Source organism: Schistocerca cancellata, chromosome 6 (assembly GCF_023864275.1).
Source record: "Schistocerca cancellata isolate TAMUIC-IGC-003103 chromosome 6, iqSchCanc2.1, whole genome shotgun sequence".
NCBI lineage: Eukaryota > Metazoa > Arthropoda > Insecta > Orthoptera > Acrididae > Schistocerca > Schistocerca cancellata.
In genome coordinates this window covers 499,024,814-499,168,992 of record NC_064631.1, presented here as the reverse complement: position 1 = coordinate 499,168,992, position 144,179 = coordinate 499,024,814, and positions in this window count along the sequence as shown.

Sequence of the window (144,179 nt, the reverse complement as noted above, 5' to 3'; positions counted from 1 at the left end):
CGTGGCCTAGAAGAAGACAGATCATAAAGAGCAACTAACGACAATCTCTGAGGAATTGCTTGCGCATTGCGAGACTGATAATGATATTTTTTTGTCGAACATCGTCACAAGCGACTCGTTCTTCTTTTCGAACCAGAAACAAAACGACAATCCATGGAGTGGCGCCAGACGACCTCAAGGAAACGATTTCTGCATGTTTGTCGTCACAAAAATGTAAACAAGCATCTCTTTCTGAATGACAACGCAAGGCCTCACTCAAGTGTGCGCACCTGAGAGGAGCTTGCAGGACTTCGTCGGACTGTTCGTCGTCATCCACCCTGCAGCCCGGACCTCGCAGCTTCCGACTCCCATGTCTTTGGACCAAGGAAGGATGCACTCCGCAGAGAGCGGAGCGTGGATGGTGGGGAGGTTATTGATGCAGCAAGTCGTTGGCTCTGTCATTGACCAGTTACGTGATACTTTCGGACACACAGTGTCTCCCAGTGGGGTGGCGTGAGACATTCGCATTGAAAGGAGCTTATGTTGAAAAAGAGGATTTTGTATCCGTAATATTGGGGAATGAGTGATGTATTGGAATCCTGAATAGAAACAACCTGCTTTCAGAAATAAATGCGTTGCATTACTTATTGAACATCCCTCATATATTGCTGACTAGCTGCCTTCTAAGCAATAACAAAGAGCGTTCGCGGCGCAAGTACCCCCCGTTCCGGAATTTGTTTATTCAGAATCATAACGCGCAGTTGATATTTCAACAACCGTGCACGAGATAGCAAGAAACCAGACAATTGTCACCATGAAACGAAGTAATTTTATGCGTGTTCTGCATTGTGTTGCCACAGCTGTTAATATTTTAAGGTGTATGTAAAACAGCGTCACAGTTGCTTTGAAGAAATGCTTCAAATTCCACTGCCGCCTACAAAGTGTTGTTTGTGGACAGATACTATGTATTGTTGGCTCTCCATCCATTGGCTCGTCCTCATTATGCTGCAGTCACATTTTTACCCCCAATTATTCTATCACTAGGCCTATCATAAAGTCACATGCTAATGGAACTGTTTCCATATCTACCAAAGCACTCGGCAACGTCCTAAATGGTTGAAATGTCTCTGAACACTATGGGACTTAACATATGAGATCATCAGTCCCCTAGAGCTTAGAACTAATTAAACCTAAGGACATCACACACAGCCTTGCCCGAGGCAGGATTCGAACCTGCGACCGAAGCGGTCCCACGGTTCCAGACTGAAGCGCCTAGAACCGCTCAGTCACTGCGGCCGGCTGCAAGGTCCTAGACATAGGTTATATCTGATGTTCAGTGAATGTAAGGGTAATGGGAAAATTCAGAATTTCTCAACAGCAGCATAGGTGCTGTTCTTCTTACACTTTAAACCATTTAAGGAAGCACTTCGATGCCAGAGGTCTCTAATTCTTCCAGTAATCGGAACTTTTTGTTGTTATTTTCGCCTTTCTTCTTCTTGAAAATAACTGAGTTTTGAAATGACGTCGCACACGTGGCATCCATGTCCAAAAAGTTGCATTTAAGAAAATTACATTGCATGTTCTTGTAAAGATACATGCCATGCTCTGACATCATTTTATAGTGTAAGGTTCTAGATCCACGCTACATGTTTTACGAAAGGTAGTGCCACTACGCGCGACCTTGAAAGGAGACGAATGTAACGCGTACTGGTAAAGGAAGCGTTCTTGGTTCGTGTTGATGTACCAGAGCATGTGAGTGTGTTACCCAATTTGCGACCTTTTGATGTTATACTACTTAAAAATAAAGTCTGTCACTTATACAGTGTGTTTCATAGGACTAATCGCTGATGAACCAGATCATTATGAACACCTACGTAATAGCGTATTGGCTCACCTTTGAAAGTAGAACAGCATCGATTTTCTGTGGAAAGGGTTCGATAAGACCTTTATTGGTTTTAGGAGCTGTGTAGCACCAGATGTCTATGCACAGATCACGCAATTCCAGTAAATGATGGGCCTGTGTTTGTGGGCTTGAAGCTGACAGCTGATAGCGTCCCGCATGTGTCCCATAGGGCGAATTTGGTGGCAAGGTATCAACGTCAGCTCACTATCGTACTGTGGATCAACAAATGGTTCAAATGGCTCTGAGCACTATGGGACTTAACATCTGAGGTCATCAGTCCCCTAGACTTAGAACTACTTAAACCTAACTAACCTAAGGACAGCACACACATCCATGCCCGATGCAGGATTCGAACCTGCGATCGTAGCAGCAGAACGGTTCCGGACTGAAGTGCCTAGAACCGCTCGGCCACACCGGGTTTACCGCCAAGGGTCAGATGGAAGTCCTGGTCAATTCTACTATACCATAATACTGTCGCCACTGTCCTGCATTTGTGCATGGTTTGGGCAGCCGTTCGCCTCAGTGACAGCGTATTCAGACAACCTGTCCATGTTATGTAACAAGAAACGTGAATCGTCCGACCAAGCGTCACGTCTCCATTGATCCATCATCCAATATCGATGATCCCGTGTCCATTGCAATTATAGTTGATGATTTCGTTGGGCCAAGATGGGAGCACGTATCGTTGTCTCTTGTGGAGCCCAGCATCGTTCTATGGCAATGGATGTACCACAGATCGCCACCTATTCTGGACAAGCCTTCGTCCTCTGCATCCTGTGATGAGGTATGGACGCCCAATACGTGACCTACTTGTGGTTTCACCGTCCTTTAACCATTTGCATAAATGCTCATGACAGCTTATCAGCTTCGCCAAGATGTTCACTTCCAGGCACCAGACCGCAACAATTCACCCCTTGTGAAAGTCGCTTGTCAGTGGATTTCTCCATTCGTGGCCCTTATCGTCACTGGAATTGTCGCCATTCATATGTGCTCCGTTTACATACTCCCCTTGTCGTGGTAAGTGCGCACATCGCCAGTATTCAGTCTCGCGGCGGGCAGTGGTCATAATAGAATAAATTTTTCACTCTGCAGTGGAGTGTGCGCTGATATGAAACTTCCTGGAAGACTATAACTGTGTGCCAGACCGAGACACGCTTTTTGCGGGCAAGCGCTCTGCCAACAGAGCTACCCACTCACGACTCATGGCCTCTTCTCACTCCTGTACTTCCACCAGTACCTCATAGCGTACTTTCCAAACTTGTGGGACTAACACTCCCGTAAGAAAAGATATTGCCGAGATAAGGGTTATCCATGGCCTGGGAAATGTTCCCGGAATGAATTTTTCACTCTGCAACGGAGTGTGGGCTGAAGTGAAACTTCCTCGCAGATTATACCTGAGGTCCTGAGTCCCAGTCTTGGTCCGGCATACTTTTTTAATTTGCCACGAAGTTTCAGTGGTCATTATGGTTTTGCTCACCAGTATATCTTCTATTTGAATGAAGGTAAAAATTTGGGGTGAATCTTAACTTGCTTATAAGAGTACAAAGTACTTTTTTTATTTTCAACAGAAACATCAATTTTACAAGGATAAATCTTTTACATACATGCGCATATTATCATGGAGTACTTTTAGAATAGACACAGGTCCAATGTGCTCTGCACCGACCACGCAACAATCATCCAGACGACAATCAAACTCATCTGATACTTATGCAACCATGCTTGGAGTTACTGCATTCAGTGCTGTTCCTATGTGACGTTACATTTCAGCCAAAACTGTTGGATGAGGAGTCTTTCACAAATTCTCACAAAAACGACACACCATTTTGAGATCAGGCGACCTTAAAAGCCAATGTCCAATGTGAGATTCATATGTTCCATACAGCCTATCCGTCATTATTGTAGCTCACTGTTAAGAAATGCAGGTGTCCCTCGTCCTTGACTCTAGTATCTGGCGGCTGACTTCCCCATATTCTTACGTAGCGGCATTTCACTTTTTTACCCGAATACCTCATCACCGAACACTAAAAAGGAAATAGCTATCTTCCAGCGCCACGCCTAGAATGAATTCATAACACTCTACACTTGGTCACTTATGGTCATCATGAAAGGCTTGCAACAACTGAATCCTGCGTGACATGAAACACAAATTGCACTGCTATACATGACAGACACGTGAGGAATGGCCAAACTCTCTACCAACAAGGCGAGTAGACTACTGTTGATTACATATAAGACGCTGGTGAATGAGCTCCACGCCTTGAGCGAGCAACGGCGTGACCTTTGGGTTTCCCCTTACATAAAAACCAGTCGCTGGAAACTGCTGGTGACATTGTCGAACGCTTTGAGCTGTAGGGGATGCAGTGCCGTACTCTCGACGAAAATCACGTCGCACCGTTGTAACAGAGCTGCAACTGTTGACAAGAAGATCGCAAAACGCCTTTTTTTGATGTGTTGTCGCCCTATCGACTCGACACACAGTATATTATAGGCGGGTGCGAGAGAGCTAGCTGCTTCAGGGAGACCTCTACTTGTCACATGAAGCAGCGTCTTAAAATTGTAGGGAAAGTAAATTTTGCTGGGGCATGGTTCCACACAAAACCCAGTTTGCATACACTGTACCGAATCATGTATCTGTTCCAGTGATTTGCTATTAATGGTCGCTCACTAACACTCACATGCAAAATAACTGCAACAAAATTTCGAATGTCATCCAAGATGATTGTTTCCTTACCTGAATCAGATAAATCGTAAGTAGGATCTTCATCCATGTCAACAGCATCCAAAAAATCACTACAGCCATCTTCAGATTCTTAGAGTATGCAATGAATCTCTTCATGACTGAGTGTACTGTTGCCATACATATCCATTTGAGTACACATTGAACTAACAGTGGTGTCTCACACTCAGCTGACTAGTCTGATCGTTTCAATTATCAGACTATGTTGTAGTGAACCAACTGGCAGGAATGTGTACTAGGAGTATTTATGTGCCATCTCTTATCCACTGGACGACTAATACTACCCATAAGAGCTAACAGTTGAATGAGGAACGCTGCCCATAATGTTATATCTATTGCAGCCATCACTAAGATGTTGTACCCATAATATTACGGGCATGGCGATAAAAGTGTTAAAGGAAAAGAGGAACAGCATTAACGATTAACAATGGTATTTTGGCGCAAATGTAAATATGCAAATATACATACAACAAGGGTACTTTGACCTGCTTCGTAAAATTTTATAGGGTACGCTTCCGAAATATAAAGCAGAGTTTATGTGTCTATGTCCAGGATCTTCTCTCAAACCCTGGATGGGTTGCAACCAAATTTAGCACAGAAAAAAAAATGGCTCTGAGCACTATGGGACTTAACATCTGAGGTCATCAATCCCCTAGAACTTAGAACTACTTAAACCTAACTAACCTAAGGACATCACTCACATCCATGCCCGAGGCAGGATTCGAACCTGCGACCATAGCGGTCGCGCGGCTCCAGACTGAAGCACCTAGAACCGGTTGGCCACCAGTGGCCAGCTTTAGCACAGAAGCAGCAGGCCTCACGAGTGGTTTATAACCTCCTAGCCTCTGCTCGAACAGGAGCAGTGATACAGGCAAAAACGTGTTTTTCCCAGTACCTGGCATGTAGATTGCCCTGCACAATAGGCATGTTGTGTGAGAACAGTATTGGTCTGTTAAATCAACCTGCAGGGCAGCCTACATGTCTGGGACAAGAAACAGTTTTCTGGGCCCTGACATGTTGGCTTTTTCTAGCTCCTGATGTGTACTCTATCTTGCATGACAGGTCTGTTGCACAAGTGGTATCAGTCTGCTTTATTGAACCGTATTGCAGGGGATACATGTACCGATGCACATGGGTGGGGAAGTATTGAGATAAATGGAGGAGGGGATGGACTGAGTGAGGAGGAGGAGGAAATGGAGAGAGAGAGAGGGGAGGAGGGCACGCGTGGAGCAGATGGAAGGTGTAGAGAGGTAGTTGGCAGGTGGAAAAGGAAGGTGGGAATGCGTTAATGAAGAGAGAGAGAGAGAGAGAGAGAGAGAGAGAGAGAGAGAGAGAGAGAGAGAGAGAGAGGGGGGGGGGGAGGGAGGAGGATATGGCCAGAGGGAGGAGGAGGAAAATGTGGTCAGAGAGAAGGGGTTGAGGAAATAAACAAAGTGAAGGAGGAAGTGTGTTCGATAAATGTGTCAAGCGTATATGGATGTGAAGTTGTGGGGAAAAGCTAGCTTAAGAAATAAAACGAAAGGATTACGAACTATAGCGATACGAATTTTCAGTGCAAAAGTTGAAATAATTAAGCATAAACACATATTTACACGCAATGACTTCTAGCGCAATGTTATTACTAGAACAGTATCTTGACAGCTGCAAAAATTTCTAAAGCTCCTTATTATATGCGGGGTACACAAAGAAAGTAGAAAGTTGGCTCTTTTGAGATACTTTAAGTCTGGTTGAAATAATTGTTACAGAAACGTTGTCTTCACATCTCCCATTTTGCACAAGCAGAGAGGATGTGTTTGATGTCACCTTCTGTAGTGTTAATGCAGTCACAGAACGAAATCGGTGTAATTCCATTGTGGTGAAGGTGTGTCAGAAGACTTCCATCGTTGAATCTCATACGGCAGATAGTGGGTATCAGCCATTTGGAAAGATGAACAACATGAAACCAGGCTGAACACAGGCGTAATATCTCTCTCCGAATAACAGAGTTGCCATTCTCGTGTGACCAGACGGTAGAATTGAGAACGTAAAAGTTAAAGGTCGATTTAAGTTTTGGATTTTGTGACTTCTTTAACAAGAATATAGATTCCTTCGTTATGAATGATGCCGCAGTCACATTTAATCGACAGGAATTCTGTTCTCTGACTCTGAACTTCACATTGGAGGCACTGCCAAATGCTGAGGTCGCCTGTTTTAGAAGTCTAACTTTCATGCCTTAGAGATTGTAATACTGGCATCGAATCGGACGGAATGAGGACTTGGAAACTTGAAGGGATCTTATATGTTTTATGGTTTCTAGTAAACTGCAGTTTCCGCAGAAAAAACGAAAGTCTCTTTTGGCAACTGAAAAATTCATGAGACTTACATTTGTGGTCAGAGAAAGACAAATCCTACAATTTCTCTTTCGGATAATTTGAAGCCATCGGTACGTGGTGCAAAAGTCCGACTTTAATGTTTCAGCGGGGTTTTAATTTATTTAAATTTGATTATTAATGCTTTGATTGTTAATTGGATGAGGCCTATTTAGTAGAAGGTAGGTTCGGGCGTCTTGTGCTGAGGTGTTCTTAATGAGATCAACTACAGTTACCTGAGCTTCCGTATTTAATCGTATTCTGTAAGTCCACAAATAATTCAACTACCTCTTTCAAGATAATCACAGGGCTTGGAAAAACTTAGACATAAACTTTATTATTAATAAACTTTCTTAACATGTCTCACGCCCGGTTGTAATTGAAATTATTTGCATGTGGCGTAAACAAATAGGATAGTCAGTCCAACTAAGAGTAAATGACTGTTATGCACCTACTTGAGATACACTGCTTTCTTCCAGGACTGCACTTTAGCTGAAATGAAATAAATTAATGCTGTGGCGCTCCTCTGCAACATGAGGCTGCAAAAGAAAATCTGTAAATTGAAATGCTTGTATGCGGCCGTTAAACACGGAAGCGCCTCGAGATTGGCTTTTTCTCTGCAATGCTGTAAGCTGAAATCTTAAAGGATTTGAGACAGAGAATGCTAATCTTACAAATGATAACACGTGCTATCTTTTAAAATAATAATATATACTCTGAAAACGATTGAATGAATTATTAATACTTTGACAATGGAACTGAATACAGAGCAGTTCATCGAATGGCGGTCATAAAGGAAGAGGGACAATAGTATCTCTGTTATCTTTATACCAAGAAGAAAAAAGATTATACTCTAGGCTAGGACATCATATATATAATATCCCTTTTTAACACAAATAATTAAATAAATAATTTTCTAATAACATTATGGAAAACACCACAAATCTCCCTAGAAGGGTCGTTAGTACATATAATGTTGGTAAGGCTCCTTCCACAGCGTTTCTCGATTCACTTGTTTGTTTTACACTCTCACAAATACTGTTTATATTGACACATGTTTCACATTTTGTTCACTAATTAATGTCTCCTTGCATTCAGTGTTTGTTATGTTCAAATTGTGTTAGATTTTCAAATCTACGGTTATACATTTTCTACAAACATGTGCGGAGTGCGATTTTGTAACTTAGGTCGTTTCAGATAGACCCCTCCACTTGCGCGCGTTTCGGACAGGAAAAAAGGACCAGGAAAGAACCTCCGAGGGGATCGATCACACTCTATTACTCTTGCTATACACATATTATTGTTATTACACATATGTAAAAAAAGAGTCTGTTTACAATTGTTAATCTTTGATATTGGTGTTTACATAAACTGTTTTTTGAGTATATTATACAGTGCAAAATACTGTCTTTGATTTGTCTTTTCCGGCGACGAAGTCTTCTCCGACGGTTTTGGTTCAAATGGCGCTGAGCACTATGCGACTTCTGAGGTCATCAGTTGCCTAGAACTAATTAAACCTAACTAACCTAAGGACATCACACACATCCATGCCCGAGGCATTACCTGCGACCGTAGCGGTCACGCGGTTCCAGACTGAAGCGCCTAGAACCGCACGGCCACAACGGCCGGCTCCGACGGTTTCCGGGATGACATGATCTTAGGTCAGGAAATTGTGCTAGTGCAGTGCCCATCAGGAACCGACGTCTGGACTACGGTGCTAGTGTCTGAGATGTCTTCTCGTACCATCAGTAGTGATGTCTCGTACCTCGGTCACAGTTTTTTTCTTTATGGTTATTTTGACATCTTTACATGAAAGGTAGGCTGGCAGTGACCTATCTATGCCGCTCTTCGGCCACAGAGGGACAGAAAAACAAAACAAACATGGTGGATAAAAACGGTAGACCGACATATTAAAATACATGTAGCCGTTCACAGGCGGATTGTCTGAATAAAAAACTTTCATCACTTGTACACAAACGGAGAAGACAGAAATTACACACGTGAACGGTGTAGCACAAACGGAGAGACACTTAAGCACTAACATGAAGACACACACAAACACTGGCGACGATTCACTGTTCATGCACAAAGGGAAGATGTGTTGGTAGGAGGGAGAGAGGGAGGGTGTTGATGCCAGTGGCAGAGGAGAAGGGAGGGGGAGGGGAGAAGGTAGGGGGAGTAGTGGAAGCCCAGGGGGGAGAGGAGGGTGGGAGGGAGGAAGAGAGGAGGGAGAGGGGAGAGAGGGTGCCCTGGGGGAAACACACAGGGGGAGGAGCAAAGTTGGTACGAAGGGTAGATGGAGGGGATGAGGGCATCATCAGGGAGGGGGAGTTGGCGGAAGCCACCTGGGGCAAGGGTATGGAGTGTGGAGAGATGAAGAGTGGGTGGGATATGGGAGTACAGGCGCGGCAGTGGACGGGGGTGGGCAAGGATGGGAGAGAAAAGTGGGTGAGGGGGATCAAGTTTGCGGAAGGTGTAGAGGATCCGTATCCATTCGAGGAAAAGGAGGTGTTCGAATGGAATTAGGTCATACAGGATCCACGTGGGGGAGGGGAGGCGGATGCGATAGGCGAGATGGAGCGCATGGTGTTCCAGTATTTGAAGGGATTTGTAGAAGGTAGGAAGGGAGGAGATCCAGGCGGGATGGGCATAGCAGAGGATAGGGCTGATGAGGGACTTATAGGTGTGGAGGATGGTGGAGGGGTCCAAACCCCATGTGCGGACAGAAAGGAGCTTGAGGAGGCGGAGTTGTTGGAAGCGTGCCTTGGCTTGGATCGTCCAGAGATGGGGGGGGGGGGGGGGTCCAGGAGAGGCGACGGTCAAAGGTGACACCAACGTACTTGAGGGTTGGTGAGGTTGATCGGACGGCCGTAGATGGTGATCGGCCAGGGATGCGTCTTAACCATTTCCGGCGACAGGTTTCATGAAACTGAACAATCGCAGGCGGTGTTAGACGTAGTTTATGACATTGTTTCCGCTAGAAGAGAACGTACGGAGATTAATGTCAAATAATTGCATACCCAGAACCAGTAAGGAGTGTTTGTTATGGCGCTGCCTGATCCATATTGATCTTAATTCACACAGTTTCTGTACGAACCACACTCTCAGTTCGCGTAATGTTCGGTTCACATGGTTGTTCATAGGTGTCACTGTTACTGCTACACAGTTCGCGAACATTCGCGTGAGTCCAGCGCAGATTAGACATTCTACATGCAGCAGCTCTCTGTTGCAAGCTTCTTAAGTCACTGTTAAAGGTCGACATTTGATTGTTTTGTTCACAGTGTTAGTTCTGAATGAAAAACACACTGTCCTTACTCGAACATATGGAGGACATTGTACACAGTGCTGTTTATTTGCAGCTGTCATACACACAGTTCATAGCTACACACACACACACACACACACACACACACACACACACACCCGCGCGCATACGTTTCCACATTTGGCGTTAGCACTCTGTCAGTTGACATGAGTTCAAACATTAGTACAACTTAATGGGCACGTTCTTTATTTCATAGGTCTGCCACTTTACGTCCGTAATACAACCTTGTGTACATGTTAGTGTAATTAGCACTTATGTGACAATTTGTAAACTTTCATATTTTTCATAAAGTTGTCTTAGATCAGACGGCAGTGTATTTTGCCGTAAGAAAAATAAAGACACGCGTCCCGCAACTCCACACAAAATACCGGAAGGGGATTTGCTGAAGACACATATCCTTCCTACATAGTTTGCAAGGTGAAATGGATAGAAAATATTTTGTATTTAGTGGCACTCTATTGTGTGCTGAATTAGATCTTTAAATGTACAAACGTATGACCTATACAACTCTATATACCAAGAAAAAACACAAATAATCATAAAATATGAAAAACAAAGAAATATGAATCTATTCATTCTGTATTTCGGTTGAAATAAATTAAGTTCTTGCCTGTTCATTGTTCCGTGAAAATTACCGTCTGTTCATTTTCTTACGGCAGATGGCTAGCGATTTTTCTTACATACTAATACATATGCAAAGAAATGTTCATCACGTAAATAAAATTACAATTATGTAGACCTGTAACTACTACTTACAAATCATTCACACTTTGTTATATATGGCTTGATATCTTTGTAAGGGTACAAGCTCCTCACTTTTCCTGTCTTTACGTGTGCTAGGCAGTTTTTGCAATCTTGTAAGGACCGGTGTAAAGTAATTGCTATTTCTTTATTCTCCTTAAGATCTTAGATAATTTGGGATACGTTCGCAACAACACTAAACCATCTACCGCATAAGACTTGGTCATGTTCACACATGAGTCATATGCCATTTTTCTGGTCTGTGCAGCACGCGACAAGTTAGCTACAATTTGCGGCGGTGCGGGGTTTTTGTCGTCGTTACTCGATCGTACACTCTCATTCATTGTCCACCTACCTCGGTACGGCTTTGTTACGACGTCCCTTCACTCTGCAGTAGTAGATACCCACTACGCCGTGTAAAGCAGCGTTGATGAAACCAGGACCTAATACCTACCACACAGACGCCGCGTAACTCAAGTTGCGAATCAGTTCCCGTAAGTTCACTTTAACAAATTTCGGCTGGTGAGAAATTGCAGTTTTCCTGCAGTAAGCCTTCGAAAAGTTTGGTAAACTACTTTTTATTCTTAAAGAAGCACATAAATTTGCTATCAAGTCCGAAATTACTGTTTTAACTGCTCTACTATTCCCATCTCAGTCTGTACAAAACTGTTCTCGCACGAAAAAAAGAGACCAGAATATCTACCAGTCCAACCCGACTAATGTTCGATCCGACAGTTACTGACCCACTACTATAGCGAGTTGAAACTTCGGTCGTATCAGTGGTCTTCAAACTTAGATGTGCTCGCCCAATTATTCCATAAAGTACACTCCTGAAAATTGAAATAAGAACACCGTGAATTCATTGTCCCAGGAAGGGGAAACTTTATTGACTCATTCCTGGGGTCAGATACATCACATGATCACACTGACAGAACCAAAGGCACATAGACACAGGCAACAGAGCATGCACAATGTCGGCACTAGTGCAGTGTATATCCACCTTTCGCAGCAATGCAGGCTGCTATTCTCCCATGGAGACGATCGTAGAGATGCTGGATGTAGTCCTGTGGAACGGCTTGCCATGCCATTTCCACCTGGCGCCTCAGTTGGACCAGTGTTCGTGCTGGACGTGCAGACCGCGTGAGACGACGCTTCATCCAGTCCCAAACATGCTCAATGGGGGACAGATCTGGAGATCTTGCTGGCCAGGGTAGTTGACTTACACTTTCTAGAGCACGTTGGGTGGCACGGGATACATGCGGACGTGCATTGTCCTGTTGGAACAGCAAGTTCCCTTGCCGGTCTAGGAATGGTAGAACGATGGGTTCGATGACGGTTTGGATGTACCGTGCACTATTCAGTGTCCCCTCGACGATCACCAGTGGTGTACGGCCAGTGTAGGAGATCGCTCCCCACACCTTGATGCCGGGTGTTGGCCCTGTGTGCCTCGGTCGTATGCAGTCCTGATTGTGGCGCTCACCTGCACGGCGCCAAACAAGCATACGACCATCATTGGCACCAAGGCAGAAGCGACTCTCATTGCTGAAGACGACACGTCTCCATTCGTCCCTCCATTCACGCCTGTCGCGACACCACTGGAGGCGGGCTGCACGATGTTGGGGCGTGAGCAGAAGACGGCCTAACGGTGTGCGGGACCGTAGCCCAGCTTCATGGAGACGGTTGCGAATGGTCCCCGCCGATACCCCAGGAGCAACAGTGTCCCTAATTTGCTGGGAAGTGGCGGTGCGGTCCCCTACGGCACTGCGTAGGATCCTACGGTCTTGGCGTGCATCCGTGCGTCGCTGCGGTCCGGTCCCAGGTCGACGGGCACGTGCACCTTCCGCCGACCACTGGCGACAACATCGGTGTACTGTGGAGACCTCACGCCCCACGTGTTGAGCAATTCGGCGGTACGTCCACCCGGCCTCCCGCATGCCCACTATACGCCCTCGCTCAAAGTCCGTCAACTGCACATACGGTTCACGTCCACGCTGTCGCGGCATGCTACCAGTGTTAAAGACTGCGATGGAGCTCCGTACGCCACGGCAAACTGGCTGACACTGACGGCGGCGGTGCACAAATGCTGCGCAGCTAGCGCCATTCGACGGCCAACACCGCGGTTCCTGGTGTGTCCGCTGTGCCGTGCGTGTGAACATTGCTTGTACAGCCCTCTCGCAGTGTCCGGAGCAAGTATGGTGGGTCTGACACACCGGTGTCAATGTGTTCTTTTTTCCATTTCCAGGAGTGTATATGGAATATCTAATATGCCACGCGGAATTTCACTAAGACCGAAATATCACACGCTCATAAACATCAATTAATTAATCAAATTGTCCTCAAAATTTTCGTAACTTAAGCTGCCTAAGTCACGACACTTCCAAACAGCAATGAACTCAACAGTTCTTCATTTTACAAGTTATTTTCTCTGCGACATTTAGCATGACGTTACACGAACGAAGGTTGGCGAGTGACTCTCTCGATGCCATCCCACTCTACGCCTATCTAACTTTATGCGTGCTGGAACAGCTTAATTCTGATTTACTAATGGTTTAAATGACCAACAGAATGATCCTTCTAGATCATTCTCGCGGCAACACTAGCCTGAGCCAGAAAATCATTTACGTCATTCCAATGCCAATTTCTAATATAGTATTTAATAAAATAGACCGAGATGCAAAATAATCTTTAAATTAATTTAGAAACTTATACAACTTCCGACTTGTATTCTGTATGCTCTCTTACAAAAGCAAGCACACATCGACATACATCAGCTTCGTGGTTGCACCACAATTTTCCCACTATTCAGTTACATAAGTTTTTACATAAAATAGTATTAAATTTTTATGTATGTCCCACACACTCTCTTTCATTCCCATCTATACACACAACAAAATAATAAGCAAATAATAATTTTGAATGATTCTTTTACACTACGAAATGCAGAGTAATTAAAGTTTTGAAAAGACAATTCCATTTAAGTGATTTTATACACTGAGAATTCTGTTTATGACTTTAGATGATAAAAAAGACTAACTGCCATTGTTCCTAACTGAGTTTTGAAACATAAGTGCCGGTTTTTGGACATTTAAGTAATTTTCTCAATCTCCGGAACTATAAGAGATAAAAATCTGAAATTTTGACAGGCTTATTTTCTTAATAACAAAAGATGGCATACCAAGTTTGAACAAAATCAGTAGATAATTACTATGGTTTATTTAGATTCGTAGGGTGTATGAATTTTCGTTTGTAATCAAGGGATCACCAATTTAGTATTGGAGGGCAGCGTAGAGGGTAAAAATCGTAGAGGGAGACCAAGAGATGAGTACACTAAGTAGATTCAGAAAGATGTAGGTTGCAGATGTCACTGGGAGATGAAGAAGCTTGCACAGGATAGAGTAGCATGGAGAGCTGCATCAAACCAGTCTCAGGACTGAAGACCACAACAACTACTAGATGGTACCGGAGACCGTTCTCACGGCTAGTAGCGTCAGCTGTGCTGTGAGTCATAGCAGAGAAACAATCCTGCAGCCACCGGGCTATATGGCTGTATGCTTTACTGCAATCAATGTTATGTCGTAATAACTTGCTACGTTACAAACTTCATCATAGATTTGTCCTTTCTGTTTGGCAATGTAGGAAGGGATTCAGCCATTCCTTTCTGCATTCCTTTCCAGTTAATACTTCCAGAGATGGATATCCCATGGAACTGTGGGGTATACTGTTATCCCTCATCCAGTACCAGGCGGATGTTGTTCCCAGCTTTCGCAACAGCTACGACGGGATTTGTGTAAGGTGGTAGTGAAGGCTTTATTATTTCCCATTTCAGCATCTTACGGATTTCTCTATTCGCATGGCAGTATGTAGTGTGTGGATATACTTCTATCTTGTATTGTTACCCTTTTACTATCCCTAGTCTGTCAGAGAACACTGCAGTATAATTGCAGAGCAAGTCTGCTAGTTGTGTTCGTAGATGAGGCAATCAGATTCTCGAATTTTCGAATGAATACTCTCTCGTATCTGAGGTACTTTTCTTTCATCGTTATCTGAGTAATAGATCGCTTCATTCAACTGTGTGTCACGGATGTGTAACACACTTAACCCTCGGCGCGTAACTTCAATGCGTTGGCAGTATTTGCCATGCACTTCTTTTGTTCTTTACATCACCTGGGAAACACGCCTGCCTTGGTTCATAATGTTGAGCTATCCGGTTGCGAGGTCAATGTATGCCTCTCTGTTCCGTAGAAACTCGACAGCCAAGCACACAAGGTACCGACAGAGCTCGAGCCACGAGGAGGCGCGCTGTATCGCTTCTCCCTGTACGTGAACTATTACCCGTACCTGCTGCTTCGTGATCTGTGCCTGAGCACCAATAGAAGCTGACATTTTGCATTTCTTCACTTGTAATGTAGGCAATTTTTGTGCACGAGATATTTTTTTGAAGAGATCTTCGCTCATTAAACTAACAGTCGCACCCGTGTCGACAATAGTGTTTACCGGAATGCTACCGATCTCGCCTAGGATCACGGTTTACACTATTTCTTTCTCTGACTTGAAACATGGACGGCGTTCGCTCATTAATTCATCAGACATGCTGTTGCCGTCATTGTATCTTAATACAGACACAGTGTTGCCATGCTCGACATCAGTACTGCTCTCACTATTCTGTCAGAGGAACAATGGATAGCGGCTTGCGGCCTTATTTAGTTTAAAGCTGCAGACGTGCTTGGCTAGCAATCGTCTGTAACGTCAACTGTACGTACTTTTTGGTTTGAAGTAGACCATGCCTGAGCTTGTGAGTTTAATGAACTATTATTTCCCTGTACCTGGTTAATAGGCATATTCTGACTGTTATTACTATTCTGGCGGCCTTGTTTGTTATTCCACTGTACAGAATAGTTGGTTTGCCTGGTATTTTTCTACTAATTGTTTTTGTTCGGATTCGAATTAGTCCTGTCTTCGTGCCCCCACTTACGGTTGTTTGTCTGATTACCATCACCGTTCGTTTGTCTGTCTCCATTGCCGCTATGTTCATTCTTCCGACAACCAGTACCATTATTGTTACCATTACCTTTACCATGGTTTAATGGTGAATTGTTTCGCTTGTCTTTCTTTTGTGGAAACGAACCACTCTTTGAGTGGTCGCCCCCATTTTTTAAGTCTTCTTGTATTAAATCAGTTGAATCTGTGACTGAAAGGAACTGATCCAGGTCACTTTTTGTCACGTTGACTAATTGCTCACGAATGTGTGCAGGTAATCTTGGTTTGAATTGCCTGATTATGTCTCGATCCGAGATTGGCTCGTCCCAATATCTCGTTTTGTTTACGTATCTGTGAAAATGTGCTCTGAAAGAGCCTTGTTTTTTCATTGTAACAGTCAGGACTGTAAACTTGTTTACGAAATTTTTCTTGAATGCTGAACGACCAGTACTTTGCAAGAAACGCCTTTTCAAATTGACTTTGCGTGTCACAAGATTCAGCTATCTGATTTTCTCACAAGGCGGTACTCCTTGTATGTGAGACAGGATGGATCTAATCTTTTGTTTGTCATTCCAAACCCTGGGTAGAATGTCTCTAAATTCTTTGATGAACACAGTTGGGTGTATAGATTTCTTCTCGCCCGTAAACGGCAAGAACTGTTTATGTTTGATCAAACTCTCTTCGATTCTCCTATCAAGCGCTTGAGGCTCTGCCTCTTTGCTAATAGGCGGAGAGTTTTCATTATTGGATACTGACCTAGCTTCATGAGTAGTTTGTGACTGGCATACATATGCATAATTCTCAGCATTGCCATATATGTCACTAGATGCAGTGTCGTTAATTCGATTGACATTTCGAGTTCTTGATGGAGCGTTATTTGGGATAGTAGCCTCCACTACTTCGCGATGACATATCGCGTTGCCAAGTAACTGCTTTGCTTTTCTGTTTCGAGTTCGCGAAACCTTTTTCTTTCTTCCCTTTCCCGGTCACGCTCTTGCAGTCTGCGTAGCAATTCTGCGAACGGATCAGGTATGAGTGAACATATAGGTACACTATGTTGCCTAATATGCTTAGGTTCCGAGTCTCTTTTCGGAGTCTCGGCCCCCGTGTCTATTGTCATTTCGTAAACTACTGAGGATGGAGCACCTACTTCATCTTTAAGATCTGTATCTTGTCGAGCTTCGGCGTCTACATGCTCTGGTATAATGTCAGCATTGGTGTCATTAACATTATCATCTACATTTAGACCTTGACTACTTTGTGGGTCAACATTCTAACGCGGCCTACCCATGATAGCTTCACACGCAAGACACAGATAAAGCTCAATAAAGTTTCCACAAAAAACACTTCTAACTAGCCTGTAAAAATTTCTACTGCGTTAACAGGGTGAATGTGTAGTTGTTTTAGTATTGTTCACTTCTACACCTACCTACACTGTATCTTGTAATTTCTGTACAGTCCACATCTAATTAGGATTTGTATGGGAGCGTGCACTGTCGTCGTACCTGAATTAACTTATGGGCCGGCCAAGGATTTGTCTGTTTCTTGGCCGCAATGTTGTCTCGAACCAATTACAAGCAACAAACATACATACGCGTAATTAATTCCACATAGAGGTACAACATACAATAGACAATAGCGGTGATTACAATAATAATGCAATAGATTAATAGACTAACAATGCAAATACTTCTAATATCGAGCCCCGCTCTATTGGGCGTAAAATTTTTTAATGTTTCAACGGGGTTTTAATTTATTTAAATTTGGTATTTAATGCTTCGATTGTTAATTTATTGAGGCCTATTTAGTAGAAGGTAGGTTCGGGCCTCTCGTTCTGAAGTATTGTTTATGAGATCAACTACAGTTATCTGAGCTTCCGTATTTAATCGTATTCTGTAAGTCCACAAATAATCCAGCTAGCTCTTTCTTTCAAGACAATTTCAGGGCTTGGAGAAACTCAGACACAAACGTTATTATTATTATTAATAAACTTTCTTAATATGTCTCAAACACGGTTGTAATTGAAATTATTTGCATGCAGCATAAGAAAATGGGATAGTCAGTCCAGCTAAGAGTAAATTACTGTTATGCACCTACTTGAGATACACTGCTTTCTGCCAGGACTACACTTTAGCTGAAATCAAATAAATCAGTGCTGCGGCGCTCCTCTGCAACGTGCTGCTGTGAAACAAAACCTGTAAATTTGAATGCGCGTATTGCGGCTGCTGGACCCGGAAGCGTAGGCCTATCCACATTCTTTTTCTTCTCCGCAGCGCTAAAAGCTGAAATCTTAAAGGATTTGAGACAGGGAGCGCTAATCTTACAAATGATAACATGTAGTATCATTTAACAATAAAAATATATATCCATTGAATGAATTATTAGTAATTTAACAACGGACCTGAATACAGAGCTGTTTATCGAATGGCGGTCGCAAAGGAAGAGAGAGAATACTGTCTCTATTATCTTTATACCAAGAAGGACAAAGATTATACTCTAGGCAAGGACATTATATACACATATTATCTGTGTATACATTATTCCTTTTTTAACACAAATAATTAATCAAATAAATAATTTTCTAATAACATTATGGAAAAACACCACACAGCCATTTCTGGTGTATTTGGTACATTATAACGTGATAGAAGAGTAGATTTTCTGTTAGTGATGTACCGTCTAGATGAAGACGCACTCTTTTTGGAAGAGAGCTGAGTAACTGTGCATACTGACAGGAAGCGAAATCGTGTCGAGAATTTTTGTTGGCAGTGACCAATTTGTACGGCTAATGACCAGGGCAGGGTGGATGAAGAGAAGGCGCTGTAAGGGCTAGGTTAAGTCTTCAGTTTGAAATACAAAGGATGATTCGGAAGAACATTGTTATAAGTAGATATTAGTCTGCCAGCAGCTGCCTCCTAAACACTACCTGCAAAAAAACTGAAGTATCCAGAAGGGGCTGGAAGGAGCGGAAGGAAATTAAATGAAAAGCCACATTTTGAGAGGGTATGTGATGTTTGTTATTTCAGTGATCACAAAACCTAATCAAATTTACAAAGAAATTACCGGCATGAGCCCATTTACCAGCATGTCATTGCACCCTCTCTAGCCTTTGCACCGTTTCGGTTGGGAAGGGTGTCATTAAAGTGAGAGTATCTTCACCTGAGGCAAACGCACTCACAATTGGTCCATTGTATCTTGGATACTGCATCTTCTCACGAAATTTTAACCACTAACCTTCTCCTCCGAATGTGAAAATATTTTATTGACGCCGCCTACATGCAGAGAAACGATCATAATAATAAAATAAGCGAAATCAGAGCTCGTACGTTTATATGATGATGAGAGGTCCCATACTCCGAGGAACGTAGGGAACGATGCGGGAGACCCGCACCGTCGACTAGGCAAGGTCCTAGCGGAGGTGGCTTGCCATTGCCTTCCTTCGACCGTAATGGGGATGGATGATGATGATGATGATGATGAAGACGACACAACAACACCCAGTCATCTCGAGGGAGGAAAAATCCCTGACCCCACCAGGAATGAATTATGTCGAAGAGAACGGCCTGTTGACACAGTCAGCACTGATTTAGAAAACATCGTCCTTGTGAAGCACAACTAACTCTTTTCCCAAACGAAGTGTCGAGTGCTGTCGAAAAAGGATTTCAAATTGATTCCGTATTTCTAGATTTCCAGAGTGCTTTTGATACGTACCTCACAAACCACTTGTAATCAAACTGCTTCCTTATGGAATATCATCTGTTATGCGACTGGATTCGTGAGTCCTGTCAGAGAGGTCACAGTTCGTAGTAACTGAAGGGAAAGCCATCGAGTAAAAAAGAAATGATTTCCGGCGTTCCCCAAGGTAATTTGATAAGTTTCTGTTGTTCCTTATCTACACCCCCCAGGAGGTCCACAACTCTTTTGTGGATACGTGCGTGGCGAGCACGGGACCCCGAGCCATTGCAGCCTTCTTTCTCTCCCGGGCTGCATTTCCTTTCCCTTCCCCTCCTTTCCCCTCCTTGCTCCTTTCCCCTCGCCCTCTCCTCTCCCTCTCTTGGTGTCCTTGCTTATGTTGGCCCCCGCTATCCTCCTGGTTCTGTTGGTTTTCCAATTTGGCTTTGTTGCATAATCATCTCCTTCTTTTGGCATTCCTTGGTCCCCCTCTGGGGTTTGACCTCCATTCCAAATTTCTCCTCCGTAGTGTGAGCCATTTGGGGAAGAGCACCTTACCTGGTGTCTCTGACATGCGCCCTCCTAGTACATTCCACCTTTTCTTTCATGTCGTTGTCTGATACTAGGGTGCATAGCCAGCACGGTAGCCAGCACATGTGGTGGGGTCGCTATGTACCCTTTTGGTTGAGCCCCCTGAACACACAGGGATCACACTTCTGATACCTGAGCTGTGACCTCCTCATGCATGCCTTGGAGTGGTTGCTCGTCATCCTGGAGCATCGGAAGTCCCGGCAATGGCCGCATTGCCAGACGGCCCTTGCTGTGGCTGGGTGGCGCCCGTGAGGAGAGCCCCTGATTGGAGTGGGTGGTATCAGGGCAGACGCTAAGCAAATGAAACGCATACGGGTCCAGAACTCTGGCCGTTCTTCTGCGGCCGTCTCTCTGCGTGGAACTGATTCCTCAAGTGCTGCTTCTCTTGCCCCTTCGGCCTTCCCTTCCATGGCTACCACCTGGGAAGAGGGTCAGGCCCGTCGGCTAGGGGCAAAACCTTTCCCCCGTTATCTAGTTTGCACCAGAACTGATGGAGATACTTTCACCAATACCAAACCTTTATTCTTTGTGGAACACATTGAAGACAAGTTTGGCGAAGTGGACTCCCTGAGCAAGATGCGGTCGGGTTCGTTGCTGATAAAAACTGCTTCAGCTGCCCAATCTGCGGCCCTTCGCGCCTGTACCCATCTTGGCACAATTCCTGTGTCCATTACCCCCCACCAGTCTCTAAATATGGTACAAGGTGTGATTTTTCACAAGGACCTCATCCTTCAAACTGATGGGGAACTTCGGGACAATCTCAGACGGCGGGGTGTTCACTTTGTTCGGCGTGTCCAGAAGGGTCCTAAAGACAATCGTATTGATACTGGTGCCTTTATCCTGGCCTTTGAAGGGGATACCCTCCCTGAGAAAGTTAAGATTATGGTCTATCGCTGTGATGTGAAGCCGTACATCCCACCTCCTATGAGGTGTTTTAAGTGCTTGCGTTTTGGCCACATGTCTTCCTGCTGTTCCCAGGCCCCTCTCTGTGGTGACTGTGGACGTCCACTCCATGAGGGCAGTCCTTGTGTTCCCCCTCCTGTATGTGTAAATTGTCATGGCAGTCATTCTCCACGTTCACCAGATTGCCCGGTATATAAGAAGGAAAAAAAGATACAAGAGTATAAGTCCCTCGATCGTTTAACCTACACAGAGGCCCGTAAGAAATATGCACGACTTCACCCTGTGTCCATGACATCTAGTTACGCCTTGGTTACATCTTCACACCTTCCTCCCCCTTCCTTACCCCCATCCCGGACCCCTCTCCTGCCCCCCTCCCCTGCGGCTCCCACACCTTCTCCTATGGGCGCTGCTCCCCCTCCCCAGCCGGAGAAGTGTCTCACTCCTTCGGCGTCTGCCGGTCAAGGGCGCCTCTCCCGGGATGCCCCTTCCCGGCACCTTCCAGGCCAAAGGTCTGCTGCCGCGCGACGACCGCGAGAGCCGCGGTCTGTCGGCACCCAGGTCGCCCGGTCTCTTTCTGTTCCTGATCTTGCTGCAGCTGGCTCCTTTATGCCACACAGCCCTCCTCGATCTCAGCCTGAAAAGAAGAAGAAACGTAAGTCCCGGGACAAAGAGCCTCTGGTGTCACCGGAGGTCCCTTCCCCGACTTCACAACCGGATTCTGACCTGTTATTCATGGATGTCGCCCCCTCCTTGTCGGTGACGGGTGGGGACCCGGCGGTATGACTGGATTTAGCGTGTTCAGCCACCATTTAAATCATCGTTCTGTGGTTCTGCAATGGAATTGTAATGGATACTATCGTCACCTTTTGGAATTGAAATCCCTTCTTTCGTCCTACTCTGCAGCTTGTGTGGTTCTCCAGGAATCTCATTTTACTGATGCTCACTCACCGACCCTCCATGGGTTCCGTGTTTTCTGTCGAAATCGGGTCGGACCCCTGTGGGTTTCTGGTGGCGTTTGTATGTTGGTCCGTACAAACATTGCTAGCACATGGATTCCTCTTCAAACTACATTGGAAGCGGTTGCTGTTAGGGTCCACTTAGACTCTGCGGTCACAGTTTGCAATCTTTATCTCCCTCCTGACAGGACTCTTACACCTGCTACCTTAACCGCCCTTCTTCAGCAACTCCCTCCTCCCTTCCTCCTCCTCGGGGATTTTAATGCTCATCATCCTTTGTGGGGCAGTGCCTTTCCATCTAGACGAGGTCTACTTATAGACCAATTTATTGCAGACCACGACCTGTGCCTTCTTAATGATGGCTCCCCCGCTCATTTCAGTGCCGGTCATGGTACCTTTTCTGCCATTCTGCTTCTTCCCTACATTACACTGGTCGCCACACGACGACCTTTGTGATAGTGACCATTTCCCGTTGATTATCACGCTCCCTTCCCGCTCCCTGATGGGCAGGTTACCTCGTTGGTCTTTCCAACGCGCCGATTGGCCTCTATACACTGCACAGGTCGTGTTTTCTCCCTCTTTGTCGGGTTGTATTGATGACGTCCTACGTGACGTGTCTGACGCGATTGTTCACGCTGCTAGCCTTGCTGTCCCGCGCTCATCTGGACCATTTCGTCGCCAGCAAGTCCCGTGGTGGAGTACGGCCATTGCCATTGCCATCAGTGATCGCCGTCGAGCTTTGCAACACTTTAAGAGACACCCATCCGTAGCCAGCCTTACTACCTTTAAACGCCTTCGCGCTAAAGCCCGTTATTTAATCAAACAGAGCAAGCGGATATGTTGGGAACGATTTGTTTCTTCCCTTGGTTCTACTGTCCCTCTGTCACGAGTATGGGCTACACTTCGCTCTCTCCAAGGTTGCCATCGGTAGTCAACCCTCCCAGGCCTTCACCTCCCAGATGGCATTTGTACGGACCCATTAGTACTTGCAGAACATCTTGCGACCCGTTTTGCAGTGGCGTCAGCGTCAGCCTCCTATCCGGCTGCTTTCCTTCATCAAAAACAGCGGGCTGAAGTGGCCCATGACTGTGCGAAGTAGGATTTGATGTGAAGCCGTAAATCCGCTGCAGGAGGGGTTACAGAAAACGGGGGGTAAGTAACTGCTCCCCCAGCCAAACGATCAGCGTGCTCATTACCCGGGATAACTGCACTTATTGAACAAGTCAAAAACACATTGATCCACCTCAAACCGTAATGATGTCGTGCCATATTCTGTCCAGTTGGTGCGTTAGATCGTCAAAATCCCAAGGTGGTTGGAGGCCTCTGTCCATTATGCTCCAAGCGTTCTCAATTGGGGAGAGATCTGACATTGCTGACCAAGGTTGGTTTGGTAAGCATGAAGACAAGCAGCAGAAACTGTCACCGTATGAAGGCAGTCATTATCTTGCTGAAATGTGAGTCCAGGATGGCTTGCCATGAATGGCAACGAAACGAGGCGTAGAGTATGGTTGATGTACCGCCGTGTTTTAATGTCGCCGTGCATGACAGCCAGATGGGTTCTACTGTGAAAAGAAATGTCACCCCAAACCATCACTCTTGGTTTTTAGGATATATGGTGAGCGACAGTCAAGTTGGTATGCCACAGTTGCCTGGGGCGTCTCCAAACACGTCTTTGCTGTGCATCAGGTCTGGTTCTAAGTGGGACTCTCAGGTCACTGAAGACAATTATACTCCAGTCAAGGTCATTCCAAGCTAAATGTGCCAGATATTACTGAAAATGGGCTTGTCAGTGTAGAGAGACCAGTGGTAGTTGGTGCATATGGTGCACTGAGCTCAGTCGCCTCTGAAGCATCAGTTGCATGCCGCATTGATAATAATGATGAATCTAGGGATCTGAGTGCCTCTCAATTTGTGACCAATCTGCACATTTTTTTGTCTTAGAGCGTAGTTCGCCATACCTGGCACACGGTGGATGGGTGCTTGAGGCAGCGCTGAAAGATGTCCAGTGGATTGGCAATGCCAAACGGAAGCCTATTTTACTGAAGCAGTCCAAAAGGAGATTTGATCACTAAGACGCATCGTGACTCCTCAACCGCCATAAGCTGGAGATATGCATCATGGATGTCAGTCTTGGTAAATACTTTACCACACACAATGGAGGTTATTATGACCTCTATCTTGTGAACAGGATAAGCGTCTATGACACTCTGGGCATTAATGGTTGTCTTGAAGTCCTTACAAATGAGCAATGTGCCATTTGGTTTTTCTTCATTAGTGATGGGTTGGCCTATTGGCTGCTGGAAACGGGAGTGAAAATACCTTTATCCTGCAACAACAGTAGCGCCAGCTGAAGTTTGTCTCGGAGCATGTGGGAAATATTTGTGGCTTTGAAGAACTTCAGTGTCACTGGTGGTAAAAGAGCTACATGTGTCTTGAAATCTTTGACACCTGAGGAGATGAACACTGAGCTAAACATGGAAAAGAGGTCTTTTAGGTAAGTATTGGCACCCAGCGACTTGATGATGGGAGCAGAGTCGTGGATTTCTAAGCCAATAGTGTTCAACAGATCCAGGCCTAAGAAACTGATTACTCCAGGAATGTCGACATCCAAATTACTGACTGTGAGAGCAGTCAAAGGACACTGAACTTGGGCTGTAGATTGTCCATTGACTTTAATGATGTCATTGCTGTAACTATGCAGCGGAGTTTCAGAAGGTTGCAGGGTTGGAGATCCCACATGATATACGATCGCCAGTGTATGATGACCCTGTGTCTGTCTGCAGCTCAATGTGCAAGTAGTTGATAGCTACCAAGAGTGATAGAGATTCCTCTCGGTGTGAAAGCACAGACTGGCTGTAGGGTACATCCAGTAACAGATCGACCTTGTCATCAATCCCTGCATCTGAAGGATTCATGCATTCAGAGCTGAGATTCATTTTGAGCATGCTTGGCACACTTCAGCCCTATGTCCAGATTTCCCACAAGAGGTGCACTTAGTGCACTGGTAGTGGCTCTGGTGTCTCTGGTGATCAATAAAATCCTGGCTGCACGTAAGAGTTGCTGAGGGCTGCTTCTGTCCTCTGAGTCTTTGTCTGTGTTGTGTGATTCAAACCTGGATGGGGGCATGACTGGGGAGAAGGCGGCTCTTTGGTCAGGTGTCTAACACTTGTGGTGGGTTCTGCCGGGTGACTGAGGACCTGAGAGACTGTTCAAAAGTAGACAAACAGTTCTAAGCAAGTGTTCTTGAATTTAAGAAGATCCACGGATAGTCTTTCACTGGGGATGTGCATGTGAACCGTGACCCAGACCAAGGTAGCTGCATATGATTGCTTAGACTAGGATTTACTACAATGGAAATGGCAATCATGAGATAAAGCATGAAGGTGGGCATTCCATTCATGGTAACTCTGTTAAATTTATGGCACCTGAAAAGCTTGTGGTGAGCTGCCACCCCATGCACCTGAGAGTCAAAGTATTCTAACAAACCTGACGTCAACCTGTCGTAGGGCAGAGAATGGGACTCTACTTCCAGGTTAAGTTGTTGCCAGAGGTGGTAGATATGAGCCTTTGTATGCGAGAAAGAAGGCGCACTGCTAAATACACTACTGGCCATTAAAATTGCTGCACCAAGAAGAAATGCAGATGATCAACGGGTATTCATTGGACAAATATATTATACTAGAACTGACATGTGATTACATTTTCACGTAATTTGGGTGCATAGATCCTGAGAAATCAGTACCCAGAACAACCACCTCTGGCCGTAATAAAGGCCTTGATACGCCTGGGCATTGAGTCAAACACACCTTGGATGGCGTGTACATGTACAGCTGCCCATGCAGCTTCAACACGATACCACATTTCACCAAGAGTAGTGACTGGCGTATTGTGACAAGCCAGTTGCTCGGCCACCATTGACGAGACGTTTTCAGTTGCTGAGAGATCTGGAGAATGTACTGGCCAGGGCAGCAGGCGAACATTTTCTGTATCCAGAAACGCACGTACAGGACATGCAACATGCGGACGTGCATTATCCTGCTGAAATGTAGGGTTTCGCAGGGATCGAACGAAGGGTAGATCCACGGGTCGTAACACATCTGAAATGTAACGTCCACTGTTCAAAGTGCCGTCAATGCAAACAAGAGGTGACAGACGTGTAACGAATGGCACCCCATACCATCACGCCGGGTGATACGCCAGTATGGTGATGACGAATACACGCTTCCAATGTGCGTTCACCTCGATGTCGCCAAACACGGATGCGACCATCATGATGCTGTAAACAGAACCTGGATTCATCCGAAAAAATTACGTTTTGCCATTCGTGCACCCAGGTTCGTCGTTGAGTACACCATCGCAGGCGCTCCTGTCTGTGATGCAATGTCAAGGGTAACCGCAGCCATTGTCTCCGAGCTGATAGTCCATGCTGCTGCAAACGTCGTCGAACTGTTCGTGCAGATGGTTGTTGTCTTGCAAAGTCCTCGTCTGTTGACTCAGGGATCGAGACGTGGCTGCACGATCCATTACAGCCACGCGGATAAGATTCCTGTCATCTCGACTTTTAGTGATACGAGGCCGTTGGGATCCAGCACGGCGTTCCGTATTACCTTCCTGAACTCACCGATTCCATATTCTGCTAACAGTCATTGGACCTCGACCAGCGCGAGCAGCAATGTCACGATACGATAAACCGCAATCGCGATAGGCTACAATCCGACCTTTATCAAAGTCGGAAACGCATTTCTCCTCCTTACACGAGGCATCACAACAACGTTTCACCAGGCAACGCCGGTCAACTGCTGTTTGTGTATGAGAAATCGATTGGAAACTTTTCTCGTATCAGCACGTTGTAGGCGTCGCCATCGGCGCCAACGTTGTGTGAATGCTCTGAAAAGCTAATCATTTGCATATCATAGTATCTTCTTCCTGTCGGTTAAATTTCGCGTCTGTAGCACGTCATCTTCGTAGTGTAGCAATTTTAATGGCCAGTAGTGTATCACCTTGGATGTTGTTCTGATAAGCGCTGGTCCATGTGTGCAATATACTCATAGTTCGTGCATGGCCTAATCTTCTTGTCAAACTGCTGTCCGGAAGAGCCTTGACCGTGGAGCCAATGCAAGATAATTAGTAAGATACCTCCCAAGGTGACATGGAGATGGCTACCAGCCACTTGATCAGGAGTTCGTGGGAGCATTGTGTACGCCGGAGAAGTAACAGCACTGCCACAGAGACATCCACCAGTTTCGTCTTACTGCAAGCAACGTTACAGTAAGTATACTTCAAAGTGGAAGAACACATGCCAAAATACTATCTACCTGAGTTGTAGTACTCTGATACCCAAAAATAAATGAATTAAAAAAAAGTAGTTACCCAGGTACATAATGAATATGTTTATCATAATAGAAATAGTCATACCTGACGGGAATTAATCTGGAACAAATTAACTGGAAACAAGTCACTTCTTGAATGTTGAAAGAATAATGATAATATATGAATTGAAGACCTAAAAAAATCACCATAAATTGCAAGTTCGAAAAACCAGTGTCCATAGTATACAGCGGTCAAATTCTGGAAGGTATGCTCAGAAGTTGAAACCCCGAGAGCACGAGCAAAAGTTAAAGTTCCAAAGGGATCCACAAAAGTTTGTCTGGCATACTGCTGGTTAAAAACAGTCCAACTGCTGATCACAGCATCGAAGGCGACGCCTCTTCAGTGTAGATGCCATGAATGTTGTAGGTGAATAGCTGGTAGCTCCTGAAGGAGAAGGTCGACGGTGAAGACGTGGTTGTCACAGCGAAGGCTTCAGAGTGAAAATCCTGATTATAGGAATGCTCCTGTAGTAAATCCAGTCATCTGTAAAGACCCTGACAATACCTGATTCCTCAGTATACGCCCTTAACATCTTTACTTGTCAAGGTAAGTTAAATGGTTCCATATAGTTCAATGAAAATACGTCTCGCAATGTATCATAGAACCTTCCATTAGCTAATTTTACCATTTTCACCATTCTTTTCTTAATGACTAATTTTACGTTCAGCACTTGCAACTCATCTAACTTGAGCATAACTGTGTTGTATGGTAGAGCTGTCCGTTATTCAAACCAGCGTTAGTACAAGGTTATCCAATCTGTAATAAAGTCTGGTTTAGTCGTAGCTTGAGTTTCAGAGTACACATGTGAAGTTGAAATAACTATTTCGTTTGTTGGAACGAATCAATCTACCTGTGTTTTCTTTCTGCTCTGGAGGTATGTTTCTTCAGATTATGTGAAGTATATGTCTGCCATTCTTCCTAAATCGGTGTTAAACTATGGGAAGAATGTCCTTGTTTAATTCCCATTTTTGTAACAGTTGTTAACGCTTTTTAACCCATACCTCATCACTTATTTTGAAATTCTGAACCGTTGTTGTTATTGTTGTGGCCTTCAGTCCGAAGACTGGTTTGATGCAGCTCTCCATGCTTCTCTATCCTGTGCAAGCTCTTCACCTCCGCGTAACTACTACAACCTACATCCTTTTGAATATGCTTACTGTACTCATGTCTTGGTCTCCCTCTACGATTTTTACCCCCCACTGAATTGGTGATCTCTTTATGTCTCAGAATGTGTCCTGCCAACTGATCCCTTCTTCTTGTCAGGTTGTGCCACAAAGTTTTTTTCTCCGCATTTCTATTCAGTACCTCCTCTAGCCATGCGGTCTACGGCGCCTTGCCACGGTTCGCGCAACTCCCCCCGTCGGAGGTTCGAGTCCTCCCTTGGGCATGGGTGTCTGTGTTGCCCTTAGCGTAAGTTAGTTTAAGTTAGATTAAGTAGTGTGTAAGCCTAGGGACCGATGACCTCAGCAGTTTGGTCCCATAGGAACTTACCACAAATTTCCAAAGTACCTCCTCATTAGTTAAGTGATCTACCCATCTAATCTTCAGCATTCTTATGTAGCTCAACATTTCAAAATATCTATTCTGTTCTGGTCTAAACTGTTATTGTCCATGTTTCACTTTCATAAATGGCTACACTCCGTACATATACTTTTAGAAAAGACTTCCTGACGTTAAATCTATGCCGGCTGCTGTGGCTGAGCGGTTCTAGGCGCTTCAGCCCGGTGCCGCGCTGCTGCTGCGGTCGCAGGTTCGAATCCTGCCTCGGGCATGGATGTGTGTGATGTCCTTAGGTTAGTTAGGTTTAGGTAGTTCTAATTCTAGGCGAGTTATGACCACAGATGTTAAGTCCCATAGCGCTTACAGCCCTTTGTACCATTTTGACAGTTAAATCTATACTCGATGTTAACAAATTTCTCTTCTTCATAAACGTTTTTGCCAGTCGACATTTTATATACTTTCTACTTCGACCAACATCAGTTATTTTGCTGCCCAAATAGCAAAACCCATCTACTACATTAAGTGTCTCCTTTCCGAATGTAATTCCCTCAGCATCACCTGATTTCATTCGACTACATTCCATTGTCCTCGTTTTATTTTTGTTGAGGCTCATCTTATATTCTCCTTTCAGGACACCGTCCACTCCATTCGGCTGCTCTTCCAGGTCCTTTGCTGTCTCTGACAGAATTACAATGTCGTCCGCGAACCTCAAAGTTTTTATTTCTTCTCCCTGGACTTTAATTCCTACTCCAATTTTTTCTTTTGTTTTCTTTACTGCCTGCTCAATATACAGATTGAATAATATCAGATATAGGGCACAACCCTGTCTGTCTCTTCTCAACCACTGCTTCTGTTTCATGTCCCTCGACTCTCATAACAGCAATCTGGTTTGTGTATAATTCTAAATAGTCTTTCCTTCCCTGTATTTTTACCTCTGTCATCTTTAGAATTTGAAATAGAATATACCATTCTATATTGTGAAAAGCTTTCTCTAAGTCTACAAATGCTCTAAACATAGGTTTGCCTTTCCTTAACCTATCCTCTGAGAAGTCATAGGATCAGTATTGCCTCGCTTGTTCCTACATTTCTCCGGAATCCAAGTTGATCTTCTATGAGATTCGCTTGTACCAGTTTTTCCATTCTTCTGTAGAGATGCCGTGTTAGTATTTTGCAACCGTGACTTACAAATCTAATGGTTCAGTGATTTTCTTACATTTCAGCACATACTTTCTTTGGAATTGAAACTGTTGTATTCTTCTTGAAGGCTCAGGGTATTTCGCCTATCTCATAAATCTTGGTCACCAGACGGGGTTTTGTCACGACTGGCTCTTCCAAGGCTGTCAGTAATGTTGACTGTTTTCTGACTTAGGTCTTTCAGTAGTCTGTCAAATTCTTCACACAGTATTATATCTCCCATCTCGTCTTCATCTATGTCCGCTTTCATTTCCATAATATTGCTGTCAAGTACATCTTGTATATTCCTTCCAGCTTTCTGCTTTCCCTTCCTTTGCTTAGGATTGGTTTTCCGTATGAGCTCTTGATATTTATACAGGTGGTTCTTTTTTCTTCAAAGGTCTCTTTAATTTTCCTGTAGGCGGCATCTATCTTTTCCCTAATGTTATGTACTTCTCGATGCCTCACAACAAGGGTTGGGGTATTTTAAGGAAAGAGACATAGAAGATGGACCCACATACTTCGTCATTTGTCATTTCATGGAATACAGTTTGTCGTTTAATTATTAAGTTAAAAATTAAAACCTAGTCAAAACATGATCGACAATCCTCACGATAACTGAAAGAACTTGAACAGGATCAATTCATTAATAAAAATCTTTAACAGTTTATACTATTGAGAACAGGCTTAAAGCCAAGAATATAAATAAGTCGGCAAATGTAAATAGGAAATCACGCCAACTAGACGTGACTGCAAGCTGGCACAAACAAACTGCGTTTACCAATTAGATAAATTAAAAGTGAATGCCACTAAAGGCATTAGCGAATCCCAAGCATGGGTAAAACATTAAACAATAGACCACGTCCAGTACAGTAAAGTTAACAAGTCACCCCACCGATTGTGGCTGCTGGAAAGCCCTTAATATTTTATAACCTTAATAAAATCCCTTAAGCAATAAAATATACAATCTTCCAAAATAGAGGAACAGCTGGGAAGACATATAATTTCAGTGTGATTCCCAGTTGGTACCCACCAGCAGAAATATTGACCATGACCCTTAAATGAAAGTGAAGTCCCCCAAAATACAAGAAAAGGTGGCAAATTACAGCAGACGGCCGTCATAGCCAACAGGGAGCAAGCAGGCAAGTTTCACAATGAACAGAGTTAGCTAATGACTGTTAAAAAAAGAAAAAAAGAAATACTCAACAGTTCATGCTCATAAGTAAAGGGCTTTAAAACTTAACGTGCTCCAGACCTTGCAATAAGGGTGAAAGTTTTAAACGAGTAGTTAAAGAGCAAATATAGTGAAAAGGAACATAAGACTTGCAGAACACACTTTAAAGCTTATGTGCTTGCTGAATTCACAATACTGAATAGACTAAGAGTTCCGGAATTAATTGGCGACACTCCCCCATGGCACGTATCAAACGATCAAATTTACTCAACTTGAGGCAACACGAGGCGGCTGGTAGGGGTGCCTGGCTGCGGGCCAACCTGGACGTCGTGTGACGACGGAAGTGCCGCTGCAGCAGAAAGAAGACACGTCTCTGCAGCAGGCCGGGGACACACGAACGCGTCGTCTGCTGCCAGAACTACCCTGCCAACACACATCAGAAGGGAACAGCAATCTGCCTAAACAAAGCTGCAAACGAGAATGTCTAGGATGTAAGCAGTATTAACTTATTCCGAAAGTGACCACACGTACGAGTTACAAGCTTAACACACCTGAAAGTTATTTGAAAATTAACAAGGTGAAATATCAGCTCTTGCAAATCTAATTACTTGGGCATACTCATCTACACTCCTGGAAATTGAAATAAGAACACCGTGAATTCATTGTCCCAGGAAGGGGAAACTTTATTGACACATTCCCGGGGTCAGATACATCACATGATCACACTGACAGAACCACAGGCACATAGACACAGGCAACAGAGCATGCACAATGTCGGCACTACTACAGTGTATATCCACCTTTCGCAGCAATGCAGGCTGCTATTCTCCCATGGAGACGATCGTAGAGATGCTGGATGTAGTCCTGTGGAACGGCTTGCCACGCCATTTCCACCTGGCACCTCAGTTGGACCAGCGTTCGTGCTGGACGTGCAGACCGCGTGAGACGACGCTTCATCCAGTCCCAAACATGCTCAATGGGGGACAGATCCGGAGATCTTGCTGGCCAGGGTAGTTGACTTACACCTTCTAGAGCACGTTGGGTGGCACGGGATACATGCGGACGTGCATTGTCCTGTTGGAACAGCAAGTTCCCTTGCCGGTCTAGGAATGGTAGAACGATGGTTTCGATGACGGTTTGGATGTACCGTGCACTATTCAGTGTCCCCTCGACGATCACCAGTGGTGTACGGCCAGTGTAGGAGATCGCTCCCCACACCATGATGCCGGGTGTTGGCCCTGTGTGCCTCGGTCGTATGCAGTCCTGATTGTGGCGCTCACCTGCACGGCGCCAAACACGCATACCATCATTGGCACCAAGGCAGAAGCGACTCTCATCGCTGAAGACGACACGTCTCCATTCGTCCCTCCATTCACGCCTGTCGCGACACCACTGGAGGCGGGCTGCACGATGTTGGGGCGTGAGCGGAAGACGGCCTAACGGTGTGCGGGACCGTAGCCCAGCTTCATAGAGACGGTTGCGAATGGTCCTCGCTGATACCCCAGGAGCAACAGTGTCCCTAATTTGCTGAGAAGTGGCGGTGCGGTCCCCTACGGCACTGCGTAGGATCCTACGGTCTTGGCGTGCATCCGTGCGTCGCCGCGGTCCGGTCCCAGGTCGACGGGCACGTGCACCTTCCGCCGACCACTGGCGACAACATCGATGTACTGTGGAGACCTCACGCCCCACGTGTTGAGCAATTCGGCGGTACGTCCACCCGGCCTCCCGCATGCCCACTATACGCCCTCGCTCAAAGTCCGTCAACTGCACATACGGTTCACGTCCACGCTGTCGCGGCATGCTACCAGTGTTAAAGACTGCGATGGAGCTCCGTATGCCACGGCAAACTGGCTGACACTGACGGCGGCGGTGCACAAATGCTGCGCAGCTAGCGCCATTCGACGGCCAACACCGCGGTTCCTGGTGTGCCCGCTGTGCCGTGCGTGTGATCATTGCTTGTACAGCCCTCTCGCAGTGTCCGGAGCAAGTATGGTGGGTCTGACACACCGGTGTCAATGTGTTCTTTTTTCCATTTCCAGGAGTGTATGAAAGGTGCTTTGTCCTTGATGCAGACAATGTTGCAATTTCAATTTCATCAATTCAATTGACAACAGAGAATGCTCATACACAACACGGAGTGTGACCTGGAAAAACAAGCTTCTATCAGTTACTCTGACCGATGACTACCCACACAGCGGCCGGCCGGAGTGGCCGAGCGGTTCTAGGCGCTTCAGTCTGGAACCGTGCGACCGCTACGGTCGCAGGTTCGAATCCTGCCTCGAGCATGGATGTGTGTGATGTCCTTAGGTTAGTTAGGTTTAAGTAGTTCTAAGTTCTAGGGGACTGATGACCATAGATGTTAAGTCCCATAGTGCTCAGAGCCATTTGAACCATTTTTTTTTACCCACACAGCCACTCGGAGGCGTGTTAATATGAAAAATCTAAATCCCAATGAATACACATGTGGCCTTAGAATAACAAGTACCGAAAGAAAACAACATTTACCTCTCTACTCAGGTGCGAGGGTGCCATGACTTTCAGGATTCCAAGCAGGGGTGTTATTGCCTCCAATCCATATAGGTGATCTTCCAGGAGCCATAAAATTTAAGCTTGCAGAGTTAGCCCACAACTTGCTGACGAGGTTGCACATGGCGTCCGCTGCTCTTCCCAAAACTCGCCGCTAACAATCCTTAATCCAGCCAGCAAAGCTTGCCTCTGACTGCTTTAACCACTCGTGGCTTCTAGAGGCCAGTAAAGTCAGCAGCAGTCCCCCAAAACCAACAACTAGCCAGCCATGGGCCCTCCAGCTAACTATCAGTTCGAACGCCCACCAGAAACCAACAACACACCCCTCGACCAAAAACCGAAATATGATAAGGATTGATATCGGGAGCCCAAGTAGTTAGTGGCGTCAGCCACGCCCACTGAAATAAAGCCGCCACGGCTATCTTCCAAATCCTTACATTTGTCCTCTAGCCATACCTGCTTAGCCATTTTGCACTTTCGGTCAGTTTCAAAAAAATGGTTCAAATGGCTCTGAGCACTATGGGACTTAACATCTGAGGTCATCAGTCCCCTAGAACTTAGAACTACTTAAACCTAACTAACCTAAGGACATCACACACATCCATGCCCGAGGCAGGATTCGAACCTGCGACCGTAGCAGTCGCGCGGTTCTGGACTGAAGCGCCTAGAACCGCTCGGCCACGGCGGCCGGCCGGTCAGTTTAATTTCTTAAATGTTTGTATTCCCTCTCGCCAGCTTCATTTACTGCATTTTTATATTTTCTCCTTTCATCAATTAAATGTAACATCTTTGTGTTACCCAAGGATTTCTACTAACCTTCATCATTTTAGCTGCTTCATCTTCTGCTGCCTTCATTATTTCATCTCTCAAAGCTACCAATCTTCTACTGTTTCCTTTCCCCTGTTCTCGTTAATCGTTCCCAAATGCTCCATCTGAAACTCTCTACAACCTCTGGTTCTTTCAGTTTATCCAGGTCCCATCTCCTTAAATTCTTTCCTTTTTGCAGTTTCTTCAATTTTAATCTACAGTTCATAACCAATAAATTGTGGTCAGAGTCCCTGTAAATGTCTTACGATCTATAATATGGTTCCGAAATCTGTCTTGCATTATATAATCAGTCTAAAACCTAGTCTCTCCAGGTCTCTTCCACATACACAACCTTCTTTCATGGTTCTTAAACCAAGTGTTAGCTACGATCAAATTATGCTCTGTGCAAAATTCTACCAGGCTGCTTCCTGTTCCATTTCTTTGCCCCAGTCCATATTCACTTACTATTTTTCCCTCTCTTTCTTTTCCTACTATCGAATTTCAGTCCCCAATGACCATTAAATTTTCGTCTCCCTTAACCATCTGAATAATTTTTTATCTTATCACACATTTCTTCAACCTCTTCATAATCCGTGGAGCTAGTTGGCACACAAACTTGTAGTACCGTGATGGGTGTCAGCTTTCTGTCTATCTTGGCTACAATAATGTGTTCGCTATTCTGTTCACAGTAGCTTATCCATGTTTCTATTTTTCATTATAACCCTGTATTCACCTCACCAGAACTGCTGACTACACTGCCTACTGATGCGCGGGGCTGAGAGTTGACGTCATACAAAAAAAAGGGGGGGGGTGAAATTACCTGGCCAAATTAGAAAACTGGATGACGAAATGGACGATACGACCCAACCTGACCAAACTCAACCAGTACTGTTCCAAAACCGCAACCTAACCAGAAAACGACAGCAAAAACACGAAGACATAACACTCCGACTATGGAACCAGCTTCTACGACTGACACCGCGAGATATCTCGGCGTTTACCTCGACAAGCACCTCAGCTACCAAAACCACCTATAATACCTGCTCAGCAAGACAAGGAAACGGCAGCAGTTAATCCGATAAGTAGGACGACTGTATGGCTGCTTCACCAGGACAGCCAAACACACATACAAGACGTACACACGACCCATCTAAGAACATGCAGCTGCACCACTGGGCGCTATGCCCTAAACAATAGCAAAGAAACTGTACTCGACGGAAAACAGATTATTGCGCAGCGTAGCCAAAATACCATGCTGCACCCCTAGCGACGAAGTATACGAAACCACAGGCATAAACCCATTACAGACTAGACTAATCAAGCTAAGAGCACAACGACCTGACATGGAGAACATACTGATGACCAAACTGAACACAACGAGACGCCCGAAAACCAAATACATGCACCCAGTGCGTACAGTAGTACAAAACACATCGAACGAGTTCCCCGACCTTGCACCTACGATGACATAGCTGACACAAGGAGAAACTATCCTTCCCCAGCTGGCCGGTGTGGCCGAGCGGTTCTAGGCGCTTCAATCAGGAACCGCGCGACCGCTACCGTCGCAGGTTCGAATCCTGCCTCGGGCGTGGATGTGTGTGATGTCCTCGGCTTAGTTAGGTATAAGTAGTTCTAAGTGCTAGGGGACTGATGAAATGGTTCAAATGGCTCTGAGCACTATGGGACTTAACATCTATGGTCATCAGTCCCCTAGAACTTAGAACTAGTTAAACCTAACTAACCTAAGGACAGCACACAACACCCAGTCATCACGAGGCAGAGAAAATCCCTGACCCCGCCGGGAATCGAACCCGGGAACCCGGGCGCGGGAAGCGAGAACGCTACCGCACGACCACGAGCTGCGGACAGGGGTCGGTCAGATGTTAAGTCCCATAGTGCTCAGAGCTATTTGAACCATTTTTATCATTCTCCACATAGACGAAAGACGATAACGCGTAAACAACCGACCCAATGCGCCACAGCGGCCCCCGCTTCTATCCCACAGTAAAAGCAACACACTTCACAAGAACACAATAAAACACTGAACACAATAGCATTAAGGTACTCATAGGTAATTTAAGGAACAATTGTAGCAACCAGCTCCAAGTACTGATATAACAGGAAAGCAGAACAGTAAAGTTAGATATAAGATATCAAGGAACCATTGTTGCAACCATTTCCAAGTACTGACGCAACAGGAAATCTGTAAGATTTGTTATAAGATATTAAGCACACCATTCACTAGCAAATTTAACTTTAATTAAAATTCTCTTATCCTTCCACATTAGCCTTCCTTTCTTTCGGATTATTTTAGAGATAGAGAATGCTTAAAAATTGTGTGTTGTAATAAGAAGGACCCATTATGTTGTTTGGTGAATTTCACTAAAAAGAAAAGTAAAAACTAAGAATAATCAATATAACGTAATAGCATGTAGTTAAATATATGAAAAACTGGAAATAAGTAAAGTGAAAATTGTCACTTCTAGCTGATTAAGGGCAACCAGATAAGGTCTACAACAGTCTGCCTTCTCTCCTCAGAAGAAGAAATTAAATATGCTAAAGAAAAAAAAGTAAATTCATGATATCTAAGAGTCCAGCTGTAGGACGAAAGTATAGCACTAGCATTGGAAATATTTTAACATCTTTACGTTTTGAAACATCTATATGTATACAGATAAACGGAACATGATTAGATTCTGTCTTCAGGTTGTCTAAAGAATACGGCGCAATACACTCTCTGCAGTTGCCTCGCACTTACTTTTCCCTTATTTTCAAATACTTTTTTAGTTAATTTAGAAGTGCATTCCATCGATCTAAAACTCTGATTGTGAATTCCTGCGGGCGGAAGGCCCACAAAATGACGGGTCTTGCGAATTCTTGATCGCCGTATTTTTCTTGACAGAAGTAAGTTGACAATGATAACGATGTATTTGCAGCGGTCAGCGCTTTTTTTTATGTTTGTCAAATGGTAAATGCCGTTGTATGTTTGTTTTGCCACCGTGATCAACGGAAAATATCTCTTTGCATATATATTGCACTTTACTACAGGAACTGTTTAATACTTCTGTGAAAAAGAGAACTCTTTTTGCAAGACTTGCGTGAATTTGCAACTTTGCTTTATCGCAGTCGCCGGCATTGCTAAGGAAAACAAGAAAATTACTTCACGAAACCGGACGACACAGACTCAAGTTAACAATGTCGCCGCGCGGACTGAATTTAAACCACAAACGGTCGCTGCCAACCTCAGTGATCTAACAGTGTTCGCTATTTTTCTTATGCTAATTACTTTGTATAATAACACTCCTAACTCAATTTAATTTTCGTTTCTTCAAATAAGTACCGCATTTTATGATGCATGCCTTTATAGTACGTTTTCAAGAATGCATATTACATCTGTGTGAAATTAATTTATTCGATAGCCGTTGTCTAGCACGAGGCACGGGCAACCGTAGGTTTCTGGCGCCAATGTCAGCATTTTTCTTCTCATATTGCTGCTCCAAGAAAACCCCTCCGCATCCCATGCGTAACAGATCAATCGGCCTACTTCTCGCAGGAACTGTACTGGCGCTTTTTCACTTTGCTTAAAATATTCCTAGGCAATAGTTTTTTACTCTTCCATTTGCACTTGACAACGAATGCTACTGCATATAATCACACAGAGATTCCGTACGGATAAGTTGTTGATACTTCCTAAGACATATGAAAGTAAGCTGTGTTTGGTGAAATGTGAAAATCACCAGAACGCAGGACATGCGGGACGTATTAGGCGTTTTGCGGGACTTTCTTGTTAATTTTTCCAATGTGGGGTTAAAAGTACCGTTGCGAAACGTCCTGCAGAATCCTGGTGGTTGGCCGCCTTACGTTCAGCAATCCTATGCGGAATCTGGTAAGACGCTAAAGGGCCTTAGAAGTCACATTCCTCGTTTTAGCGAGTTTTTCTCGGTAGAAAATAAAACATTTAGTTTTCCGACAAAAAATCTTCTGATTTTGCCTTTAATTCAGGATGTTTGAGTTCAAGATGTCTCTGTAGCTTGTTAGAAAGGAAAGACATGTGGAGAAAATGAGAAATAGGAAGCAACAACAAATAAAGAAGAGATACTGAAGTTGTTGTATGATTACAGCTGGTCAGTACGAAGATAAAAAGAAAGAAAAAGCCTTCAGAATTTCATGGTCGTCACCACATCAGGTGACGTAGTTGGCGGCCGGCAGCATCGGTGGTCCAGGTGGTAGGTGGCTCTGCTGTCGCCCCGGCTCACTGTAGCACATGCAACATAACAATTACAAATACAATTCATACACATTATGAGATATAAATTTGTTCTTTACATATTCTTCGTAAAAAAAAAGAATTAATCAGCGATCGACCTTCTGGCAGGTAGAAATATGAGATCAGCATATTGAAGTGTTGCGTCACATCTGGCACTTGGACAGAGATGATACCCAAGGTGATACCACACAGGTCCTATTGGGACAGACCTAGGGATCTTGGTGGCCACGGGACTACTTCAGCATCGCACAGACAGTTCATAGAGATATGTGCCATATGTGGACGAGCATTTCTTGTTGAAAAATGATACCACTGTACTGTCATATGAGAGGCTACATGTGGAGACACAGAATTTCCAAACATACCGTTGTGCCATAAAATTTCCCTCAGTCACTACCACCTGGGACGTAAAGGCATACCCGATGGCTTTCCACACCATGACACCTTGAGTGTCACTGGTGTCTCTCCACCAACCATGTAAGAATGGCACCTGTCAACAGATCGTCACCATCCTCGTTGACGAGGGTATTGCTGAGTTAACAGAACTGTAATTCATCACTGAACACAATGTGATGCCATTCATCAACAGTTCATGTTTCCCATTCACTGCATCACTCGAATTGCATCTGTTTGTGTTAGGTGTTAGCAGCAACCTGTACCTGGGGTGGTAATTCCCTAGTCCGGCTACTGCTTATCTCGCACCAGGGGTGAAGGATGACACAGAATGTTGTTCTTGGATGGCGGGCACAGATCTGAGGGATTATGATGTGCTAGGTTCATAATATGGCGAGCCTCCTTTCTGGTTGTCAGACGTTGTCAGTCAGAACTTTGACAAGTACGCCTACCCACACATTCCCAAGCAGTCCAATACTGGGCCACTGTCACATCCAAACGACCCACAAATCTGGATATTGCACGATTTGACCACCTGGCCAAATGAAGAACCACAATGAGGCCGCTCCCAAACACTGACAGGTGCTGGTAACACTGTCTGACATAAGTTCACAATCACAACATCTCTGTCCTCCAGAGTGATCACTCAATATCTGATGCTGTTCACACCCCTTATAACGCCTAGTGAGCCTGGTAACATCACTAAATATGAGCTGCACTAATGAACTCTTGTGGACATTCTGTCATAGAGAACTGCAGTTCTGATCATATACATACTCACCGGTTATGTGTTTATGTAGTTACAGTGACAACAAATCATGTCTTCTGGGTGCTTCAGTTTTTTATCAGGCAGTGTATACAAAGTGGTTGGACATGGTCAGAAAAGCTTGTAAGGGTGTTACAGGGTAGTTAGGTGGTGTTGAGAAATAATTGTTCAAAAATAAATCCGTATGCTGTACCATTTCCGAGTTGATTAGCTCTGAAGTTACTAAGTAGGCAGTTGCATGCGCAGTCAAGTGACTCGCCGGAGGTGGCGTCGCCAAACGTGGTCTTTGTTTGGTTCCCTAAAACCAAACAACTGAGCAATTGGACATGGTACAGTTGCACGGATCAAACACGAGCCAAAGGCTGAGCAGTCTCTTGCCTGTCATCTACAGTATGAGAACAACTGGTACTGTAACTGGTGGGCCCCCTGAATTCGCTCGCACAGCGGCCTGGTTGGCTAACTTCAATCCAATTTATTCGGAAATGGCGCAACGTATCGATTTTTTTTTCTTAACAGTTATTTCTCAGCACAGTCTACCCTACAACACTCTTACAAGCTTTTCGGAATGTTTCTGAGCACCCTGTATAAGTGCATTCCATGGGCTTCAATTAAGAGGTTGTTTGCAGGGATAGAGCTCATTGCGCCCAAGCACTGTCGAATACATCCAAACTGAAGTTTGTTTCGTTTACTCAGGATGTCCTTTCGTCCAGTATGTAATGCTACACTTGCGGAGTTCTATCTAGATCTAATTAAAGCTTTGCAAAATGTCAATAAATGGATGGGATGAAAACCTCAACAAACTTAGGTGACTATTTTTCACAACTACTTTTTGCATTGCATATGAGAGACCCACGATAGCCAAGAATCACATACAGCCCCTAAGAATCGAGCCTGCAATGTCAGTGGGTAACGGTCAGAATCTAGGATCGTGGTTATAAAATACAGAAAAGTGGTTCCAGCCGTAAGAACAAATGCGTGCTTCAACCGATAGAAAAACTACAGATTGGTTTCACTTGAAAAGAAAAAGTGAGTAATTCAGTCAGTAGAGGAAACTACAGCAGTCTGTGCCCACTGTTTCCACTCGGTTGCTGCCACAGACTACTTTCACTAACAAGAATGAATGAATAGTCCAAGAGATATGTAGAACTAAAACGGACTAAATCGATTATTTTCCAGTGTCTGGTGGTTCACCGAATTCCATGCCCCGCCCCGGTAGCTGAGTGGTCAGCGCGACAGACTGTCAATACTAAGGGCCCGGGTTCGATTCCCGGCTGGGTCGGAGATTTTCTCCGCTCAGGGAGTGGGTGTTGTGGTGTCCTAATCATTATCATTTCATCCCCATCGACACGCAAGTCGCCGAAGTGGCGTCAACTCGAAAGACTTGCACCAGGCGTGCGGTTTACCCGACGGGAGGCCCTTGTCACACATCATCTGAGCTTAACTTCAGTAATAGTTGTACATGCCAGCTATCAACGTGATTTACAACTGTACCCGTTTAATATAATATCAAATGCACTGAGGGCGACAAATTTAGTGACATTGAAGTTGCTAGTGGCCTACAACTAATTACTATTCCAGCAAAGTGATCAAACGATTATCGTAAAAGGAAGAAGTGATACACGCAACCTCAGGGACGAACGTGAAAACACATTGCGACCACGAGAAGATGCGGCTCGTGGTTTCCATGCTGGGGAAGGCTGCAGCATTTACCGATCGGAGCTAACCTAGACCTCGGGCTACGCCACGAATCAGCTTGTCATCACAACCAAAATTTCAGCAGCGCTGGAGGCAATATCACACTCTAGGCAAGCGGTTACATACTGTATCTTTTACCTGTTTCATAATCAACTACTAAATAACATCAAAAGCTAGCTCCAAGATAAAATTTATAGGAAACTAATTTATCGCCCAACGTTACGTTTCCCGACAATTTACCACAACAAATCGCACTAAAAGAAGTGTTTTCGAGACAACTTAAATGCGGTGTATGTTAGCTTCACTGCGTCCTTAACGTTTTTCATTTCCTTCAACATTTTGTGCACTCAAATCGCGGCGTTTTGAGTTCGCGTGACGGAACAGTGATGTTTCCACGACGTCGCCGACCTTGTGCTGTGACTGGCTGACATAGCAACCGGAGGAACCGCCGTGGTAATTTACACAACGTATTTGTCGCATATATTCTTGTATACTACAAAAATGTGCATTTCAGGTGGTAAGCATACACAAGGATTGTCCGCCGCTCGTGGTCTCGCGGTAGCGTTCTCGCTTCCCGAGCACGGGGTCCCGGGTTCGATTCCCGGCGGGGTCAGGGTTTTTCACCTGCCTCGAGATGACTGGGTGTTTGTGTTGTCCTCATCATTTCATCATCATCCAGGAAAGTGGCGAAATTGGACTGAGCAAAGACTGGGTAATTGTACGGGCGCTGATAACCACGCAGTTGAGCGCCCCACAAACCAAACATCATCATCATACACAAGGATAAGCATACACAACCACACAGCTGCATTATACATTGCTCTGTTCAAATTGCGCTTATATCCTTGCCTGGATTTACACTATTTTGGTTCTTGGTTCATATTCCTGGGCAAACAAAGTTCCTTCACATTCTTCCTAATCACATGTTCCAAAATTTTACCTGATACATTGCACACTGGATTTATATTACGTTGTTTTCGAACTCGTGATATGCTAATCTTATTAGGAAGAAAGTAAAACTGACTAAACTCATCGCGTAGTGCACTCCCAAAACGAAACTTGCTAGTAACGCACGTTAACCGCAGTCAGCTGGCAAGGAAACTAAAGTACCGAGACTATTTTGGGCAGAGATATATTTCGCGTGCTTTTTTTTTCCTAATCAGTTGTGAAACTGTCGCTAGATGGTGACACTTATGTTACCATGTTGTTGTTGTGGTCTTCAGTCCAGAAACACTTCATGCTACTCTATCTTGTGCAAGCTTCTTCATCTCCGAGTAACCACGGCAACCTTCATCCTTCTGAATCTGCCTAGTATATTCATCTTTTGGTCTTCCTCTACGATTTTTACCCTCCAGGCTTCTCTCGAATACTAAATTGGTGATCCCTTGTTGCCTCAGAACGTGTCCTGCCAGTCGATGCCTTATTTTAGTCAGGTTGTGCCACAAATTAGTCTTCTCCCCAATTCTATTCAGTACCCCCTCATTAGTTACGTGATCTACCCATCTAATCTTCAGCATTCTTCTGTAGCACACATTTCGAAAGCTTCTGTTCTCTTCTTGTCCAAACTATTTATCGTCCACGTTTCACTTCCATGAATGGCTACACTCCATAGCCAGTCTACATTTTATATCCTCTCTACTTCGAATATCGTCAGTTATTTTGCTTCCCAAATAGCAAAACTCATCTACTACTGTAAGGGTCTCATTTCCTAATCTAATTCCCTCACCATCACCTGATTTAATTCTACTACATTCCATTATCCTCGTTTTGCTTTCGTTGATGTTCATCTTATATCCTCCTTTCAAGGCACTGTCCGTTCCGTTCAACTGCTCTTCCAGGTCCTTTGCTGTCTCTGACAGTGTAATCGGCAAACGTCAAAGTTTTTTTTCTTCTCCATGGGTTTTAATTCCTACTCCATTTTGTTTCCTTTACTCCTTGCTCAATATACAGATTGAATAACATCGGGGATAAGCTACAACCCTGTCTTACTCTCTTCTCACCACTGCTTCCCTTTCATGCCCCTAGACTCTTTACAACTGCCATCTGGTTTCTGTACAAATTGTAAACAGCCTTCCGCTCCCTGTATTTTACCCCTGCCATCTTCAAAATTTAAAAAAGAGCATTCCAGTCAACATTGTCAAAAGTTTTATTTAAGTTTACAAATGTTATAAACGTAGGTTTGCCTTTCCTTAACCTACCTTCTGTGCTACCACGCTGTAGTGCATTCTGGCGAGACATTTGCAAACTAATTACAACGGTGGATACAATAGCCAATGGCAGAAACAAAAAACTCCCTAAAAACTATTAAAGCAATAACGGCAAACATCGATTAATGATGCATCACAGCATGACAGAGATATGAAGAGACAGAGATTCTATAGCGAAGTCTCAGCAACTTCGTTCATTCCCTTTTGATGTAAGCAATGGAACGTGAAAATTGTGTGCAGGTTGGCGGGACACCCTTGGGTTGAAACACCAGAGCCTTCCTGACGCCCGTAGGAGCTGTCCTGTGACAGCTGTCCTCTGCCACGCAGAGCTAAGCGTCATTTATAGGCGCAGCCTGAATACTAACTACTACCTGTTCGAAAAACATCGTGCGATACCACATATCAACAGTTGCGAAAATGCCGACCGGCGTTATTTAAATCCTCGTGGGAAATATGTAAAATGCGTTCTGATAATTTAAATTTTGTAATACGTTACTGAGAAATTTATTTTAATATATATTTTGGGCGGCTCCACCTCAGAGCATTTAATTAAGAGCCGCGCCTGACCAAGGGGCTCTCAGGGACAATTAACAAAAAATGGTTCAAATGGCTCTGAGCACTATGGGACTCAACATCTGTGGTCATCAGTCCCCTGGAACTTAGAACTACTTAAACCTAACTAACCTAAGGACATCACACACATCCATGCCCGAGGCAGGATTCGAACCTGCGACCGTAGTGGTCACGCGGCTCCAGACTGACGCGTCTAGAACCGCACTGCCACACCGGCCGGCGACAATTAACAGGCAGTTCAAATACGCTTTCCGAAGGTATGCTCATCGATAACGAGTTTGGGGACCGGTGACAAATGTATGATAAGATGTGGTGTAATGAGAACTTGGCCGATTGATGGGAGAATAATCTCTGCATTGTAAAATGATTTTAATTTCTCCTAGCCCAGCCAGACGCTGTTACGCCCAAAACTCGCGCAGCCGAGAATACATCCTAACTTTTATCTTTCTGTGAGCAGAATGGTAACTCTTACGGTCGCATAATACAGTCTGATGACAAAAGTTTATTTATGTGTCTAGGTAGGGGAGACCTGGGCCCATTTTTGCGGATTTCTTTTCAGAATTTTTAAATTTTTTGCGGAGATTTATCATATTCAAAATTGTCTAGACTTACAACGTGATTGTTAAAGTACATCTTGGTAAATGGACCGGGTGATCAGGAAGTCAGTATAAATTTGAAGACTTAATAAACCACGGAATAATGTAGATAGAGAGATAAAAATTGACACGCATGCTTGGAATGACATGGGGTTTTATTAGAACAAAAAAAAAAAAACAAAGTTCACAAGAGTCCGACAGATGGTGCTGGACAGCAAAACGTCAGTGACTGCAGATGACAATCGTGTATAAAAGGAGCTGTAATGAGAGAGAGAATCAGATGCGCCAGCAGTCGCAGCATGTTGACGTTGCCTGAAAAGGCGCTTTTAGTGAAGCTGTATTATCAGAATGGGGAATGTGCTAGTTCAGCATTACGATCCTATCACCATAGGAAGGGAATTCGAATGGGTAAAGGTCCGTTGACAAATGCAGCTGGGGCGAGAATGATTTCGAAGTTCGAAGCCACGGATTGTTTAGACGATAGACCCCGTAGTGGCCGACCGAGCACAAGGCGTGATGCTGCTGAGACAGTTCAGGAAGAAATGGAGACTGTAGCGGGTTCGTCTATGCACGGGGAAGTCAGCATTCGTGCAGTCTCAAGTCGCACCGGCATTCCATACACTACTGTTTGGTTGGCACTTAGGCGTACCCTCCGATGCTATCCGTACAAAATCCATCGGCATCATGAACTGTTACCTGGCGATTTAGTGAAGCGGGGGGCATTTGCAGTGTGGTCGTTTCAAAAGATGGCGGAATATGGCAATTGGTTGAGTAACGTGTTGTGGACCGACGAAGTTCATTTCACGCTCCGAGGGTCTGTCAACGCCCACAACTGCAGAATTTGGGCTACCGAAAATCCTAGAACTGTCGTGGAAACTCCACTGCACGACGAGAAAGTCATGGTATGGGTTGGATTTACCACATCTACCGTTATCGGGCCGTTTTTCTTCGAGGAAATGCGTGATTATGGATTTGTAACTGCTACCGTGACGGGTGAGAGGTACGTCGATATGTTAGTCACATCATCCCCAGTCTGGCTGATAAACCTGCTATTGTTGAGGAATGATGGTGGACATATTGAGCATTTCCTGTAAAGAACATCATCTTTGCTTTGTCTTACTTTGTTATGCCAATTATTGCTATTCTGATCAGATGAAGCGCCATCTGTCGGACATTTTTTGAACTTTTGTATTTTTTTGGTTCTAATAAAACCCAATGTCATTCCAAGCATGTGTGTCAATTTGTACCTCTCTATCTACATTATTCCGTGATTTATTCAGTTTTCAAATTTGTACTGACTTTTTGATCATCCGGTGCTTCTAACTCAACATTACATTCAAGAGTGCAAAATAAATTTATGTAGGTTCAAGCCAAATGCGTAACCATGCTTCACGTATGGTGCAGGTTTCATACCCGGGCACAATTATGCATCCATGAGGGCGCATTTACGTATACTGTAGAACACATTAATGATTAAACAAAACAAGCTACTGGAATTTTCAAACTATATTTTACTGGCAATAAACAAGATTACAGGCTTCCTTACACCAATTAATATGGTAAAATAGAAAAATTTTACTGAGAGCAAACAGTTTTTTTCGTGAACTTCCTCCTGCTAGCATAATATGGGCTACATAGAAGCTGGAATGTTAAAGACCTGTTCATCATCATTGTCCGAGCTGCAATTTATACACACAAAAACCATTGTGTTTACTGTGGCACAATCGTAGTGAGCCCTTGTTTCATATCTAAGGCACTGGACACATTCTTGATTTCTTTTCGATTGGTTTTGTCGTTTCAAGCAGTAAATACAAAGGCGATTTTCATCCTCTTCATCAAATTGCTGCAGGTTATACGATATAGGAAGAAGAATGGGAGGGGACATTCGATGAGATGGGAGTGTTTGTTAACAGACACTTTGGCAGGACCAGATCGTGAGAGAACTTTGAGAGGAAGGAGAAGGTAAAAGATGATAGACCACATAAATGGAAGTGGAACTTGTTACCATGTGAAGACTTGACTTTGGGCAGAACACTAATTATGACATCAGAAGTAGGATGACCCACATTTTTCCTTGTTCTTACTATTAGCAATTTCTTGCCCTTATCAGTTCTTGTTCTTAAAGAATTAATTCTTTCTGCTTGAGCTTCATGAAGTTCAAATAGTTTTTTTTTAGCAGTTTCTAGCTTTTATTATCCTCGGCCTTCCCTTTTTTAGATTGCGTTTACAAATGCTGTTGTCTTAAAGTTTAGTTGACAAAGGTATCTATCAGGATCGCAATGTAAACATGCCCTAACAGAATTGCGTAAACGTTCCCCATCGCCATGCTTGAATTAGTTTAGAAACGACAGTAGTAGCTTTCAGGCTTCCAAATTATTCACTTGTACTGAATAATCTCCTATAAACGAAGATATGTTTCTCTATTCTCAATTCTAGAAGGTGCACTCCCTATGAGCTTCGATACTGAGTAACAAAATTTACTCGCCTTGCACAGAAACAAGACGTTCATTCACCTGTTGCCGTGAAGTTTGTGAGAGCCACGAGTAAATGGTAGTACTAATCTTCGACGGACGGTAGCACTCAAGCAAGGATAGTTCCCGAGTAAAGTGCTCTGCGTAAGCGTGTCCATCAGTAAACGTGCCCTGACTTCCCCTCCGACGGCAAATAGTGAAATGGAAACGTACTTGTTTGATGGTATTTGTAAAGAACATGAGAAGATAGTTTTTCAATTGTCTCTCGATTAATAACACTGTGGGTGCATCCTTAATACTACAACGTCAGAATTAATTTTACTTGCGCGTTATTGACGTCCACTTTACAAATGGAAAATGTTGTGTTGACATACATTCCCACCACACGTAGAAAGATATCTGCAGATAGAAAATATTGTCGAAACCAGTCATAAAAAAATGTTAAAAGACAAACAAGTTATGTATATGAATTGTCAACAAAGTCATACAAGTATCATTCTTTCTGCACTTTGGAGCAGGCGGTGAAGCCAACTATGAAGGTGTATACTGGATTCTTACTTTTTATGTCGGTCTGGATAGGCCATTATCTTCCACTGCATATTGTTCTACTCATTACCTAACTTACCCGACGAACAAATGCAATGCAAAAAGCATACAGTGTCTATGCACATGAACGAAATTTCACGCATCTGTTTATACAGACAACAATTCTTTTCTGCTGTATAATACTTGATAGTCACCACATTCCTTACTACAAAATAGATCACTTCCTTCTACTGATTGTGCTTCTGCAAACGTTGCGGCAACTCCATGTGACTCCATTTATTTTCTGTTTTGTGAACAAACACTTGTCGTAGGCGGCCTTCTCATAATGACGAATATGATGCACATGTAATGTTGAGTTAGAAGTACTATGATGTACTTTCTCACAAAACTTCCTCAGGTGTATATTCGTCTCTGCAAGCGACTGCTACGGCAACGGCAAACTTTTGATATGCCCCTCCGGATTATTACAGAAGAATCGAGAGGTACTGCCATTCATAGATGTATTAGGCCTGAGTGCAAACCTACAAGAGTGATGAAATATCGCGAAGTCTCGTTGGGATAGAGACACAATGAAGGAGACGGCCGCATTATCTCAAATGAGAAATGCTTGTATCGTTATTCAACATTCTGTTGACATCTGAATTACTTTTATGAGTCTGGAATGTGATAGTCCTAAATAATTATTTTTAACGGTTCCTGGGATATTTCTTCTTGAGATTTATTTCAGCAAACTACAGCGAATGCACACAAACTGTATGTTCCACTCCCCGCGTTGCCTTGGATAGCAGTGAAAACGGCGGTACATCAGAAAAAGATTTCATTTTATGCTCCACTGCCGATCTCTTAAAAGCCTTGACTCCATTCTGCAGCGTAGTTAACACGGTCTTTCCGCAAAGAGGCGTACACCATATCCGTGACCATGTTGACACAACGCGCTCGGTCACGGATGCAGTCAATTAAGACGAGTTCTGCGCCGTAATTCTCCTTGTGCTGATTGGACTAACAGAGCGACTTACAGCAGACTACATTACAGACTGCGAGAAACGCCGAGCAGCTGATTTGATGCCTTGCACTGTTGGCTTAAGTGTTGGTTGATTTTTGTAACCGATGTGCCCATGGTGTGGTTATTATTGGGCGGTTATAGTTAAACTTTCCCTATTTAGCACGTTATAACATGGGAACTAATTACCGTACGAGTACCAAACTTAGCAGCATTAATGTCAAGGACATGTGGAAGAAAATAATGCAGAATCAATTCAGTTGAAACACTTTTGATGTGCTGCTACGGTACATACGGTACTGGTACCATTACTGATACCAGAGGGGCTCAATATGACGCCCATCAGTGTCCAGAAGAGTCTGAAAGCGTAGAATTACATTCTGTACGGCTGTGGATATTTGATTGATGTTATTGGTGAAATAGAGTAATACCATGGTGGATTATCCATAGATTTCTATGTAGCAACTTTATGTAAAAGGTGTTTACCATTATAATTCAATGAAAGCTCTGCTGACTTAATAGAGTTTTGTAACACTGGTCATTTGTCCTTCAATGTTTTTTATCCCTGTATTGCCTTGCAAGTGCAAATAAACAGCTGACGTAACATAAAGATCATGAAAAATTGCAAAAACTTCTTTGACATAGGAATACTATAATTTTATCCACGTGGTGTGACACACCTTGTCTAATGAGAGCCTAATACGTATGTCTTTAATCAAGGAGCCCATGTAAACTATTGAACACACTAATTTACTAACGATGACAGAGACCATGCATATCAATGACCAATGTTCTAACTGCATTTGTGGTTTCTGCCAATCACTAAATTCAGTTAAGTTGTCACTAAATGAATCTTGGTTGCACTGAAATTGAGAAAAATTTGGCTTACACACTATCCAGGTCATACCATTACAAAAATAAGCCCAAAATAAATGAGGAAAGGTTGCCTGAAAAACATGGAAATAGGCCTGGAGAATGGGAAGGAGATGTTTCACTGCTCCACGGCATCATTAAACAGGCTAAATGCTGGAGCAGTTGTAAGTGGAGATTGAGATCCTTAATTGGAAATAAAAAATCTGACATTAAATTGTTTTTGTTGCTCCTGATGTTGTTGTAACAGTACCAGCTTTTTTGATGGTGTTATCTTAGGTGTACTGGTGGTAGAACTGAAACAGTGACAGATGCATTGCGAACCATAAATAACATATAAAAGTTGGAAATCCTCATTCACACTCTTGAGGTACTGCCTGAAATTATTTCATTGAGCTGAACATGAAAATCTGTTCCTACTATTTCTTGAAAATGGGGATTACAATGGCAGCAGTTTTTCCATCTTCCAACAGTACTTTCTGTACTGAGTCTTTTGATTTTGGCTGAAGTCTGCTGCATTTTTTTGTGTGTTTTCTTGTATCAGAGGCTTCTGTCCATTCAACTCTGACAACTGGTGAAACATGACTTTTTTTACCGGTTTCCAGTCCCCATTGTCTTCCAAATTCTGTGTAATTCTGATCTGGCATTGTCCAACTGTCCATATTTCTTTCATTCTCTTCTACCGACCTATTTCTCTTACATGCAGTGCAATACCATGTGGGAGAGTATCTCTGATATCTCCAATGATGTCCCATTGCATTCTGCTAGTGACTCATATACTTTGATTTGCAGTGGAACTAATTTTGTCTACATTAACTTGTTTCTTTTGAAATTATTATAAAATTTAATTCCCATGTATTGAGGAGTCTGGTCACACATACAGTTTGAGCTGATTGGTAGGAAGAATAAAGTTTTCTTTGCTGCTTATGTCATATGTATGAATAAAATGATGTTTCTCAAATAAATTACGTCTGGCAAACGAAAAGATATTAATTTTATAAATACACTATGTGATTAAAAGTATCTGGACACTCACAAAACATACCCCTTTTTTTTAATATTAGGTTCATTGTGCTGCCACCTACTGCCAGGTACTGCATATCAGTGACCTCAGTAATTATTAGACATCGTGAGAGAGCAGAACGGGGTACTCCGTGGAACTCACAGACTTCAAACATGGTCAGGTGATTGTGTGTCACTTGTCATATGTCTGTAACTGAGATTTCCACACTTCTAAACATCACTAGGTCCACTGTTTCTGATGTGATAGTGAAGTGGAAATGTGAAGAGACACATACAGCACAAAAGCGTACAGGCCAAACTCATCTGTTGACTGACAGAGACTGCCTACAGTTGAAGAAGGTTGTAATGTGTAATAGGTAGACATCTATCCAGACCATCACACAGGAATTCCAAACTGCATCAGGATCCCCTGCAACTACTATGACAGTTAGGTGGGTGGTGAGAAAACTTTGATTTCACGATCAAGCAGCTTTTCATAAGCCACACATCACACCAGTAAATGCCAAACGACACCTCACTTGGTGTAAGGAGCGTAAACATTGGATAACTGGAAAGTGGAAAAGCGTTGTGCAGAGTGACGAATCACGGTACACGATGTGGCGATCCGATGGCTGGATGTGGGTATTTCGAATGCCCAGTGAACATCATCTACCAGAATGTATAGTGTCAACAGCAATATTTGGAGGTGGTGTTGTTATGGTGTGGTCATGTTTTTCATAGAGGGGACTAGCACCCCTTGTTGTTTTGTGTGACACTATCGCAGCACAGGCCTACATTGATGGAAACTGCATCTTTCAACATGATCAAGCACCTGTTCATAATGCACAGCCTGTGACAGAGAGGTTACATGACAATGGACTGGCCTGCACAGAGTCCGGACCTGAATCCTATAGAACACCTTTGGGATGTTTTGGAGTGCCAACTTCGTGCTAGGCCTCAGCGACTGACATCAATACCTCTTCTCAGTACAGCACTCCATAAGGAATGGGCTGCCATTCCCCAAGAAACCTTCCAGCACCTGATTGAATGTATGTCTGGAAATGTGGAAGCTGTCATGAAGGCTAAGGGTGGGCCAACACCGTATTGAATTCCAGCATTACTGATGGAGGGTGCCATGAACTTGTAAGTCGTTTTCAGCAAGATGTCCAGATACTTTTGATCAAATAGTGTATACAGGACACAGAAGAGTTAGTATTAATAACTTATTAAATAATAGTCCACATGGTGCTTTACAATGTATGGTGCACATATGCTGAATAATTGTTTTTCTTCACTTTTGGTTACCGTATTTACCCGAATCTAAGCCGCACTCGAATCTAAGCCGCACCTGAAAAATGAGACTCGAAACAAAGGAAAAAAAGATTTCCCGAATCTAAGCCGCACCTGAAATTTGAGACTCGAAATTCAAGGGGAGAGAAAAGTTTTAGGCCGCACCTCCAAATCGAAACAAAGTTGGTCCATTGTAATATGAGACACAATTTAGGTCGAATGAATGACGATACAGCTACAGTAGTTTGGTTCGAGTCGTAAGCTTTACCAGGTAGCCATTGCTATGCGTCAGGCGCTCCGTCCGTATTTATACGGGTACCCTTCCTTTTTCACGTGCTTCGTCTGGTTTGAATCGATTGCTTATTTTGTTTGATCTGATAAGTGCCGTTTTCTCTGTTATAGGTGTTTACGTCACTCTAAGCTGAAAATGCATCACTGTACTGTGTCATGCATTGTTTGTCGCATTCTGATAGTGCGTGTTTACGGCCTGTCGCCGTTCGCGGCATGGTTTGCTTTTGTGCGCGCTACCGCCGCTTACAGCTAAAAAGAGGCGAATCGTCTAATTAGCGAAGCAATGTCAAGAGACTGCTATTTGTTGTTTACTTACACTGCTGCTTTCTTTGAGAATGATCAACAAGAACCAAATAATAGGCTGCGTATGATAGAACATGTTTTGAACGAGAGTTAGGCGAAAATTTTTCTCCGTTTGAAAATCTTTGCGGCCGCTTCTTTAGTACATCAAATTCTGCACAGAAATTAGAGTCATCTTAGATTTAAAAATCTAGTCAGTTGCCGTGGTTCATTTCTGACTGTATCACTATTAGGCTAAGAATAATACGAATATAAACATGACACGATAAGTGTATTCTTCCGCGTTTGCTGTTGTCTCACTCTAGTTTCGTAGTTTATTAGGCAGGCAGGATTTAAATGAGATAGCAACAAACACGGAAGAACACATGGCAAAATGTTTATATTCGTATTATTCTTATGGTGAATGGTGAAGAGAATACTGCTTGTGATTCACATTTCATCAGGTTACTATTAGCAAAAATCTCTTCTCACAGGTAGGAAAAAATTCAGAACGTAGAGTTGGCCATATTGAAAAACATCCCAAACAGTCTTGCCAGTCGGATTTTCGTAGTACATTGAAATTCTAATACATTCGAAGATGAACAATACGGAATTTGTATTTACTTCGTTGGATAATGTACGAAAATGCAGTGGTCGAAACTCGGGGCGGAGAAAAAAAAGCTCGTCTTCCACCTTTTTTTTTAATTTATTTACTGACGCATAGGTTTTGGCGCCAGTATTTATCTTTGTGCCTACAGAGCATGTCTGTGTAGCGCTACATATATTCGACGGCAGAAGTTAGTTGTGGCGGCACTTACCAACATTTTTCAGAACTTCCGCTTGCTTTGCACTCGATTCTAAGCCACAGGCGGTTTTTTGGATTACAAAAACCGGAAAAAAAGTGCGGCTTAGATTCGAGTAAATACGGTACCACATTGCATTAGACAAGTTTTCCTAAAAAACAATACCATACCTAATAACACACTGAGGTGTCAAAAGTCATGGGATACCTCCTAATATTGTTTCAGATCTCCTTTTGCCTGGTGTTGTGCAGCAACTTGACATGGACTGAACAAGTCATTGGAAGCATGCTGTCTCTATAGCTGTCCATAATTGCAAAGTGTTACCAGTGCAGTATTTTGTGCATAAGACTTTTGTTTATGTCCCATAAATGTTCAGTGGGATTCAAGCTGAGCAATCCAGGTGACCAAACCATTTGCTCAAATTGTCCAAAATGTTCTTCAAACCAACTGTGAACAATTGTGGCCTGCATGACATTGCGCATTGTCATCCATAAAAAAGCCATTGTTGCTTGCGAATATGATATCCATGAATGGCTGCAAATGGTGTCCAAGCAGCCGAATGTCCAGAGGATCCAGTCCATTTCATGTAAACACAGACCACAACATTATGGAACCAATATCAGCTTGCATAGTGCCTTGTTGACAACTTGGGTCCATGGCTTCATGGGGTTTGTACCACTTTTGAACTCTACCATCAGCTCTTACCACTGAATTCGGACTCATCTGACCAGGCCATGGTTTATCAGTCATCTAGGTTCCAACTGATATGGTCACAAGCTCAGGAGAATCATGCTGCTAGCAAAGGCACTCAAGCCAGTTGTCTGCTGCCACAGCCCATTAACACCAAATTTCACCACACTATCCAAATGGATATGCTTGTTGTATGTCCCCCATTGACTTCTGCAGTTATTTCATGCAGAGTTGCTTGCCTGTTAGTACTGATGACTCTACACTAATGCCACTACTCTTGGTCTTTAAGTGAAGGCTGACAGCGACTGTGTTGTCCACGGTGAGAGGTAATACCTGAAATTTGTTATTTTCAGTATGCTCTTCACACTGTGGATCTCAAAAGATTGAATTCCCAAATGATTTCTGAGATGGAATGTCTGATGTGTCTAGTTCCAACTAACATTCTGTGTTCAAAGTCTGTTAATTTCTGTTGTGCTGCCATAATAATGTCAGAAATCTTTTTGCATTAATAACCTGAGAGCAAATTGTTTATGCAATGCTACCACCATCTATACATGTGCAACATAGTTTCAGAGTAACTACTATGTGGTACTTTTGGTGTGTCTATGTGTAGTGTTTCAGGATATTTGTAAACATCCCAACACACCATTGGAAAGTCATCAACAAAAGATGTTCATGAGTAAATTGTATAAGGATAAATGTAGTGGGAAAGGGAAACTGTGTGTTTTCCTTCCTTGTATGCGGTGAATGTGGAGCAGTGGTAAAGCTGGCGAGAACGGGACCAGTAAAAATGGTATTACAACCACTGGACATTTGGGAGTCATTTGGGCCATGGTGCAGCAAGTGCCTGAATCAGAGAGCCATGGAGTAAATGATGCACCAACAAGGGCATAATGAACAATTGAATAGTGGTAGTTGCTTTTCTGGCTTTTCTCTCAGGACCTACAGTATGCGCACATGGACGTTTTGAATGTACTCAAGAGAGAGGTATTGCTGTAGCAACTGTTAGTTGTGTTTTGAAAAGTAATAACGAAAATGTTGGGCAAAATATACCCCTGTTTGTGAGAAGTGTGACTATTTATTTAGTAGTGCAATAGAGAGAACTTGCAGAAGCATTCCAGGGATCTTAACTGCAGTTGGGTTGACAGGGAGGTGGCACGGAAGGATCCAGACTCTGAGAAGAGAGAATAAAGGTAATACTACTTTCATCTGGTGGTGTATTGGGGTCAGCCAAATATTGCCCTGTTATATTGGCCAGGGCTGCAACTTCCCGCTAGTGCTGATATAACACCCACCACAAATCTTACAAAATAGAATTAGCAGGAAAAGAAGAAAAATACACCCCATATGCCAGCTGCAATTGTTAATATTTGCATTGCAAATGGGAAGCTATGAACTTGTGGCGCCAATGAGGTCGACACCAGCATCGATATACATTTGTCTCTAGACTCCGAGCATTGTCTATGGATGCTGAGCATTGTCTTTGGGCTGTTCCGCCATGTCAGTTCTTTGTGAGCCTTTGATGTGTTTAGCTGAATAAATGAACTACTGTTAAATTGGTGTTGTTTGGTGTAACCAACCTGAACAATCACTTCAAACTCAATAAGTGTGGGATAGCTTCATTTTTGCCTAAAATCAATTCTAAGAATCTGAAGAAATCAGTTTCTTCAATGTCTTGATTGTTGCGAATAACATTGATCTAGTCATATTTTGACTATTTGAATCTGAACTGGGTTGTGGGAGTAATAGGTATGTCAAGATTTAAAATATTTAGCTGAAATCAACTAAGCTACTAAATAAAAGAATGGTTTACTTACAAATGACACAAGAGCTTTGTTTTGGAAGTGACTTGAGAAACACCCAAACTTAAGTAAACAAATTATCGAAACTGTATGTTTTCTGGCATTGCTGCTTTACTACCAGCTTGAGACATGGCAGTGACATGTTATTTTCTCATTCATGTTCATTTCCAATCACAATCTTATGTAATCTTTTAGGATGAAGGAAAGAATAATTTATTGTATAATAAATTTTAAAATATGTGGTTGGAAGTTTGCTGTTCATTAACACAATTCAGTGACTGGCTAGAGACTTTTACTTGAGGAGAGCAACAGGTTTCAGAGACATACAAGCCAGCTGCGTTTGACCATTGTTGCATAAGGTGATGTGGAATGGTTAGAGGAGACACTAGGCTGCTAAAAGTGGATGGAAGCTGGGACCTGAAAGGGGCAAAAGAATTGTTGTGAATGTTCAAGGAGGTTGGTACAGGATTGATTCTTATGAAACTAAAAAGCAAGATGAAGTTTCATGGGAGAGACATTCCTTGGCAACAGTGGAATGGACTCATTCCTGTCCATGAAGGGTGGAGGATACAAAACAGTCCATCAGTAAAAATACAGTTTGCAGTTAAAAGATACATCCCAAAATTTTCACAAGAGTCACTCTGGGTGAGTAGAAGTGTTTTCACCATTGGAAATAATAACAGAAGTTCAGCTATGGATGTTCTGAAAAGTGACACATCTGATATCACAGGAGGAGACCCTAATGGGGATTAGCTGAAAACAGACCATTTTCCTGCAGCCATTCAGTCCTATCTGGTGCCATAAATTGCCTTTGTAGTTTGATATTGCAAAGTAAAATCATGCATAATTGTGTAGAAGTGACATTGATTGGTGCACAATTTTTTTTAATTGATGACAGTAACCACAAACTTAGATGTGGTTAGCTAAGATAAAAAAATCTTATACGATTCTATTGCATTATGCTTCTCAACTGCACTGGCAAGTAAGGCTGTGCTCACTATCTTGCTATGTATATTCTCAGTGTTGTGTAAAAAACTGAATGGAGAAAAATAATTGTGTGGAAAATCTTGTGCTGAATGGTACCAAGCAGTGCCTTAAATACCCTGGCATTTCATTTATAAAATTCCACTTGGCAGCAAATTTTCGCCAGGCTTCATTGAATATGTGAGGAGAGTGCCCACCTGTTATTTTACCTCCCAATGGTGTTGCAAGCTCATGGAGAGTACAGTGTCAAGATGAGTACTTCGAATTAGTGGCGCCCATGATGGCCCCATGAATTGTAGTGGGAAGAACATATCTTTTTTATTTGGAATATAATCATTCTGTATGGAAACTTCATTGGAGGATACAAGCCTCAGCAATATTGTCTGTTTTTACCAGACATAGCTGGTTACTTATTTGCTGACCAAACAATCTCTTCCCTGATCAGTCATTCCATTCAAAGTGTAAAGGTGTGCCACAGGTAGAAACATAGCATCAGAACTTCTGGTATGAAGGTACAGCAAGTGAGTTCTGCAGATGGTTGCATCACAGACAGCAAGTGGGTTAGCTGACTGATGGTATGAGCCTGTAGCTCAGCCAGCCCTCACTGCACAAATTTCATTTAGATATTGCAGGTATTGTGCTTTTCAATTAATTTTCAAAATCAATGTATCAATATTCAGAGATATATGATTAAGTAGCAAACTGGTGCATTGTAGTGCTGGGGAACAACTTAAATCTGTAGAATGGAACATCAAAGGGCAATGAGTTTTGTATTCTTTTCCATATAACAGAGTTTTTTAAGAGTCACTGAGAATATAAAAGTAAAATGGTAGCTGGTCCTTAAAAGCTGTAAGTGTGAGTTCTGCTATTATGCAGCACCTCATGGAGATAATGCTGATAGCTGACACAGGAGTACAAGTTGCAGAAAGTTGGTTAGGATGGAACTATGCCTGGCCATTGTAAGTACATTAACTGCGCAAAGAGATACAGCAGGTTCTGCAATCGAGTGGAGCACCAGGAGGCTGACAAATCAACATGAAAATGCTGCACCCCGAAACACCTGCCCACATATGCTGTCAGTGCATCGCGGAGAGTCACATCGAATAACTCCACAAAAAATAAGGAAAAAAAAAACTGATTTCACTCTCATAATGATTAAAATCTTCGGGATGTTGTACCATGTCACTGTATAAAATACTTTCATTACAAACTTTAAAGTAACATTTTGACTATATACAGTGGCCTTCTTTGGGCCCTACCCTGAGGAAGGCCATTGTAATATGGTCCAAATGTTGGTTTTAAGTTTGTAATAAAAATATTTTTATGGTACAACACCCAGAAGATTTTTAATCACTGTGACACCGGCCATGGAAGCCTACATAGTTACGTAATTTCACAACTGCTGGGGCCCCTCTAAAATTCCAAATGGATGGCAGAGAGCAGAGAAGAAACAGCTTCTATGTCAGTTGGTGATGCTAAGGGTAATATTGAACTTGACAGAATTAAATCTGTGTTCAGTAGTATGGAAGTTTTAAATCCTGACATCTATTTCACTCATATTCAAATTGACTGAAAAATGGCTGAAGGATGGCCTTGTGTGATACATGTAGCTTAATTGAAAATGGAACTAACTGCACTTGAGGTCAGTGATTAAGTATGTGTTGGTACTGATGACACTTATGTAATGATAGAATCCTTAACAGAGACACTGTCTCTGGATGTTAAACTTGATGGCGAGAATGTTTTTACATCAGAATTGAAAAAGGAAAATAATGTTTTTTGCACAAATATAAAAACTGACATTATTAATATAAATGAAAATGTAAAACTTGTGATTATAAATGAAAATGCCACTTTACAAACACATGCTTCAACTGAAATCTCTAACTTGAAATTGGAAGTGAACAGGAAATTGAAAATAGTTTGCCAACTACAGAGTAGGTCTTCAGCTGGAGGGAAATGTAAATTCCAAATTTAAAGTTGTTATGTCTGATTTCAATTTGGAACGTAGTTCAGAGAACAAACTTTGGAAACTTGTGCACAAGAATGTAAGGTGAAATTTGAGAAAAAATTGGAAATGAATGAAAACACTTAACACACCATCACCAACCAGAGGTAAAGCAAGTAGCACATGAAGAAGTTATGTGTAAAGAATTATGTAGTGTAAGGGTTAATATTATGCAAGAACAGCTTGATAGTTGTAGGAACCACATAGGTGAGATGAATTGTATGCTTGACCTGTAGTGAAAAAGTGCAAATTTCATATTTATGAGCATGAACTCCCAAGAAAAGTGTTAACTTTTTGGTGGTCAGTGGTAGAAGGTAATAGGTTGAACCATTTTTATCTTATGCTGCACTCAGTTTTGAAAAACCATTTCTCAAGAAAAACCTTTTTAAAGTATAGGGAAAACTTTTATATGTATTGCTATTTCAATTGTCATAAGAGCTACATATTATTACATATTTTTGGTGTCACTGAACACAGATCTGAAGTTATATTTTCAAAATTCAAAATGGCTAATCCAATATGATGGACCAAAAATTATGTTCTGAGCAGTTTTAACCAGAACTTGACAAAAAGGCGTTTTCATTACTTACGTTTAGTCTGCGATTCCATGACCATATATCAACCCTTCCTCTAACTCGAATTGTTCCTTAAGAGCAATTTCCTTGTACTTCTTGGTGAGATGAGCTGAATATGCTGCATTTGGCAGCCTGCACACTTTGTTCGTCAGCTTTTTCATTGAATAGATGCCTGATCTGGGCATCTCTGAGAACATCACATGGTGGCTTTGACACTGCTTCAAAAACTGGGCTGTGGAAACTTTTGTAATGCCCAAATCGAAAAAGCTTTTTGTCCCAACATTCTGTACACATGTAACTTTCAAAAAAATGCAATAAAAGAAAAATCAAATTCTCCACCATTTTGTATGAGGACCTAGCCTTAAACAAAATAGTGTGTTACTATGGAATTGAGTAGAGGCAATCCATTTTAAGGTTAAAGGTTTGTTTTAAATTTAAAAGATGAAGGAAAATATGTTCATGCAAAGGAGAAGGAAGAGAGAAATGGGCACACCATGTTAAATTTTGAAGTGCAGATATGGGCATAAAAGGATACTAGCAATCTACTTCCTGCCCAGGATGATGACTTGGAGGGCAGTTCTAACCACAATGGTCTTAGTGGCTCCATGTTTTTAACCTTGACATGATGAGGTGGGTGCATCATGAGGTGAACAACCACACTCAGTATAAGGTGATGCCATAATTGTAGATCCAGCAAACATGCCACTTTCTATTAAACAAAAGCAGATGGTGCTTTTGGTATTGCAATGCTATTTATAGAATGGGAACTCTGCTCAATAGGACAGGAGATAAATGGTAGAACTTTCAGTTAGTGAATATAGGATATCTGGGATCCAAAAAATAAATTAGAATGAGACATGGTTGAGAACACACCTAAGGGACATAGCTTGGAACTTAAAAAGCCAAAATAGCTGAAATGTGTAGAAATGCCATATAACAAAAGAGAGTGCAACGAGATTCACATTCACTGGGAAATCCAAACTGTAACTACCCTTTAGGTTCAATGATAATGCTACTTTCCTTTTAGGTGCATGTGAAGAATGGTGTAAGGCACTGCACCAATGTGACCCATTGCTCCATGACAGGCTGCTTAAGCAGTACCATTGTTTACCTCTGGTGAGAGCACAAAATACAAAGTGCCCTGGTAACAAAAATTTTAATCATACAGTCATTATTGAAGATTTGTTGCACTAAGAGGATTTTATGCCAACTATAAGTAATATCAATTCTGTTACATGTACACAAGTAGGCAAGGTTGATGCCAAAATATTAACACACAGTAGCTCAGAAATTTGCAGTGACTCAAGAATATTTTGACATCTCTCCAAGTAGAGAAGAAATGCTTCTAACTAATGCCTGTGTCTGGTATAAAAATTTTGGAAGTGGCTCGTAGACTGTCCAGTGCTGTTCAGTGTGAGGTACTTCTGCCTTTGAAATTTAATAACATCAAGACTGAACATCATTTGTAATTATTCCTCATCTGAGTGCTGATATAATAACGGGTGTTGATTTTCTGAATTATTATTCCAGTGAACTTGATTTTGATGCATCACAACTTAAAGTTACATACTGGTTAAATGCACCTTGTAACGCCTTTTGTAAAAAGTAAATATCAGAAGTTGTGTACTACAGAAGTTCATTACACTGAAAACTGGATGGAGACGAAAGGCTAAGAGTCATTAATTTGCAGGAATGAGGGGTTGATTGAAAAGAAGAAGAGGCAGGAAAGCAATCCGTGTATGTGGATGATGTACTGCTGGTAACACCTACTTGATTAGCACACTGTAAATTGCTGGAACAGTATTAGTAGCAATTTAGAAAGTTGGCATGAAATTAAAGCTAAATGAAACTGAATTGGTAAGGGCTGAAATTAAATTCTTTGAACACATCATAAGTGTGGAGGATATAGTCCCTGAAGGGAAGGTTGAGGGCATTAGAAGAGTCCCTACACCCAAGAGCAAAAAAGCAGTTACATGTGAGGTTTAGGTTATTTGGCATCTGTAAAAGATTTGCATTATCATAAACCTTTAACATTCTGTGCCTGAATCAATTCATAAAGAACAATGCTGGATGGGTATGAGCCAAGGAATGCAAAATTGCTTTATGGATACTCAAACTGAAATTACTTCGGAGTAAGATTCTGCATCATCCATATTTTTTGAAAGCCTTTTTAATGTCTTTTGGCACATATATTTGTGGCACTGTTATTGAGGTTCTCCAATTGGGAATTAATGGTGGAGAGAGTGACTATTGCAACACAGCTGTTGCGGCCACATGTAGTAAGCATTGCTTCACGCAGTGGAGAATGGCAAAACAGAGGCACACCAGCGACCGAGGCGTTGCGAAGTAGGCAGGCACAGATAGCCTTGCTGACAGCAGCAGTCAACCAACAGGCTGACACAAGGATGCACACAGACCGAGTGCTGAGCAAAGCCTGTAGAGTGCTGAGTAAGGGGAAGTGAGGCCAGCACCTTAAGTTATGCTGCAATATGCTGCAGGAGTAATAACAAAAAGCTACCACCGAGGGTAAAAAATGTCCTCCTGCTGGATATAAATATTGGAGCACAGGCAGCAACGGACAGAAGCCATTAGGAAGCAGTTTGGATCTGAGGACGGATGTGGTCCATGTCCAAATGTTCAATCTTGTTAGTGATGATTCCGGAAGACTGTTCCAGCTCGCAGGAGTCATCTGTTTGCCGCCAGATGTCAACTTCAGCTCTGGAGGTTGGCCCGAGTTCGGTCGGCACCATGGCTGACTAACTATAGCGAGAACTTCCAGTAGGACCGGCCGCAGCGTGGTCTTGGTCACAGGCGCTGCCGGGGACTGACGCCTGGACTTCACGGCAACCCGGCCCCATGGTGTGTGGTCCGTCCATGCTAGGACCTCGTGGACATTGTGACTGATGGCTTCCCAGCCACTGGTTCAGTAGGCATCGGCAAATGACCTCATGGCGATGCAGGCCCGTGGGCGTGCCCATACAGGGGCGCTGAGCGGCGCCGAGTTCATCTCAACAACAGGGCATCTTGGCTTCAGCGGAGCCTGAGGCTCCTGAGTGCAATCAGTGGCTCGCGTTGCACACATTGTTGGAGATTCTACACAGCTGCAGCCAGGCGGAGGGATCCGCAGGGCTGGGCTGCAATGACGAGGGAGAAATTGTAAAGAAAGTTCAATAAATAATTGTAAAACTCCACGCTGTCTCAGTCTTTGGCACAGCCACTGTGTCTGCTGCTAACAAGTGGTGCAGAAGCCATAACAAGAGGTGTCAGGTGCACCCACACCACGACTTTGACTAGCACTGTGCAGAGCAACCGAGAAACACCGAATAGGGTGAGTCCAGCAACTGCCTTCTCTCTATGCTTTCTGTGTAGCTAGAAATGTTGAGGGTAACATTAAGGGATGTGAGAGTGTCATTTGAAAGGCCTAGCAGCCCTGTAGACTTAGCGCAGTTTCATGAGAATGATAGTCACATTAACTTAATACCATCTAAATGTGTAGTGTGTGGATTAACAGGTCATGTTGCTCCTTGCGATAAAGTTGTACCAAGCACTTGTGATGTGTGTGGCTTCTATGGTCGTGTAACAGGGCAAAATGGTAAGTCCAGATGGCTTGCCATTAGATGTGCTAGGAATTAACTTGCTTCTGGGTAATACAATTTAATTTTTGTGAGGTGAGGTATACCACACGGAAAATGCCAGAGACACGTGCAACCGGGACAAATGATGCTGTAGTCGCATTGACAGAGCAAGTTAAGAAACTGATTGAAGAAAATAAGTTGCAAAAGCAGCACATGCAGAGGATGGAGCAACAATTGTTGCAAAATACTCAATCAGGCTCGGGAAGTGATAGTGTAGAATGCAAGGGTACTGTCTTTTCCGGTGTGGCAGATTGTTCAGCGGCTAATTTGATACCTTCCTTCTCGGGTAAAACATCAGAGGATGTGAATGTTTTCATTGGTGATTTACGTAGTACGGCTAGACTGCGTGGCTGGTCAGATGAAATGTGTTTGCAAATGGTGAGGTTACGGTTAGTAGGTGACGCAAAGACTTATGTGGCATACCACGAAGGGTTAAAGGATGCTACTACGTTCATAGAGTTGGCTGAGGGATTATTGCAAAGGTTTAGGAAACAAAAAAGTGCCAGATTTTTTTAGAGAAAAATTGGTGAGGATGATGCAAAAAACGGGTGAAACGGTAGAAGGATTTTCAGACAGAATTAGGAGAACGAATGCGCACACGTATGAGTTAACGCAAGATGCGAGTGCAAATGAAGTTCTATTGAAAGAAGCAGAGAATAGAGCTTTAGACGCATTTTTGTCAGGGGTCTCGCCAGATTTTTCATGCCAGATACGGATGGAAAATCCGAATGTCTTAGCAGCAGCATTGCGCGTAGCTACACATTTGCAGGAAGTGGATAGCGCCACTAGAAGTCGCAATGACAAGAAAATTTTTTTCTCTTCCAAAGAGTGTTACCATTGTGGGAAGCGAGGTCATTTTAAGGGACAATGTCGGGAACCACTGTGTTTCAATTGTCAGAAAATAGGGCATAAGGCACGGCAGTGTAAAGCCAAGAAACGGGTTAATGATACAGCAGGTAAAAAACTGTTAAACGAAAAAGGGAGTGTTCCTGCCATCGGGAGGCATTCCCAGTAAAATCAGGTACTCAGAGAGTGCACGAAGAGGCAGATTGTAGTTTGATGGTTTGGATAAAAGATAAGTGGCGAAGAGCTTTAGTGGAAACTGGAGTATATGTATCAGTTGTCAGTGTGGACCTCGTGGGCAAGAAAGGACTGGAAGCTCAGAGATACAGATTGCACACAGCAGGTGATAAAAAATTAGATGCACTAGGGACAAAACAGCTCAAGTTTAAGATAGGGAATGTGTGGTTCCGGGAGCAAATGGAGGTGTTGTCAACTATGGGACAGGGATTTTCAGTGATACTTGGGTTGGACTTTCTGATTAAACATCATGCCAAAATTGACCTTTCGCAACATACACTGGAACTCGATGGGAACTTGTTCTCATTGTAAATGTTTCAGAGTAGCAAGGTGCACCGATAGCTGAGGTGATACCAACTAAACTACCTACAAGTGCATTAAAGGTGATTTCGTATAACAAAGTATGAACAGGAACAGGGAAGTTGATCTGGGTACCGGTGGATGTCGATGTGCCACAGCAGGTTTATTCTTGGTAGAGCCACTACTGAGTAATGAGGTTTTAGACAAAAAGCATTAGTTTATTCATAGGAGTGTATCATGGGTAATGGACATAAATGGGCAGTTTATGGTTCCAGTGAGTTTAGGTAACTTTGGATGGGATGATGTCGATCTGCCAAAGGGATTAGTAATAGCCACACTTCGTGACAATGTAAATCATTTGAGAGTAAATGATTGTTTCAGTATGGAAGCATTATTACTAAAGTATAAAGCATTGTTTGAAGCACAGGCTACGTTACCTGCTACACCAATAACACAGCATCATATTCTGACAGGGAATCACGCTCCAGTGTATCGTAAGTCATACAGACTACCGAAACAATTACAACCAGTAGTAGAGCAAATAATAGAGCAACAACTGGAAGATGGGATAATTCAGGACAGTAAAAGTCCTTGGTCTAGTAGCATGGTCCTACCATAGTTCCGAAGAAGACACCGGACAGGTTCAAAAAATTTTGCTTTTGTTGCAATTACAGACATTTGAATGAACAGACAGTGGCGGACGTATATCTGATTCCAAATATCACAGAAATGTTAGGGCAGTGTAAATTTTTCTCCACTATGGATTTGCGAACCGGTTATCACCAGATTTAAGTATGTCTGGAGGACAGGCCAAAAACAGCATTTACGATGCATTGTGGTCACTTCGAGTATAAAAGAATGCCGTTTGGACTAAAAAATGCTCCAGTAACATTTCAAAGGTTGTTGGAGTCCTTTGCAGGTTGACAGCGAAAAAAATGCATGGTGTATCTGGATGACATTATAATTTTTTCAAGAGATATAGAGCAGCATGTGGAATGGTTAGAGGAGGTGTTTAAAAGATTAGTGGCAGCACGGCTAACATTAAGTTTGGACAAATGCAATTTTGCGCAAGCACAAGTAAATTATCTCAGGCATGTTATCAGTCAGGATGGGGTACGGACAGATACTCGTCTCACTTCTGCAGTACGAGACTTTCTGGTTCCGCAAATGGTTAAACAACTGCAATCGTATATTGGTCTTGCGAGCTATTACCGAAAATTCATACAGGGGTTTGTACAAATAGTGAGGCCACTTGCTAAGTTGCTAAGAAAAGGTGTTACCTTGCAGTGGACGTCAGAGTGCGAGAAAGCATTTCAAGAGTTGAAACAGATACTGACATCAGATCCAATTTTGAAGTTTCCAGACTTTTTGAAGGAGTTTATACTACAATGTGACACATCTAATCACGCTCTTGGGGTTGTACTTGGGCAAGAAATTTATGGCAAAGAACATCCGATTGCGTTCACGTCTCGTCAACTTAACAAGGCGGAACAAAATTACTCCACAACGGAGAAGGAATTGTTAGCGGTAATATAAGGGATTTTGTACTTTCAATGTTATCTGTATGGTAGAAGATTTAAGGTTGTGATGGATCATTCAGCTCTGAAATGGTTATTAGGTCTGAAAGACCCAGTGAGTAGGTTAGTGAGATGGGTGCTGAAACTCAGTGAGTTCGATTATGAGGTAATACACAAGCCAGGTGTGAAACATGCCAATGCTGGCGCATTGAGCAGGAAAGTGGCAGTATTACAAGTAACAGGGGTGACTGAAGATGAGTGGAAAAGGGCACAAGCCATGGATAGTGATTGCCAATTGTTCAGAAAGCAACTGCAGTTCCTTGTACAGGACGGGTTACTTTGCAGGTCAACAAAATGCAGCCTGCGTGTCGTCATACCAGCAGCGTTAAGATCTGAAGTTTTGCAACAGGTGCATGACCATTTTCTTTCAGGACATGGTGGGAGAAGAGCTACAGATAGGCGGATAGCAGAGAATTTTTGGTGGAGGACACGACGCCAAGACGTGGACGAATATGTCAGGAATTGTGTGCCTTGCGCACAGCGTGTGGACTTGAGCCATCAAAAGATTCAGCTTCAAAGATTACCAGAGGCAGACAGACCTTTCCAACAAATCGCAATTGATGTATTAGGCCCATTTAATAGGAGTGCAGCAGGGAATAAGTATGTGTTAACAGTGATTGATCACTTTTCTAGGTATTTACTCATGGTCCCATTACCAGATCAGAAAGCAAGTATGGTGGCACAAGCTTTAGTTAATAATTGGTTACTCAGGTATGGGATACCTCAGTCCTTAATCTCGGATTGAGATACTAATTTCACATCTGATGTGATGAAGCAACTGTGTAAGTTACTGAAGGTAAAGAAACTATGGACTAGTCCATTCCATCCGCAAGCAAACGGACAAACGGAGAGAGTGCATCGCATGATCGCTAAGATGTTGAGTCACTATGTAAATAGTAAACACACCGACTGGGATGTGTACTTGCAATTTGTAACCAGTGCATATAATAGTAAGGTACATACATTGACAGGATTGTCACCGTATGAAGCTGTGTATGGGCAGAAGATGCCATCACCTTCTGACATGCTTCGTCCAAGGGCGAACATGTAAGGAAATTTGTGAAAACCATGAAGGAAGTATGGCAGAGTTAGATGAGCTAACACGAAAGCATTGGAATGACAAGAATGGATGGGAGGTACAACGAGGAAGTTGCCACAGTACAGAGTAGGCCAATGGGTGCTACTAGCTAATCCGTATGTTCCAAAAGGGAGAACCAAGAAGTTCACAAACAAGTTTCAGGGACCATACCAGGTAGTGGAAATGACATCACCTGTCAACGTAAAATTACAATTGCCTACCAAGACAATGGTGGTTCACGTTAGTAGAGTTAAGCCATTCCAGGGGGTAGTAGATCCGTGTATATGTACTTCTCCTTCTGGCAGAAAGTGAAAAGTAGTGCTAGAAGCAGACAGTAAACCAGGTATTAAGTATAAGTTGCATTCGAGGGATGTGTAGTTAGCAGTAATTATCATGTGTGTGCGGACTAGGGTTATTTTATTGGTATTAAGGGGTAGTGATGGGAGTTTTTTCCTCCTCTCTCCATTCTGTAGGTGTCACAGGATGGGGTACAAGTGGATAGTATGGGTGTAGTTCTCTGGCAGCTAACACAAGCTGACCAGGTACAGGATATGACATAGCAAAATGGGGTGTTGTTTGGGAAACAACCGGATGTGGTCCTCACGAGTCACAAGTGGACACTTTGGCTGGCACTCAACATCCTGCACGTAAGGAATGAGATGCGGCACCTACAGGAGGTGGTATCGAGTGTGGAAATGGTTGCATCTAAGAACGGAATATTACGGGATGTGCAAGAAGAGTACGAGGCTTTGGATAGGTCTTGTAAGGAAATAAGGGAACAACTGTGTCAAGTCGTGAGCATGATTCCAGGGAGGAGAAAGAGAGTAAAGAGGGGTTCGTTGAATGCAGATGGGAAGTTGCTGAAAACAAATTTTGGAACAGTGGATAGAGACGATACTGAAGGTTTGAACAATTCTTTGAGTTATTGGTGACGGGGAGGAAGGCATAGGGAAGTTAGTGGATATACACACAACAGAGATATGGGGATTAGGTACAGAGTTGTTGAATGAGACATGCGTGGTGCGTGGAATGGCTACAGGGTTATGAGCATATACAGAACAAACACAGAAATTATTGAATACAGATCTGGAACAGGTACAAACGCGATTGGATATAGTGGAAATGGCTAAATTGCTGTGGGAACTGGTTAACAGTGTTGGTGACACATGACTGAGGATGGAAGAATTGCAAGAGGCAGTACATCACAAATTGCACAGGCAGGTGAGTGTGACGTTGATGTCACCAGGAAAATTCAGACGGAGTCCGAAGCAGGCAGAGGGAGAGTTTCCAGAGAGGGCAGAGCACGTAGTGCTGATAACTGAAGCGAGTATGTCACTTTTTTATCATATGTCTAGGATTAAGGTAACAACAAATCTAGTTAAGATGTATATAGAGATTAGATTTCCAGTAACTAGTGTGGGGAGACAGTATCACAGTTACACAGTGCATCCTTATCTGGTCAGATGGGAGCACATGGGGAAGGGCGTACAGTTCAGGACACAGGAGGTTTTATTAATTTCTAAGGAGGGGGATTCTCATGCTACTGTGTCGCGGTTTAGAGTTGAGTAGATGTCTAAAAGAGTCAGTTTCCATTTGTCCATCGTGGGTTGTTTTCATGGGCAAGGGGTTGTGTGAGATCCATTTACACTCCTGGAAATGGAAAAAAGAACACATTGACACCGGTGTGTCAGACCCACCATACTTGCTCCGGACACTGCGAGAGGGCTGTACAAGCAATGATCACACGCACGGCACAGCGGACACACCAGGAACCGTGGAGTTGGCCATCGAATGGCGCTAGCTGCGCAGCATTTGTGCACCGCCGCCGTCAGTGTCAGCCAGTTTGCCGTGGCATACGGAGCTCCATCGCAGTCTTTAACACTGGTAGCATGCCGCGACAGCGTGGACGTGAACCGTATGTGCAGCTGACGGACTTTGAGCGAGGGCGTATAGTGGGCATGCGGGAGGCCGGGTGGACGTACCGCCGAATTGCTCAACACGTGGGGCGTGAGGTCTCCACAGTACATCGATGTTGTCGCCAGTGGTCGGCGGAAGGCGCACGTGCCCGTCGACCTGGGACTGGACCGCAGCGACGCACGGATGCACGCCAAGACCGTAGGATCCTACGCAGTGCCGTAGGGGACCGCAACGCCACTTCCCAGCAAATTAGGGACACTGTTGCTCCTGGGGTATCCGCGAGGACCATTCGCAACCATCTCCATGAAGCTGGGCTTTGGTCCCGCACACCGTTAGGCCATCTTCCGCTCACGCCCCAACATCATGCAGCCCGCCTCCAGTGGTGTCGCGACAGGCGTGAATGGAGGGACGAATGGAGATGTGTCGTCTTCAGCGATGAGAGTCGCTTCTGCCTTGAGGCAATGATGGTCGTATGCGTGTTTGGCGCCGTGCAGGTGAGCGCCACAATCAGGACTGCATACGACCGAGGCACACAGGGCCAACACCCGGCATCATGGTGTGGGGAGCGATCTCCTACACTGGCCGTACACCACTGGTGATCGTCGAGGGGACACTGAATAGTGCACGGTACATCCAAACCGTCATCGAACCCATCGTTCTACCATTCCTAGACCGGCAAGGGAACTTGCTGATCCAACAGGACAATGCACGTCCGCATGTATCCCGTGCCACCCAACGTGCTCTAGAAGGTGTAAGTCAACTACCCTGGCCAGCAAGATCTCCGGATCTGTCCCCCATTGAGCATGTTTGGGACTGGATGAAGCGTCGTCTCACACGGTCTGCACGTCCAGCACGAACGCTGGTCCAACTGAGGCGCCAGGTGGAAATGGCATGGCAAGCCGTTCCACAGGACTACATCCAGCATCTCTACGATCGTCTCCATGGGAGAATAGCAGCCTGCATTGCTGCGAAAGGTGGATATACACTGTACTAGTGCCGACATTGTGCATGCTCTGTTGCCTGTGTCTATGTGCCTGTGGTTCTGTCAGTGTGATCATGTGATGTATCTGACCCCAGGAATGTGTCAATAAAGTTTCCCCTTCCTGGGACAATGAATTCACGGTGTTCTTATTTCAATTTCCAGGAGTGTATTTAGGGCAGAAGCAGAAGCTTTGGAGTGTTGGAGAACAATAGTGAAGCCTATGCCACATTTTCAGTAAGTTGGGAGGCATTGGTTGTATCCAGTATTTCCTAGGGAGAGGATATCAGCCAAGTGTTATGACAATGGGAATTGGACAGCAACCACAGAGATGGAATTATGGGACAGTGGTTTGCTAATCAATGGGACAAATTGTGAAATAGTAGGGGATCATTTCAGCCTACCAGCAACAGTCACAGGAGTCACCAAGTTTACAGTTACTCATCTGTCATTGTACTGGCCAGATGCATCATTCAGCATTGCTCCAGGAGAAAATTTGACGTATATTAACAACACCTTGGATGCTACACTATTGCAAACAATAGATAAACTAGTAGATTCAGAGAAAGGTCAAATTTCAATGCAGCAATTATTAAGGCATATGGAGGAGTAAGATACCAGGTGGAAACGTAGCATAGTGACCATTGGTATTTCAACCAGTACTATTACCATGTTGATTGTATTTATCGGTGTGGTATATGTCTTATTAAAACGGAGGATTCAGCATTTTAATGCAAAACTGTTCCATGAGATTCCTGTAGAATGGATTACCAATAGGGCATGAGTCAGGGCAACCTGGATGTATATAGGGAAGAAGTAGAATATAGGATAGAACAAGAGTTAACGTATAGGGTAAGTTCGGGGACGAATTTAATTTTTAGGAGGAGGCAGTGTTGCGGCCACATGTAGTAAGCGTTGCTTCACACAGTGGAGAATGGCAAAACAGAGGCATGCTGGCAACTGAGGCATTGCGAAGTAGGCAGGCACAGATAGCCTTGCTGACAGCAGCAGTCTACCAACAGACTCACGCAAGGACGCACGCAGACCGAGCGCCGAGTGAAGCCTGGAGAATGCTGAGTAAGGGGAAGTGAGGCCAGCATGCTAAGGTATGCTGCAATATACTGCAGGAGTAATAACAAAAAGCTACCACAAAGGGTATAAAACGTCCTCCTGCTGGATATAAATAGTGGAGCGCAGGCAGCAATGGACAGAAGCCATTAGGAAGCAGTTTGGATCTGAGGACGGACGTGGACCATGTCTAAATGTTCAGTCTTCATAGGTGACAATTCTGGAAGTCTGTTCCAGCTCGCAGGAGTCATCTGTTCTCCGCCAGATGTCAATTTCTGCTCTGGAGGTTGGACCGAGTTCGGTCGGCACCATGGCTGACTAACTACAGTAAGAACTTCCAGCAGGACCGGCCGCAGCGCGGTCTTGGTCTCGGGCACCACCGGGGACTGACGCCTGGACTTCATGGCAACCTGGCCCTACGGTACATGGTCCATCCATGCTGGGACCTTGCGGACATCGTGACTGATGGCTTCCCAGCTGCCGGTGCAGCAGGCATCGGCAGCTGACGTCACGGTGACGTGGCTCTGTGGGCACGCCTGTACAGGGGGACGCCGAGCGGCGATGAGTTCATCTCAACCACAGGGCAGCCTGGCTTCAGCGGAACACTGGTGGCCTGAGGTTCCCAAGTGGGACCAGCGGCGTGCGTTGTGCGCATTGTCGGGGAATCCACACAGCAGCAGCCAGGCGGAGGGATCTGCAGAGCTGGGCAGCAACAACGAGGGACAAATTGTAAACAAAGTTCAATAAATAATTGTAAAACTCCACGCAGTCTCAGTCTTTGGTGCAGCCACTGTGTCTGCTGCTAACAAGTAATGCAGAAGCCATAACACAGCATTTGCGAGTAGGATGTTGTCAGCAGCAGAAATAAATCATTGTGTTGCAGATGAAGAAGATTTTGGCTCTTACAAGGGGCTCGAGAAATTTGAGGGTTACTTGTTGGAGAACCACACAATGGTGTTCATGGGTAGTACTACATTCAGCTTCCTGAGGAGATACTCTTTAAGACATCCTAGTTTGGCTCACCTGCCTTACAGGTTTGGTAGGGGACTATCAAAGGCTGAGGGCATAAACTCTGACATAAAATCTCCAACTATGTTAAGCATAACAGGCCAGTAGTGGGGTATAATTTAACTGCTTTCTGTGTACAAATGGGCCTTGGATTGTTTAAAGATCATCAGATATGTTACATTTCTTCCTCATGGCTCGAATTAATGATGGATCTCATCCTGATGACAATTGGGAGCATTAAACAGAGGACAAGGCAAAGAAAATCTGGATATATAGGACTTATAATGGGAGCTATAAATACTGTTACACTGACCATGAAATGTGAACAGTTGACTGATGTTATGGAAAGAAGGAAGCTAGATCTGCTGGGCCACAGTGAAACAAAGTGGGGAGTAACAGGGAAGATACGTTTATGAGACAGTTTTTGCTGTAGCCACCAGAAAGATCGCGGAAGGTGCACATCGGCACGGTGCGTCATGGACAGTAGTTGCTGCAAGTAGTCCCGTCCACCAGAGAGTATGCGAGAATTCGGCCGCGAGCTCTGCCAACGGAACAACAACAACAACAACTCAGGCAGCATGGACCGTGCCCAGTGAGTTCACATCGGGCATGCCTAGGAGACAGTTCCAGGTATACGCTATGTGAAGTGTGACAAAAAAGTGAACAGTGTTACTACAGTTTTACCCTCTGTTGCTGTGGCAATGAAAAGGAAGCTTAAAAAGGATGTAGGTTTCTTTCTCTGCAGAGATACAGATGCTGTGTCATATTTGGTACATATTAATGAAACAATGACAAAAATCAATATAGTGATGCAAAGTTAAGAAATAACTATAGTACAAGTGTACAAACCATAGACAGGCTGTCCCATAGATGAAAGAATATTTCTGGAACAACTGGAGGACCACGTTGATGAAGAAAATGTAATGCCATAGGAAACCTAATTGCACAAGTTGGCAAGGATAGAAACAACCATAAGAATGTAATTGGTCCAGTCTGTCATTATTAAAAGAAAAATGAAATGTATTGTCATATCTGTGTAATGATAGTTTTCCATATCTTTATCATACGTGTACAATTGAGGGTGCTGGTCTTTGTCAAAAATGTGAACCTATTGTGTATGTAATGGTGTATCTGTGAGGAACCACATTTTTGTAAATCTTACACACTTTGTAGTCTGTTTTAAATAAATAATCTTAGCAGGTTATAGGCCAGACCATGTGTGAACAGCTGTGAAGTAATTGTTTTTGCTCATGACTATAAAATAACATGAATTTGCCCATTGTTTGTGTGTTCGATGAAAATGACAGCCACTGTTGGTGATTACAAAATATAAGTGGAAAAACTCAAAGCACCTGAAGATCGGTTGAAGTGGAAATGGCAGTTGTCAGTGCTGCTGCGTGCACATGCACTTGAAGACATCACAAACAGTACATAGAAGTGTTCTGCATTGCCGCACAATGTGACCACAGAGAAAAAGTCAGCGCATCAGCAGTGGTTTAAAGATGATGTAAAAACAGCAAGTTTAGTACCAAGTTCGTTAGGAAAATCCATTGCTGAGCTTGTGTTAGCATCCACCTATGCAAGTGAAATTTGGGATAAGTTACATGCATGATCTGAATGAAGTAGTACACAATAGCTGGACATGTTGATAGAAGCATTTTTCTGTGTTCAATGTGAGACCAAAGAGGCCATTAGCACATGCATCACAAAACTACAGAAGCTTTTGATGGATTGAATGATGAATTGCAGAAGCACAATAAAAATCTTTTGCCTGAAAGAATTTTAAATCGCCAAATTCGCTCCACATTAGGCAAAGAATTCAATTTCAGACGCCTGTGGGACAAAATTCCATCTGAAAATCAGTGTGCACCTTCTGATTAAAAAATTGTGCATAATTGGATTGCATTCTCAAAGTATGTTTGAACCACATGCAGTTGCCCTAAATAGACAATTCAGCAAAACGAAAGTGACGAAATCAGTAGTGAAAAATTGAAAGTGCACAAAATGAAGATTTCCTTGTCACAAATATAGGAAGGTAGGCTGGACTTGATAACAAAAGTGTCAAAATTGAAGACAAAGTGACTGGGCAAACAATGATAACTCGTCATGTCAGAAATGGTCTCTATTTTCTTGACATACATGTCATTAAATAATTACAGTCAGCTCAATTAAATTTTGTGACATTATCAGATATGCTGCAAGTTTACCATGAGATATTTGGACATCAACACAAACAACACATGAAATGTATCTTGAAGCAGATAAAATCAATGTGGATAGGTGTAAAGAATTATTTTGTGATGTATGTGCACTCAGAAAAATGCATAGACTGGCATTCAGGAATAGAATGAATAAACCAATGGTTACAAGGGAACAAATCCATGCTGACGTAAATGGACCTACAGAGTCTCTTGGAAAAGCTTGCTGTTATTTACTGGGTGATCAAAAAGTCGGTATAAATTTGAAAACTGAATTGAAAACGGAATAATGTAGATAGAGAGGTACAAATTGACACACATGCTTGGAATGACATGGGGTTTTATTAGAACCAAAAAACACAAACGTTCAAAAAATGTCCGACAGATGGTGCTTCATCTGATCAGAATAGCAATAATTAGCATAACAAAATAACACAAAGCAAAGCTGATGTTCTTTACAGGAAATGCTCAATATGTCCACCATCATTCCTCAACAATAGCTGTAGTCGAAGAATAATGTTGTGAATAGCACTGTAAAGCATGTCCAGAATTATGGTGAGGCATTGGCATCGGACATTGTCTTTCAGCATTCCTAGAGATGTCGGTCGATCACAATACACTTGCAACTTCAGGTAACCCCAAAGCCAATAATTGCACAGACTGAGGTCTGGGGACCTGGGATGCCAAGCATGACGAAAGTGGTGGCTAAGCACACGATCATCACCAAACGACGCACGCAAGAGATCTTTCACGCGTCTAGCAATACGGTGTGTTTTTTATTTATTTTTTTTAGTCCTAATAAAACCCCATGTCATTCCAAGCATGTGCGTCAATTTTTACCTCTCTTTCTACATTATTCTGTGGTTTATTAAGTTTTCAAATTTATACTGACTTTTTGATCACCCGGTATATTTCAAAGATGATTTTAGGAAGTTCTGTAAAATTTTCTTTCTTAAGCACGAAAGTGAAGTTCGCACAATCCTGGAATAGTTCTTGAATGAAACCAAGACAAATGGTCATGTTGTCAAACAGTTCAGGTGTGATGGAGGAAGAGATTTTGATAACAAGAAAGTCTCAGAATTTCTGGCAAGCAGAGGCATAGAGCATTGCATCACTTCATCTTACACACCACAACAAAATGGTGTTGCAGAAAGAGAAAACTGCACTACTGAGGAGTGTGCACATTCTATGTTGAAACCTAGTAAATTTCCAAAGGAACTGCACATCTTTTAAATCACACTGGAAAGTCCTCTACCGAAAACAAACCTCCTTATGAACAGTGGTATGGATGCCCAATAGGCAACCTGGAGCATCTGAGAATCTTTGGAACAGAATGTTATGTGCATGTGAAGAAGAATTTTTGTTCAAAATTTCATGACAAAGCTGTGCTTGGACATATAGGGGAGTATGTAAATGACAGAGATGGCTTTAGGGTCTGGATTCCATCTCAAAGAAAAGTTGTGCTAAGTCATGATGTAAAATTCAAGCCTGAAATTGTATGCCATCTGCACACCAGTGCTGCTGAGTTTGATGTTGCTGGAGAAGACATTTTTGGACAGAATAAGCCTAATCAGACTTATGATGAGAAAAAGGAATCAGAAGCTGTCAGCCATGATGAGAGAACAGAAAGAGTAAGTGAAGTGGAAGAAGATTTGGAGACAGTCAAGTTTGGAGGAAATAATAAGGAGAAAGAAGATTTTGGTATGGTATCAAGTTCTTGAGGAAGCAGAGATTTAAGTGAGAAATGAAGAAGAAAACACGAGAAGAAGAAACCAGAGTGGATGACCAGTAGACATTATGTGTACATGGCTGGAACTCCTATCACCAGTGACAAGGATCCAAGTTCATATGCAGAAGCTTTGCAATCTAGCAATAAAAATCAGTGGCTGGAGGCCATTCATGAAGAATTAAATTTCCTGAAAGATAATAATATTTTGATATTAGTTGAGTGTCCAAGTAGTTTCTGGATTTTGCAAAATCAATGGGTCTTACAGAAGAAAACTACAGGAAATGGGAAAGTTTGCTTCAAGGGTTGACTTGTGGCCAAAGGATGTGTACGAAGACAAGGAACTGGCAATGAAGAAACAATCAGCGCTGTTGTTGTGACGAAGCAAGCTGGGATATTTTTTACTTCCCCTCTTGTTTTGCCCTCTGCCTCCTTAAAATTCATTTTTTTCACTTTTAATTAAATGCCATTAACATACGTGAGTATAATCTGCATTTTCATAAAAGAGAAAGATTGGCCCTCAGTTTTAAGGAATATAACACCAGATCTAATTTTGTGCTTAGTTTTAGATATGTAATTGATTTTCTAATTTATTTCAACTATTCCTAGTTAGTATCTTTTATTATAGGCCAAAATCAGTAATTGTTTTGTAACTGAAATTCATTGTTGACACATAAACAAATATAAATTCTGTAATAACTGTAAACATTTGGAAGACGAAATGCTAGTATTCTTAAAGTATCTATTTGGCTCTAGTCAGAAACATCTTAGCAAAGCCAGCCCTTAATTAATTCCAAAGTAATTAAAAGTTTTATCAAAAGTATTGTTCCCATAACAATATTTGTTAATTTCACGATTTAAACAAATAATTCAGCCTAACTCTTGTAGTAGAAGAAACTGTTATAAAGATGGAATTTTTCGATGTATTCAATTAATTTAATGAGTTAAGTTTTAATTGTAATTTCTATAAATTTAACTTCAAACAATGTGTAGCTTCAGTACCTATTATTATGATGATATATAAGGGCCTGATGTTTGGTCGTGAGACAGTCAGTCCACAACCGAGTTTCAGATAAGGAACCTGTATTGGTTAGACCAACAGCAATGCATCTGTGAAATAAATGTTACACAATAAGGCCCTGTGTAAAAACAATGACAGTGACTGTTTGCATATGTACCTTTCTATTCTTCAAGAACTGTGAACTTTGGCGTTATGCATTTACTGCTTGCAGATATTCTACAGTAAATTATTGTAGCAATATGTGGATGTTCGCCTGAAAACTATTGATGAGGCTTATTGAAACAATCCTGTTGGAAGAACTTCTGCAACTGAGCATGTTACTAGAGGTTGAAAATCCACTTCAGTTGTAAATTTCTTTTACTATCATGACACCTGAGGGTGGGCTTATGAGAGCCCAAAACCAGTAGTGATAATAAATGAAATTTACAGCTGAAGCTGATTTTCAACCTCTAGTAATATTGGGAGTTGTGGACAATGAAAGTAAAAGACTGTGAAGCGGAACTGTGTATCTTTCAGCTACATTATTTACAGTAGACAGTAGTTGTACCTCTACAGCCCATTTTTCAGCCAGTGTATCAGACAGCATGTTGACACTGAGGACAAATCAATGAAGAGATAAAGCAGGCGAGCGTTGTCACATGATGCATTATGATACAATTTCAACTCTGTTGGCAGTGGCTGCTGCAGGGAAATTGAAGCTTGACCAGTTTGATGTCAAAAGAACTTTTCTAAATGGTGTACTCGAAGAAGATGTATACATGAAACAACCTGAAGGTTTTGAAGATGGTATTGGGTGTGTGTGTTTGCTGAAGAAAAGTCTGTACAGTCTCAAACAGACACCACTTTATCAGAACATACGTTTCCTAGACTTCATGATGAAGGCTGGATTAAAAAATAGTGATGCTGATCTGGGTCTCTTCTGCCATTGGAGCAACAAGAACCATCTATATATTGCAATCTATGTTGATGATGTTTAGTTGTGGGCAGAAATAGAGCAGATATTGAAGACTTTGTGAAAATGTTGAACTGGAGAGTCTCTCAACAACTTTTCAGGTACGAAGATGCAGCAAAATGAAGACAGGTCAATAGCCATGAGCCATGAAGATTGCACAAAGGAAATTCTAAAAAGATTTGGAATGGCTGATTTTAATGGAGTTTTTACTTCAATTGGACACAAAGAAAATAATCTCAAAGAGAAGATCACAGCCAAAGTTCTGTATCAATAGGCAGTGGCTTGTCTGATGTATTTGACTACAGTCTCATGTTCGGACATTGCTTTCGCAGTGAATAAAACAACTAGAGTGATGAAAGATCCATCAGTTCAAGACCAGAATCAACTAAAACAAATTTTTAGGTACTTGAAGAATACAGTGGGCTATGAAATTAAGTAAAACAACAAAGAGAGGTTGAAAGTCTACAGCGATGCTGATTATGCTTGTGATAAGGACACAAGATTTTCAATGACAGGAGTCTTTGCAGCTGTCAGTCATAGCGTTATATCACGGATCAGTCAATTACAAAAGACAGGGGCAACATCTATGATGGAAGCAGAATTAATATCAGCCAGTGAAGGAGCAAAAGAGCTGATCTGGTTGAAAAGGTTGTTGTATGAATCAACTGGAATTCCAAACAAGTGAAACCTCCCACACTGTATCTTGACAATGCAAGTACAGTAAAACTGTCCAAAAACCCAACATATCATCAAAAACCAAAGCAAATAGAAGTCCATCACTTCTACGCCAGGAAAAGATTCTTGAATGGGGTCTTGAATTAGAACACATTGACGGGACCGCCCAGTTAGCTGATCTACTAACCAAGTCACTGAAAAGGGTTTGACTCATGATGCTGCATGAAAGAATTGGAGTGCAGAAGATTAAATCCATATGAAATTCAGTATTCACCTTTTATTTTTCTTTGGAGGTAGCGTTAATATTAAAAGAAAAATGAAATGTATTGTAGTGTCTGACAGATAGCCAACCAACATTTAAAAGCAAACTGAAAGAATTTCTGAATGACAACTCCTTCTACTCAATAGATGAATTCTTAGATATGAAGTAGTAACTGCAAAAAAAATTAATTATTTTGTGAAAAGAAAACTTATGTTAAAGTGACATGTTCCACATCATTACGAAATGTCGTATTCATGATCTATGGAACAATGGTTAATGTAATGTAATATCTGTGTAATGCAAGCTTCTCATAACTTTGTCATGTGTACAATTGAATTTTTGGACAGTAGAACCTATGGTGCTCAGTCTTTGTCACAAAACTGAATCTACTGTGTGTGCGTGTAATGGTGTATCAGTGAGGAACCATGTTATTGTAAATCTTACGCATTTTGTAGTCTGTTTTAAATAAATAATGTTAACACAGTCAGTTATGGAAACAGAAATATAGAGGGAGAAGAACTATTCCTCTGTACACAAAATTCATTGTGCATTTAAGGGCATGTGGTTCAAAAAGAGAGACAGCTAAAAATATTAAGATACATTTGCAATGGAAGATTGGGATCTCTGCTGGATTATGTCATAACAAATGATGGAGCAAGTAGTTTGGTAACAGGTGTGAAAGCTGTCCCTAGTGAAAGCTTGGCAGTCTTAGACTAATAGTGGCAACCTTTTCAAACACTGGAGTTGGCAAGGTGAGGCTGCAAAGAAAACAGTAGATAAAGAGCTGGGAGCTAGAAAAGGTGAAAAAGGAGAATGGCTATGTACAAATAATTGGGGATAAATTATCCACCAGCACAATAAGAAGTAGTGAAGAGAATGGAAAGAGCTTTTAGATGCTTTTGTCAGAGAAACAACAAAGATCTGTGAGAAGACAAGCACTCCTGGCATTACCCTTGTCTCTGATGAACACTTTGCAGTGGTGGCTTGACACAGTCTGTACGTAACATGGTGTGTGAGCAGCTGTCGAGGTTGTTGTGCTCAAAAGATGTTACACAATCATGCCTGAAGGCTTGTAGGTTTGATGTGGTGAAAAAATTCTTTGCTGATGACAGCAATATTATAGTCACTGAGAAAATAAGAGAACTCCTTGCAGAGAAAGCAAATGAAACTCTCAGGAAAGTTTATGATTGGTCAGTAACCAATAAAGTGGCTTTGAATATAAAGAAAATTAATGTCATGAATTTCAGTTTGAAGAGGGAAAATGACAATGACAATGTTAATTTAAATGTAGATGGCACCTCTATAGACACTGTAACAAATGCAGAATTTCTAGGAATGAATATTGATTCTCAACTGAAGTGGTGTGAAAACAGAAAGTAACTTGCAAACAGAGTGTCATCAGCATGTAGTGTCTTTTAGTTACATACTATTCATATGTACATGCAATTTGTAGCCATGGCATTCTTTTTTGGGGAACAAATGCACAAAATGTGAACACAATTTTCAAACTCCAGGAAAGAGCCATAAGAATAATAACCAAAAATATTAGTTGAGCTCATTGTAAAGATCTGGGAGTTTTAACAGCTCTGTGTGAATACATTTACCAGTCGATTGTACACACCAAAAATAACATTGGTAATTACAAACAGCTTTGTCCATGACTACGGAACAAGAGGTAGACTCAACTTACATTTGTCAAGAAAAAATAAACAAAAAACTCAAAACATAATTTTCTACCAAGGAATAAAACTGTACAATAAATTACCAAAAGAGATTAAAGAAATTGCAAAAATACACTTATTTAAAAAGGCAGCTAAATAGTACCTGTTATGCAATACATTTTATACATTGAAGGATTACGTAGATAAAACAGAGTAGGGGTTTGGTAAAAAAAATGTTATACAAATAAATAATAATAATGATTATAAAACATCAAACATTCCACATAACACCTTGACGCTATGTTTTCCCCCCTTCTTTTTTCCTTTTCTAGAAAAACTTACCCTAACTTATGCTTAGCACAATACTAACACCTCTTCCTCTTTCTGAGCCTCAATTGAATTTTTGGACAGTAGAACCTATGGTGCTCGTCTTTGTCACAAAACTGAATCTACTGTGTGTGCATGTAATGGTGTAGCCTCAATATAGAGGGATGCTGACTCAGTTTTTCAGAATAGCAAATGGTAAGTTGCAGTACAGAAAATGTCCCAGAAATCACCAGTGTGCGTGTTTATTTGTGTAGTGGGTGAAGTGTTATGAAACGATATCTGTATAGACAGTGAGATATGAGTGAACAGTGTGGCATTAAATTATTTAATAAGTTATTTGTAAAAAATATATGACTATATAAAAACTAATGTGAAAATCATAGCAATAGAGGTGTTGGGTAAAAAAAAAAAATAGCAACCCCAACCATGCAGCAGAGTGGTGGTCAGAGGAAATAGAGGTCCTCGTTAGAGAAAAATGAAATACATTCCTTCAGTAGTTGAATGATAAATCGGAAGAAACAAGATCAGTATACAAGAAAAAGAAGAATGAAGTGATGAAAAAAATAAGGATGGCAAAAAATGAAGCATGGGAAAGAACATGTGCCAAGGTTAATAGCAAATTAGGATTTGGGAGAGCAAACAAAGCATGGTCATTATTAAAAGGGCTTCAAAAGGATACAAAAAGTAAAACCAATCTCCAACTGATAACATAAAAGGAATGGGAAGAGTATTTCCAAAAATTATTGAATGAGGACAGCGAAGAATATCTAGAAGAAGGAACAGTGGAAGAAAATGGACATGAAGGTGATGAGATCCAGATTTTAGAAAGTGAAGTACTTCAGGCATTGAGAACAGGAAAGAATGGTAAATCACCGGGAGCAGGCAATATCAATTGGAGTGTCTGAAATAACGTGGTGACAAAATTGTGAAACTGATAACACAACTCTTCAACAAAATGATACACGGAGATTCAATATCCAACAAGATGAAGCTAGATTACATTAATACCATATTTATGAAAGGGGTCACAAAATTTGTTCAAACTATTGAAGAATTTGTGTTACAAACACATTAATGAAAATTTTTGCGAAAATAATTTAAAAAAAACTGGAAAAAATTTTAGAACCCAAGAAGAACAATGTGGTTTCACGGCTGAATCACATGTAGACCATATTTTTATATTACAACAGATTTTGGAGAAACATAGGGAAAATTAAAAAAATATAGGATTAATTTTCATAGATCTAGAAAAAGCTTATGATACTGTTCCAAGAAAACTACTTTGGAGAGCACTACTTATGGCAAACATAAACCCTTCCTTGATTAAAATAATAAAACAGACGTATAAAGATAACGTTTGCTAAGTGAAAGTTGGTAATAAACTGTCACAGAAATTTAGAAAAAGCAAAGGCCTTTTACAGGGCTGTCCCATGTCACCATCATTATTTAAAACCTATATAGTTATTAGCCTTAGAACATATTCTTGTAAATGTAATAGTATGTGATTAGAAATAAGAGATGGAGTTTACCTACATTATGATGCTGATGATCAAGTAGTCATAGCACAAGATGGGGAGGATGCTAACTATACGTGCAATCAACTAGCAGTAAAATACAAAACTTGGGGTTTGAAGATTAATTTCAAAAAAACAGAATACTTGACCAATGATTCAGATGAGCTATACATTGAAGGAAAGAAAATCAAAAAGATAAACACTTTCCGTTATTTGGGATCCATTTTAGAAATCGAGGGAAAATCAGTGTCAGAAATCAATAAAAGAACCAGTAGCAGACGGAAGGTCATTGGGATGCTTAACTCAGTCTTATGGAGCAGGAATGTAATCAGCAGAACTAAAAAATTAATATACATATCCATATTAGAGAGTGTGGTTCTGTATGGAATGGAGACCTGGACAATTAACCTGAAGCACATTAAAAAATTACAAGCTCTAAAGATGAACTTCTGGAGAAGATCGGCAAGCACTCCAGGAAAGAAAAGATAAGGAACACCAAAATAATAAGGTTAATGGAAATAAAAGAAAGAATATATGACGTAATGAATAGGAAGAAATTACAGTGGTACGGGCTTGTACGACAAATGGAGAAAGCCAGAATACCAAATTTGATACTGGAGTGGGAGCTGGGGGGGAGAAGAAGATGACCTATGACCGTCTGGCTGCAAAATGTACAGCACACAACGAGGAGAATGGGTGCAGAGGAAGAGGACACGCAAGATCGAAACACTTGGAGGAATATTTTGAAAATATAGTTTAAGAACGTTTATTCTTTGTATTGTAATTTTCAAGTAAATTGTTATGTTAGAGATAAGCCTCTGTAATGAGGAAAAGCTCAAAATAAAAAAATAAAAAATTTGTAAAAGAAGGTATTGTATACAAGGAGTAAATCTAATGATTGTCTCTAACTATAAGTCTGTAAATGTATGTGTATATGAATTAGCTTATTTTAAATTGGTCTAAACTTGTAAATACCCTGACATGTCCTACATTCTTGTAAAAACAGATCTATGGATGAATAAAGCTACTGCTACTACTACTACTTCTACATGTTCCCATAACTTACCAAGGAACACTGATGCCAGCCAATTGTCAAAAATGGACAACTAACCAACTAACTTCCCTGACTGGCACAAAGTCATGCCATAAACCAATTCTGCTACTGAGGATTCTATATATGGCTTATGCATGGCTCATAGGCCCAGCAGATCTATGTGCAGTGCAGATGTCCAAGACGTATCATGGCACATTAGCATAGTCTTCAGTGACTGATGCCAACATTCCACCATGTCTTTGCTGGCAGATGATAACTGGTTGTCTTGTGTTGGATATAGCCACAGAACTTTGCTAACTGCATGAATAAGGCTGACTCATACTGTCAGCGTCTATCAGTAGTGATATGGAGCAGACAGCTGGACCTCGCCAATCAGGTTGATGCAGAAATGGTGGCAAGTGTCTCTGCAGAGATTTCGTCTGTAGGTATTGTGTCAAGCCACCACATATATCTATCAGTCAATGTGAATATATAATGTTGGACATCCTGACAGAGGAAGTGGTCCCATCATGTCAAGATGAACTTGGGTAAAGCATGAAGGAATATCCAGAAACACTCCCCAATTTGGGAATGAATGTGGCAGCTGTGTTTGCAAATTAACAACACTGGCAAGTTATTGTACAGTTGCATCAGTCTCTTTCTATCCCGGCCACACAAACCACTGAGATAGTAGCTTGAGTACTGATCAGACTCTAGGGTAACAAAGATTATGTAAGGCCTTGAACAATGGTCTATTAAATGCTATGGGGACAAAAGGGTATGATCTGCCACGTGACACCTCACAATAAAATTTCGTGTGCTCACCAGGCAAGTCCACTAGCTGTAAGTGTCACAATGTCATCATGCAATAAGGTGCACAGCTCAGGCTCTTCTTGTTGCTACTTGGCAAATGCCATCATGTTCACCACAGGCTTTGGGACACTGGCCATTCTAGAGAGACAGTCCGCAATTGCATTAGTGATGCATTATATTTGGTGAATGTCTGTACAGAATTGACTAATGAACTCCAACTGGCTGTACCTACTGCCACTAAGAGCAAATGTTGCTGTTTTCCTTGAAAGCTTATGTTAAGGGCTTGTAGTTGATGTATATCACAAACTCTCTTGCCTAAGCCTGTGATCAGAAGAACTTGATTGCTTCATATATGTCTAAAAGTTCCCAATGGCATGTGCTGCATCTTTCCTGGGAAGGCAATAGCTTGTGTGAAAAATTAGGCAGCAGCTCCCAACTGTTGCGCATCCATTGTTGAATGGTTATATCAATGGCTAACTGATGCGTTCACCACTAATGCCATTGAAACTTTGAGCATGGGGTGTGACAGTAGTGCTGCTTGTGCTAGACGTTTTTGGTCAATGAACTGCTGTCAGGTTTGTGCAGCATTACATAGGCTGAACCAACCAAAACGGCATAATAATCGTGGTCTCCAGAATGTCCTCTGTTGCCACAGGAATCTGGGTACACAGCTTTGCACAGTCTATAACAGTGAATGTACCTCCTTGCAGTGCATGGTTAATAGTGGAACTGGGTAGCAATCAGGTGCAGTTCATGAGTGAGCACTCCATAATCACCACACAGATGCTAGCCTTCCCACTTTTTGGATACTAAAAGGAGTGCAGACACCCATGGGCTGCTGGAAGATCAGATGATGCCTTCTGGTAACACTGTGTCAAATTCTGCTTTAGCAATGGTAAGGCATCTTGGAGCCAATCTTCTCAGCCAGCTAGACAAAGGCTGGTAATATAGTCCACTAGGAAGGCATCAGCTTTGTCCAGCAGGAGCTCATAGGTAGCTAGGAAATCAACACCTCTAATTGCTTCAGCCACACCTGCTACAGTAAAATCCTATGTGAATTGACAGCAGAGTCCCAAATTCAGCTCTTCACACCACAAGTCATACATCACAATTGCTGAATTATTTGTGGCAGACAAACTAAATGAAGTGGGCAGTCTTAATCAGCACAAGGATGCTCTGGACAAGATACTAAGGTCAGATGCTGTGTCTATTAAATACTTCTGGCCTCTTGGTAATGAATAGGCACTGGGATGTATTTGGGCTTCTGGTGGCATCTATGAGCAACTGCCATTTGCATTTGAGTAAGCACAGGGGCCAGTGCACTTTTAACCTGATGTCTGACTCTTATGTGGTACCAGAAAGTTGGCAGATCAATTTCTGATACAGAGTAAATCAAGGAATGGCTCCTAGATCATTTGCAGTTACATCCTGTGTAGCATCCAGGACCACCTTGTGACATCAATGCACCAGTCTGATGCTCAGTGCATCAACTTTGGCAGACAGATCATCATAAGCTGTGTATGAGACAGACAGGGTCATGGGTGTGCCACTACCAGACATCGTCACAACACTAACCTGTTGGTTTGGAGTGATGGCTTCTTGGGTGTGGCCAGCTTGTTCTGCAACAGCATCCAGAGACATCTCTGTCTGTGACATTATGATCACCTTTAATTCCAGTGAGAGATAACTGCTCCATAGAGTCCACAGGCGATTGTCAGTCACTGTTCCAATGTCTACATAGCTCTGGAGGTGATGCAGATACTGGGACAGTTCTCTGTTGCCTATGTGTTCCTGAGTCAGCACCTGTTTTGATATGGTTTTCCTGAGAAACTGCAACTCTATGAATAAGCTTGGTCTTAATTTTTCATAGACGTTCTCTTCCAGTGGAGCTGTGAGTATATCCTGAACTTCAGAAGTGTAGTGTTGATCGAACCGATTCACTATCAAAGCAATTTTAGTCGCGTCCACTTTTACACCGTCACAGCAAAAGCTGGCCTTGACTTGGACAAACCAGGGAACTGGATTGTGCAACTAAAATGGTGGGAGATGAACAGCTAGTCATGATACTGCAAGCAGTTCTAGCCTGTAATCAATATTATTGTGGGACCAGTCTTCTCAGTGCTGACCACTTCGGGATCACCACTGACGGGAATATTAGATAGTGTAGAGCTATCCGTAGTTAATAAATATTCAGTCACATGCTGACAATAGGCTTGAACAGTTTTATTAATGTGAAATTAAAGAATGGAATGAATCAGTTGACTTGTCAATATACAGCAAGAAAAGAACAGAGTAAACATAAAGTAAATGAGTTACAACTCCAAGGAGTAAGTAATAAATATTAACACAGCTCTCTGTGCAGCAGACACAAACTTAGTGGTTGACACCATTTATTTGTCATAACACAGTCACTCAACTCATGCTACAAATGAATCTCTGGTTGGCACGAACACAGCTAATGCATGCGACCACAGTAGGCGATGTGTGTAGCAGTCACTACAGTGATTTATAAGTTCTTACTCTATTCTTACACATGCTGTCTGAACATACCACCCCTTAATGAACAAATAACATAATTTAAAAGCATTCTTATGAACATTAGAACAAAACACGTATAATCTTTGTAGTATGGACAGGACAGGAAAAGACTTTTAATTAATTATAACAGAAGCAACAGCATAAATAGTACATGTACTGTTATCTGATCATAAATGATATGATTTTTTCCTTTTTATTCATTCAGTACATAGAGCTATGCTAAACCAATATGAATAATGTATCTCTGTGAGACTGTACTTTTCCAGAAACAAAGCAAACCTGAGACGTAGTGCATCATGCAATATATCACTGCATGAGGTGAGCTACATGCAAACACTGGCAGACCACTTATTGTTTCTTTCACAACTATGAATCAACACTGTATGATGAAATATATTATGAGACAAAAAAAATGTTGCACCACAAAGGAATTATCTGAATGGGATAAAAATTTGAGCACATCAATAATGCGTTGGCCCTACTCTGGCCTTTATGCAAACAGCTATTTAGCTTGGAACTGATTGACAGAGTTGCTGGACGTCCTCCTGAGGGATAGTGTGCCAACTTCTGTGCTGTGGGTGTGTTAGATTGTCAAAATACTGAAGTGGGTGGAGGCTCTACCTGTAATGCTCCAAACATTCTGAACTGGGGAGAGAACCAGTGACCTTGCTGGCCTAGGTAGAATTTGGCAAGTGCAAAGACAAGCAGCAGAAACTTTTGCTGTGTGTGGGTGGGCGTTTTCTTGCAGAAATGGAAGTCCAGGATGGCTTCCCATGATGGGCAACAAAACAGAGTATAGAATATCACTGATCTACTGCTATGCCATAAGGGTGCTGGGAATGACAACCAAAGGGATCCTGCTATAAGATGAAGTGGCAACTTGGTCTGTCACTCCTGGATGTCAGGCCATATGATAGGCGACAGTCAGGTTGGTGTCACATCACTGTCCAGACCGTCTCCAGATGGTGTTTCAAGGAGTTCCCTGTGGGGTGGGGGAGTGGCTATGTACATAAAAAAACAGCATTCCATTTGAGTCCATAGACGTATCACAGCACTGCACTGAACAGATATTTGAATGTTTTGCAGCGGCAGTTGAATTTAATGAAACTAAACTTTTAATTCTTGTTGTTTATAGGTTCCCTAACTCTGACTTCAGAGCATTTCTGCTCAAGCTAGAGAGTGTTCTTGATTCATTTTGTTGGAAGTAACAGAAATTAATTATATGTGTTGACTTCAATATAAATTTTGTATATGGTGGAGCAAGAAAAAGGATGTTGGCAGATCATCTAAATTCATATGACCTGATGTAGATTGCGTTTTTTTCCAACTAGGGTGTATGAGAACAGTAGCAAAGCCATAAGCAATATTTCTATTCATTCTTCATTAGTAGACGGGCATTCTGTTAGTAAAAGGGTGAATGGCCTTTCAGACCATGATGCACAAATTTTAACACTAAAAGGCTTTTGTACTCAAAACAATGTCATATTTATTACAAACTATGTAGGAAAGTGAATCCAATAACAACAGAGAGTTTTTTTTAAACCTTGTCGAGTAACAAGGGTGGCAGGATGTTTATACAGCCGATAACATACAGGGTGTTTCAAAAATGACCGGTATATTTGAAACGGCAATAAAAACTAAATGAGCAGTGATAGAAATACACCGTTTGTTGCAATATGCTTGGGACAACAGTGCATTTTCAGGCGGACAAACTTTCAAAATTACAGTAGTTACAATTTTCAACAACAGATGGCGCTGCAAGTGATGTGAAAGATATAGAAGACAACGCAGTCTGTGGGTGCGCCATTCTGTACGTCGTCTTTCTGCTGTAAGCGTGTGCTGTTCACAACGTGCAAGTGTGCTGTAGACAACATGGTTTATTCCTTAGAACAGAGGATTTTTCTGGTGTTGGAATTCCACCGCCTAGAACACAGTGTTGTTGCAACAAGACGAAGTTTTCAACGGAGGTTTAATGTAACCAAAGGACCGAAAAGCGATACAATAAAGGATGTGTTTGAAAAATTTCAACAGACTGGGAATGTGACGGATGAACATGCTGGAAAGGTAGGGCGACCGCATACGGCAACCACAGAGGGCAACGCGCAGCTAGTGCAGCAGGTGATCCAACAGCGGCCTCGGGTTTCTGTTCGCCGTGTTGCAGCTGCGGTCCAAATGACGCCAACATCCACGTATTGTCTCATGCGCCAGAGTTTACACCTCTATCCATACAAAATTCAAACGCGGCAACCCCTCAGCACCGCTACCATTGCTGCACGAGAGACATTCGCTAACGATATAGTGCACAGGATTGATGACGGCGATATGCATGTGGGCAGCATTTGGTTTACTGATGAAGCTTATTTTTTACCTGGACGGCTTCGTCAATAAACAGAACTGGCGCATATGGGGAACCGAAAAGCCCCATGTTGCAGTCCCATCGTCCCTGCATCCTCAAAAAGTACTGGTCTGGGCCGCCATTTCTTCCAAAGGAATCATTGGCCCATTTTTCAGATCCGAAACGATTACTGCATCACGCTATCTGGACATTCTTCGTGAATTTGTGGCGGTACAAACTGCCTTAGACGACACTGCGAACACCTCGTGGTTTATGCAAGATGGTGCCCGGCTACATCGCACGGCCGACTTCTTTAATTTCCTGAATGAATATTTCGATGATCGTGTGATTGCTTTGGGCTATCTGAAACATACAGGAGGCGGCGTGGATTGGCCTCCCTATTCGCCAGACATGAACCCCTGTGACTTCTTTCTGTGGGGACACTTGAAAGACCATGTGTACCGCCAGAATCCAGAAACAATTGAACAGCTGAAGCAGTACATCTCATCTGCATGTGAAGCCATTCCGCCAGACACGTTGTCAAAGGTTTCGGGTAATTTCATTCAGAGACTACGCCATATTATTGCTACGCATGGTGGATATGTGGAAAATATCATACTATAGAGTTTCCCAGACTGCAGCGCCATCTGTTGTTGAAAATTGTAACTACTGTAATTTCGAAAGTTTGTCTGCCTGAAAATGTACTGTTGTCCCAGGCATATTGCAACAAACGGTGTATTTCTATCGCTGCTCGTTTAGTTTTTATTGCCGTTTCAAATATACCGGTCATTTTTGAAACACCCTGTATATGATAAATACAATGCTTTCCTTAACACATATTTCATGCTTTTTGAGAGTTGCTTTCCATTAGAACTTTCTAAATAGGGTACTAGCAGTAATAGCCAGCCAGGGTGGCTGACTAGTGGGATAAGGATATCTTGTAGAACAAAGTGGGAATTATATCAAAATGTTAGAAGTAGTCACAATCAAGCTACAGTAGCACATCACAAACAGTATTGTAAGGTGCTTAAATGTTATTAAGAAAGCAAAGAGTATGTGGTATGCAAATAGAATAGCTAATTAACAGGATAAAATTAAAACCATATGGTCATTTGAGAAGGAAGTGTCTCGTCAGCAGCAGAATGTCAGCGATATAAAGTCAGTTCATAGTAAAAATATTTCTGTTACTGATAAATCAGATATATGTACAGTATTTAACAATCATTTTCTGAGCAGTGCTGGTGAATTTGCTTTCTACAGGGAACCTTATAACTTTCTTGGAAAATGCCTTTCCAAGATTGATGTCTGAAATACTCCTCTGTGATACAGACATGGGGAGATTGAGTCAATAATTAAATCACTGAAGACTAAGGACTCTCATGGTTACAATGGAGTGCCTAGTAGAATTTTTAAGTACTGTGCTGCACATGTTAGCCCTATATTTAGCCATATTTGTAATTTCTCCTTTAGGAATGGTCAGTTTCCTGAACAATTAAAGTACTCAGTAGTTAAGCTGCTTTATAAAAAGGGAGAAAGAGATAATGTAGGCAATTTTAGACCTATTTCTATGCCATCAGTGTTTGCTAAAGTTATTGAAAAGGCTGCGTATGTAAGGATAATTGATCATTTTATATCACAGATGTACAGTTCGGCTTTAGAAGTCATTCAACAACTGAAAATGCTATATTCTCTTTTCTCTGTAAGGTACTGAATGGGTTAAACAAAAGGTTTTGAATGCTGGGCATAGTTTTTGATTTAACTAAGGCATTTGATTTGTGTTGATCACAAAATATTTTTCCAGAAGTTGGACCATTATGGAACGCAGGGAGTAGCTCACAATTGGTTCACATCTTACTTTAGCAACATACAGCAAAAGGTCACTATTTACAATGTTGAGAATGGTTGTGATGTGGGGTATGAGTGGAGTATGGTCAAGTGGGGGTGCCCCAGGGATCAGTGTCAGGGGCACAGCTTGTTCCTTATTTTCATAAATGATATGCCCTCTAGTAGTATGAATAACTCTAAAATATTACTGTTTGCTGATGAAACTAACTTGGTAGTAAAGGATGTTGTCTGCAACATTGGCTTGGTTTCAAATAGTGCAGTTCATGACATAATTTCATGGCTTGTAGAAAATAAACTAATGCTAAATCACAGTAAGACTCAGTTTTTACAGTTTATAACACACAATTCAACAAAACCTGACATTCAGGATCTTGTTCAAAGACTTCATGCTGCCATTTTTACTATTCGATTGGTGTCTGGAGTGAGTGATCATTCGACACAAAAATTAGTCTACATTGCTTAATTTGATTCACTTATGTCATATGGTATTATGTTTTGAGGTAACTATTCCCATTCTAAAAGGATATTTTTTGCTCAGAAATGGACGGTTTGGGAAATAAGTGGTGTAAGTTCATGAACCTCTTGTCTACCCCTGTTCACAAGTCTGGGTATTTTGACATTGGCCTCTCAATTTATATATTCCTTACTGTCATTTTTTGTTAACAATATTGGCTTATTCCCAAGAATAATTGGCTTTCACTCAGTTAATACTAGGTAGAAATCAAACCTGCATTTGGATTGGACTTCCTTAAGTCTTGTGCAGAAAGGTGTGCAGTATACTGCTGCATCCATTTTCAATAAGCTACCACTCAAATTCAAAAATCTTAGCAGTAATCCACACACTTTCAGATCAAAACTGAAGAGTTTCCTCATGGGTCACTCCTATGCTGTCGAGGAGTTCCTTGAAAAATTAAGCTGATTCTTGTTGTATTGTTGATTGCGTTTACAAACTTATGGATTGACTTTTTTGGATTCATAAACATTTTATTTTTATCTGTTATTACTTTTATGTTGTAATTTCATGTACTGACATGGTCCATGACCTTGAAGATTTGCTCCTCAGTTTGGTCCTACAGAACTTGACATGTAAATAAATAAATAAATAACGTGACTTTTCTGGCACTCAGTTCAAAGAGGGACTCATCACTGAAGACTATTCTACTCCAGTCAATGAGACTTCATGCTGAATGTGCCTGACACCATTGCAAATGGGCTTGTTGGTGTGCTGAGTCAGTAGTAGTCAGCACAAAGAGCTCTTTGAGCTCAGCTCACTTTCTGTGAGCCAACTGCTAATAGTCCTTGTTGTCACTGAAGCACCAGATACATGTCAGTTCAATAATAAAGATGCATCAGGGGCTCTGAGTGCCTCTTTGGTGAGTGCTCAGTCATCACATTCTGTCATCTGTTTGTGATGACCACTTTCCTCTTGACACTGTGTTTGACCATGGTTCACCCAGTCTGCCAACATTGTGGAATAGAGCCATGACTCCTATTCAAATGTTGAGCTATATGTTTATTACTCCACCTGGCTTCTTTGAACCCAATTATGTGTTCTCTCTCAAACACTGATATCTGCAATATTGTTCACATGCCTGTCTACAAGGCATAATTACTGTTCAATTATAATTCACAAAGACTTTATGCCCTGCTATCAACATGTCTCCTGTTAACTATCCTTGCCAGCTACATGGTGAAATTGCACTCTAGCAACACACAGTCATCCATAGGTGACCAAAGCTTACAATTTTGCATTCTCTGTCAATGCCTGTAAGAATACCAGTTTGTGACCAATTTGAATAACTCGTTTCTGGTGCATCATGTTTTTTGTCTTAAAGTGTAGTACAGTGGATTTTTTGTCACATTGGGTGTTATTAACGAGCACAGAATTTTTGGACTATGACAGAGAGAAATTATGTTGTGGTTTACACTAAGTGTTTGAGAAAATATTCCATGAGCTCACAATGAAATCTAGATAAAACAAGTAGCTGTGATGTGTTTCAAGAAAAAAAAGTATATTTTGTACAAAAACAACACAGAATATATTTTCTGGCTCAAAAGCTATCTGAATAATGGTGAAAATGGAGTATTCAGTCATAACTGAGTTTCTCACAGGTAAGCATTATATATAAACCATAGACTTCTGCATTTGCAGATTGCAGATAACAAACAGTATTTTAATCATGTCTATTTTGGACATTATTGAGCACAGGGACAGTGGTGTGAATAGTGAAACAACTAATTATTTTGCAGGAAGCTACATTCCAAGTTTCTTGAAAAGAAAATGAAAAGAAGGGTAATGGGAAGTGCTTGAATTACATCAGATGATGCTGAGGGAATTAGATTAGGAAATGAGTCATTAAAAGTTGTAGATGAGTTTTGCTATTTAGACATTAAAATAGCAGATGATAGGGTATAAAATGCAGACTGCCAATGTCTACAAAAGCATTTTTGAAGAAGAGAAATTTGTTAAGACTGAATATAAATTTAATTGTTAGGAAATCTTTTCTGAAAGTATTTGATTAAGGTGTACCTAGTACAGAAGTTAAACATGAATTGAAGGCAGTTTAGGTAAAAGAAACTTTTGAAATGTGGTGCTATAGAAGAATGAAGAATATTGTATGGGTAGATCATATAACTAATGATGGTACCTCAATTTATTACTTCCCATACTGACAAAAATACTATGGAAGGAATGAATAAACTTTCAATGGACAAGGTATCTTGCTGATTTAAGGCGACAAACAAGAAATTAGAAAGTAGCAAAACTAAGAGTTTAGTGTTCTCCGTAAAAGATAATGACTGCCAAGTGGAAGACTCTGACTCTGTCAAATTACCGGATGTCCACCTCGCACAGAACTCAACTGGAACACACACAAGTACAGTCAATATAACAGTTGCTGAGTGCAACAGCTTTCTGAATGGAAGGTAACCCGACACACAGGTAATCATGCAGCAAACTCTCCTATGTGGTGTACCTAATCAGGAAATTAAAAAAAAAAAAAACCTATTGTAGTAGCCACCAGAAAGATTGCGGGAGGCGCACATTGGCACGGCGCGTCATGGACAGTAGTTGCCGCAAGTAGAGTCCCGTCCACCAGAGGGCACGCGAGAATTCGGACGCGCCCTCTGCCGGCGTAACAACAACAACTCCGGCAGGACAGGCAGAGCGCAGTCAGTCAACATCGGGCATGCCTAGGACACAGTCCCGGTCTACGCTAAGTGAACAGTGTTACTACACAATTGGCGACGAGTAGGGTCGTTCTTTCGCGTGTTGCGTCGTTGTTCCGGTTTCGCAGTTTCTCCACGGCATGGAGGATTTGGTGCGGGTTTTGGTTGCGCAGCAGACGGAGCTCATGGCCACCATGAAACAAGTGCTTCCGGCGTTGCTCTCACCGCCGTCTGCTCCGGCGCCGTTCCCTCCTCCCTTTCCCCCGTATGACGAGATGGTGGAGGATTGGGACGCATATGAACATCGCCTTCGGCAGCATTTCCAGGCGTTTCATGTTGCCGATGTGGAGGTATGTCGTGCTCTCTTCTTGTCTTGGACATCTCCCTCGCTGTATCAAGTTTTGCGGCAGCTGGCGCCGTTGCAGGAACCCTCGTCCTTGTCTTTTGACGCATTGTGTTCATTGCTGTCTTCATATTATCGCCGCCGCACGCATGTTGTGGCGGCTAGGGTCGAGTTCTATCAATGCAAGAAACAGCCCCATCAGTCTTACCGGGCGTGGGCCGCAACCCTGCACGGTCTTAGTCGCAAGTGTCATTTTGTCACGGAGCAGTCGCGGGAGTCGTATGCCCATGTTATGGTACGCGACGTCATTGTTCGTTCGGCCCCTGATAGGGAGGTCCGGCAACGGGCCCTGCAGTTAGAAGACCCTTCCCTCGAAGAAGTCCTGTCCATTGCTCAATCGTATGAAGTCTCTCACGCAGCAGGTCAACAGCTGGAAGCGTGGTGCGACGTCGCGGAGGTTCAGGGCGGCGCGGCCGCGTCCACTGTGTCCGGGGTGGATGACGTGCGAGCGGTACAATCCGGCCGTTACGGCCGCTCCCGCGCGGCGCGTAAACAGAATTCCGGCCGCCGGCCCCTGTTGCCGTCCTGTGCGTCGTGCTATATACATCACGATCGGTCAACGTGCCCCCAGCGTTGGGTCGTTTGTCGCAAATGTCATAAAAACGGTCACATTGCTAAAGTTTGCCGCTCAGCCTCAAAGGAATCGAAGGAAGCAAGTACAGAGGACATGGACGTTGACATTCAGGAAGTTTCATCGGGCCGGGCTCCCGACGCATCGGCACGCAAACTCTTTATCGAGGTGTCAGTTCGGTCGCGCCGGTTACAACTGCAAGTAGATACGGGCGCGGCAGTTTCGTTGTTGAATGCACAAACGTATTCCGACCTTGGATCGCCCCCGTTGGCGCCAGTTTACCGGCGTCTACTTGGTTATGGTAAACAGTTCATTCCCCTACTGGGTCAATTCACTACCGACGTGACTTACAAATCAGTCACTCGGCCTATTACTTTTATTGTTGTCAGTGATGCAAGCTCCGCTAACCTTTTTGGCCTGGATGCCTTTCAAGCTTTCGGTTTTTCTATCGCTGACACCATACAGTTGGTCTCCGAAGACGTTCCCTATCACTCATTAGAATCTTTGATCTCAGACTTTCCAGACTTTTTGAGGAGGGCCTGGGGCGTGTTTCAGATTTTGAAGCTCACTTAACGTTGAAGGCGTCAGCTCGCCCGCGTTTTCTACGCGCGAGGCAGATCCCCTTGGCTCTCCGCCCTCAGGTAAAGGAAGAGCTAGACCGGCTGACAGCCCTAGGGGTCGTTCTTCCCATTTCTTCCAGTGAGTGGGCTTCGCCCCTCGTTATTGTCAAGAAGCCCTCTGGAAAATTACGTCTTTGTGGCGATTTTAAGGCCACCATTAATTCCCAATTGGTGGTGGACACCTATCCTTTGCCTCGTGCTGATGAATTGTTCTCCGCCGTGGCGGGAGGCCACTATTTTTCGAAAATCGATCTGTCAGAGGCTTATTATCAGGATGAGGACTCCAAACGGCTGGCAGTCGTCAACACCCCGTTTGGCCTTTACCAATACCAGCGGTTGGCTTTTGGAATATCCAGTGCCCCGGCGATATTCCAGCGTTATCTTGAGCATGTCACGTCGACAATCCCTCATTGTATTAATTACCTGGATGACATAATTGTCACGGGCCGCAGCACGACGGACCACTTGCACAACCTTCGCACCCTCTTTCTCAAATTCAGGTCTGTGGGCTTGTGTTGCAACCTGCAGAAGTCAACCTTCTTCCAACCGTCCATTGAGTATGTGGGCTACACCATCTCTCGGCATGGCATCCAGCCACTAGGAAGTTTGGTCCAAGGTATCGTCAACCTTCCTCGGCCCACATCGCTGAAGGAGTTACAAGCTTTTTTAGGCAAGATAGCCTATTACCACCGGTTCTTTCCCAGGGCTTCCACTATAGCCCACCCCCTGTACTGCCTTCTGCACAAGGGTGTTCCTTTTGATTGGTCGCCGGCATGCGAGCGAGCGTTCACCTCGTTGAAGGGCCTCCTCACGTCAGCCCCTTGTTTGGCTACTTTTGATCCCCATAAGCCGTTAGTCCTGGCTACGGATGCTTCACAGTATGGGGTGGGGGCGATCCTGGCCCATCGCAACGCAGATGGTTCCGAGCAACCACTGGCGTTTGCGTCGAAAACGCTTAGTCCCGCGCAGGCCCATTACTCCCAGGTGGAAAAAGAGGCTTTGGCCATTGTCTACGCTGTTACCAAGTTTCACCCTTTCTTGTATGGCACGAAGTTTCAGTTAATCACTGACCATAAGCCGTTAATATCGTTATTTGGCCCCGCCTCTCAGATTCCGGATAGGGCGGCCCACAGACTACAGCGCTGGGCCTTGTTCCTCTCTAAGTACCATTATGACATTCGTTTTCGCCCTACAGGCCAGCATGCCAACGCCGACGCTCTTTCCTGTCTTCCGGTGGGCCCGGACCCTACATTTGATCGAGAGGAGATTATGTGTTTTCATTTGGATGTGGCGTCCCGCCAGGCGGTTGATGGCTTCCCGATCACTAGTTCTCGACTCGCCAGGGAAACAGCGGCTGACCCGGTTCTCCGGCAAGTAGTTCGCCTCATTCAGCAGGGGTGGTCGTCCCGCCCTCCGGGCCGGGCCTCGGACCCTCTTCGTAATTATTTTCTTCTACGAGACCGTCTCTCGGTCTTGGAAGGAGTTCTCCTTCTGGCTACCGATGATACAGCTCCTCGCATGGTTGTTCCTGCAAGTTTACGACGGGAGGTCCTCAAGTTATTACATGCGGGGCACTGGGGTGTTTCCCGTACTAAAACCTTGGCTCGCAGACATGTGTACTGGCCCGGTATTGACAGAGAAATTGAGCACTTGGTGGCCGCCTGTTCCCAGTGTGTGAGCCAACAAGCATCTCCCAGGGCAGCGTTCTCTTCATGGCCGCCGGCAACCCAGGCGTGGGAACGTGTTCACATCGATTTTGCGGGGCTGTTTCTCAATGGCTTTTGGCTCATTGTCATTGATGCTTATTCCCGATTCCCATATGTGGTTCGCTGCTCCTCAACCACTTCAGACGTTGCAATCCAGGCACTAGCAAAAATCTTTTCTGTGGAAGGTCTGCCAATCACCCTGGTCTCGGACAATGGACCGCAGTTTCTTTCGCAGACCTTCCAGGATTTTTGTAGGCGCTTCGGTATTCGGCACGTTTGCTCTCCCCCCTTCCATCCACAATCGAATGGGGAAGCTGAGCGCATGGTGCGCACCTTTAAGACGCAGATGAAAAAGTATGTGCACGAATTTCCTGCAGAGGAAGCATTGACGTTTTTCTTGACGGCATACCGGACCACACCAATGGGAGACCGCAGCCCCGCAGAGCTCCTCCATGGGCGTCAACCTAGGACTCTGCTGCACCTCCTCCAGCCTGGTCCTCGCCAGTCTTCCCAAAACGGAGTACCTGGCTTTCCACTGGGTATGTCAGTCTGGGCCCGTGGGTTTGGTCGCAATCCACGTTGGATACCGGCGGTGGTCCTGCACCGACATGGCCGCCGGCTCTATACCTTGCAGGTGGGGGACCGGGTGGTACGTCGTCACCAAATTCAGCTACGTCCACGTTCGGGCACCCACCCTCCGCCCTCTCGGACACCGGCTTCCCCATTGCCGGCACCTGTATTGGTTTCACAGGGGACGTTACCTCCTCTCCCCGCTGTGACTCTGCCGCACTGTGATGGTTCTCAGCCTTGGTAGCCTCCAGTGGCTCCAGCACCGGCGTCGCCGTCATTTGAGCTGCCCCAGCGAGAGCTGGCCCCCCTAGCCGGCCTGGTTTCGCAGGGGGCTAGTTACCCTGTGGTCGTCCCTTCCCCTTCGTCCCCACCACTGGGTCTTGCCCCTCCTGAGGTGGAACAGGATCCGGAGTTCGACAGCTTGTCGCCCGTTCTGTCCCGGGCTCCAGTTGTGGGATGACGGGGGCCTCTTCGTGTGGGTCATTTCCAGCCATATTCGAAGGTTCCGGCTCGAGGGTTGGCAGATTCCCTCGACTCCGGCCATCCCATGGATGTGGAGGTCATCGCTCCTGCCCGACGCTCCACCTTTCGACGCAGTGGATCACAGTGGCTTCACCCCCCGAAGGAGGAGGAGTGTAGTAGCCACCAGAAAGATCGCGGGAGGCGCACATTGGCACGGCGCGTCATGGACAGTAGTTGCCGCAAGTAGAGTCCCGTCCACCAGAGGGCACGCGAGAATTCGGACGCGCCCTCTGCCGGCGTAACAACAACAACTCCGGCAGGACAGGCAGAGCGCAGTCAGTCAACATCGGGCATGCCTAGGACACAGTCCCGGTCTACGCTAAGTGAAGTGCGACGTAACGTGAACAGTGTTACTACACCTATGTTGGTGCAAAACAATTACTCTTTGCCTAATATGCCTTTTTACACACACACATGAACTATGATCAGATGATGTGGGATAACTCTGCTACAGCCAGAAGAGTTTTTCTTTGGAAAAAGGCTATTAGGTGCATATATGGTCTAGGAGCCAGCACTCCATGCAAATTGTACTTTGTGAATAACAAAATAATGACTGTCCCAAGTCTACACATATTTAACACCTTGTGCACAGGAAGAACAGTTGGGATAATTATGATACAAGATCAAACATTCACTCTTATAGAACCAGGAACAGGAATTCTTTGAATATTCTCTGGACAAGACTTACAAAAATTCAAAACAACTTTCTGCACACAGGAAGGTCTGTTTTTAACAAATTACCAAGTGGAATGAGGCACTTAAATACTAATAATTTCAGAAAGGTTTAAGAATCCTGGTTGGAAGAAGAAGCTGTGTACACTGTTGATGAATTTGTAAATAGTGATGTTAGTGGTCAAGCAATTTATTGATTATATTGGTGCATATGTTCATAATGCTTTTCTTTTGCATGTTGCTATGGGTTTATTTATCACTTTTCATTTTTATTTGTAGTTCACTGCTGCTATTTGAGCTTGGATATTGTTATTTTGTCATCTGGAGATAGTGAGTGGAGCTGTGGATGCTAGAAAATGGAGTGCCAAGTGGAGAAAGCAGAACATTTCTGATATATTCTTCTGTCTTAATTCAATAGAGGGGTGACAGCAGTGGACTCAGCCAGAAACATTTGCACCATCTGTGGGGATGACACCACTGGACAGAGCATAGCAAGAAAATGATTTTCTCATTTTTTAAGGAGGGTCTTTTTGACATTAGTGATGCTCTACATTCAGGAAGATCATTTAAATGCATTAATCCACAATGATCTGTGTCAATGTACTCAAGAACTGGAAAATGTGATGAACTGTGATCATTCCATCATTATATGACATTTACATGCAATGGGAAAGGTTCAAAAATTGTGTAGGTGGGTACCATATGCTCCAAGCCAAAAATCAGTTGGTGTATCTCTGCTTGCTTATCAACAAGTGGCACACAAATAACACTGACCATTCCTGTCATGTATCATCACTGGTGACAAGAAATAATTTCTTTAAGCTAACATAAAGAAAAGAAATAAATGATTGAGTCCAAACAAAACTGCAACTCCCCATAAAAAGACCTGCAGACAGCCATTAAAGATCATGTTATTCATCTGGTGGAAGAGTGATGTGGTGAGCTCCAAACTGCTTCCCCAGGGTGTAACTAACACTGCTGACATTTATTGTCAACAACTGAGCTGTCTTGCAGGGCTGTCCAAGAACAATGACCAGGAAAATTGTGTGAAGTGATGCCACTCCACAATAACGCCTGCCCACATTCTGCTAGACTGATATAAACACTATACAGGAGTTGAGTTGGGGAGTCATTCCACTCCCACCTTAGCCACCTGATCTTGTGCCATGAGACTTTCACCTTTCCTGCTCTCTATCCAGCAACCTTCAAGGGACTTCCTTTCCAAATGAAAATGCATCCCAAACATGGCTCAATGATTTCTTCACCTCAAAATTTTGTGATTTCTACAGCCGCGGAATTGAAAAGTTACCCCAGCATTGGCAGACTGTTGTAAATAGTGAAGCAGAATATATTATTGATAATTAAAGTCTCTGTTATACGTATCTGTTGTGCTTATTAAACTTATGGAAAAATGCTACAAACTTATGCACCAACCCAATATAATTAAATTTCTGCTATCCTTATTATCTATTAATTTAATTACAAACAAACAGCTTGTTCCTTGTTATTCTTAAAAGTATGTGTAGAACAACTTTGTACAGGTAGTGTAACTAAATTTAACCTGGTGTAATTATAAAATTTGTATTGCATACTGTGTCAACAACCTGCATTTCAAAATGCATAACAAATATGTGTGCAATTGTGGATGGTGTCCTATGCAGGTTGAAAGCTGTCTTATGGGGTGGTGAACAAATTAAATGGAAGTAGGTACAAATTGAATTGAGGAGAAAAGAAATTTATGGCACAAATTAACTAAAAGAAGGGATTAGTTAATGGGACACATTCTGTGACATCAAGGAATTGTCAATTTGGCACTGGAGTTGAACATGGGGAGTAAAAATTGTAGAGGGAGACTAAGGCTTCAATACAGTAAGGAAGTTAAAATGGATGTAGGTTGTGGTGATTATGCTGAGATGGAATGGCTGCTTATGTAAAGATGAAGTGGCTGTGTAGACGAAGTGGCTTGCACAGGATAAACTAGTGTGGAGAGCTGCATCAGACCAGCCTTCAGACTGAAGATCACAACAACAACAACAACAATTTTGAACTTGCTTCTGGTCTAGACCAGAAAATCCTACAATTTATGGTTTTTGCAATAAAGGTGTTTCTAGAAAAAAAAAAAAAGGTTGAAGTCAACAGGTGCGTTATTTTTCAGACTCTGTAGCATCAAATGTAAAATGTAAATCCTCAGCTGCCTTAATTATGGTGTCTACTAACTTTTGCCACATTTTTAGACATCAGTTCCAGTTGGAATGATTGGTACTATTCTATATTAATGCAACTTTAGCATTGAAGCCTCTGTAAATGGTAGTAATCTAAATAATTAAGTTCTTAAGTAACAATTTGCATATTATAATATTAATTTTTGAAGGCACTTATAATGTGGTGTTTGACACTCAGAGCCTTTATATTTCATGAAACAATTTCTTTAAGCGATGTCTTTCTTTTCTCCTGACCTTGATGTCTCATGTGAAATTACTTGCATTAATGTTTTTCATTACAGTTAACATGTAACACAAATTCTAACTGTACTTAAAATTGTTTACAAGGTCATAATATTATATAAGTAACTGTGGTTGCTACCACATATTTGGTTGTCGGTCAGTCAGTTAATCGATACGATTCAGTCAAGAGTTTGCTCTGTTTGACACAGTTATTAATCAAAGTTTCTTAACAAAAAGTTATGAGGTTACAAATAAATCAAGAATATTGAGAAATTCCAGTGGTTGTGGGAAATTCATTTATTAAGTCATAATAATGCAACATATTTGCAAGAAATTCACACAATACTTTCCGCAGTGAGCAAATTTAATGTGTTAAATTGATTAACAATAATGAACACATTCAACTGTAGAAGTTAAGCATGAATTTTTTGACAAAAGTTTTCTTGCTCTAAAAGACTTTAATGTAATTACTTGCAGTACTCATAGTCAGAGTTGATAATAATAAAGAACATGAAATCTGAATTATGTACTGTTTGAGAATAAATAATGCTACAAAGAGCAATAAGTAATGTATACATTTTGTTTGCACATCTTATTATTATGTGTTGATTGTTGTGTTGATTTGGGGAACGAGACCAAAACAGTGAGGTAATTGGTCTCGTCAGATTAGGGAAGGAAGTTGGCCGTGCCCTTTCAAAGGAACCAGCCTGGCATTTGCCTGAAGCCATTAGGGAAACCTTATTACTAGTCAAGAAATTCTGTAGCAGGGAAGTGGCTATCACTGCTTACAGTCACAAATGTGCTGTGAAGTGGCTTTACTGCTTTGCCTGTGCACTATGCTCAAGGGAGAGGCTTGGTGACAGGAAATGAGAAGATTCATTTTTGTCTGTGACAAACATTTATATTTCTATACCTATCAAAATGGCACAAACAACATTTATCATTACTGACAAACCATGCAGGCATGTTGCACTGGCGATGTGGCTTGATCACTAATCGTAGAGGGGGCATACTGTTTGATGATGAGCCACGTCATGACCGTGTAAACCACATGAGACAAAGGCCCCATCTCTGAAAGTTCAGTTTTCAGTCATGTTAACCCAACCCATGTAATCTGTGGCGAGAAAGATCAGAGAAGTGTGTTGCGTTGTGTTGACCAGCTTGCCCTGCCCACCCTGTTTTGATCCATGCAGAGTGGTGTGTAACACATTGTTGCTGAAATTTGGCGTAATGGTAAAGCTATGTTTGTGGTCCATGCGAATGTCAGGCACTGTTTGCTTGTTTCAGCTGTGCCACAGTTCCATCCTTCACGTGTTTCTGTGGTGTGGCCACCACACAGACCCCCCTCAGAGAGCAGAGCTCTGTAGCTGTAAAAAAACATGGTGATCAGTCTCTGGTGTATGTGTGTTTAAAGTCTGCAAGGTGTATGTTGACAGTGCAGTGGTGGAAGGGTGGCAGACTGTGACATCAGCACACCAGTCTGGCAGGTGTGTGGTGAATGTGTCTTCTCGTGGTTGGCTAGTAACTGTATCAGCAGCAGGTGGGGCTATGAACTGTCCACAGCAATGCACAGCATAGGCATGCAGCTGCAAATCATTTGGGAAGATGTCTCAAAGGCTGACGTAATGATATCTTAGTAACAACATGGAGTGTTCACTACTGCTACAGTTAATCCATTACAATAGGAGAAATTTCACCATTTACATTGTTCAGAGTAACATCTAGAATGACAAGTCCAAGTGTTCATGCATTGTCTCACAAGTTTGTTAACTCACTCAGTCATGGAAGCATGGCACAGCATTCGATCTGGCCTCAGCACTTGAGACAATGGAGGCCCTGAGCGTATACACAAGTACAGTGTTGTGACTCAAACGTGGGTCCTGGAGCTGCTACGGAAAGCCTGGTGACACAGAGGGTGATGTCAGGAGCTCACTGGCAGTACGAATACGGTAACTGGTGCCAATGTCAATCCAGTCTCATCATCTGATGCGGGAAGGCACAGGGAAATGCGGGTCCAGGCCAGGAGCTGAGATGGACATGGGAGGTGTTGCCCAGAGCTTAACTTGAGCCACTAGCTGAAGGTGTGGCCAGCTGGAGACAAGGTGGCTGTGGTGTTACTGATTGGTGCTCCTGCGGTGGGTGCAGTCTGAGCAGCAAAGCTGGCTGCCCAGGGGAGGTGGTGGGAGGCATACTTGGTGGAGTGAGGACAGCAGGCTGTAGCTGTGAATCACTGGTGGCTACAGGTGTGGGCTCTATCTGACCACTGGCAGAGGGAGTGTTGTCTGTTGTCAGATCTTCCACTGTCCCAAAAACATCCATGGCTGCCGGAGCAGGCAAGATGTAAGCCAGCTTGACTCAGTCAATTGAGAGTCCAGCCTTTTTTCTCCTCAGGCAATCACATGGTGCGGTCTGGAGTAGGGGAGCCACAGAGGTGGCTCTACCACATGCATATGCAACATGATGTGCATGCAGTGCTGCAGGTCAGCATGCACAAATACCTTCCCAGTGCCATGTTGTATCAGTGTGTGTGCTCGGAGGCTAGCCATATGAGTGTGCAGACGTTCTGCCAAAGTGGGGGCTATAGCGTTGTGTGGAGGTGGTACTTCTTCTACAAAATCACCCAGAACTGTCAGAGACTGTCCATAAATGAGGTCAGCAGGTGAAAAGTCATTCTCCTCCTCTGGTGTTACTAGTAGGCCAAGTAGCACCAGTGGGAGTGTCTCTATACACGAGGTGTTGTGGAAAGTTAGGGCAGCTTTCAGAGTCCTGTGGAGCCATTCAACCATTCCATTTGGTGCTGGATGGTGGCTTGTTATCCTGTTTAATCAGATGCCGCACAGTGTGGAAATGTGTGTGAACAATGCACAGTTAAACTGGCGACATGGTCGGTTGTCAAGTGACTGGGACATCCGAAGGGTACCACTGAGGTGTCGATGAAGGGGGTGGAGACAGTCTCGGCGGTTGTGTCCATGATGGGCGTTGCCTCCGGCCAGCAAGAGAAGCAATTCATCATAGTTAGGAGATACTGCTTGCCTTGAGAGAGAGGGAGCAGTCTGACAAGATCCACATGGACATGCACAAATCAACATGTCACATTGGGGAAAGTGCCCACAGTTGTATGGATGTGCCTCCCGACTTTGGCACACTGACATTCCGTGTAAGTGCATGCCCATTTGCAGCAGTCTTTCAGAAGCCCAGACCAGATTAAATGCACAGCCGTTAGCACCACAGTGGTGTCTGATGGTAGGGTGTGACAGACAGTGGACACAATCGAAGGCACTGTGCCAGAATTTCTCCAGAAGGAATGGTTGGTGCAAGCCAGTTGAAATGTCATAACAAATCTTCCATGTAGAGCTTGGGACAGGCACAAGCTCCAGTTGCAAGTGGCTGGAGGTTTTGTGGCAGAAACTGTGCACTTCTTCATCATTCTCCTGTACTTGAGCAACGTCCTAAAATTTCACATGGAGTGAATAACGGCACATTCTCAGGGCAAACAGTAAACAGCTATACTGTCTACCACTGAAATATGGCGGATGCCAGTAGTAAATTGCCACTTGTACTCTAATTGCTGGAGTTGGCATGGTGAACAGTTAGAGTGATGGATCTGAAATGCATGAGTAATTAGTTTGTGATTGGTGAAAATGAAGAACTGTCAGACTTCTACCAATGAGCGTAAGTATTTCACTGTCGCATATCCTGTGAGAAACTCTCAGTCATAAGCTTTCCAAGCAGGTTACAATTTGGACAGCTTCTAGAGAAAAAACCCATGTGGTTGTCAACTTCCACTGACTTGCTTTTGTAATGCTGCACTGATAGTAGTATGGATGATGTCCACAACTACAGTGAAGTTAGCATTGTGTACTGTGTGCACTGGCAGCGTCACTTCTGCGAGATTTTATGTTGAGTCGATGAAGCTCTGCTCCAGTGTGTCCATCAAATACGCAAGGGTATTTCCTATTGAGTTGGAACAGTGTAGTGACTTAGTCATGGGCTCTTGCATGGCGGCAGTGTTGGGATGATGGCGGCAATAAAAATTCAACATGCTGAGATAATGGCATAATTCCTTGCGTGCCTGCAGATGCAGCATGTTCATAATCACTTCCACTTTCTCTGGTACTGGTGGTGATCCAGTGGGGATAATTAAATGGTCAAAGCACTCAATTTCCATCACACTAAATCCACATTTCACTGAATTGATTCACTCAGGCACTGAAAGACAGTCATTAGGTGACAGCAGTGGGGCTCGGGCAACTTGGAGTACACCAAGATGCCATCAAGGTAAGCAAGACAAAATGATAGGCCTTGCAAGATGCTATCCAGGAACCACTGCCAGGTCTGGTCAGAATTCTCAAGATCAAATTGAGCCATGGTGGCTCTAATATTGGCAGTGTGGCATTCCAATGGTACCACTAACTACTTAGGTTGCCAATATTACTTCAATTGTGTGACATGAGCAAAGGTCTTTGGTTGAGGTGCATGTTGCTTTGGCAGGCCCTGGAGAGGTCAGTTGGGGGAGGGGCAGGTGGCTGGCAAGTTGTGGTTTTTTGGGGACTCTGGCTTTCTGGTATGGGTCTCAAGGAATGAGTGCATCACCATCAGTCAGTGTTACTAATTGTAATTTGTGTTCTAGGCCATATCTCATGCAAGTGTAAGAGTATTCCCTGTCATAAGTTTTTTGAAGGGAATAAATTGTGTCTGGATCTGTATGGGAGGCAAGATGGTACATTTGTATGTTTGTGTTATTAGCAGGTGCTGATACATCACTCATGAATACTAGTAATTTTTAAAAAGAGTTAAGTTTAATCATATAGGTACCTGCATTGTCATTAATATACACATTTTTTTTTAGCATAATGGCCATTCCTGCGGAAGCTTTATTTGCACAGATTCCTGTTCCCTTTTCATGTGTGTTGGCAGGACAGCATCGATGGCAAATGACACATTCCTGTTTCCTGGGCCCAGAACAGATGTGTGTGTGTTTGTTGGTGTAGTGACACTCCCATCATCACATTGGGTCTGGGTTGACTGGCAGTGCCATGCGAAGTGGCCATGCGGTTTGAGGAACCACATCACAGATTGCGCGGGCCCTCCTGCCAGAGGTTCAAGTCCTTTCTCTGGCATGGGTGTGTGTGATGTTCTTAGCATAAGTTAGTTTAAGTAGTGTGTAAGTGTAGGGACTGATGACCTCAGCAGTTTGGTCCCTTAGGAATTCACACACATTTGAACATTTGAATGGCAGTCTGCCGCCCCTACCAGTCATGTCACGGAGGCTCAAGTTAAGTGAAGTTGGTTTTTTCATGCCTGCCACACTGGAACACGGTGGAACCAGTTGTTAGATCTATTTGATTAATTGAGTGAGCCCAGGAGGTTAAGGCCTGTTTGCCAACCCTAACGTTCTTCCTCATTATACCCCTGTAACTCGCTTTCTAAAGACAGCACTCTTATTACTACTTCCCAGTGCATTAAGTTTAAGACCTGTTACTTCTCAATATAAACTCCCAAATCTTACATTGATACACAGTCATTAGCTTCTACTCTTGGTGTGAAATATGGCTGCTTGTTTCTCTTTGGCTGTGATAGCCATCTGATATAGCTCTCGACTTACTTGGAATTTTGGGCAATTGTATGTTTATTAAGGGTTGTTGCTAATATTTGGCTGCAGTATACGGGTGGGCATTTATGTTTAAATTTTATATCTTGCCTGTTGGTCTGTCTAAGGGACTGTATTTTATTGCTTAAGGAATTTTCTTATTAAGGGTTATGCATAGTTAAGCACCCTTCCACCAGCTACAATCAGTGTCGTACCTTGTGATCATTCTCATATCTGGGTGATTGTCTGGTTGTGTAATGGTTACCTAAACTTGCAGTTTGTTAGTAAATTTAACAACTGTTATTGTAATACATTTGGTTGATAAAATTGTTTGTTGAACCTACTTGCAGCCAAGATCAGTTAATGTAACTTTTCTTGTTACTTCTGATTTTAATGTCCTGATCTTAATGGTACAATTGTTAAAGTTATTTTTAAATGGTTTTAGCCTGTTCAAATTTTGGTCAGATTTCTGAGTCCTTTAATAATGTTTTAAATTGTAATGTTAATGTTGTCATTAAGTAATAAAGTCTATTGCACAAAACAACAAATGACTAAATGTGTGGGTCGACCTTCCATGTTTTTCCCTAAGGCTACCCCAACTTAGTTGTGAGGTATTAATTGGTAGCACAATGTGGTTATGCTCTGTGTGGCAGGGGGGTTAGAGTTGTCTACCCTTTCACATCATTCATTGATTATTGTGATTATAGTCTTAATATATTTCTCCTTTTCAAGGTATTGTACTCATACGTTGTTTGATTGTTTTTAAGGAGCCATTACTTAACATGAATTCCAGAGGGTGTCTCGGAATTTCAGTCTGAAAAAGGAATATATGCAGTATGAACTACAAATATGTCAACTTTCAACTGAAGGTAGTTTCCCAGAACTGGCAACCAGATTGCATGCGACAGTGGACAGGCTGTTTAGACTTTCAGCGGATATTGTCATGGATGTAGGTGCCTCTTTCATAACATTTTAGATGTGTTAGATGATGTACAGTCAAATCTTTCATCTGTGGAGGATAGCCAACCCACAACTAGGCTGTCACTAGGAATCAAGCACATTTAGGGAATCGATTATTGGATTTAAGTCAGTTGAGCTTAACAGTCATGAGAAACTGAAGGTTCTCGGTTTATCCCTGTTAGTGAAGCAGTTGGTTGATCTGGCAAGGGACTTGCAGGTAAGGACAGAACCTTCAGTTTAGAAAAGTGAGGATGGTAAGTGCTCTGAGGCCCAAAACCTAGGTAGCTTGCTTTCCAATCACTTTTCTAAGTTACCCAATCTTACTACTTGCTTCCTGTCCGGTATTTCTGAATAGTCTATGGATAGTTTAAATCAAGTGGAGTAAATCTTGTGGCTGGTTGTACAGTCTGAGTTTCATGCTGGTGCTTTATGCATGCTGTACCACATGACACAGTCCTTGGTTTATGCTTTACCAAAAGGGTTATTGGGTACTTAGGTCTCAGATATTGTAAGACATCAGGGCTCTGTAGGAAAGCTCAAGGCTCTTATTATGGGCAGAAAGTTTTTGGCACCTATTCACATTGACCTTGAATGAAATTATTATAGGCAGATACAGGGGTCCTTGGAGATGTTGAGCCAATAAGTAGAGTGAATGCACACAGCCATGCTAGCCGTTGGTATGTCCATTATCAAGTCTGACAACATTTCTAACATCTTAGAGGGCACGTGGCCTGAGGATTGATCAAATTTGGTGGTTGCTCGCCATCCCACCAATTTTGATGAATTGAAATAAATTGTAGATTCTATTGAGTCCCTCACTTTTGCTGAGGAGTAGCATAGTGTAGGTGTGGGTTTGGCACCAGTGCTTTCAGTTTCCAGGGGTGACAAAGCCTCTTTCAAATTTTATTCACATGCGTGCAAGCATTGTTTTCATTGTGGCACTCATGACCATCTCATATGTGAGTGTCCAGTTCTGAGGGTTCCATGGTCTAACAGCTGGTACCATGAGGTGGAAGGTTTCATATGTGCTGGAGAAGGCCAACTGCTTTATGTGCACATATTAATGCTACAACAAGGTCGTCCCTCCCTTACATTTGTGCATGTATCAGATAGGGACCTGTGTACGTATTATTGGACTACGGTAGTTCTGTCTCATTACTTGACTATAAGTAATATTTGGAGTTTGGTCATTTGTGTAAATTATCTCCCATGTGCCTCTGCCCTCAGAGATGTCATGTGACCAATGGGCAAGAGTTGCCTCTGATTGGGAGGGCGTGCAGTAGCTTGTCCATTTACAATTTCTTCTGGCTGGTTACTTGCTGGTTGTAAAGAACCTAGCAGTTAATCTGTTGCACAGCTGTGATTTTATTCAAAGAACAGGATTGATCTTTGATTTTGCTAGTCATACCTTCTTCTTTAAATTTTTGCAAAGCCGAGGAGATAGCCCTCTGTTTTTGTCATTGTCCAAGTGTGACTAATTCAATTAGTTACAGGACTGTGGATTTTGATGTGGCTCATCCTTCATAGTGTAGTGGTTTGCCTTCTTTAGTTCTTCATTTGTTGATTGTCCTCAGTGTCAACATACTGCATTGCTGCACTGGCTAACAAAGGGGTTTGGAAGTAAACACTGACTACTTTGAATGATGTATCCAACAGATGCATGTTTGTGTTTCACAATTGTTTACTTTCTCTTTTCGCAACCCCCCATATACACATTTAATATGGCCAGTGTTTAAATTGTTTAAATTTTGATAAGCCTCATTAATAGTTTTCAGGTGAACATTGACATAATGCTACAATAGTTTTACTGTTGAAGATCTATGAGCAGTAAAACCATAACCACAAAGTTCACAGTTCTTGAAGAATAGAAGGTACATATGCAAATGGTCACTGTCATTATTTTTACACAGGTCCTTATTGTGTAACATTTATTTGATGGATGCATTGTTGTTGGTCTAACCAATACAGGTTCCTTATCTGAAACTCGGTTGTGGACTGACTGTCTCATGACCAAAAATCAGGCCCTTATATATCATCACAATAATAGGCCCTGAAACTACACGTTGTTCGAAATTAAATTTACAGAAATTACAGTTAAAACTTAACTGATTAGATTAACTGAATACATCAAAAAACTGTTCTTTTTAAGTATCTTCTACTACAAGAGTTAGGCCAAATTATTTGTTTAAATCATGAAATTAACTAATATAAGTATGCAAACAATACTTTTGACAAATCTATTAATTACTTTGGAATTAATGAAGGGCTGAGTTTGCTAACATATTTCCGTCTAAAGCCAAATAGATACCTTAAGGTTAGTAGCATTTTGTCTTCCAAATGCTTACAATTATTACAGAATTTATATTTGTTTATACGTCAACAACAGAATTTAAGTTAGAAAACAGTTACTGATTTCACCCTATAACACAGGATACTAACTAGGAATAGTCAAAATAAATTCAACCTTTCTCTTTTATGGAAATGCAGATTATATTCATGTCTGTTAATGGTAATTAGTTACAACTGAAAAAACGAATTTTAAAGAGGCAATTGACCAAACAAGAGGGGAAGTAAAAATATCCCAGCTTGCTTCGTCACAGTAGGAGCAGACTAAGCATATGTTGGGCTTGTTGGGGGAGTTTCCTGATGTTTTGTCTGATAAGCTGAGAGTAACTAGTGTTTTCCACTATGAGATACACCTGATTGATGAATTTCTGGTTTGGCAGTCTCCCTGTTGACTTTCACCCCCTAAAATGAAAATCTTGAAGCATAATGAACTAATATGTTGCAGGATGGGGTAATCAGGCCTTAGGCTCAAAGTTCTTACACCTTAGGCTCAAGGTCAGGACTATAGGTCGGTCATGGATTATAGGCTGCTGAATGAAAAGGTTGTTTTAGAGTCAGTCCCCTTACCTGATCTTCACAACTGTTTTGCATGGCTGTCTGGGGCTAATCGGTTCATTGTGCTTGATTTGAACATGCCTATTATCAAATCACTCTTACCAAAAAATCTAGGCATATTGCAGCTTCTTGCACCAACTGGAACTTACACAAGTTCAACAGGTTGCCCTTTGGCTTGGCCACTGGAACCATTGTTGTCTCTTGTTTCTTGGATCACATCTTGGGGGATTTGAAGTTTGTATATTTAACTACCTTGATGATGTGATCATTTACAGGGGCTTATTTCAGGATCACCTCATCCATATTAAAAAGGTATTGGAGAAGTTTCATGATGCTGGGCTAACTGTCAAGCCTTCTAAGATTACCCTTGTCTGATGTTAGGTATCTTTTTTTGGGTCATCTGGTTTCTGGTGATGGTAACAGTATTAACTAAGAGTGACTTGGAGAGGTTCCTTCAACAGAGGACTAAGAAAGAGGTAGTCAGATTTATTGGAATGGCTAATTATTTCCTTAGGTTTGTCCTCAGTTTTGCTCAGTTTGCTGCCCCTCTTAATAATTTGCTCGGGAAATGGGAAAATTTTGTATGGGGGGAAAGCCAACAGCATGTCTTTGAAGCTATTAAGACCACTATCACAAACCCCCTGGTGTTGGCTATGCTCATTTTCAGTAAGAGATATGTTGTTGAAACTGATGTGTCCAATGCAGGGATTCCCGCAATTTTCCTCCATGGGAACCGGAGTCAAAGATGCCCTTTAGCTTTTGCATCAAGAAGGTTAGTTCACTCTGAGTTGTACTATTCTGTGTATGAGTATGAGACACTGATTTTTCTTCCCCCTAGAAAGTTGTAGTTTTATCTGTAACATAGGAAGTTCGATTTAGAGACCAATAACCACATGTTAGGAGGTTTGCGTTTTAAAATGGTGTATCGTGTAAACAAGTGGGAGCACCTGGGCAATTCAGGATTTGCTTGCCTCTTGAGTTAGTCCCCTCCATCTTTCATTACTTCCACAGTTCATTGGTGGTTGGATATTTAGGCTTCTGCAAGACCTTGGCAAAGATACAAGCACACCTCACCTGGCCATCATTGTACAGGGATGACCAGCATTTGGTAGGAAAGAGCGACTCTTGTAGAAGCGGCAAACACAATAACACACCAAGAGGGTTATTGCAGTCTGAGCATGAACAATACCCCATGGATAAAATCTTTATTGATTTTGTGGGATCCCTTCCCAAACTAAGGAAGGAAACTGTTATATCCCTATGGTCGTCGACGCGTTTTCACGATTTGTTTGGCTCCTTCCTAGCCAAGGGGGCTACTGCTGCTATTACTGCCAGACACCTCAACATCTCTAGTGAGTGATAATGCTCCAGCATTTGTTTACAAAAAATTTAAAAAGTTTTGCATTTGCAATGCCATTAAGCACATCACTACCATGCCATATTATCCACAGGCATCTGTCACCAAAAGAGTGAAACATAATCTTAAGTCAGCCTTAATTATACATCATGATAAGTCCCTAAGTAAATGGGATACTACCCTCCCTTGGGTCAACTTTGCATTTAATTCCACTCAAGACAAAGATTCGAAGGCCATTCCTGCCAACCTTAGTACCCCTCAACTCTTCACTATCTAACTTGTGGAATATTAATACTCTTCTGCTCACATCTATCAATCCTGATTCCCTTAAGGAAAATTGGCAATGGGCGAGGAACGATATCAAATTGGCTCATCATCAACAGGCAACACACTATAACAAGAATAGATGTCTCTTTCAGAGCAAGGTAGGGGATAAGATCATTGTTAGAAATGACGCCAGGCAAGCTCAGAGTAGTGTTATACTTGGTAAGTTCACCCTCACTTCAATGGTCCATGTTTCATTGTTAAGGTTTTGGAGCCGGTTAAGTTGCTGGCCTAGGACTGAGCCACACCCAAGATCCTCAGAGTCCACCTTAGTCGAGTTAAGCCAGTTATTTAACATCTCCCCTTTTCTCAAGGGGGGAGAGGGGGGGAGAATAATTGGTTCAAGGGGCAGAGGTTAAGCCATGGTGGCTCTAATATTGGTGGTACACACACCATGGCTCCGTAGAAATGTTGGAACACGTGAGGCAATACTGATCCTTCGACTTATCTTAGAAGAAAGATTAAGGAAAGGCAAACCTACGTTTCTAGCATTTGTAGACTTAGTGAAAGCTTTTGACAATGTTGACTGCAATACGCTCTTTCAAATTCTAAAGGTGGCAGGGATAAAATACAGGGGGCGAAAGGCTATTTACAATTTGTACAGAAACCAGATGGCAGTTATAAGAGTCGAGGGGCATGAAAGGGAAGCAGTGGTTGGGAAGGGAGTGAGACAGGGTTGTAGCCTCTCCTCGATGCTATTCAATCTGTATATTGAACAAGCAGTAAAGAAAACAAAGGAAAAGTTCGAAGTAGGTATTAAAATCCATGGAGAAGAAATAAAAACTTTGAGGTTCACCGATGACATTGTAATTCTCTCAGAGACAGCAAAGGACTTGGAAGAGCAGTTGAACAGAATGAACAGTGTCTTGAAAGGAGGGTATAAGATGAACTCAACAAAAGCAAAATGAGGATAATGGAATGCAGTCAAATTAAGTTGGGTGGTGCTGAGGGAATTAGATTAGGAAATGAGACACTTAAAGTAGTAAAGGAGTTTTGCTATTTGGCGAGAAAAATAACTGATGATGGTCAAAGTAGAGAGGATATAAAATATAGACTAGGAATGGCAAGGAAAGCGTTTCTGAAGAAGAGAAATTTGTTAACATCGAGTATAGATTTAAGTGTCAGGAAGTCGTTTCTGAAAGTATTTGTATGGAGTGTAGCCATGTATGGAAGTGAAACATGGACGATAAATAGTTTGGACAAGAAGACAATAGAAGCTTTCGAAATGTGGTGTTACAGAAGAATGCTGAAGATTAGATGGGTAGATCACATAACTAATGAGGAGGTACTGAATAGAATTGGGGAGAAGAGGAGTTTGTGGCACAACTTGACTAGAAGAAGGGACCGGTTGGTAGGACATGTTCTGAGGCATCAAGGGATCACCAATTTAGTACTGGAGGGCAGCGTGGAGGGTAAAAATCGTAGAGGGAGACCAAGAGATGAATACACTAAGCAGATTCAGAAGGATGTAGGCTGCAGTAGGTACTGGGAGATGAAGAAGCTTGCACAGGATAGAGTAGCATGGAGAGCTGCATCAAACCAGTCTCAGGACTGAAGACCACAACAACAACCAGTGTTTGCGTGCATCACCATCGATCAGTGTTAATAATTGTAATTGTGTTCTAGGCCATATCTCATGCAAGCGTAAGAGTATTCTGTGTCATAGGTTTCATGAAGGGAATAAATTCTGGTTGCTGTTCCCTTTTCTTGTGTGTTGGCAGGGCAGCTTTGGTGGCAAACAACCTCTTCGTGTTCCCCGGACCCAGAGCATAGGCATGTTTGTTGTTGGTGCGGTGGCACTCTCATCATTGTATGGTGTCTGGGATGATTGGCAGTCTGCAGCTGCTATTGGCCATGTCATGGTGGCTCAAGTTAAGTGAACTTGAGTGTTTCATGTGAGTCATGGTGGAGTATCGCTGGTTATGTGGGTACCAGTTGCTAGATCTGTTTGGTGAACTGAGAGAATTCAGTAGGTTAAGGTGTCTTTCTAAAGCTGGCATCCTTATTACTACTTCTCAAAGCATTATGTTTAAGATCTGTTACTTGTCAATATAAGCTCCCAAACTTTACCTTGATCCACATTCATTAGCTACTACTCTTGCTGTGAAATTTGGCTTCTCGTTCGTTGTTGGCTGTGATAGCCATCTGCTGTAGCTCTCAGCTTACTTGGAATTTTGGACAATTGTACAGTTATTAAAGGTTGGATCAAATTTCTGACAGTGTGTACCAGTTCAATTGCATGTACTTCAACTTATTGTGAAGTTTAGGCAATTGTTAATTTATTAAGGGTTGTGGAAATGTTTGGTTGCAATATACAGGGAGGCCTTTATGTTTAAATTTTACACCTTCCCAGCTGGTCTGTCTAAGGGACTCTACATTTTATAGCTTAAGAGATTTACTTATTAAGGTTTATGTATAGCTGTGTGGCCTTCCAACAGCTATACTCAGTGGAGCGTGTTGTGATCTTTTTCATATTTGGATGAATGTTGTCTGATTGTGTGATGGTTACCTAAGCTTGCAGTTTGTTAGTACATTTAACAACTGTTATTGTAATTCATTTGGTTGATAAAATTGTTTGTTGAATCTGCTTGCACCCACACTAAGTTGATGTGATTTTTCTTGCTTTGAGAACTCTGTACTTCTGATTTTAATGTCCTGCTCTTAATGGTGCAGTTGTTAAAGTTTTTTTAATGAACTGAGCAATTGTTAGTTCATTTATCAGTTGCTATTGTAAATCATTTGGTCGATAAAACCATATACGGAACTTGCCTGCAGCCACACCTAGTTGATGTGCCTTTTATTGTTTTTTGGGAACTCAGTAGTTCCAATGCTCTCAATGGCACAATTGTTCAAGGTTTTTTAAATGGTTTGAGGCTGTTCAGAGTTTGGTCAGAATTCTGATTCCTTTAATAAATTTTTAAATTTTAAGTCAATGTTGTCATTAAGTAACAAAGTCTGTTACACAAAACAACAAGTGACAAAATATGTGGGTTCACCTTCCATGTTTTTCCTTTAAGGCCTGCCAAACATAATTCTGAGGTATCACAAACACCATAAACAGGTCTTTGAAAAGCCCAAAGGACGTTAAGATAGCTGTTTTCTCAATGTGTGTGGGCACCACCAAAATTGATCATGCTAAATACCACACAGCCTGCCAAGGTGTAGCCGAAGTCTTGAATGTGGGACCGGGTATTGATCTGGCGCTGTTTTAGAATTAAGGGTGTGACAGTCCCCAACAGGCAACACAAATTTTCTCTTTTTGGGACTAAATGTAAAGCCAATGGCCACATGCTGTTTGATGGTTGAACAATGCCTTGCTGCAGCATGGCCTTCATTTCTGCCTTTGCAACTGCAAGTCTACAGCCACAGGATAATGTGGGTGGCAGGATATGGGAGGGCTGCATGTGGTTATTATGTGGTGCACCACTGAATGTTTATTATCCTTCAGTGTGCCAGCTGGGCAGGTGAGCTTATGGATTTTTTTGAGGATGTCAGCATAAGCTTCAGGGTTCTTCACAGGTTTTACACTGAAGAATGTTGCTTGCCAGCACTGCCCCACTTTCTTTAAATTTTTTGTCACTGCAATGAGCTGGCCATTTGCGATGTTGGCTAGCAGCCTATAGTGGTAGAAAATCCACACTCGGGGTCGGCTCATTGGTGTTGGCCACAGTAAATTCCCACAAGAATGTGCAGTGTAACCCAAGGTCTAAATTGCAGTTGTGTGTGCCAGTAATTTTAATGACTGAATTGTTCCCCACAGTGAGGGAAAATTACTTGGGCACCTGAAGTCTCCCAACACAGAGCAGAGGAATATCAAAATGTCTGAACCCGTGTCAACAAGGAACTACATGCCACCTGCCCCTTCTGCTATTAAGAGACATCTCAATACTGAATTGCAGCCATGTCTAGGCCCAGTTGCAGTTGGGGTTCGAATGTGCTCGTGGGGGATGACATGTCATCACCTTATTGCCAAAGCATTGTACCAGCAGAAGTCACTAACCAACTGCTCTGCTGTCCATGGAGCACCGTTAGAACTGTTCCGAGGTGCTTGTACCAATGAACCAACATCACCATGTGTTAGCCTCAGATCACGTCAGTGTCACCAGTGAAGTGGAATGTGATTATTACCATTAGAGTCATAAACATGCAGTGAACTGGCTTTACTGCAATGCCCCTGCACTATGCTCAAGGGAGAAGCTTGGTGTTGGGAAATTATGAGAGTCATTTTTGTCAGCGGCACATCTTTATTTTTCCATACCTTGCAAGGTGGTACAAACAATGTATATCATTAATGTACAGGCATATTGCACTGGTGGTATGGCTTGATCAGCAATCCTGGAGGGTATAAACTCTGGTGATGAGCAGTGGTGTGACCACATGGATCATGCAGGACAAAGGCCACATCTCCAAAAGTTCAGTTTTTGGTGTGACCCAGGGAGTGTCATGGCTTTTCCAGACCTTGAAATGAATGGATAAACACCATGAAATGAGAAAATGCATGAGACTTGGTGCACACATTCATGGGGAGTTGCTTTAACTCACTCCATGTCAAGAAAGTTCGAAGACGTGTGTCGCGTTGCATTGACCAGCTCACACTGCCCGCCTGCTTTGTCCTGTGCAGGCCAGTGCATGATGCACCTTTGCCAAAATTTGACATAATGGGAAAGCTGCATGCATGGGCTGTGCAAATGCCATGTTGCAGTTCCGTGTTATTTCTGCAGTATGGGCCACCACAATCAGAATCAGATGTAAATTCCTTCACACAGTTGATGAACTTTCTGTTCACAATTAAAGCTGTCCTAAAGTGAGGCTTGGCTTTATTTATGGTACTGAAAGTATCTGAGGAATTCATTTCTGCATTCCACAAGTTAAGATTGAGGTTATAAGCCCTATAATTAAGAAAAACAGCTGCTTATAACATGAGTCCAGGTGTGGGCAAGAAAACTGGCCAATGGAGGAATAAATGTATCTGGATTTTAATATTGTTTTGTAAGATAGACTCTTCCATTCTCTCTGCCATTGAGATTATTCTCTGCATTCGGCACTGAAGCCTTAGTCTTGTCTGTATTCCTAGACTGGTGCCATCAAAGGGTGCTATCATCCACAACCAGATGAAACCTGGTTTTTTACTATTGTGTTATTTCTCCTTTTTCAGCCAGGTTTGGGACCAGCTACACATTTTGTTTTATTTATTCATCAATTTTACTATACAGGCTCCTATAAATTTTCTGCAGACATGTACTCAATGTTTGTTGAAACGTACCACTTTATGATTGTTAGGATAAGTGTGACATTTTATTTGTTTATTTTGCATCCTTGTATCTCATCACACTAAAATGATATAGGATCTATCACAGATCATGTCCTATTATATAGATAATAGGATATGAAAATCTCTGCCAAGAGCCCCTGGTGGATCCAGCAGTACCGACCGGCCACCGTGTCATCCTCATTCCATAGGCAACATCGGATGTGGATATAGAGGGCCATGTGGTCGGCACACAGTTCTCCTGGCCACATGTCAGCTCAGCAGACCAGATAGTCACTGATCCAAGTGCTAGCCCAGCCCCAACAGTGCTTAACTTCGGTGATATGACGGGAAGTCGTGTTAGAACTGTGGCAAGGCCGTTGGCAGGACATAAAAGACAGCATTATATTTTGGCTGATAAAATATTCTTATGTATAACACAAGACCATACACTTAACAACAGCCATAATATATGACATTAGACTAATAAATGAATACAGTTTATTTCTCAGATTAGCACTATGGTCACTATGATGAGGGAAAAAAGCTGCTGTATTTTGCAAGCTGATGATTCAAGTATTCCTCGATACTATAAAAACACTTGCTAATTAGCATTTCTTGGAGCTCTTTTTTGAATATGTGGAATTTTTCTATTCTTTTTTTTCCTTTGGTAGTTCACTAAACAAAATTTTAGGCTGATAAAAAGCAGTTTTTTGATACATGGCGTTTGTATGAATTTTTCAATGCAGATCATCTCTGTTACTCATTTTGTAATTGTTTTTACAGAGAAAATTCCTGAGTGCTTGCAGAAATCATATACTTTCATAAATATAGATGCAGGAAAAGGTCATGATTTTTGTTCCTTGAAGCAATTTTTACATGACCTCTCTGATTATTATTGCATTCATTATCAGAAACTGACAGCAAAACTCCTACAGGTATTTTAGGTCTCTCTAAATTACCCTCTTTTTCTCTTTGCATCAGACTGCATGTAATTCCCTGCAAATCCCCCTGTATTTCCTCAACAACATTAACATTAGTACATATTTCTGTAATGAACCCCACAAAACTTTTAAACTCTTATCATCAATAAAAGTTAACCTTTCCTTCTCTATACTATCACTGCTCCCTGCTTTTCTGACTTTCACCCACAAACTGTTTCTCTGGTGCCACACTATCATAAGCATCACTCCCCAATGAATCATTATCCTTACTTACACACTATTGTCTCTCTTCAGAACATCACTTCTAACCTCCACATAAATTATCCCATCTAACTCATCATTTAATTATCTCACTTCTCAAATCACCATCAATGCCATCTACAACATCACAATATCTGTCAGTATTACTTTTACAAATCACAGGAACATCATCAACCTCCACAGCCTCACAAATAACAGAATCATTATCAACCTCCTCAGCCTAGTATTACAATTAATACTCTTTGTTTCCCATTTTGTCACGAGATCACTGGACTCACTAGTTTCAGCATCAGAACAAACAGATTGATTTGCAATTTCCATACCTTCATTACTTATCAGATTACTTATACCATAAAAATCAGGGCTGTCATCATCATTAACACATTCACCACCCACATTCTTACTACAGTTGAAAAGTTTCTGCGTCCATCCTACATTCACACATTTCCTCAGTTTCTAAATTCCTTCTGCAATCTTCACTGATCTCGAAAATTTTCTATCAAAATGTAATCTATCCACCTGGAGAGATCTCTTACTATCAAATCTGTGGGATTTTGTATTGCTGTCTCTGATCCTATAGTGTTTTTCCTGATTCCTATGATTTTTCCTTGCCCCAAACTGACAGGCACCTGTTGAGGCATCCTTCAGTTTTACTGATCATTTCCACTGTTGTTTTCTCTCAAGTTATGATCCCTATTCTCTCTCTCTCATGGTCTATTCCTCCTATCTATTTCTCTGTTTCTATACCTATCTCTGTCACTTCATTCAGTATCCCTTCTATTTCTTTCCCCACAAACATTATTTCTGAAGTTATTCCCATCTCTCTTTACATGATTATACCAATTATTACTCTGATTCAATCTGTTTGGGTGATAATCTATTGTTGTCTTGATTTCAATTTTGTTCTAAGGCTCTGTCAAGTTTGTCAATGTATTTTAGGAATTTCTCTACATATTCAGCCAGTCTATACACAAGTCCCCACCGCACTTTACTTGGAAGTATCCTTTTCAAAGTGTCAATATGGGTTAGTGCATCAAATGGTTTGTTTAAATGAATTAATGTCATGAGCTGTTCTTCACAAAATACTTTCATGCTTTCCTGCTCCTCTCCATAAACAGGCCCATTCAAAAATTCACTCTTTATTCTTAATAGCTCTGTTGCAGGCCAAAATTTATTTAAAAATGCCTCTTAAATTCATCATAAGATATTCCAGTATTAATATTTTGATTTGCACATGATAGCTTCTCCCCATTCAAAAACTTCTTGACAAATTTGATTTTTAGATTACCAGTAATACCACTTACAAAGTTGTCCATACGTTGGTGTAAGAAATCAATGGGATGAATTTTACTGTCACCTGGAAATTGTTTAATTGAGGTGTTACCCTCAAAAGCCAGCATAATTATTTCTAAAGCCTTCAGCTGCAAAATTTGCCTGCAGCTTATTAAATTTCTTTTTCATATTATTCATTTTGCTACTACATGCATCTATGCAGGTAGTTACAAGTTTTTATACATTAGAGATTTGAAGTCTAGCTCCAGTACTCTGTTATTAAATGAGCTTCTAATTTTTTGATTTGAAATTCGAAGTATGACTTGTACTTATTCATTGAATTTTTCATGACATCAACACTATCTATTACATTTTTCTCAACTAGTTTGGAATTATGTTTGGTATGAGCACTCTCCACATTGAGTTCTGTTTTAAGAGTACCAACTTTGGTTTCCATGGACCCAATTCTGCGCCAACCTGTTGTCAATCTGATTCTCCCTCATTTTTTAGCATCATGATTTCCTCTTTGTTTTTGTGATTCTGATATTACTATTTGCCAATATTGTTTTGACATCTGTCAAAGTAGTGTTTGTCTCAGAAATTTTGCTACCTAAGATACTCATTATAGTATTAATGGTTTCAGCTAATGACGTTGACAATAATTCTACAACTTCACTGTTTGAATTTCAGTTTTGTCAAGACCATGGAACGCTGAACAATTACTCATACTAACACTTTCTGGTGCCTCATTGTCATGAATCTCATTCTGTACTGTCTCACTATTTACTTCAGTTTCACTTTAATTATCGGTGATATTATTGTTTAAAATCACAACATTGTCTAATACCTGTTTCTGATTTTCTACTGGGACACTATCTTGGTTACTGTTACTAAACATATTGAAAAACGAACAAAGTTCTAAACACTTTCAACAAAAATTTCAATACTCACACTAAAATTCTAGTCTTCACACGGAACTTCTAGCATACTGGAAAGAGAATAAACAATCAAAGTACTTATTTCTATTGTCCATGACACTGCCGTCCATGCTATAAATGTCATTTCCTTCTTTGTGTCCACTTTTTAGTTATCATCTCTTTGATCTCCTGTTTTTGCAGTAACATATATGGTTCATTTCAGATCTCAAACCAGTGCTTTCTCTTGAATTGTCAACTGTATCAGCATCCGTTATTGCATAAGTAAACCTGAAACTCAAAATTCTGTTAGCAGAACCTCATTAGCAGTGCAGCTATAATCCCAGGATCCTCCACCACAACTGAAATATACCAAGGCGCAACAATTAATTAGCAAATACTCATCTTCATTTCTCGGCAATCTCCAATCCTCCAGTAACTGTAAAAGAATTTGCGAGGTATCTGTTCCACCAAAATTTGATTGATTAGGTAGTGCTAAGAGAAATTTCAAGAATTTCACGCTGACACAATGTCCTCTTTCAAAATAACATGTTTGTACACCTAACAAAACTCGCTCATAAAACCTGTCAGAAAACTGACACCCTCATGGCTAATTCACCACTACTTATATGTACATAAACAGATGGATAAAAAATCCACTCACCAAGTGGCAGCAGGGAAACACACACACAAACAGATTTGACTATTACAAGCTTTTGGAGACAGTGGCTCCATCTTCTGGCAAAAGAGTTGAAGGGGAAGGAAGAGGGGTGAAGGAAAAGGACTGGAGAGGTTTGGGGAAAGAGGTACAGTTTAGAAAAGTCACCCAGAACCCCAGGTCATGGAAGACTCACCAGACAGGATGAGAAGGAAAGACTGATTGTTGGGGACTGCACTGGATGTGATTTGAAAACATGAGAGCTTAGAGGCAGAAGACAGGCTAATATGTAAGACAGAGATTACTACTAAAACATTGTGCATGAGTTAATAAGAGTGAAAAGCTAAGTGCTCTGAATGTAACAGAGATGGGAGGGGAGATGGCAAAAAATAGGCGAACCAGGAAATGAAAGCTGTAGGAAACTTAAATGGAGTGAAGAGAGGAGTAGTTACTGTGAAGAAATGCTGAGATGGAAGAAATTAACGTAAATTAAGGCCAGGTGGATGGTGGGAACCAAGGACATGTTGTAGTGATAGTTCCCACCTGCAGAGTTCTGAGAAACTGGTGTCTGGGGGAAGAATCCAGATGGTGCATATGGTGAAACAGACACCGGGGTCATGACTGTCATGTTGTACAGCATGCTCTACAACAGGATATTGTTTTATGCCTGTATACACCCTCTGCCTATGCCCACTCATCCTGATGGATAACTGGGTGGTAGTCATGCTGATGGAAAAGATCAAACAGTGTTTACATAACAGCTGGCACACGACATGTATCATTTCGCAGGTGGCTCTCCCTTTGATAGTATATGTTTTACCAGTTACAGGGCTGGAATAGGTGGTGGTAGGAGGGTGCATAGGGCAAGTCTTGCACTGTGGATGGTCACAGGGATAGGAACCATAGGGTAGGAGCATAGGGTATGACAAGGAAGTTATGGAGAATGGGAGGGCAAAAAAACGCTTTTCTAGGTGTGGTGGGCAAAATCTCAGACTAACTGAATCTCATTTCAGGGCATGATTTTAGGAAGTCATGCCATTGTTGAAGAAGCTGGTTGATACATTCAAGACCAGGATAATATGGGGTGACAAGTGGTGTGCTCCAAAGTTGTTTTTTGGAGGGATCAGCAATACCAGTATTGGATGTGATGACCTGGGAAATCTGTTTTCGAACTAGGCTGTTGGGATGATTATGGTCAGTGAAGGCTGAAGTGAAATTGGTGGTGTATTGCTGTATAGAGTCTGCATCTGAACAAATATGTTTGTCTTGAATGGCAAGGCTGTACAGGAGGGAACGTTTGACATGGAAAGGATGACAAATGTCAAAATGGAAGTACTGTTGTTTGTTAGTAGATTTGATGTGGATGGAAGTGTTTAGATGACCTTTGGCAAGGATGAGATCAAATCAAGGAAAGTGGTATGGAATTTGGAATAGGGCCACGTGAAGTTTAATTGGGAGAAGGTATTTAGAGATTCCAGGAATTTTAGCAGATCAGCCTCACCATGAGTCCATGTACAGCAAAGATGTCATCAATGTATCTGAACCAAATCAGGCGCTGAAGGCTTATGGATCCCATGGGTTGCTTAGAGGGTGCTGTCCTGGAATCATTTTAGTTTCCTTCATCTTTCATTTTCTGATTTGTCTGTTTTTCACCGTCCCCCCTCCCATCTCTATTATATACAATGTACTTAGCTTTTCACTCTTATTAACTCATGCACAATGGTTTAGTAGTAATCTCTGTCTTACATATTATCCTGTCTTCCACCTTTAATGTCTCAGGTTTTCAAGTCTCATCCAGGGCAGTACTCAACAATCAGTCTTTACAAAATTGTTGAGGCTTTCGTGGCCACTTGTTGACAAACTGCCTATTGGCTTCTGTCTCGGGTTCTTCGGCCGACGTTCATCTAATGATTTTTCTGACGTTTCGCCAGCACGAGTGGCTGGCAGTGTCAAAGCTTCACCCTCCATTGCCGATGGTGAACTGGAGCCGAGCTCGCAGGCGCAGACTATATGTACCTGGCGCGCCAACGTCCGAGGGCTTCTCCGCGGTCATTTCCGGTGCGGTTCTCCTCTTTCTACCTGCGACGGTCGTTCGCTGCAGTACGGGAAGCCAGGATCCGTTTACCTTATGGATTTCCTCTTTCTTGTTCAAACTGTTTGTGTGTTTTTGTATTTCTACAGCTTCTCTGAACAAGCGCGTGTGATAGTGCTTCTCTACAGCCAGATCTTCCGTGTCGGCGAATTTTATTACGTGGTCGGTCTCATTCAGTGCGTGCTCTGCCACGGCCGATTTCTCCACCTGCCCCAACCTGCAATGTTGCTTATGCTCTTTGATCCTGGTGTTAATGGATCGTCCAGTCATTCCGACATAAACTTTTCTGCATGTGCATGGTATGTGGTATATTCCCGACATTGCAAGTGGGTCTCTTTTCTCCTTCACCGATCTAAGACACTCTTTGATCTTCCTTGTCGGTTTGAAAATCGTCTTTACACCATGTTTGCACATTATATGGCCGATTCTGTCCGTCACCCTGGGAATGTATGGCAGAAAGGCCGTACCCGACATTTCTTTTTCTGGTTCCTTACTGCACCGCGTGTTTGGCTCTGTTACACTTCTAATATAATTTGTGGAGTACCCATTGCTCCTCAGAACAGTTTCCAGGCGTTGCATTTCTTGTTTGAGGTGTTGTGGCTCACATATTCGTCCTGCTCTCATTACGAGCGTACTAATCATGCCTCTTTTCTGGCTAGGGTGGTGGTTTGACAGTTTGTGCAGGTATCGGTCCGTGTGAGTCAGTTTTTGATACACACTGTGTCCCAGGTTTTCGCCGTCCCTTGTGACCAGCACATCTAGAAATGGCAGTTTCTTGTCCTTTTCTACTTCCATGGTAAATGTTATGTTGGCATGGAGGCTGTTCAAGTGTCTTAGGAAGTCACCGAGCTGTTCTACACCATGGCTCCACACCACGAAAGTATCATCGATGTACCTGTACCACACCTTAGGTTTGCAAGTCGCCGAGTCCAGTGCCTGTGCTTCGAATTGTTCCATGAAGAAGTTGGCCACCACTGGACTGAGAGGACTACCCATGGCGACGCCTTCCAGCTGTTTGTAGAAATCGCCATTCCACGTGAAATAGCTCGTGGTGAGACATGCATCGAAGAGCTTTCTGATGTCTAGCGGGAAAATGGAACCGATGTGCTCCAGAGCGTCACTGAGTGGTACTTTCGTAAATAACGAAACAACATCAAAGCTGACCAGGATGTCGTTTGGTGCAAGTTTCAGTTTCTTCAGCTTCTCAATGAAATGTCCTGAGTCCTTAATTTATGTGTCGGTCTCCCCCACATGTGGCTGGAGCAGAGAGGTTAAGTGTTTTGCCAGTTTATATGTCAGTGATCCAGGAGCGCTAATGATCGATTCGTATTCCGTGTGATACATTGCGTCGGATCTGCGCTTAGTTTTCGGTACGTCGTTGGATCTAATAGGTCTCGGATCTTTTGTTCATAATCTTCGGTCTTCATTACGACAGTCACATTCCCATTATCAGCAGGCAGTACCAATATACTCTTGTCGGCGTTGAGATTCTTCATGGCTTGTACCTCTTCTTTCTTCAGGTTGCAAGCTGGTGGTTTTGCTCGGCGCAGTATCCTGGCTGTTTCCGTGTGTATTTCCTCTGCCCTTTCACAAGGAAGGGTACGAATGGCTGCGTCGGTGTTGGCAATGATGTCCTCCATAAGTATAGTTCTTGGGATGATAGCGAAATTCCCTCCTTTTTGAAGAACAGACACTTCCTCTTCGGTCAATTGTCGTTCAGTGAGGTTGACCACTGTGTGTGACATGTCGGGAGTCGCCTTGTCGGTCTGCTTCCGGCATCTTTCAAACTTTTTCTTCTGTCGCTCGGTGCAGTGCTTGAGTTCATTCTGCATGCTCCTGTGAGTGATGCTGTCGATCTTGTCCCAGTCGTCTCGATGCATTCTGCTACTTAGTTGATAGAAAATGTCCAGAAGTTCTTGATCCGTTCTTGCCAACTCTCTCCGCGTTGTATGTATTCGCTCACGAAGAAAAGCTCGTTCCATTCTGTCATAGATACGATGTGCTTTGGCGGTGGTGAATAGGTGCTTACATCTCAAGAACTTCGGTGTAGCACATTCATCTTGGCAACGTGACAGAAAAGCGAGAGAGGACATCAGTCGCGCTAGGTGATTGCACTCTGTCACGATTGTTGTGTCAGCCATGGACCCTGGCTTCTTTTCTTAGTCATCAGTCTTCTGACTGGTTTGATGCAGCCCATGATGAATTCCTCTATGTTCTCAATTATTTGTTGTATGTATTCTAATTTCTGCATTTCTCTACAGTTTTTAAACTGTACAGGTCCCTCTAGTACCATGGAAGTTATTACCTGATGTCTAAACATATGTCCTATTGTGACATTCGCCTGCTTTATTCCCTAATTGATTGTCCCCCCCCCCCCTCCAATAATACACAGTTATATGGCCAGTAACCTATTGACAAATTTTGATAAGACTCACTAACAGTTTGCAGGCATACATCAGCATACTGCTGCAATAGTTAACTTTTGAACATCCATGAGCAGTAAAACCTAACCACACAGTTCACAGTTCTTGCAGAATAGTATGGTATGTATTGAGAAGACACTGTCATTGTTTTAACACATGGCCTATTTGTGTTACACTTATTCCACAGTTAAGTTGATGCACTGTTGTTGACCTAACCAGGATGGATTTCTCGTCTGAAAATTGACCATGGACCGACTGTGTTAGGACCAAAAATTGGGCCTTTATATATCATCACAATAATAGGCACTGAAACTACACAGTTTTAGATGTTTAAGTTGTAGAAATTAAAAATTAAAACATAACTCATTAAATTAACTGATTACATCAAAAAATTGATTCTTTTTAACACTTTCTTATACCATGAGGGTTAAGACGAATTATTTCTTTAAATGATGAAATTAACAGATATAAACAATACTTTTGATGAAAGTGATAAGTACTTTGGAATTAGTCAAGAGCTGGTTTTGCTAATATGTTTTCGAATAGAGCCAAATAAATACTTTAAAAATACTAGTACTACTTTTTCCTAATATTTATAATTAGTACAGAATTTTTATTTGTTTGTAAGTCAACAACAGAATTTAAGTCATGAAACAATTACTGATTTCAGCCTGTAACAAAAGATATTGACTAGGAATAGTCAAAATAGGACATTAATTACATACACAAAACTAAGCACAACATTAGATCTGGTGGTATATTCTTTAAAACCGAGAGCCAACCCTTCTATTTTATGAAAATGTAGATTATACTCATGTATGTTAATTGTAAGTAGTCAGAAATGAAAAATGAATTTTAAGGAGGCAGATGGCAAAACAAGAGAGGAAATAAAAAGATCCCACCTTGCTTCATCACACTATCATCATGTCCCTTCTTCTTGGCGGTGTTTTCCATATTTTTTTTCTTTGCTGATTTTGAAGAGTGCCTCCTCATTCCTTATCTTGTCAGTCTATCTAATTTTCAACTTTCTTCTGTAGCACCACATCTCAAATGCTTTGATTCTCTTCTGTTCCAGTTTTCACACAGTCCATGATTCACTACCATAGATATCTGTGCTCCAAATGTACATTCTCAGAAACTTCTTCTTGGATAAGACTGGAAGGCTGGTATGCTTTTGTGAAGAACATAAGTGTTCGTGTGTGTAAGAGAGTGTGGAGTCCAGAAAATCTTATATCTAAATTTAACTGAATGACAAACACATAAATTCTCTCAGCCTATCCTTGGCACAAAAAGGGGTAAAACATGCTACTATAAAAATTTTTGACAAATTACCAGATGAAATAAAATTTCTGAAAGACAGCAGTAATAGCCTCAAAAATAAACTGAAATCATATCGCCTTGACAACTTCTCCTATACCATAGATGAATTCTCGAATAGGAATAAATAAATCTATAAATATAATATATGCATTTTGTTTTTTTTTCTTTTGTAAATAACAGAAATATTAATCCTTAACTCTGTATTGTAATATACATATATTAAAAATCTTGTTTCATATGTGCATTTCTTGTGCACTTGACATGTTCCACAACATAACAGCTACCGTACCGTGTGACTGATCAATGGAACACGCAACCAACTAACTAACTAACTCTTACATAGTACAAACATAATTTTTACACATTGAACAGCAACATAATTATTTTCAAATCATAAATTTTCACTGGTTACCAGAAAAATATATTGACTGGTAAAATTATTTTGTTCCTTCTAAACGAAGTCATCTCATACATAAATTAGTATTACCATTATTTTATATTCATTTCTAAATATATATTTGAACACACTACAAATTTGACTTTTATTCTACCACCCATGAGGATTAGTGCAACCAAATAGTTTCTGCTGAGGATAACAACCTTGACTAGAAATTAACTATAGTAACATTGGCATTTAACCTTGTTCAACATGCAGTCTTGGTTCACCGAGCTCAATCAGAGTTAAATGAGGGAGTTGACCATGGTTAAATTTGACCATGGCTTATGCCTGGTTTTCTTGAGATGATCAAGATTTTATACGCATATGGTATTAAAAATAGCAGCATGTTTTAATGTACTGACACAGATTCAAGGCATTGTGTACTGTACCCTATACACTCCCAAAACATTTCAGTACAACTGTCAAAAATTCTTGAGAAAACCAACTTCAAAGTTTTCAACTATTTTTAATATGCTATAATAAAATACTTTTTCTTCCACAAACTGTGTGGCTCTGTGGTAGCATGTTTACTTGCAGGTGGATTCACATTTTTAAACAGAGGTGCATGTTCTATGGGCATTTGTGTGGAGCCTAAAATACAGAAAAAGAGAAAAAAATTATATTTGTAGTTTTTTAATTATATAATCTTGATTAATAATCTTTTATAAAAGAACAGTAATTAACAATTTTTGTTTGCAATGAAAATTAGATTTCTGCATGCAGTGTACAGTTACAATTAAGAAGACGTACCTTTTTCATAAGAAATGAATATTAGATGTGACAGAACAGAAAAATATAAGAAATAATGACTGAAATGAAACTCTGTACATTTCCTCTTTTATACTGCAGCCATCAGCCATTTTATTTTCAGGAACTGGTGCATTTGCACTGAACAATGCAGTTAGTATATCCAATCATACTTCAAAAAATTTGGTGTTCTTCTTTTGTTTTCCATTTTACCAAACATAAATGAACAGACTAGTAGTGAGGTTAAAACACCTTCGGCTTGTTGACGAATGTGAGAGCATGTGACAATGATGTCCCTCAACAATGATTGTCTACAAAATGTATATATATATAAGTGGCTGTGTGCAAATTCATCTTTCTATTAACATCTCTGCATATCCAGGCTGCCTTCCATTGCAGTACACAGTGTTCACCATGGTCAAACGTACAGTTGGCAGTCATGGTTTGCTGACCAATGATTAATGCTGGTGCATCACCAGAAACATTTTAAACACAGTTTACTTTTAACCATGATCACAGGACTTTGGTTTTCTTGCTTTTTGACCAAGCTTGCTGCACTTGGTCATTAGTTTTACAAGAATCACATTCATGTATATTTTAAAATATTCATTTTAGAAGATATTAATAATTAAAAGAGGTCCTAAATGAAAAATGACTTCTGTACACACATTCCTCTAATACCCTTTGAAACAGTAAAACAATTATTTTCTTTTCTTCTTGAGTTCTAACAACTGAATCAAGGAGTATAAAAAAAAACCTTAAGAGAAGATATTACCACGAATGCATCCTTTCTTTCTCATCCCTTACTAAGTGATGTATGAAAACTTTCATTATTCTGTAACTTCTGAATGTTGAAAAATAAATCAGAGAATTCTTACAAACAACAGTAAAGAATTTGATTTGAGGTTGTCTCTCTTGCTTGCTGTCTTCCTCTCAAATTGGACATAAACATTAATTTCAGTTCTTACCTTCAAGGATCTTGACAAATGAGACTTGAGCTTTTTATAACACAATAAGAAATATATTTTAATATTATGGACTCTATGTGGTTTACAGTTAAACAAATACTTACAAATAATCTCAAATTTAAAGAAGCTGATTTCAGACTTTAGCCTATACATAAAGATATACTGTAGAAAACTATATTGGAAAAAAGCACAAAATATTCCTACTTTGCTTTTAATATAAATTTAAATTCAAATAATCTGACTGTATTACTAGGAGCACAATATGTAACAGCCAGGTTCACTCAGTTTAAAATGAAATATTCTTAATATTTTTTTCCAAACTCAACAGTCCCCCATCCTGTTTAGTATTGAATAATTTCCCCATTTTTTGTCTACGTTCAGTTATGCATGTAATATGATGGTTTCCAAAATTTGGCCTTAGGTGTTTTTTTTTATAGTCAGCTACAACCTTATATTTAGCACCATACATAGATTATCCTACCAATTTTTCTCATCCCGATACTATGTCATCAGAATAAAGCAACTAACTGAAATTCACTTACCACAGATATGTGAGACTCATTGCAAGTATGTCATAAAAATCACTAACATAAACATACCTCAAAATTTTACTTTTACAGAAAGCATAAACCCACCTCAGTCATTTTCCAAAACCCATCACAAATTAGAGTAAAGTAAATCACAAATCAGAACATCAGTAAATCCTTATCACATGATAATCATTTTGAACATTGCAGAATATGTTACAGAAACTTCACCATAGCTTCCACAGAACTCCACAAACATCATCACAGTACCCCAAATAGAAAAGTGCTCCTAATATAATTCACCTACCTCATGCATGACAATACAGCATATACTTTTAACCAATAAACATTTCAACTAGCAAATAATCCTTCAACCATATCATAGCATTCATACAACCTTTAGTTTTCATAATTCTTTTGCTTTTATGATAAGACAAACCTCCTTCTGTACTTAATTTTCCTCTGACAATGACACCAGTATAGTCATGGAATGGATATAGTTTGCAAAAAATATAATATTTCCATTTCCTATTGACATTTTTCACTAATACTTATGATGTTTTCATCTTATTAATAACAGCTGACTAGATTCACAATAAAACAGTGAAAGATTCCAGTCTGACTTCCCATTATACAAAAACCAAAATTACTTTCAAAATTACACATAAGTTCTCTCAAACAGCAGTAATTTACATCCGTTTACCTTTAACTATTTCAACACAGCAACAATACAATATTCCAAGTTTTTTCTTAAATAATCCAGATATCTATACTCTGCGAACCACCATGACGGTACGTTCCATTGTACCAGATGTTAGGGTTTGTTCCTGTTCCATTTGGGAAGACTAAAAATTCAAAATGAAACAATTGTTATATTGTATTCAAAAAGTTTTCAACATATGTGGTAATAAATACTTTTACTTCCAACAAGCAAGAAAATTTCCAGTTTCAATATGTACAATTACAGAGCAATTGTTCCTGGCTCTGTCAGATTCTTTTTTCAATTTTTTTATCATGATATGATCTCTACCTATCTATGAAATTGTTTCTACATAAAAACAATGATAACTGATTGATGGTAGAAGATAACTGTGGAAGGTTAAACAGATAAGCTGAAAGAAGAATGCAGTAAAAAAATTAAATTTGTGAAATAATACTGCATGACCTTCAAGGCCATCAGCTTTCCATACCCAAGCCACAAATAAAGCTTGTGATCCTCTGAGCATTTGTTCATTATAGTTCCTCAGCAGGCATTTCCTATACTCCAACTGTTTCAATTAAGTTTTACCACTCATCTGTTGAGTATCTTTGTTACATATTTCCAATAACAATGTCTAAACTTTCTTTTCATTTTTGTAAATTTGCACCAAAACATGTTACTGGCAACACTAACCTCACACACACCTTTCTACACTCCAACTTGTAACTTTGTCGGATTGTTACTAAAGCCAAAATTCTCACAAAAATCTACTACGGGCAAAGTCTCATTCACGTAAGTCTTAGTGAACTTGGAAGTATAATCAGCACTTGTCCTACAAACCCCTTCCAATCTATACTTCTGCTTTTATTTCACATTTACTTGTAAATATTTTTCTCATGACAGTTTTGTTGTGTAGTCGTAAGTTTTACTATATTCCATGCCAAGTAAGCATATGGTTGGTGCTGTTGTGTTAACACAAGCTCCATGCACAATAAAAATACTACTGTTTGCCTCAAATTAATGTTCCTCTTCATCAACAAGACTCAATTTTTTGTTAATTTCATTTATTTTGTTATCTAAAAAGATTTTTACTTCTGTAAATTGGTCACTTATTTGATGTTTTCTCTTGTCCTTAAGACCTTCTAATTGGTTACTTACTGCAGATTCCAGATCAGATTTTAAAGTATCACTGTTAGATTCCATTTTAGAATACTTTTCCCTTAATTGGTCTAAAATTGCTTTCAACAAATCACCTTGCCCTGGTTTTCTTTCATTTTATGAACAGCCTGTATCCTGACCTACATCTGATTAACCCCCTCCCACCCTCCTCTCCCTGCACTGCCTCTGTCTCATTACCCATGTCCTATTTATAACTATTTATATTAATGTATCTAAAAACAAAGATGATGAGACTTACCAAACAAAAGCGCTGGCAGGTCGATAGACACACAAACACAAACATACACACAAAATGTGTGTCGATAGACACACAAACAAACACAAACACACACACAAAATTCTAGCTTTCGCAACCAGCGGTTGCTTCGTCAGGAAAGAGGGGAGGAGAGGGAAAGACGAAATGATGTGGGTTTTAAGGGAGAGGGTAAGGAGTCATTCCAATCCCGGGAGCGGAAAGACTTACCTTAGGGGGAAAAAAGGAAAAAAGGACAGGTATACACTCGCACACACACACACATATCCATCCGCATATACACAGACACAAGCAGACATTTTTAAAGGCCTTTAAAAATGTCTGCTTGTGTCTGTGTATATGCGGATGGATATGTGTGTGTGTGTGTGTGTGTGTGCGAGTGTATACCTGTCCTTTTTTCCTTTTTTCCCCCTAAGGTAAGTCTTTCCGCTCCCGGGATTGGAATGACTCCTTACCCTCTCCCTTAAAACCCACATCCTTTCGTCTTTCCCTCTCCTCCCCTCTTTCCTGACGAAGCAACCGCTGGTTGCGAAAGCTAGAATTTTGTGTGTGTGTTTGTGTTTGTTTGTGTGTCTATCGACCTGCCAGCACTTTTGTTTGGTAAGTCTCATCATCTTTGTTTTTAGATATATTTTTCCCACGTGGAATGTTTCCCTCTATTATATTCATATTTATATTAATGTGTTCACAAGCCAACTGAACCAAAGTAATGGAGTTCTGACATGAGGTAACCCATAAACAACTTTGCATAGTTTGTGACCGTCCATGAGTTGTGAGGATTTCTCAACCTCACTAACTATTATTGCTGCTTTGTGCACAATCATGGCTAATAGCCTTAAAATAAGTCTTTAAGTAAGCCTGGTACAGGTTCCACATTTTCAGCATGAGAAGAAGGAAATTTTTTTTAGAGAAAATGCGGGTCAGGCATCAAGGCAGAAAAAGTTCTCTTTATAAAATATGCCCTCAAATTTCTCCACCAACAGAAACGAAATTTGGCACAGAGAATATATGTAAACTCAAATATAAAATAGAATAAAAAATAAAATGCTCTGATGGTCAGAGTTTTCATCTTATTTTGTGTTTTGAAAACAGCCACGTTCTCTCTTCTCCAAAAAGAATCACCTTGATCAGTTTCATTAGCTACTTCAAATTATAACAGATGTACAACCACCCTTAGTGGCTTGAAAACAAATCATCTTAAGTGACTATAATATTGCTCTATACTGCAATGAGAAACTGGCAACTATATTCTACACAACTATTTATTACATATCATTTACACACAAGATGTATGGCCAGTAAACATGTGACAGAATAACTGTCATTTATCCTGTGACAAAATCAAAGTTGTTCTAACAATTATGAAAATTTTCCATACATAATAACTTCTGTAATTTCTGTGAATAATAGCCTTCGATATGCTGATGTCAGTGGCCACATACAAATGGCCCTACTCACTTTGGCAAAGCGCCACTCTTATCCCCATTATCCAGAGACTTGAGAAATAAATAAAACCCATTTATGGAGAACTATCCACAAAAATAAAATAAAATAACATACACAAAGTACATGCACTTTCTTCCATTAAACCACCCAGCAAAACAAACCATACATTAAATTGGTTGCAACACTAAGCTAGTGCACAGAAATTTTGGGATGCTGCAGTACAATGTTTACTAAAAACAAGTGACAAATTAAAGTGAAATAGCAAAGCACAAACTGTCCTTTACAACATGAAGACAGCTACCGCTCAGGTTACACCTTTAGTGCACCCTGTTCTGCAAGAGTATCTCACCTTGATGGTTGATACATCTGCAACTGCAATAGATGATGCACTTTAACAAGAAATAGAACAACACTGACAGTCTTTGATGTTCTTCAGTCCGAAATTATCTCTATCGCAGCAGAACTGGGCAACATATGACTGTCAAACAAGGGAAAATCCAGGATGGAATAATGACAACATTATGAAAAAGACAATTGTACTCGTCATATAGAGGAGACATTGAATTGCAGGCAGCACAACAAAAAGACTGTTATACATTTGAGCTTTCAGCCAAAGGTTCTTGTTGTAAGACACAAAACAAATGCACATTCACATTCACTGAGGCTAGACTGCATACATAAACTGTTCCTGACAGAAGTGTGATCTGTGGGTGGTGGGGGTGTGGAGGCTGGTAGGGCATTAAGGGCCTTTGCCATCTGGATCCTTCCTGCCAACACTCTTTTCTGACCTTAACAGACAGGAATTGTCCCTGCAATATATCCTACATTCTGTAACACCCCTGGTCCCAACCTTTGCTAGTCCCTGTCCTTCACCCACTTATTCCCCTTCATGCTCCCACACGAGCACTACTCAACTTTCTATTGCAATAATGCACCCACTGGTTTTCTTCCCCTTCCTCTACTTTTGTCCTCTTCTGTACCCCTATTTCCAAACCTCCTGACTGCACCTAGCAGTCCTACCCTGTCCCCTGTCCCCACCCCTACCCTGCTAACCCGCCTGCTGCCTCAGCAGCCAGAGGCAGTGGTCACACATGCATGACTTTGTGTGTGTGTGTGTGTGTGTGTGTGTGTGTGTGTGTGTGTGTGTGTGTGCGTGTGTCTTTTCTACTATAAAAGAAGGCCTTTTGCCCAAAAGCTCAAATATATAGCAGTCTTTTTGTTGTGCCTGTCTGCAGCTCAGTGTATCTTCAATACAATGTGTAGCAATCTATGCTCAAATATATAGCAGTCTTTTTGTTGTGCCTGTCTGCAACTCAGTGTATCTTCAATACAATGTGTAGCAATCTATGCTTTTCACAACATATGAATGTAAGTTATGTGCATGTTATGCTTCCATTAAGAAGATGTGCCTTATGCTTGGAGGCTGACAGTTTATATTGGTCACTGATCACAAGCCACTCACCTACACTTCTCATCAGAGACCAGATGAAGCACCATCATGTCAATGGTGACTACATAGTGCAATTCACAACACACATTGTCCATGTCAGTGAGGAACTGAGTACACTGGTGGGCGCTGATGACCTCGATGTTGAGTGCCCGTAAGCCCCAACACACACACACAATACACTGGTAGACATCCTTTCCCATGCACACCAATTAAACATGAAGTTGACTATGAAGTCCTCTCCTTGGCACAGAAACACGACAGCAAACTGAGCAACTTACTTGTTCACCCATCTGATTTACAGCTTTGTTGCATCCAAATACCTCATTCAAATGTAAAATTGTAGTGTGATGTTTCTACACAAAATGCATGTCCATATATGACAACAAACTTTAGTTATCAGGCAGTCTCATCACTGCATGATTTGTCCTACCCCACAGTCTGGAGTACGACAGGGCTGGTTGAATGAGTTTTTGTGTGGCCAAATGCAGGCAGACTGCAAAGTTCTTGTGCATCAGTGTGTAGTCTGTCAATATAAGTTCATCTACTATATCTTGACACTTTTCTCCCATCCAGCCAACAGCTCAAACATTTGTACATATATATTATTCGAGCATTACTACCATGTGAAGGACACACCTACTGGTCATCAACTGCTTCACTCATTGACCTATGGTCAATGCCATGCAACCACTTTTTTCATGGATGAACTGCTCATTTTGAACTGTCTTTCTATATCATCACAGACCAAGGTGGACAATTTGAGTAATATCTATTCACATAACTCGCTGTTTTGGTAATCCTGAAGCATATTCAAGCTTCTGCTTACTATCCAACACCAAATGCACTACCATTTAAAGTATCACTGTAATGCCACAAATAACAACATTGGACTGAAACTAAGTCAACTCTCCTACTGGGTCTCTGCACTTCCAGCAAAGAAAATCTTAATGCCACAGCAGCAGAACAGGTCTGTCCTCAGCCAATTCAGCCACCCAATGAATTCTTCACCAACATGCTGAATAACCTTTTCAAAAATTATGTTTATATATTCACCATCTATGTCTATACGCCAAGAGAGCAGCATACTCTCTGCCCTTTAATTTTCACCAGTCAGGCTGTTGATACACATGACACTGCAGCCACCTTCTGATGGACTATATACACTTCTTAGCCAAGGTCAGCAGATATTTAAAGTTGATGTTAGTGGCATCGGAACTATGATTTCCATCGATCAGCTTAAACCTGCTTTCTGAATCCTTATCCTGGTACTTGCAAACCTGACAAGCCATAGCAGACACCAGACAAAACTCTTGATGAATCTATTACAGACTTATGCATTTATGTATAAATGTTGTTAATAAAGTATTCATACTAAAACGCAAACAGTTTATTGTTAATACAGTACATGGATTAAATTTCTGTTATTTCCTTGTCTTTTGTTGATGCATACTTTGACTCATTCGAGGAGCATTGTTTCAAAACATTAAATGCAGCTGACGTCAAAATACAGTTTGATGTGTTTTCATCCCAACTGCGGTATGCCTTTAATGATGTTGAATCAGAATGGCTCATTTCATATTCTTTCCCTACAGTAATTTAGTGCTGACAAGCATTAATTAAATCAAATTGTATTGTATACACTGCAGTTGATGGTTCAAAACACATTGTGTTCAAGACGTATTTCCCAGCCTTCATTATTATCCCACCCTTTTGTTGGCTGTTCCCACTATTTTCATCTTGTAGCTCACAGGGTCATGTTGATTGCATGACTTTGCAGTTTTGATCTCCATGGAGGGTTATTTACCCATGAAAGAGTGGACCTACTACATATAGCCAACATATTCAACACACATTACCAGTACACAAATTTTGCAACAAAACTAATTCAAGAAAGACAAAGAAACAAGTGGACCATCCTGCACCTGAACACGCTGCCAAACGTGATACCCCTCGTCTCAATGACTGCTTCACAACCTGTGCCATATGGATCCTTCCCACCAACACCAGCTTTTCTGAATTGTGCAGATGGGAACTTTCCCTGCAATACATCCTACGTTCCTGTAATCCTCCTAGCCTCAACCTTCATTAGTCACTGTCCTCACCCATCCTGCCCCCTCCCTGTTCCCATTCCAGCACAACGTAGCTGTCATTTCACTGCCACATCCAGTTTTTTAATTTATTTTTATTTTTATTTCTCTCCTTTCCACTACTTACCCCCTCCCCCTTCTGCACCTTCTCTCCTACCCTCCATCTAAACTGCCACACTTCACTGTCCACTACTCCTTCCATGCTATCCCTCCTCCTCCCCACCCCAGCCTCCTCCTTACCCCACCCAGTCCCCACTCCCATCATGCATTGGTGCTGCTGTTTGCAGTGTAGTTTCGGCTCTCTGTGACTGCAGATGTGTGTGCAAGTTGCGCTTGCGTGAGTGTGTGTGTGCGTGTGTGTAAGTGTGTCTACTGCTGACAAAGGCCTTAATGGCCGAAAGCTATGATTGTGTGAATCTTTGTATCGTGCCTATCGTGACTCAGCATCTCTGCTGTATGGTGAGTAGCAACTTTCCTTTTCTCGTATTGTTACATTTCATCCTGGATTTTCCATTGTTTGATTTATGAAAGTATATGTTTTATGAAGGCACACGAGGAACACTCTTTGTTAAACAGTCAAGTTCATAACTACAAAATGAGAAATAGAGATGACTTTCCTAGAGAAAGTCACACAAAAGCTATGTATCAAAAAAGTGTTCTTTATCAGCAAAAATTCTTATTTAGTGCACTACCAAAGGAAATAAAAAGTAGAGCAAAATTCCACATATTCAAAAAATAACTTTAAAAAATGTTAATTAGCAAGAGTTTTTATAATGTCTAGGAATACTTAAATCACCAGCATTCAATATACAGTAGCTTATCTCCTTCATCATAATGACCCAAAATGCTTATTGGAAACTAAATTGCATTCATCTATTATTCTAATTTAGCATATTATGAATGTTGTTATGCATATGGTTTCACGTTGTATGTAATAATATTTTATTTATGGACATATAAGTGTAAGTCTTTTCATGACCTATTTTCTATGTAAGGCAATGTATGACACATCCTATATCATTTTTATGATGATGAGATACAAGGATGCTAGGTAAATAAATAAAAAATAAATAAATAAAAGAATTAGAGCTTCAAAAACTAAAAGACAGTGTGAAAAGGGATCTAAGTAACTAAAAATGTATTTTAGAAATTATCATTTTCAGTAAAATTCATAATGCCAAAGCATTGATGTGTTATTTGTGTAGGACAGATTGCATAAATGCATATTTGTATTCTTTAATTGAACTTTACTATATGGAATTATGAGGTGAGGAGACATATTTTGCTTTAGGTAGTCCAACTGAGATCCAAATTTAAGTAACTTTGAGGCCCTTGTAAGCACAAAGAAGGCAGATTCAAGTGTGGAAGCATCCCAGTAATCTACCTGGTGAGAACTAAAAGTAAAGTTTTTAGTATATGAAACAAAGAGAAACAAAATCGCAGACTCAGTTATATGATGAAACTTACAAAAGAATTGGGAAGCAATATGCAGGGCAGCCTGTCTGAAACTTAATGTGTCATTCTTAGGATAAGTAGGAACGTATCTTTCATTATGTTCTTGAAATGAAATGTGATGAGACCAGCATCACTATCCAAAAATCAAGTTTCTTGGATAATGTGTAGTGCTTCCACCTGCTTTTATTTCTTTATATGTTGTCCTCAGTGTCGACGTACTGGCTGAAATATGGCGTTGTAATTTGGACACTGACTACTGTAAATAATGTAGTCCCCAGACGCACAGTTGCATTTCACTGTCTTTTACTTTCACTTTTCACACCTCCCCCCATATATACATTTATACGGCCATTTCACTATTGTTTAACTTTCCATGAGCCTCATTAATAGCTGGCAGGTGAACATTCACATAATGCTACAATAGTTTCCTATTGAACATCTATGAGCAGTAAAACCGAACTACAAAGTTCACAGTTCTTGAAGAAAAATCAGGTACGTATGGAGCAGACATTGTTACTGTTTTTACACATGGAGTAATTCTTTAAAACTCTTATTCCACAGTTACACTGGACTCGCATTCGGGAGGACGACGGTTCAATCCCGGGTCCGCCCACCCTGATTTACGTTTTCCGTGATATCCCTGAATCGCTTCAGGCAAATGCCGGGGTGGTTCCTTAGAAAGGGCATGGCCAATTTCCTTCCCCATCCTTTCCTAATCCGAGCTTGTGCTCCGTCTCTAATGACCTCGTTGTCGACGGGACATTAAACAGTAATCTCCTCCTCCTCCTCTTATTCCACAGTTAATTTGAAGCATTGTTGTAGTTCTAACCAGAACAGGTTACTCGTGTGAAACTTGGCCATGAACTGACTGTCTTGTGAGCAAAAATTGAGCCCTTATATATCATCACAATAATAGGTGCTGAAACTACACATTGTTGTAGTTCTAACCAGAACAGGTTACTCGTGTGAAACTTGGCCATGAACTGACTGTCTTGTGAGCAAAAATTGAGCCCTTATATATCATCACAATAATAGGTGCTGAAACTACACATTGTTTGAAGTTAAATTTACAGAAATTAGAGTTAAAACTTAACTCATTAAACTAACTGAATACATCGAAAAATTGGTCCTTTTTAAAAGTTTCTTCAACTACAAGAGTTAGGCGGAATTATTTGTTTAAATCATGAAATTAACAAATATAAGTATGCAAGCAATACTTTTGACAAAACTATTACTTACTTTTGAATTAATTAAGGGCTGGCTTTGCTAACTTGTTTTCGAATAGAGCCAAATAGATACTTCAAGATTACTAACATTTCGTCTTCCAAATGTTTACAATTATTACAGAATTTATATTTGTTTATAAGTCAACAATAGAATTTAAGTTACGAAAAAATTACTGATTTCACCCTACATCAAAAGATACTAAGTAGGAATAGTCAAAATGAATTAGAAAATCAAGTACATACATTAAACTAAGCACAAAACTAGATCTGGTGTTATAACTGAGGGACAACCTTCCTCTTTTATGAAAATGCGGATTATATTCACATATGTTAATGGTAATTAGTTAAAAATGAAAAAAAGCGAATTTAAGGAGGCAGCTGGCAAAACAAGAGGGGAATTGAAATTACCTCAGCTTGCTTCATCACAAATCTAATTAAAGAGTCTATCAAAATAAATAAGTTGGAAAACTTAGTAAACTGACAGAGGTTTCAGATTAAACAAGGCTTGGGGTTTGTTAACAAATGAGCATCACAGCACCAAAACAAGATCACACACACACACACACACACACACACACACACACACATGCTTTGACCCCCCCCCCCCCCAGCAGTGCAGACCACGTCTGGGCAAATCTAGCACACGTCCACAAAAAAATCTTCATGCCAGCACGGAAGGCAGAGGTGGTGTCAAGTGCATAAAATGTATGGTTTGGGCTTGTTGTCGTCATGGTCTCGTGTGGCAGACAGCTGTGCAGGTGGTGGGGAGTCAATGGGGGCTGCGGAGGTGGCAGTGGTGGCATCAAGCAAGGCATCAGCAGAGACAGGTTGGCAGGGAGAGGAAAGGAGTGGCTCCAGGAGGGACCACACAGGCTTTTCTCGTTGAACAGAAATCGTACTAGCTCATAGCAGTTTCGAAGCAGTAAGATGTCAAGCTTTGTGATGTATGGGCGGGCTGCCCATGGTGCAGATTTGGTAACTAGTGCCACTGTGGATTGCTGAGACTCGTGAAGGGAGGCATGCATTGAAAGATGAGAGGGGGGGCACAACTGGTGGTGGTTGACTGGTCTTGGTGTGCTGGGATGGCATGTGCAGAGCATCAGCAGCAGGCAATGACTGAGGACATGGTGCGGTAGCCATGAAATTTTAGGGTTCCCACAAAGTGACAACATGAGCATCTGTGCTGTGCTGGAGTGAAGTGGGAGGGTCGGTCTTGGCAGCAGATGACGCCGGAGGGCGTGGTGTGGTGGCCACACGATGTGAAGGGTCCCATGAAGTGAGAACAGGAACAGACTGCCAGTCCAACTGCGTCGGCATGTAACCGGCAGCAGGGAAAGTGCAGCTCGACACAGGAGCAAAGAAGAGTGAAGAGTCAGTAGGAGAGGGAGGCTGCATTAAAGAAGCTGCTCTGCAGAGAGACTGTGTAAGGTACTCTGTGCGTGAGCCAATTCAGCGAGGCGGTAGCAATGTGGGAACATACCTCTGCGTTATGTGTGCAGAGCCTGTTGATCTGTTTGCAGATGTCTGGTAAATTGGAGAGACATGCCGTAATACCTTCAAGCAGAGATGCATATGTGGAAAGCATAGCCAAGGAGGCGAAGAGTGGAGATGTGTTGAATTTATTCGTGCATGGAACGGTAGGACCAGTCACGTGGCAGAGCGTAGCAGCCTACAGGTCTGGCAAAAGTTTGTAATGTTGTAGAAAGTCTAACTCAAGCACAGGTTTGTCCAAGAAAACGTAGTGCTCGGTGATAGATGAAGCGACATCTTGATTGAGCTGAGGACCGCAAGAGGAGAGTGATTTGCAGAGATCAAATGAAGGTTAGCACATATCTTTATATGAGTTGCATGTAATTGTTCCTTCTAATTAATATTTACTTACATTTACAGAATTAAAATCAAATATGCTTTTTACATACATTGTCACAACCCCACCTCTGATGGAAGATCTGCAAAACTTATTAGCTAGTACCATGTTTAGAGGTTTATGAAGTTCTAATTTGGCATCACATAATCAGTGTTCACTAATAGCAAGCACATGTCAGGCATAGTTTCATTCACAGATACATCTAATTGTTCATATTTATTGTCCAGGCCTTGTACATTATGGTGGATTATTGTAAAGCTGTAAATATCTTGTTGTGGATTTCTCTGCTTTTCCAACTTAAAACAGGTCATACCTCTTTTCCTCTTGTGGCCTTCCTCCTCTTTCTGGTTTCCACTGAAAAATCAGTTAGATGGGATGGAGGCACTTACTTCCGTCTGCTGTCTGAAGTTGTTTAGTTGACAGTGGTCATTCTGCTAATGTTGGAGTGGGTTCTGCTGTTGTTGTTATGGATGGTTCTTCTGTTGTTAATGACGGTTCTGTTGCTCTTGCAGTTCATTTTACTGCTGGTATTGGAGCTGGCTCTGCAGTTGATGGAGCTGTTACTGCATTTGTTGTCATTACTGTAACTGTTTTTGATGTAATTACTACTTCTGGGGAAGCAAGATGGCGGCATGTATACAGGTTGTAGGAAATTGTCCCGTAAACTTCTAGTTTTTATCATCAGTGAAATGTCACTCTTGTGGTGGAAAAGTGAAAACCAGTGTTACAATACATCCAGCAAAGTATATATGGTATCATTCAAACTGATTTCCGAAATCACAACAATTTATTTTTCATGCTACTGTAATCATCCATGTAATGATCGATAAGTTTCCTCAGAGATATGGAACATTGTATTGTTGTACTGAACATAAAGGTGGAGAAGTGGTTATCTAACTGATAATAAATAACTTTGTGGCATCTCTGATGTGAAGTGACAGTTCTTTGACTATGGTCTTTGGTCTTGTCTCCTCGTCTTTGTTTTCTCGCACTATGTTTGACAGCCATCTTCCAGTATTCTCTCTATTAAATGTCTTTTCGATCCAAAAAGTATGTTATTATGGTTCAACATCATGTAAAACCCACAGTGGTGACACTGACTTCAACACTGTGTGCTAGGGATTTACAGTTCAATGCCACATAAAACCCACAACGTAATAAAATATCCTAAAAATATATGCTGAGTAAAAAAGTATACATCTGGTTTGTGCTATGAAATTGTTGCTATTCATATAAAATTCTTGTCTGTTATATACTTCATCTTAGCATTCTATAGCTCACCAATTGAAATTTTGAATTATTTATGAATTCCCTTGATACAGTTTTATCTAAATTAATGTCTAAGAAAAAAAATGTAAATGTACTATTAGGGGATATTAATGCTAACACTCCACAAGATTCCCAAGAAAGCAAAGGCCTTAAAGACTGTATCTATTATTATGGTGCGAAAGGTCTGTTAGGAGACATGCCAACTAGAATCACTCCAACTACTGTACTATAAGCTGTATAGACCATGTTATTATCAACTGTGGGAATATTATTACAGCTACATTTGTAAAT